At 27.2% G+C, this 121,896-nt stretch overlaps 5 protein-coding genes across 12 annotated transcripts; 2 read left to right on the top strand and 3 right to left on the bottom strand.

Annotated features, from left to right (window-relative positions):
• Positions 1-503: 503 nt before the first annotated feature.
• LOC114129593 (NADH dehydrogenase [ubiquinone] 1 beta subcomplex subunit 9) lies at positions 504-2,192 on the bottom strand. The gene is made up of 3 exons (XM_027994387.2): positions 1,960-2,192; positions 1,348-1,490; positions 504-825 (listed from the first exon to the last, which is right to left on the bottom strand). Exons 1-3 carry the CDS (start codon positions 2,055-2,057, stop codon positions 632-634), a joined length of 435 nt encoding a protein of 144 aa, XP_027850188.1. The 5' UTR covers positions 2,058-2,192; the 3' UTR covers positions 504-631.
• A 941-nt stretch (positions 2,193-3,133) lies between these two features.
• LOC114129563 (exportin-2) lies at positions 3,134-9,350 on the top strand. Its single transcript, XM_050201630.1, is given in 22 exon segments — positions 3,134-3,152; positions 3,700-3,784; positions 3,870-4,021; positions 4,547-4,673; positions 4,676-4,747; positions 4,823-4,980; positions 5,074-5,166; positions 5,235-5,327; positions 5,384-5,551; positions 5,635-5,764; positions 5,896-6,059; positions 6,156-6,342; positions 6,440-6,641; positions 6,748-6,851; positions 6,945-7,101; positions 7,204-7,295; positions 7,361-7,569; positions 7,625-7,722; positions 7,782-7,949; positions 8,013-8,159; positions 8,785-8,945; positions 9,004-9,350. Coding segments are annotated over 21 exon segments (2,922 nt in total). The 5' UTR covers positions 3,134-3,152; the 3' UTR covers positions 9,159-9,350.
• Positions 9,351-10,561: 1,211 nt separating this feature from the next.
• On the top strand, positions 10,562-21,924 carry LOC114129587 (erythroid differentiation-related factor 1). Its single transcript, XM_027994380.2, has 20 exons — positions 10,562-11,151; positions 11,771-11,994; positions 12,062-12,167; positions 13,922-14,068; positions 14,204-14,356; positions 15,884-16,059; positions 16,140-16,399; positions 16,482-16,717; positions 16,786-17,011; positions 17,081-17,223; positions 17,289-17,473; positions 18,112-18,279; positions 18,355-18,593; positions 18,656-18,832; positions 18,896-19,128; positions 19,219-19,362; positions 19,431-19,585; positions 19,768-19,925; positions 19,988-20,267; positions 21,366-21,924. Exons 1-20 carry the CDS (start codon positions 11,149-11,151, stop codon positions 21,487-21,489), a joined length of 3,537 nt encoding a protein of 1,178 aa, XP_027850181.2. The 5' UTR covers positions 10,562-11,148; the 3' UTR covers positions 21,490-21,924.
• A 1,319-nt stretch (positions 21,925-23,243) lies between these two features.
• On the bottom strand, positions 23,244-48,352 carry LOC114129588 (NGFI-A-binding protein homolog). Of its 2 annotated transcripts, XM_027994381.2 has the most exons (13): positions 47,771-48,349; positions 36,830-36,931; positions 35,517-35,654; positions 31,315-31,529; positions 30,267-30,485; positions 29,656-29,775; positions 29,320-29,453; positions 29,020-29,128; positions 28,451-28,614; positions 28,261-28,372; positions 27,898-27,984; positions 25,036-25,176; positions 23,244-23,836 (listed from the first exon to the last, which is right to left on the bottom strand). In XM_027994381.2, exons 1-13 carry the CDS (start codon positions 47,934-47,936, stop codon positions 23,702-23,704), a joined length of 1,842 nt encoding a protein of 613 aa, XP_027850182.2. In that variant the 5' UTR covers positions 47,937-48,349; the 3' UTR covers positions 23,244-23,701. The 2 variants fall into 2 exon arrangements, with proteins under 2 accessions (XP_027850182.2, XP_027850183.2); XM_027994382.2 differs by lacking the exon at positions 23,244-23,836 and having other exon boundaries at positions 27,906-27,984; positions 47,771-48,352.
• A 15,227-nt stretch (positions 48,353-63,579) lies between these two features.
• Positions 63,580-102,413, bottom strand: LOC114129566 (glutamate-gated chloride channel). Of its 7 annotated transcripts, none has more exons than XM_050202181.1 (10): positions 102,169-102,413; positions 83,909-83,993; positions 82,841-83,001; positions 82,160-82,227; positions 74,423-74,492; positions 73,749-73,902; positions 73,593-73,675; positions 73,377-73,511; positions 70,028-70,461; positions 63,580-66,423 (listed from the first exon to the last, which is right to left on the bottom strand). In XM_050202181.1, exons 2-10 carry the CDS (start codon positions 83,977-83,979, stop codon positions 66,187-66,189), a joined length of 1,413 nt encoding a protein of 470 aa, XP_050058138.1. In that variant the 5' UTR covers positions 83,980-83,993; positions 102,169-102,413; the 3' UTR covers positions 63,580-66,186. The 7 variants fall into 7 exon arrangements, with proteins under 7 accessions (XP_050058138.1, XP_050058137.1, XP_050058136.1 ...); XM_050202180.1 differs by lacking the exon at positions 82,160-82,227 and adding an exon at positions 81,040-81,107; XM_050202179.1 differs by lacking the exon at positions 82,160-82,227 and adding an exon at positions 77,972-78,042.
• Positions 102,414-121,896: the final 19,483 nt, after the last annotated feature.

Raw genomic sequence — 121,896 nt, 5'->3', positions numbered from 1 at the left:
CTATATTATCTAACACTTAATACCTAATTGTCCCTATTACATAAATACATTCAGTGATTTAGGAAAAATCTGAACATTTAATAATTAGTAATGTCCAGTTGAAAGGTATAACTAGCAACTGAACCTAACACTGAACAGGAACCAGGAAATATGAACTATCCGGGTACAATCGTAATGAAACATGTACAATGTATACAATTATACATGTACATATTGTATTATTACAGTGAAACTTCTATTATAACAAAGACTCATAAGGAACAAGTAAATTTGTATTATAGAGGAATTCGTTTAAATAGAATAAATGCATGATTAACAATGAAGGTCATGATTCTCAAAAATAGTTTATTAAATAGAACATTTTGTTAAACGGAAGTTTCACTATATATTGCATAAAAGTATTTAAAATATACAATGTGCTTCAAAGACTCAAACAATCCGAGCTACCATTGCCAATAGTAATAATTATGAATATAGCTATAATTTAAAAGTGAAAATGATGATTTAATTCAGAAATCTAAATTTATTCATCATTTATTTTACATACATGATACATCATATTATTTTATGATAACAATCGCTAATTAGCAACAATCAATAATCCACTACAATCCACAGAAAGAAAATCCATTTAATGTTCGTCATGTGGAATGAATGGCTTTCCCCAGCGTTTTTCCCATAATGCTATGTACTCTTTTTTGCGTTCTTCTCTTTTGGCAAAGTACTTTGGATACTGTGCTTTTTCTAATGGATGCCAAGAATCCAAAACCCAATCGGGAGGGAAACAATCTCGGTCAAATGCTGTTCCACCAGGTGAAGATGGAACTAAAAAAGAAATACATAAAATATTACGTATACTAATAATATTAGTATAGCATAGTACAAAGAAAAGAAAAAAATCTAAATAATTTAAATTTGATTTTTTTATAAAAATATTTATAATTATTTTTTAAAGACTCAATTGTTGGCTACGGCATTTAATGCTTAATACATTTTCATGAAATCATAACAAGCAACTAAATACCATGTCTATCTTACAGAATGATTAAATTAAAACTAATAAGAATTTCTATTGATATAAAGTAGTTACTAATATACTTCACTTGTACCTAAATAACAAATACCAATTAAATATTCATATTTCTTCATATACAAGGCCCCCCTTGAAATTTAGTAGTCATATTAGTTATCCTTAAAAACACTTCACCTTATTAATTTAACAACACAAATTATATCCCTATCAGCAATAAAGAAAACTTGTATATCTAAGATAATAGAAATAAAGTAAAAAAATGTAATTGTTACAGTTTTTTGTCAACTTTTATGTAGCAATGTATTTTTACTTACATTGATGAGGATAATAATGTTGATTAGACCATAGCTCATGTTGACCCTTTTTCAGCAATTCTTGTGCAGTTGGCACATCTATTATATTCTTGTTATCATCAAAACGTTTTCTTAGGCGGACAATATTAATTCGCATCAATGGTCTACATGAAACGAAGTAAAAAATTAAATAATTAATAATATATTATGGCTACTTATTAACATTTTTTTTGAGAATAATACATCCTAACTGTTATAAACTTATAACCACACTTCGTATTAATTTAATAATTTGAATGTCAACTTCAGCAATGACCTTTACAATTAAATAAAATTATTTATACAATTCAAATCCATAAAGTACAATATTTTATACTGACATTTTTTACACACTCAAATAAAGTTAAAATAATCCTAAGTCACATATTAAATAAATTTTATATATATTAAAACTAAACACAAGAATTATTTATATTTTTTTCAATAATTTTGTTTGTATTATAATGTAATATTTTTAAAAGTAATAATGATATTTATTTTATACTTATAAATTGTAGAATTAATAAAAATTATTAATATTGTTGTTGCCTAGTTAGTATTATACTACTTGATCCTGATAATTAAGTGTTTTACCTGTAATGATACCAATCCTCGATGGTCCTGCATGCTTTTTTATAAAGTGAACATACTTGTCTTTTATGAGTAATTATCTCATACGGTATATAAGACATGGTAAGGTAAAATGTAATTCCCTCAATATATTATATACGAATATAACTAACCAATTGTGAAAACACCAATAGATTCAATACCTATTGAATATTCTGAAATTCCTATTCAGAAATCTGAAAATTTTTCATTCTTATCAACGTTATCATAGAACGATAGGAGGTACCTACTTCTCGTATTATTTAAAATACAATAGCATATAATTATTATGTTTACAACGATAAGAAAACATATGATTTTCTTCTAGGTGAAAGGAATACAGGATATCATAATTCATAACAGAATAGATTTGGATAGATATATTTTAACATCTGAACATCTGAACATAAAATTTTCCTAATTCTTCAATACTCATCAATAGTCTTGATTTTTTGAACATTTTTCTATCAATTTTTTTTCCAGCTATTTAAGTACGAATTTCAGCCAAATTCGTCTACCGAGTGGTGTACGAATGCCCCAAAAAATTAGAATTTTGTTGGTGTTTCGCATGACTAAATAGATCTATTTATAATTATTATTTAATATTTATAGTCTATTTAGTCATGGTGTTTCGTGTAAGTGAGACATGCTTAGAAATTGGGACTAAAAATTGTCATGTCTACATTTCTAATGTTTTTATTATATGATAAATATTAATATCTTAGTTTCAAATAATTTGTATACTTAAAAGTTAAAAATATATAGCATTATGGTAACATATGTTATAATTTTTTTTATAGTGATAAAAATTAAATACCAATAAACTATAGTAATTATTTTAACCTTGTGATTTAAAAAAACAGATTGGCGCCACTGTCATGACAATTATCACGATCATCATCTATAAATGTAAATTAATTCAGTTGTCTATTTAAAAACATGTTACAACTTACAAATCAATGATAAAAGAATAAAGTAATTTAATTTATAAATAACTAACTAAAATAACATAAATTATGGGGTTTTCCCTGATTTATTTTACACTGGTATAAATATTTTAATATTAATTAATAATTATTCACATAACACATATTACATATTTTGCCACTGGTTTGTCTTGCTTGTTCTGAAGTGAGGTGAATGTTGATGCATTGGATGTTGTAATAGCTGCTTAAAAAGTAATTATTCAAAGAATAAACTTAATCTATTCTTTGTGTCTTTAGTATTATAATACTAAAATAGCACTGACTAAATTCTATTATTTGAATAATAATATTGTAGGATTTGGCAAGTACTCTGTATTTGAAAATAATTAGTGTGGTAAACCTGATTGATAAACTGATTTAGTTAATAAAATTGATAATGTTTTGTTTGGTTATTCCTTAGCCGCCTAGCCGGAATTTCGTTATTTTCGAAGGAACTCAAGGGACGGTTAGGTAACATTGTAACGTGATATTATTGTTTTTAGCATTATATTAATTATTATACCCATTAACATTTATTTTCAGTATTTCTCTTAATATATTATTGAAACACCTACATATTTTCTTTTGCTAAATTTTTCTTGTAAACTACTAACAAGTATAGGTATTATAGTTAATATATATCCAGGTACATTTTATTTCTTCACTTATTTAAACGTTTTCTACGGTTAGTTTGAGATTATTTATACATAATTACTGTTTAATGTGTATTGTTAAATAAATATTTATATTTTTTCCATAGATGGAAATTTCAACTAATAATATTAATAATTTGGTGAAATGCCTCCAAGCCACCTTAAGTCCTGATCCTAATGAACGCAAACAAGGTAAGAATAATAAACAGTATTTAATTATAATATATGTAACATATTATCTCATTAAAGTCAATAATCTATTATGTTTATTTTGTAGCTGAAAACTTCTTACTTTCAATTGAATGTAATAAAAATTATCCATTATTATTACTCCACATTATCAGCGCACCAAATGATGTAAATGTTGATTTGGTTAAAAAAATTGGAGCAGTTACATTTAAGAACTATATAAAACGAAATTGGCCTATTGTAAGTACATTAATTAAGAATTTTAGTTATTAAAATGTTAAAAATTACAAAAATTATCATTTTATTTTCAATTTTTTAATAAATTTCCAATAGTTAATTTCACATACTATATTGTATATCTGCTTTTAGTATTGCCTCATTATTTCTATTGAACATTATAGAATTATAAATATTTAAATTCATCGATTATAGTTCTTAAAACCCTTATAGACAAATTATTATTGTCTTTCCAAATCTAGATATAAATTAGTAATAAGCTGTAATAAATTTTACCCCACAGTTAACAGTTGATATAAGTTTAAATGCATTGTTGATGTTTTGATCATTTTCAAAATAAGTAAAATGTGGTTATTTGTTGGTCAATTTGATCTATTGATAATACCTTTACTTGTTCAATAAGTAAAATAATTAAATAATTAAAATTATATAAATAATAGTACAATTTAATTTATTTTGATAAAATAACTGATAAATGATATGTAGTACTTATTTACTTTTATTTATTTAAAATATAATGTGTTTTAGGATGAAGACACTCTTCAAAACAAAATACACCAAGAAGATCGTGTATTAATTAAAGAACAGATTGTGACTGTTATGTTGAGTGCTCCAGATGCTGTTCAAAAGCAATTAAGTGATGCTATTTCACTGATAGCAAATATGATTTTCCAGACCAATGGCCAAATTTATTGACAACAATTATTGAAAACTTTGCTGTATTTGCTAGTATGAGAATTCACTATTTTTATATGCTATGATTATTATCTTTATTATAAAATGTATTATTGTAATATGTTATAGATGCACCAACAGGTGATCTAACACCTATTAATGGAGCTTTAGAAACTGCTCATTCTTTGTTTAGAAAATATAGATATGAGCTTAAGTCTCAAAAACTTTGGACCGAAATAAAATTTGTCTTAGATACTTTAGCTAAACCTCTAACTGAATTATTTGTTGTAAGTTTGTAAAATTCTCTAAATTAAAGTTATTTTTTTAATGTATAAAACAAAACGTGCTCTTATAAGTTACTAAGAGAAATTTATTTTCAGCTTACTATGAATTTATGTGAAGTTTCAAAGGATCCTAAAGTTTATAATGTAATACTTGTACTGACTAAGATATTTTTTTCATTAAACTATCAAGTAAATAAACATTGAAATTCTCGTTTACTAATAAATAAAAAATTGTTAATTATTTTAATATTCAATAGGATCTTCCAGAATTTTTTGAAGATAATATGCAAATTTGGATTAGCAATTTCCAGAAATTGTTAGAATTAGAAATTAAAGAATTGGAAACTGAGGTAATTTTTACCATAAAAAATTTTAATAACTATTGTATACCTGTTTGTTTTTAAAGAGTGATGATGAGACTGGTGTATTGCATCAAATTCAATCACAAATTTGTGAAAATATTTCGTTATATGCCCAAAAATATGAAGAAGAATTTTCATCTTATATGCGATCATTAGTTACAATTATTTGGAAATTATTGATCAAGACTGGATCTCAACCAAAATATGATACAGTAAATATTTATCATATAATTTTTATTAATATTCAACTCTAAGTTATGGATATTTATTATTAAAAATGTTATAATTTATTTAGCTTGTTATAAATGCCCTACAATTTTTGTCAACAACTGTTATCAAACCACAGTATCGTGACCTCTTTGATGATCCATCAGTTTTTTCTGCTATTTGTGAAAAAGTTGCTATTCCTAATATGCAATTTAAAGGTATGCTAAAACTTTCATATTCATTTTTTATTATTAAATAAATAAAGATATTAGAAATAATGACTGCTTTCATTATTAAATGTATTCAGTTGTATCTATATTTTATTAATTAGTCTATGATTTTACTTTAGCATCAGACGAAGAATTATTTGAGGACAACCCAGAAGAATATATTCGTAGAGACATTGAAGGTTCTGATGTGGATACAAGAAGAAGAGCAGCATGTGACTTAGTTAAAGCACTTTCAAAAGAGTTTGAACAAGTTACTATGTCTTCATTTGGTTTATACGTGAAAGTAAGTTTACTTGGTACTATTTAATTTATAAAATACACACTTATATATTATATATTTATTATTAATATAAACTAACGTTTTTGTTTTTTATTTCAGTCTATGTTAGATCAATATGCAGCTAATGAACAAAATTGGCGTAGTAAAGATGCTGCATTATTTTTGGTAACAACACTAGCATCAAGAGGAAGTACTCAACGTCATGGTACTACTAAAATTAGCGAACTTGTTAATTTAGAAGAATTTACCACTATGCATGTACTACCAGAACTAGCAAAACCAAATAGTGAGTACATAGTTCCTTAATATGTTTAAATATTTACACAAATTATTCAATTATTTTCAAGTATATTAATAATTGTATTCATGTTTAATAAATTTAGTTAATGGAATGCCTGTTATGAAAGCTGATGCAATTAAATATATAGTGACGTTCCGTAGTGTATTACCTCCTCAAGTCATTGTTAGCACGTTACCAGCACTTACAAAGCTTTTAGAAGCTGAGAGTGTAGTTGTTAGGATTTATGCTGCAGCTGCTATTGATAAAATTTTACTTTTAAAACAACCTGACTCTAAAACTCCAGTGTTAGTATATTCTTCATTTATTATATAACTTATTTTAATTATTAAATAAAAATTAATTCATGGTTTAGTATATAAAAATCAATTGTTATGTTTATATGATGTTTAGGGTTGATGCAGCAACATTATCTCCATTTGCAGAACAATTAATTAAATCCCTCTTTGGAATTTTAACTAAACCCGGTTCAGAAGAAAATAGCCACACTATGAAAGGTAAAATTAATCCATTTTTTTTTTTTTTATTATTATTTGTTTTTATTTGTTAATTATGATGTGCAATTTATATATTTTTTTATATATTTATAGCTATAATGAGAACATTTTTAACACTGAAACAACAAATAATTCCCCTTTTGGCTGAACTCTTACCTGTCCTGACTGACAAACTTACTATTGTTGCTCGTAATCCTAGTCAGCCAGAATTTAATCATTTTCTTTTTGAAACTATTTCATTTTGTGTAAAGTAAGTTTAATTCCAAATTAAATTTCAGCATTTATAAATTAACACTTTTATTTATATGTATATAGAACTACATTGTGTACTATTTTGTTTGTTTTATTCTAGACTAGTTTGTACTGTAACACCTGAAGGAGTTGGTTCATTTGAAGGAGTATTGTTTCCTATATTTCAAATTATTTTGCAGCAAGATATTTTAGGTATGATTTGCAAGTTTCGTTGTTTTATTGTATACCCTAACATTGGTTTTATAAAAAAATTATAGAATTTATGCCATATACGTTCCAATTGTTGGCTCAACTACTTGAATTCCACAGTCCCGGTAATGTGGGTGACACCTATACAATATTATATCCATTTTTATTAACACCAGTGCTGTGGGAGAAAACCAGTAATATTCATCCATTAGTTAGACTCTTAAGATCATATGTGCGTAAGACTGCTCCAGAAAACTTTGAAAAATCTCTGAATATTGTAAGTGTTTAAAATTTTGTCTTTAGAAAGTTATTAATTTATAAAAAAAATTTAGAACGGACTTTTAGGCGTGTTTCAAAAACTTATTGCATCAAAATCACAGGATCAAGAAGGATTCAGATTACTGAAAACAATAATAGAGCATTGTCCTATGTTAGTTAATACATCACTATTTATAAATTCCATTTAATTATAAACTTAATTAATTTCAGGGAAGTATTACAATCTCAGATGAAAAATATATTTGTTCTCTTATTTCAACGACTAACTTCATCTAAAACAACTAAATTTATACGTGAACTTATTGTGTTTATATTCTTCTGTGTTATCAAATATGGTGCAACATTTATGGTGGATCTCATAGATTCAATTCAAAATGGGTTGGTATTTTTTGTAAACATCATTAATAATAATCATGAAAAATAAACCTTATTATATTTTAGTATGTTTGGTATGCTTTTGGAGAAAATTATGTTACCAGATGTTCAAAAAGTAACTGGAAATATTAATAAAAAGATTACTGCAGTTGGCATCATAAAGGTACTTACAGACACTCAAAAGTTAATTGATGGACCTTATGCACAATTTTGGTATGTTTTTTTTTTAAATTCATTTACAAAATAGATAAAATAAGTATGTTATTTTAGTAGTGTATCCAGTAGTATCTAAACTTCTTAAATTAGAAGATTTTGTTTTATGTTGTCTATTAAAATAATATATTTTTCAATTAGGATATAAGCTAAGGAAATATATATATATTTTTTTTATTGACTGTTGTTAATAACTACTGATTAACATTTAATGAACTGGTATTAACAACTTCTGATTTACACGTTGACTGTGTATGTCTTTTTGCAGTTGTCACCCAGTGTGTTTATTCTTTTTCTAACAAAAAAAATTGCTCTTTTATGTCCATACGGTCAAATAGTGTATAAATATTTATTTTAAAATATGAGTTTAATGACGTTAAATAATAATAAAATAACATTCAGCAACATGTAGGGAATTATAAACTATTTACTTTGAATAAATATTGGGTGCCAAATGGCATCTAACTCGTTGAATGATCCTCATGACGTCAATTGATGACTTCAGTATGTAGTCAATTTGAAACAAGGGAATGTTTAAGAAATATATCATTTCCCTTTCTTTAAGTGATTTGACTGTATATTATTATTTAAGTAATAATTAAAATAACTAAAAACAATGTTACAGGGCTCTCCTTCTTCAATCTGTTGTTTGCTTGTTTGAACTTCCAGAAGATGAAACTGTTTATTCAGAAGACAAATTATTACAAGATGACAATGATAACTCTTATGAAGCTGGTTACTCTCAACTTGCTTTTGCAAGTGAAACTGAATATGATCCTTTAGAAGGTATGTAACAATTAATATATTATGATAATTAACTTCATTAATATATTGCATATTTTAGGAATCGAAGCAAAAGTTTTCCTAGGTCAATCATTAACCAAACTCATGAACCAATTACCTGGACGAGTATCTATACTAATGAGTCAAGGAATTACTGAAGAGCGGCGTGCACAAATTCAAAACTATTTAATTAGTCTCAATGTACAAATTATGTGAATTGTATGTGTCATTGTCTCGTTGATCAAAGATCCCAACATTATTTAAATTAATTTTGTACCTTATATGTATCTGAAAAATAATTTATTTTTCTTGAGTTTTAAATAATTATTTTGTTTAACAGCCACAAACACAAAATATCTTTTTTTTCTGTTCTGTTACAATATTATAATAAATAACATTTTTTTTTAACTAAGCATTACATTTATTTTTAAAATGTGTATGCTTTTTATCTTGTTTACAAAATTTTTAAGATAATTATTCTGTTTCAAATCATAATTGACATAATTCGATTTAATTTTTATGATAAAAAACAAATTAAGAGTATTAATGACAATCATAAATATATATAATAAACATTTTTATATATCTGTGATGACAATCGACTAATAATAGCAGCATTACATTTGTTTCAGGTGTCAGGTGTAATAAATTGTAATTTTAGATAAACTGTTCTAAAAAATATTTTTATATAATCTGTGACAGTATTGTTATCATATTATTTTTGTATTGTAACTAACCTCAATTGTATAACAAGTTTTTATAAACTGGTTAGAGGGCTTATATATCTGTTGATTAGTGAGAGAGTAATATTCAATGAACACTAGAGGAAGGACCCCGAATTGTGGAAATCTTTCAGAATTATCTCCTCTGCTGAAATATGCGTCGAACTGTAATGAATAATGATGACACGACGCTACGTTAATCCCCATTGACCATTCTCTAAAAATGAAGGATAATGTGTATATACTTGTTGTGTCATTACCCACTTACGACTGACTAATGTAAATGAAAATAAACTTAAAACTTTTGAATTAGTATCTACTATCTACTTAGATCTTTGTAGATAACTAAAACATGTTACTATAAAAATCTTCATTTTTGAAAAATATAAACAAATTAAAAATAGGTAAACAATTTATACCTATTGATTGGGATACGTCCCAATTTGGCAGGACATTCCTGATTTTTATTATACTTGTCCCGCTTTAATTATTAGCGGGACCCATACGCCACAATTTTTATTCGTTTTCTAAATTTTTATCCAGTATCCCGTATTACAATCGAGCGAGAGATTTTTTTACAATATTCTATTTAAAAAAATTATGCCCTGCGGGTTAAAAAAAAAATCTCACTCTAAGTATTAATGTTTAATTATTAATTACCTATTATAAAAAAAGAAATACATACCAATTATGTTTTTGTTATGTTCAAATGTACCATAGTTTCGATATATTATATTAACTCCACTAGATGGTGCTAAATATATAAGAATTTTATTATGGTTTTTACAAGATTGTATTCTGTAGTTACCAAAATATACCATCATTTCGGAACCGGGAACACGTTAATCTTAAATCGTGGTTAGGACATGGATGTCGCCGCTATCAGTCGTTTTCCATTATCATGCCAAGATCCAAAATCCATTATTGTTTTAATATTATTAATTATTAATTTATTATTTATACAATATATTATACCTATTATTATAGATGCAAATATTATGACTTTTAATGATTTTGATGTATCTACTGATCTCCTATTCTGTTTCCTCAATTTCTTGGTCCAACACTGCCCAGTCCTCGGGTTATTCTGATATATTATACGTTCTAAATTATATTTATAAACTATTTCTATGCCGTGATATCACTGACAAAACTAAACGAGTACTATTAATTCGTAACTACAGTTGAAAGATTTATGAGATCTAATATTTATTTTCTATTCTTCTATCTTTAATCGTACTAGCGTATTGGTTATACTTTCGAGTCGTCAATCGAGGTGATATCGTTCTATCGTACTTCCAACGATTTAAACGGTGTTGTTCATGTTTTAGTGCTTTGTGTGCGGTTATTGTTTCGGTGTCTGGTGTGAAATACTAAAAATTTGTTAAAATTGGGCGTCTTATGGTCGATACAATTTGATGTTTTTATCTGTTAAGAGGCGTGTTATAATTTGAACAACAAATTGTCTGAGAAGTTCAACAGTCATGGTAAGACATCAATTCAAAATAATTGATATAATTATGTTTTTGGTCCATTTATAACGATTATAACTTATAATTTATCTTTAAGACAAAATCCAGGCAATCCAGCCTATAGTGTGACATAACTTGTTCTAGATGATTAACTCATTATCTTTACATGGTCACACTATTATAATAATCTGTTCTACGTTTGTATGTTTGTATAAAGGTATCTCTTGGGCTTTGAATATTTATTTATTTTTTTAATTTTCGACCCTAAAAACTAAGAAGACACCATATATCGGTTTTTTAAGGGATACTTACTAGTATAGTCGGATGTACCAACATTTTCAAATTTTATGGAAGCACTTTATCTAGACAATATAATGAATAATACACATTTATTTGAAATGAATAGTTTTATGAATGATTTAGATTATATTTATAGGAGTTTGTCTTAACTCTCAGTGAAGCCCAGTAATTTAATCAAACATTTAAATAAATAAATAAATAAATAAATGCTACAAAATAGATGCATTTATTTTCTATGAAATAATTACTCAAATAGTCAAATACTTTTATGAAATCCTTAGCCCCACTAATAATTTTTTTTAAATTATTATTGAATGTTGTTAATTTATTTTAGGATAATCAAAACAATAAAATTAATTCCCTTCAAATATCAAAAACTGAATTTGATACAATTAAATCAAAAGCTGTTGTCAAATATTCTTCCGTTCTACGACCACCTAATTTTGCTCATCTCCAATGTAATACTGATCTAAATTTACCACCATCAAATTGGTTGAGCAGTGCGGCAGAATCATATGGCTTAAAACACATGTTATCTCATTCAGATGGATTTTCTAGGTAAGAATAAGATTTTTAAAAAAAATATTATTTAGCTATTTATTGCATTAATTTTATGTTTTTTTAGTTTTCAAATGGCTCACATGTTTCCAGACTGCATTGGTGAAGTTGATGTTGTGTCAGATGCTGAAAATATCAAACGACTATTAAAAATACCCTACAGTAACAAATCTGTAATTTTTTTAAATTTAATAATTATTATGTTAGATAATTTAATAATAAACTATTGTTGTCTTATTAAGTTCTGATAATTAATACAATGTTACAATTAACCATGTCATAATTTATAACTACAGCGACTAGATATTTATAAGTGAGCATGCAAGTATATTTTATGCATATATTATTAATTCATAACAAAAATAATACAACTTAAAAGTATTGGCAAAGACTATAGTCATACATAATATTGTTACTTAATTCATAATAATATTGATCTGTGTTTATAGGTTCTTTCATTTGCATGTTTTTATTTTAAACATTTTTTAGGTATTCTATGTAAGTTGTATATTTCTTATGTTGTTGGAGGAAATTATGTACAAATGTTGACTATGTATTTTTGGGACAAATTCTACCATTTTTATTTAATATATATTAGGAAATATTTATGTATTGTACGATCAACAGGCAATACCTAGCCCTTTACAAAATATAAGAATACAATAAAAATACAACAACCTAAACATTACATTTTACATACATTTTACATTTTTATACATTACATAAAAATAATAATGGTAATAAATTTCAATAATATTTTAACAATTAAATGTATAATACTAAAATATTGAATCTCATATATATATGAGATTCTATTTATTATATATTGTTTTTTTCTGCCCATTTTTTTGCTAATTTGAATTGTATATATTGAAAGATTTTTGGTGCAATAATCCTGAACTCTTAATTGTCTAATGTAATGTTTGAATGGTATTATTTTTATTTATTATAGAGAAACCATATGAGAGGAGTGATTAGATTTTTTAGTTTGGATATGAAAAAAGTAAATTGTGAAGATAGGTCATTTGTGTTTGAATAAGTTAGAACATTTTCAGAAATATTAAATGTTAGGCTTGAGGTGTTGGGTAATATTTGTGTATGAGCGCTGGATGGTTTTTTGACTTCTTTCAGAAGTGCTATAAATTTACTTGTGAAAACATTTTGATCATTTTTTCAGTGTTTAAGGTGTGTTATGTTGTTGTTTTTTTAATTATTGTAACTTTTTGAAATGTGTGCATCCACCGTATTTAGTAATATAGCATTTTCCGCGTTGGAGATATGTCATAGGAAATTCAAAATTTTTTGTGTAAGATTCAGAGCCATGATATTTGCTACACTCGACACAACAGTGTTTTCTATGCTAATGGGAACGTGTAATCATAATCCTGACAATTAATATACTGAAGAATTTGTTTATGAATATTTGGTGTTTAAACTTTGATTTTTGTATAGCATAATGATTTGAGTGTGAAAATATGTCTATTCTTCATTCAGGTTTAGAAGCAAATAGTTTTTGTTGGTGGTATGCATGTTTACTCTTACTTAATCAACCATCAATAATATAAACATAGAATGATACCACACACATGTGCAGAAATCGGCCTCCTGGGTTTTTTCTAAGCATAAATAGAGTATACTTTTATTAGGTTCAATCAATAAAAAAAATTATGGTTATGCTGTTTTGGTGAATTAATACTTCATTGCATTATAATTTAGTCTGCTGTCTTCTGAAAACTGAAATTTGTTTGTTGTATAAGTAATAACATCTTAAATTTGAATAAATTATAATCCAATTTGTATTAATTAAGCGTGTTTTTAGTTAATGCTTAAAGAGATTGTTACACTACTATGAAATGTTATGTAATATTATAAGACTATTTGAATAAATAATCATTCATTTTAATTACGCTGTTTAAATGTATTATAGGTAAGCATGATGGTCCATAGGATTGAAAATACATTACTTTTAGATGAATTTGATGTTCACAAACATTTGATGGTGCAAACAGTAGATGACTGGGAATGGCTGAGAAAATTTTTCTATGGTCATATTTTAGAATCATTTGATAGAAAAGTAAGATACATTGTGTTTAATTATTGTATATCTGCTTTAATATTCAATTTCTATACTTTCTAGTAATTTTTTTTTAGTTTATATATAAATGTAAAATTAATATTAATCATTTCATATTTGTTTTATTGAATATAGGAGAAATGTATTACTCATAAAGTGAATACTTTTGATGTAATACAACAAAGAAGTTTGATTTCAAAGTTCTTACATTATAGCATTGCTGAATCATCAAATTCCAACAATGACTACCAATTACCAAATAAAATGTTACCTAGTCCACCTTCTTTAGTATGTATTTCTTACTCTTGTTATTATATTAGGTTATTCTATTATAAAAAAAACTCATTATTTCAAAATCTACTAATGTTTTTCAAAATATTTTTTTTATATGATAAATTGATAGTCAAAATAATACAACGTATTCTTAATTTTTTTATATTTTTTAATATTTTTACTTTTTTGTATGAAAATTTACATTTTTTATTTTATATTTTGAAGCTAAATATTTTTCAGAGTACCAATTTTGTTACATAAAAATCAAAATTTAAGCTATATGTAATGGAGAGTAGAGGAGTAGATCAACAGTTTGAGGCATATCCCCATATATCATCACTTTGATCACCTAAACTTTAAATTCTTATAACTCATAAATTATTTATACAAATTTTAAGTTTTATGTAACAAATTACTCTAAAAATAATTCTGCTTCAAAATACTAAATTTAAAAATTTGTTGTTGTTCAGAAAATTAAAAAAATGTGACTATTTCAACATGAAATTCTTCTTCTTCAGTATAACGATCGGTGAAAGACCTGTACTATATGTACCATATGTAAACTTCTCCACTTATTTTTGTTGAATTTTTGACAGACACATTCACTTCTACTGACTGAATGTCCTTTTTCACAGCATCCTTCTATCTCATTTGTGGTTGTTTCATTTGTATCTTTACAATTATGACCTTTAACTCTTCAAATATGATTGAATCAATCCATTATTTTGGTTTTTATATACATTATGTAGTAATTTTCCATACCATTGGTACAAAATTTCATTTTAACGTTTTTACAAATGTTCCTAGTATGAAATTGTACATTAAGCCAAATATTTTTTTCAGAACCTTTTTTTTTAAATATTGTTAGTTTTTTGTTTTATATCAAGTTTTACAGATCTAAGTTTAGATATAGTACAATTTAGATTTTAATAACTTATGAATGCTATGATAACTTCACTTCCTATTTTCTAATCGTTCAATTATTTTAGTTGATTTAGTTCTCTTATCACCTTTTTAAGCCCTAAATTAAATAAGATTAGGGTAAGGTATCTTTCTATCACAAACCTGAGTTTGCTTTAAAAGCTGATTGAAGCCTAATAATTCTCCTAAATATCTCACTTTATATTCTGGTTTGTAATTACATAGTTACCATATTAATATTTTTTTTTTCGGGATTCAAAGTTAATCATTGTGTTTTATAACTTTTCTCTATTTATATCATACGCCTGTTTATAGTCAATGAATTTCAAGTATAGGTTTTTGTTGACTTTGTAATGTTTCTCCTTTACTTGTCTCAGAACAGAAATTTGATCTGTAGTTGACGTTCCATTTTTAAAACCAGAAAAGTCATTGGTGGCATGATATTACATGAAGTCATAAAAAGAAATATTTTTAAAAACATTATTAGATTTTCAAAATAATGAGGATTCTTAAATAAAAGTATTGGTCTGTAAATATTAGGTATTATTGAAACTTTTGATTATTAGTTAAATAATAAATATATTATATTTATTTGTGTATTAAACTATAAATTATTTGCAGTCAGCTCCTCCTTTACCAGAACCTACACCAGAAGAAGAATTCCCTGATGATCCTAAAACTCATCGAGTATTCAACCAAAATGTTTTATGGAATTTTGAAGACCTGCGAATGTTACTTGGCACCGACTTGCCAATTTTTGGTGGTGGCACTTATCCTTGCATTAGTCTGAGATTGAGGTTTAATGTTTAATTTGAATTGTAGTCTATAGTTATGTATTCAATTAAACATAATATTAATATTCAACTTTTTTATTCAGAGATATGTCAAAACCCATTAGCGTGTTAACAGGAATTGATTATTGGTTAGATAATTTGATGTGCAATGTTCCTGAAGTTGTAATGTGTTATCATTTAAATGGTATTGTTCAAAAGTATGAGTTAGTAAAAACCGAAGACTTGCCATATTTAAATGACTCAAAATTTTCACCTAAAGTCATTAGAGATGTTGCACAAAATATATTATCATTTTTGAAGTCAAATGCCACTAAAGCTGGACATACATACTGGTTATTCAAAGGTATAAAATAATTAAAAGTTTTAAATACAAGACTGTTGACCGTATTTTATGTGCAAGTCTTAATTAAATCTATTTTGTATAGGAAAAAATGACGATGTAGTAAAACTTTATGATTTAACATCATTATGTTCAGAATCACTAGTCGAAGGTCGATGTGAAGGTCAAAATCCATTCACTGTTCCTGTCGCTATGTTGTTATATCGTGTTGCTCGAAATTTAAAACACAACCCAGATGTTGGAATACCATCTAGCCCAATTACTATCCAAATGTTACTTAACAATTGTTTGAAATTATTAAACAAAACAAAGTACCCTCAAGTAATTAATAATAATTTAAAGAGTTTATAACAATTTTAATAATACATAATCTCTTTTATGATCTACAGATTGTTACATCTGTAAACTATATGTTATCTGATCTTTATATCCCAGTTAATACCAATCCCACATCGCCTAAACTAGACGATTTAACTAATATTGGTGAAGATTCTCTCACATCTCATATTGATTCTGATGATGATTCATCATTTGGTTCTGATGACGACTCACCTACTTTTTCTGTTGGCGTACATGATTTATGTTTGTCACACAAGAAAAAAAATAAATCTAAAAGTAATTATGATTAATTTTACCAAATTCAATGAAAATTATAAATTTTTTATTTATTGTTTATTAATTTAGAACATAAGTTTCCTCGATCAGAACCTGTAGTAAAGACATTAGAAGAACGTTGTCAAAAAGCATTGTATCATGTTGGTTGTGGTCTAAGTTGTTTACAGTATTTTAAGAATCTTAATCCACATTGTACGGATGAAAATAATATGGTCTGAAAAAAATAATTGATTTTATATATTTTTATTTAATTAATATAAAAATGTTTTAAATTTAGAAACAATTTGAAGATGAACCTAAAATGGCAGCATCTTCTGATGCAATTCCTATGCCATATTCTGTTTCTGAAACAGATCAACAAATGAAAGATGAAAAAATTGTCAACAAAGGCATTAAAAATAAAAATCGCAAACGTAACAAAGCTAATACAATAATCGAGAGTGATAATGAAACTAAAAATGTGTAAGTACTTGTTAAAAAAAATGTACATCAATGTGGTGTACTACTTGATATTTTCTCTATATTATCTCTTATCTTATTTTTTCAAATGCATAAAATTTGATTGCGCGTGTTTCGACACTCGTCGCTACGCTCCTTGGCGCCGTCGCTCCGTTCCAAACAAATCGAAAATATTCCTCGACTCGCTATGTAACGTCACCTCAAGTAGGCATTAGGTTAAAATACATTTTAGGGTACTACTTTTATAATTCAAAACATTAAATACAGTAAAAATAATTGCAAAAAATCTCCAAATCAAGTAATTACTGAGGTATTTAACATATATACGATATACAGTAATAATTATAAGTCGTCATAACTTAAAAACTAATGATTCCGCCAATTTATTTTAGCACCACTGTTCTTAACTCGTTAAAACATCTCTTTTCAAAAAGAAAAAAAATTGAAAAAATAAGTTTGCCCGGTAAAGTAGTGACTATACTGAGCAACCTAGGTATTATATCAAGATATTTGGTTTTCATGACAACCGTAATGAAAAATTGGTCAGGAAAAAGTTGTATTTAGCCCAAAAACATGTATGTTAAAAAAAAAAAACTGATCCATTTTAAATCATTGCATTCTTTTGTTTTCTTTGGTTTTAGTCCTAGCACATTACTCTGTAAATCTATTGCTGAAACTATGCCTACTTGGCATAATCCACCCGATGCTAAGGACAGTGATTCATGGAAACAACATTTACGGGTGTTACTCTATGAAAAAGCATGTTTATCTTATGCTACATTAGCTGAACATGAGTTTACATGTAACAAGTAAGTTGTAAAAAATATTTGTAATATTTTAAAAACATTCAACATTTTATTTTTAAACATTCATTTTTAATACAGGTATGGAGTAGCATTGAAACACTTTCGATCTGTATTTGAATGCCGGCTATGTATTATTAATACAAATATCAACGACCTATTTGGATTTTTATTAGGACGTTGTGGTGATTGCTGTTTGTTGATTGCTCAAAACTGGGATAAAGCCCAACAATACACAGATGAGTTTAAAACTGATTCAAATTATGATATTGAAATAAGAGAAGCACTGCAAAGCGAATGTGACAATTGTACACAAGAAGGTAGTTTTTTCTTCTCAAAATATTTGCTAAAAATTAAAAATATTTAATTTATAATGTTATAGATTTTAATTTAATACCAACATTGTTTGAGTCAAAGGAAAGTATGTTGAATGCAGCAGCTAATTGTTATGGACGTTCTTTGGAGTTAGAAACAAATGAAAAAAACAAAAATAATCTAAACAGAAGAATTGGTAATGTTTACAATGAAATCACATCAGGATACATAGACGAAATTGCAAGTAAGTCTTTTCCCTAAGTCTAAGATATTTGGTGTTGATAACAATTTTATATAATTTTTATAGCTGCTTTAAGAGATAAAATTGAGCTAACTCCTACAAGATTACAATGGCTGCTAAAACAATCCAAACATTATTTGTCCAAGGGAATAGATAAATTCGAAAGCACCGAAGATCTAATTAATCTCGCATTATTGTATTCAAACATGGGCCGATTGTATAGACATGTATCATACTATTCATCACAATACATGGTTTCCTTAGGAGAATTTTTAAAAGATGAAGATTTTACCAACAAGGTTAGCTATTGTTTTTAAATTGAAATTTATTATTTCAGTTGATTCCAGAAATATTGTAAACAATTTAATTTTTATTTACTAATATTTTAGGCTGTAGAAAGTTACACGAAAGGTTTGGCAGTGTTGGGCAATCGTCGTTTCAACCCACAACTCTGGGACATGGTTTGTTGGGACTTATCAACAACCATTTACAATATGGCTATACAATCTCAAGATGATCCATCTATATTCAGTGTAAGTATATTGTAATCAGTTTAATTTAAAATTTGTTTTGACTCATAGAAAAATTATACAACCTTTAGGATAGAGCTGAAGCTGAGAAAGAAGTTATCAGTTTACTTTTGAAAGCTTTAAAATATTGTGATTTAGAAAATGATTCATCTAGAAAATTGTTATACGAATTTCGAGCAGCATATATTCATGACCGTCTGGCTTCTTTATATCACCATCGTTTAAGGTATTAATGGAATATTTAAGTATAACTGTAGTTGTAATAGTGTAATTTATTGTATGTCTTAAAAACACTAATCCTATATTATTTTTAACTTACTACTTGTTTATTTCTTATGATAAATTCTCAATTTGTATTAGATTTTTATTCACACCTTGTGACTCAAGTTAATAATTTTTTTTTATCAGATGTTTGGAAGTAGACATTCCAAAGTTTAAAAGTACCCTTCATCAGTGTACATCTCATTATAACCGTGCATATGAAATGTTTTTTAAAATGGATCGTCCATTGGAGTGTCTTGAAATACTCATCAAAAGCATTGCTTTAGACGAGCTTCAAATTGACAGTAAGTAAATGTGCTTGATTTTACAATAATTTGAAATAATTTGAATTGGTTTTATCATTTAGGTTCCACAAATTCTCAATCGAAAGTGAAATTTATCATGTCCATAACACAAACTTTGGGAAAATGTATTTCTATATTAAAAATGTTAGGAGAAAATAGTATTGACGAGTGCAAAGAAAAATATTCAGATGATCATAATGATAGTCTTGAAAAAACAGACCGGATTTGTGAAGATGACCAAGATAGTGAAAAGAAAAAAAAGAAGTTGTTAAAACTATTAGAAGAAAGATTACAACATATATTAAAGTCCATGATTAAGTTGGCTATGGCAAAAACATCAAAGTGAGTGTGCTCTATTATTAATTATAATGTATATTTTATGTATTCTGTGGCTTACTCAGGATTTTGGATTTTTAAGGGGAATAAAATTTTTTTTTTCTTTAATAACTTGAAAATCTATTACACGGTTTTCTCATCATAAGTGGTTCTTATAGAAAATTAAGATTATAAAAAATGCATTATTTATTTAATAAATGCTTTAAGTTAAATATTTGACAGCATTTAATAAAACCCCTATCATTTTCAAATTATTTGTTAAAATTCATAAAATTTTCTATTTTAATATTTAAGACTTGAAAATTGAATAAGGTTTTCCTAGCTGTTCTTCTTACAGTTATTAAAAATGATAGGATATATATTTTTAGTGCATTTTAAATTTAAATGTTGACAAAATTAATTTAAATGAATAGCCATATTTCCTTATCAAGTTTTTAGTAATTATGTTGGTAATTTAATAAATGTTAATCACTTAAACTTTTGCTAGCTACCTGTTAAGTATATTATTATTTTCTATGCATAATGAAATTTTAAAATAATATTATGTTATGTTTAGTTTATATGACATTATAATAATTAATATATAATCGTCTTTGCAATGATTTCATCAAAAATTAGTTCAAGTTAAGGTCGACCCAACTTTTTTATCATATTACTAATAAAAAATATATTACTTATAGCAATATAATTATATAATAAAGACTATCAAATAATCTCTGCTCTGAATTGTTTTTTAAATACCATGATTTATTGTTGAATTTGAATTTAACATGTCAGTTATAGTTATTGTTTATTTAAAATTGTAGGATAAAACTATAAAATAAAGACAGTGGTATTTAACATGGTCCCCTAATCCTTGATTAAGTCATTGTGTAAATGTAACGAAAGCTTATTACAATAAGAGTATTTAGGCATTAAGCTAGTTAATTTGAAATGTACATATACTAAATATTAGAAAAATGTATAAAGTGTGATATAGACTTAAGTGATTTTTCTATTCAGTTAATGTATAAAATGTGTACATTAGTTAAATAAAAAGTATTTATTTTACTATAGATAAATGTGTAATATTAATAATTATAAATGTATTTGAACTGATTATAGGTTGGCCAATAAAACTAATGAGTTAAAAGTTATCTACGGTGAATTGCTACGAAAAAGTTCTGACGCTGATGATTTTTCACATTTACTCAGAGTCGTTACACAGATATCAGAATTAAGCTTCTAAGTTTAATAATTAAATGAGATGGTAAAAAAAAATATCATAATATTTGTGATATTAGTGTTAATTATTATATTTTTTGTTGTACATTACTTGCTTTATTTTTATAGTCAGCAATACTTTTAATTGTTGGATACTAGTAACTATTTTTTATATGTCTATTACTTGTTGTTTTTTTTTCAATACGACAATATAGCCAAAATAGACTTTAAAACCCCGAAATAAATAATTGTACAGTGTAAACATTCTGTAAAGTGATTGAAAACCAATTTTTGTAAGTGTATCAGCACATTTTTATTGACGTCAATGAGTTTTAAATTAAAGTATACACCAACAATATATTTTATCTTATCTTCATTTTTAGATTGATGCAGATAATTCCAATTTTTTTTTTTACATCCATGTAATGTATGTGATTAAATTGTTCAAAAAAAAAAAAAATGTACAATAGTAAGTCATATTGAGTTGTATTATAATTTAGCCAATAATTCGTAATGATTTATATTATTAAGTAATAAGAGTCATTAAAATACATTTTGAGCAGTGGCGTAGCTAGACATTTTTTCTTGGGTAGGCCCAATATTTTGATGTAATAAGGATTATCGATGAATATTTTTATTAAATAAAAAACATGATATAAAACATTTATTTTTGAAGAAAAGTGGGTAGGGTCGGGCCTACCAGGCCTACCCGCTGGCTACGCCACTGATTTTGAGAAATCTATTAAGAATAATCTTAAATTCTATTTATTTAGGACATTAAATGTATTAATGACAGTAAATGAATAATTGAGCTGTCAAAATATGATACTATGGTATCTCAGAGGTGACCAACTTTAATAAACTTAAGATCGATCTCTGTTTTTAGGTGTATTATAAATTATTTAGGTGTGTTGTATTTTATTTTATTTTTCTTATTTAGAATGTTAATAAGTAATAAAGTTTTACACAACATGTATTTTTATAATATATTTAATTACAAATTATTATTTTAAACTTATTACTATATTTTGTTTTCTGACAAAAATTCAAGAAAAGACGAAATAGAGTGGCTATCGATTTGTTGGCCATCCCTGTTAATACTTTATAATATGATATAACCATAATATAGATGCGTAAATATTAGGAATAGTCTTGTTCACGGTCTTAGAAGATCTTAGAATATTTTCGAAGACCGCGGTCTTGCCAGTTGTTATCACATTTCATTCATTTTTGATAGACGAATTTGATGTAAAATTATATTTTCTTAATATTTTTTTCTTTTAAAAATGTCATAGATTGTAAATCAACATAAAAGAGATTAATTGCCCTAAGAAAAAACGAGATTGTAATTTTTTTTCTATCATATAATATACAGACAGTGACCGATGAGAATTTTACAAATTGCAATCATCAGAAATGTGACGATAGAACATACAATATTATTATACTAAAACTGCAGCAGGTATAATTTCGAGAAAAACGTTATGGGCGCTCAAGCGTCTTCGGCTAACATTCAAAAGAGACAAAACGGCATGTAGGCAGAAATTAATGGGAAATACTAATTGATGATCGTTTAGCGCGGGCGAAAGAAAAATCGAAACAAATCAATTCTAATCTTATTATGACCTACAGTAATATTTTCTTAAAAGTAGTCGATGGACGTTCGACAGAAACCGTTGGCACGATGGGTAAATAATTAATAATAATCTGATATCAACAGCAAAACAACCAAGAAAACAAATTAACCGTAAACAAAGATAAATAAACAAAACGCGTAAGTTATAGGTACAACGTAATATTATTGTATAATAATATTAAAATTAAAATAACATTTAGGTATCTCGGACTCGCGAGTCGTAAAGATCTCAAAAGTTTCGATCCAACGACCGACGGGCGACGATGTTTGGTTATATAACGCGTATATAATACTACAACATTCGTAGATATTATTATTATATATATATATATGTATAAGAAGATATTATACAGTGTATAGGAACATGATCGTATTTTAAGCTTATTTTCACGCTTTGGGCGGTACGAAATATGCGGTTTTATATATAATATTATATTATATTATTATGATTAAATAACCGGAAAAAAAAAACAAATAGTAAATACGACCAACAGAAAACGATTAATAAATAATAATAACTAATACAAAAAAAACAACGAGAAAGTCGGAGATCTCAGGCTCACGGTAGTAGTACGGGACGTCTGCCTTTGCACTTCTTCCATCAGTCGTCGTCTCGCGTCGGTGAAACTGGTTCGATTTTCAATGACAGCGGCGGCGGCGTCGTCGTAGTCGTCGCGGACATCAACAGCGCCGGATTGGTCACGGCGATTATGTTGCCGCCGCTCGACGAAATTATCTGCAAAACGTAAACGGCGGTATTCATCTCATTGTTTTATTCGGTGACGGGCGCTTTGCAATGTTTTTACTAACAAATCGGATTGCGAAATTTTTTTAACATTTATACCCATGACCTGGCACGTACACAAAACAAAATTCCGGGGGGGAGGGTTCATAAAAAAATTTACAATAATCAATATTTATCGATGAATGATGGTATAAATAAACCTCACAACTATTAATTTTCGGGGGGGAGGGGTTTGAACCCTCCCCCCTTCTTGAATACGTGCCTGCCTATGACGTATAGATTGGGTTACCCAGCGGTTAGGTTAAGCTATAGGTATATAGTATGCATAATATGTTATTGTTTTATTTTTCTAATATACTTTCCACGTCGTTATCTATATTGAATTATTGAGTTTTGGTTTTTCGTAGTGCTCAATAAAAATTATGAAATTGTCTCGTTCTATATATTTCATAAATAAAATAAATTTATTAATACAACTGCACGCTTATGGGAACCGGGAATACTACCCATTTATCTGTATAGCTATATTCTTTTTTATACACACAGAGCGGGGTCTCGTTAATCCGAACGGGTTTGATGGGGGGAAAGGGTTGTTTGGAATTTTGCATTACCGATTTGTTCGGATTTGTTATGACATGATTATGTAGGTATATATATAAAAAAAATGTCTTGCTTTTAAACTTGGAAATTAATTTCTATATCTAATTGAAAAAGACAGTGAATAAAATTACAAATATTTTCAATAAGATTCATTATATTTTATTTTAATATTATTATTAATGTACGGGTCTACAGAAATATGTGAAAATATAGTAAGTATTAGTATAATTTGAAAATATTTTTTTAAATAATTCTGAAGCCATTGCTGAAAACTACGCATTTCGGATTCACACGGCGTCTGTAATATTTATTATAAAAGGTAGCTATTATACAGTTTAATAAAATTAATATTATAAATGTAAAATTCTATTTTTATGAAATAACGTGTTAATAAAATAATATATATGCGTTTAAAAATAATAAATAGTTTTAAAATTGATTGAAATAAATTTTCAACTACCTAGGAAAAAATCGTGTAAGATTTTCAAAAAGTCGCCAATTTTCGATCAGTGATAACTCTGACTAATGCACTTCTTATAATTTGATATGTTATTACTTATTTTTGAGCCCGAGACTGGATTATTTTTTACCTGGACTTTGTCGTTGAAAAATCGATCCACCAGATGCCTGTTACCGTTTACGTGGGCGGAGGGGCTGTGACTATGACGGCGGTGGCGAAGTTCTCCGTCGTCTTCGTCCGTGTCGTCTGTATCGCCGCGAGACAAGTTACTCTGAAATCAGAGAAGCCTGTTGAACGTACGCGAAATAAGAACATACATACACAATATTAATGTATTATATTAATTTGGTTAAATATGTTGTTACAACATAATATTGCTATGATGTTAGTGTACATAGATATAGGTAGGTACGCATTTAGTTAGTATTAAAGTTAGTAGAATATTAAATTATTAGTTTATAGTTATTATATTACATAAAGCTGCTGCAGTCCAAGCCACATTGTACGTTGACGTGTCCGAGAAATTGGTTATTCAAAACAATATAATACACACTATATTATTTGCATACATACCTGGGGTTCGGAAAAACACAAACAAAACAAAAGCGAAACAAGCTAAAACAAACATAAACTGAAAAGGTTTCGGTTAATAACGATGCACAAGTATGAATCATAAATTAGTAGTAAATTAAATTAATGTATCTACATAATATATAATACATAATATATACAAACATACATGCCTGTTAAATAATAACACAAACTGCATACCTAATGAGATATTTACATAATATTCCTACAAAATAAATATATATATAAAAAAAAAAAAAATAAATAAATAACTCTATCTATGTTTAAAATACACAACAGCAGTAGTATGCATTTTTCATTTTTACTATACTGTTATTGTAACACTATGACGTTTAGAATCGAAACGAATCATCACTTCAAATTTTAAACTGTTATGGTTTCAAGTTATATTATGGTTCATAAGAATTAATTTACATGTTTAAGTATCTATTTTTTGCTACAATAATAATTTTTTATTTTGCATTTTCAATATTTTAAAACACCGAAGATAGGAACGACTTATAAGATAAAACCAAAATTTGTATTAAATAGTTATAAAATACAATTTATTAAGTCTGAATGCGTGAGTGATACTTTTATTTTCTAAATACCCCTATTACTTGTCAAACACGCCATTTTTACTGGAAATCGATCCTCGATGTTACTAAGTTTAATATTATTACAGTACCTACTTCGTTTTAATATTATATTATACGAAATTAAAGTCAAACTTTTTATAATGTTAAATTGAATTGTTAGATTTTTCTCGGATTCTTATTTTCATTTGTTAGAACTTTACTGAGAATCGTATTTCTTTTCGTTGAGTTTTTATGTTGCAATATTTCACTAGAAAATGAAATGTGATTCCAAGTAAACTATATTTTTTTAGTAACAAAGATATTTATTATTTTTTCAAAAAGAAATTATTTATTATTTTTTCGTAAATAAAAAAGGATGGTTATAAGTGAATACCATTCTTCTGTAATTAGGTGTCGAGTGGATCACTATTATGGCTTTGTTAAATTTGAATTCACTGATAAAGCATTGTAAACGAGAAATGATTCTGAGCGGAAACGATATGTTAGTCTTTAAAATATCACCAAGTAAATTTCACGATGTATTTTTTTAATTTTACTGTTTAAGTTATTAATTATACTTTTAGTATTATGGTAGGTTGATAAATTTTTTTTTCAAAAATATTGCATTTATTACATTATTATAATTTTAATATATGAATTTACTATATTATATAAACTTCTATAACTCGAATAATAGTTTTTATGTTATAAAAAAATAATTAACAATGTTATTTATTGTTTAGATAGGTAATTTCGACCAAATTTAAACTTAAAATATTAAATAATTTTAAGTATATATTTTTTAGATTTTACAGTTTCAGTGTGAACTACCTACTTATGTGAAATTTTGTACTAAATTAAAAAAAAATTAACGTTGCGAATAATTTTTTATTAACATTTATAAAAAAAAATTAAATAAATTTCAAATTTCAAATGTCTATAAATAGCTTAAAAAAGTCTACGTGTTTTGAAATATAGAAAATGATTGTGTAAATACTTGTGAAAATTTCAAGTTTCTGTAGTTATTTAAGTTATAACATAAAGATAAATTTAATTTAGTCAATATATATCTAAACCAGATGGTTTAGCGTAAAAATTCCCATTTTCTTTAGTTCTTTGTTTGTTTTTCCGAATTAAAAAATGTACCGATAATTTTTAATTTTGACCTTTTTAAAGAACAAAATAGATCCAATTTTCTATCCAAAACCACCATTAAAGATAAAAATTAAAGTATTATATTAACAACTAAAAAAAAAAAAAACATCATGGTAAAATATTCATCATTCCGCTCAGAATCTACAACATGTTCAATAATATTTATATTAAAACATATAATTGTTTGAAAATATTCAAAATAAATATGTTTCAGTTATAATTAGGTATATTATCAGTAAATATTTTTTTTTGTAAAAATATTTTAAAGTAATGATTGTTCATTTTTTTTTTAAAAATAAATTTAAATTTTGGTTTTTAATGTATTAATGTTTATGTTTTTGTCAGTTGCGTCAAATATATATTTTTGTTAGCAAATCGTTAGATAAATAAACTAAAAATGTTCACAAGCCACGAAATTCCCAATCATTTATAAATCATGCGTTATTTTACAGAATCCACATTGTATTACTAAAAATTATATTATTATGATGATTCTGAATTTGGACGTGGTTCGAAAGTTTTCAAGACAAATGCACCAGATTTGTCTTCCGACTGAATAACTTTAGATAGCATAATTTATTATAGGTGTATTATAAGTATTATGTTAGTTTTGGGGTCGAAAAACCTCAAAGCGGATCGGTACCGCAACTATTACCGCACTTGCCATCACCGCCATGAACACGTTTTACCTGATTACCGGTATTCTGTGATGATTTTCCATCGTGTTGGTAGTCGACGCTGCAGCGAATCATTGAATCCCTAGAATCACTAATGTCCTGAAATTTGGTTAAGAAATAGTTTAAGTATTTACGACAATAAATTGTATTAGGTATAGTTGAAAATAATAATAATAATTAGGCAAAAACTTAAAACATATTATAAAGCATATAGAGGTACAGTAACTGTTGAAACTCGAAATTTGTGACCCAAAATTCGGGGCAGAGTATACGAATATAGAAAGACTCAATATATTAGATTGTTAATATTATACCTAATATTCGTTATTATTTTTTATTTCAATGCGGTTATTTTCTTAATAAAGCGAATCGCACCTGTAAAGGAGAACTAGTATTGCTGTACGACATTTGAGAGTCTGTGTCGTCTGTGTCGAAACCGGCCGATGACGACGTCCTTCCGCCGCTCCTGTCCCTTCGCATCATCGACCTGTGTGTATCAGACGTTCCGCGTTAATGTTTCGTTTTGTTTAATATTTAACTTTAAATCATATGTGACGCGACTTACTTGTTTTGTCGCAAATCGTTCTGTTCCACCAACAGTTGCGCTTGACGATTTTTGAGGGTTTCTAACTGTTGTTGGACAGTCGGATCATCTTTGGTGCTTTGGTCCAACTCTTCTCGGCGATCATTGACTGACTTCAGTTCCTCAGCGATCTGATCTAAACGTTCCTACAAAAGCAATATGTCCGATTATATAACGTAGGTAAGTACCTGTTTGTAGATGACCGAGTTTTATCCAATCAAGCCAGTAATATTAGAATACTAATTAAAAAGACAAAATGATCAATTGGTATTGATATTACTTAATATTAAATAGTACCCAATAATGGGAATTATATCATGTATTTTCTAATTGATAAAATATATAATATAAACTATTGTATCAATTTGATGTGTATTTAATGTAGTATAATATTAACAGTGTAAAAAAGAAAAATACTCAGTTCACTACAATTGTACACAAATAATGTGTATTATTCTATAGTTTTTTAATCGCTCAAATTGTATCAATCTTTTAAAAAAAGTGTTGATTTTTTGGTCCGAGAGTTGTCAATAGCACACGTTTATTATTACCTGTCGCCGGATTTTGAATAGCTCGTCGTGATCGTCTAAGCGGGGCCTTTTCGACCCGTAACTACAGTCTCCGTTCGAAGTCAATCCTCTGAAACTCTGCATGCTTGACCTGTTATAATTTTAAGATTTTTATTTGGCATCACATACACTTAAAGATACTGATTAAAATATAATCATTTAATGGTATTTGTTTTACTATACGAACGATTAAAATGATTTTCCATGAGATATAATGGTATAAAATAAAAATGAAATAATTTATATTTTTATTAGCTTATTATTTAGATAAAATTGGCTTACTTGGAATGTCCTTTAGAGTAATGATATCCCGAGTCACGGACCACTTGTCGGGCCAAAGGGAACAGTTCGTCTCGTCTAGTCAGCAAAACAGGCACTAATTTGCATATTTGTGCAGCAGCCTCGTTTACGGACACCTGTGGGTTTGTAAACATAGTTTTTAAATTCGCGTGGAACAAGGTAAATTTTAATGTATTTTTATTATTACGATTTATTTTAAACATTAATATTTTGTTTCATTGTTTGATGTCGATATAACGTTTTAGACACTAACGCTAGATTATTGATAAGTTATTTTGTTCCAAATGTATAATATTAATATTTAGACGGTTTATTTACCTCGTGCAATGTTAAAGGTTTTTCTGGTTTCCTTTTGCAATCAAATCGCCCATAAATAGCTGAATATTTTCTAATGGATTCTATGCGCCTCGGATCTTCTTCCGGCATGTTCATGACGCACTGTAAAATCATTATACACTATAAAATACTGCAGTATTTGTATACAGATCAGTGACAATTAAAATAATCTATATTTCGTGTTGTATTGATTCGCAGGGTACATTCATACTTTATTAAAGTTAATTAGAATGATATGATCAATGTAATAGCAATTTTATAACAGCAAACAAATGTAACGTCGAACAGATAAGTTTTCTTAAAATAATTTCTTGTACAATTGTTTAACGCCTAAACAATTATTTAGGCGCTATGTCTCTAGCATCACCCATTATTAATTATCAGGTTAAAACTCGAAGCTCAATCGCTTTGGCTTATTCAGTAAATAATTTTATTTAGAATTCGTTTGTATAATACATTATGTGTCATATGAATAATATATTTATATGCCATCGGTTACTTTTCCGTAAAGCGTTACTTAATAATTTTACTATTTCTCTCTCGTGAAAAAATTATCTGTTCGTCCATATATTATGAACTCATATTATACTTACTTCGAGTTCTTTGTTCGCCTTCCGTTTCGCTGTTTGTGCTTTGGGTTGATATTGCGGTAATCTTTGCACTAGTTGCTTAGCTGATATAGCTAACCGGGAGATTTGTGATTCATCCAGTGATGGAGACAATTGCAACGGCGAACCTGGACTTTGACCAGGGCTATTACTATCTCCATAGTGTTGACCAGCTGAAGTTGTCGCTTCACTCGTTTGCGCAACCTGAAAAACACGTGTGTTACTCATTATAGTATAATGTATTTACATTATGTTATTATACACATACATGTTTGATAGATAAAAATCAGTGGTTAAAAAAATTGAATTATTAATTTTAAATTCTGAGCAAAGCGATGTATCTATTTTATAATCATATACTCGTATTACATTTTTAGGTATTAAAATAAAAAATAAATAAATATGAATTGTATACTAAATAATCTATAATTTTTAATAATGCTTATAGTAAAATAAATATCAATAGGTATCAAAAGATTTTATGTATAAATTATAGTTTATATGGATTAGGCTGAGTGCTAGCAATACGCGTTTCTGTTAAGGACCAATATTTTACACCGATATTTTGTGTAAAATAATGATATATTATTGATTTCAAATTTAATATTTCCATTAACAGTGACTCACTTCATACCTTCTATACAATACCCAATTGCCCACTTTTATTGTTTTTTTTTTTTTTTATTATTATTTTATTTTTATTCTTCACCAAAGTTAGAACTTAATTAAATTTGTTACCGGAAACCTCTCTTAAAGTTGATAATTGAAGCACTTTTCTGTTCTAAAAGGTCAGATGATGGACATAAAAAAAAACAACAACAAAACACATTCTATTGTAAAACGTGTAAATGTATAGCTCTGCTCAAAATCTAAAATAATGATTTAAAATCGTATATATTATATTGTATACCGCATGTGTAGATTTCAATCTCGCACCTCCGTCTTTAATTATATAATATTTAGGGGCGTGTTGGTAATTTGTATGTAATAAATAATAATTAATATTTCATCGGATATCTAATATAATATTTACCTGTGGTAGTTGGTTGGTCGAGCTGGGCACAGGCGATGGTGAGGTGGGCGGCTGGTAACCGTATCCCAGTGGTGTGTAGTATCCGTGATGTATGGATGTCTGGATCAGTGGGTTTGGGCAGACGTTAAGAAACGGCCGGACCGGGTTCGGTGGAAGGACGATCGCATTAGGACCACCACTTGCGACAGGAGACGTCAGTGGCGTTTGGAACATGGCTGTGAATAAAATTCAAGATCGAAATGAGGGAAGTTTTCAAGTAATAACCGTCCTTTAAATTGGACTATTTTAAATATTTAAAAATAGTATACACAGATGACCCTATACTAGATTATTCATTCACTAGATATTATATCTACCAGCTGTCGAATTAATAATTTCACAACGTGTATAATTATCGTGTCTACGTAAATTGTAGCGATTCAATAATTGGAACATTGCAACATAAAGGTACATAGAAAAAGTGGACTGTTATACTCGCATTAATCACATTATACTTAAATATTATAGAAGTTAACTTATGGTAATGTGCCCGACCCAAACAAACACAAATCATTTAATGTGCTTACAAAAGTACAATATTAAGTTATTATATAATTTAGATTACCTACTTATTGAGACTTAGAATAAACTAACTTAATATATATGTAATAACTAATAATATAATATAAACAAGATATTTAGATACATAAAAGATATTTAATTGTGTGAATGCGTGATTAGAAATGTACCTAAAATATACACGATAAAAGAAATACGAAGGCATAGGTATAACGTTATTTTTTTATTATGTTATACGATACGTCGTTGTAGGTTTTGTAAAGTATTTGAGTAAACGTATTAAATACTGTGTTGAACATATTTGTGTTTGAAAATTAAATACTTTTCAATATTCAAACGAATTATTCGTCAGTCGTCAACTATTTTTTTGAAAAATTTAATATTTTCATTCGTAAACGGTACGAAAATTTCTAATAATATCTAATTGAATGTAACATAACAATTTTAAATTAGTAAATATAAAATTAATTTTTGGTAACCGACCAGGGCCGCAGCTAGGAGGGGGGCTAGGGGGGTCTTTTTCCTCGGGCGGTAAAATATAGCTGAGTGATGGATAAGTTATGGAAAGAGGGGTGGCAAAATTGGAGCTTGCCCCTCCTAGAATAATGTGTGACTGTGGCCCCGCAACCGACTAGTAAAAATTAAAATGAAAAAAATATTTAATACATGCCAAATATTTGTATTTGTTCTTAAATACATGTTTAAAAGTAAGTACCTTTTACAAAACCGGCACTCATACAAATTAATTAAACGCTATAAAAACTTCCAACAGTTATGCGTTTTAAAGATTTATTCGTAAGTACCTACTTTAATAGTTATCCATTTTAAACTTCATATATATACGTTCAGTACAATTATTTGAATACGAACTCTTATGAATTTAAACGATTAAAAATTAATTTTTGATTTGTAATTGTAAAACATGTTGTTTAATTTTTAAATTCATGTACGCTTTATAATATCATTCACAAAATGTTAACATTTTTTTATTTTCTTGTATGATATTATATTATTCACTAATAACATTTTTACACAAAATATAATTATGTATTTATATTAGCGAGAACTCTTGTTTCCTATACGAGCTTTTAATGAATTTATGTTTATTATAGTATTTAATTATCATTATTATTATTATTATTATTATCGTGTAATATAAAAACGAAATAATAAATTAATAATAATAACAAAGAGTTGTACACTTGTACATACAACTGTAAAATTAAGAATTTTAATATTTAGTTTGGTTTGAAAGTTAAACATAATAATATATTTGATGTTATTAACCCTTTTGTTTAAGTTAAACAAAAAAATAGTTTATATAATATAATGTTTGATAATAATGTTTATATAATGTTTTTTTTTAAATTTATGAAGAGACCTAACCTAATTACTTAACCTTGTTCTATATTGCTTTAATTTTTTACGTGTTGTAAAATAAAAAACAAATTTTATATTATATTTTCTAGTTTTTAGACTTTGGGATGTTTTCTTAAAACGAATTATTGATGGTTCCTAAAATGAAAAACTCTCATTCCCAGAATTATGTACTTTATCCGCCGGGTTATCTGAAAACCCCTCAACACATTGCAGCTGCGACAGAAAAATTGATCGAGCAAACTTTTTTTTTGTATTTTTCCCTCTCTCTCACATTCACTCACCCCACCACTCCTCTTGCACACTGGTCTCTTTCTATCATTTCCACTCCCCCATTCTCTTACGTTTTCTCTCTTCCCTCAATTCGACGACGTTGTTCCACAAAATAACAAGAGGTAGGACTGGGTAGAGGTTTTATGATTCGGTTCTTTTTTTTGCTCCTTTTTTTTTGCTCCTTTTATTTTTATTTTTTCCCTCTTTCTCTCTCACTCTGAGCGATTTCTCTTGTAAAGAGAAAAAAAGGGGTAGAAAAAAACCTGCAGACTGCTATATATGTACACATACATTGCACATACAAACACATATACACACGTGAAAATATATATGTATATAGGTGATCCCGTTGAAAATTTACACCACAAAATGTTCAGGACGTCGGTTAGGGGGCGGGAGAAGCTTTTGGAAAAAGTCATATATAATTTTTTTCCATTGCAAAAGGTTTTCCCTCTTGGATTTTAACTTTCTATGTTCATTCTAGGTTTTGTGAGCAGGACACAATGGACGCGAAACAAAAATTTCCAAAGAATTCTGTACGTTTTTAACATTATTATTATTTATTTAACATATTTAGAATTTTTATTTATCCGCACATTTTATGAAAATGTTTAAGATTATATTCCAATAAAGACATACCGTCTAGAAATTATCAACTACAATTATTTTAAAATGAATAAATTCGAGACAAAGAAAATATAATAATAAAACAATTATTACAGTGATTACCCAACAACCACAAATTAGTTTATATCGTTATCTTCATAAATACCTTTATACCACTAATCAACTAGAGACTACTGTAATAAATAATAATGTTAATACTATTAATAAAAGGTCATGATAAAAATTCAATTCATATAAAAATTCTCTATATTAATTTTAATAATATAATAAAACATTTATTTAAACAACAAAATACTAATTTGGTTACCCATTACTTCTACAGAAAATAATTCAGGGCCATAATAAACAAAATATATCTTATTCATACAAGTTAAATTTGAACAAATAATTTTATTGATACTAAAATCATACTATATTTTTTTTCAAACGTGTTTAAAATAAGCATAATTTAAATGAAAATGAAAATAATTTTATTAATTATAAATTGTATTTACAAATAGCTGTTAAATGTTGTAACTAAAATGAGATTCTAGTTATATGAATTAATATCTATATGCAATTATTAATCAATTAAAAATCAGTAGGTAAGTAGAATGTAGTTTGAGTTGCAATCGTTTCAGACCATTTTTGTCGAAAAACGTGTATTGCATCATAAGAAAAATAATACAAATTTACCATTTGCATTTTCTTTACACCTACCTACCTATATCATAATGCATGCATGTTATGTTATTTATAATATATACATATTGCAGTATATAAATATTGTATACATAAAAGAATATACCTACTGTATGCGTATGCATATAAACTGAGAAACTACATACTGTACTAATCATAATAACAACAAAAGGAATGACGCGTGTATAGAAAGGGTTAAATAATAATAATAAACCCGGTGGCTCACCAACTGCTCCTACTGCTGTTTGGAACCTTATTCATTGTCATTCTCTTATGTGCATTCGAGAATATTATTATTATTAGTTTCATTAGAATTCGACCTACATGTATATGCCTATCGAAGGATTACCATTAACTACCTACTGTTATAATGACCCAACGACATTTGGTCAACGGGCTCAAAACACCGTTTGTTGGTAATAATGCATTTATAAATTCGACCCAGAATAATGATCAATCAAATTTACTACGAAAGAATCATGATACACGTGTTTTTTAAACATATTGTAAATTGTAATAATATAGTATACAATTTACAAATACATACATAACATCTACAACTGACCTACCTAAAACTTAGTTTGTTTTCATTTTATCTAATATTTTTTATTTATTTGTAACATGTTCGTTTAATGATATACGTTCTAAACATCAACTAAATTATTAATGTAAAAGGAAATACTTACTTGGGTTGCTGACCCATTCGTGCAAAGCTTTCTGCAATCGTCTGACGTGTAGTGGCTTCGACGCCATACCGACCAGAGCCATAATCTCGAGAAATTCTTCTTCGCCGGCGTCACAAAGCTGTTGCAAGTCATCGCCTCCTGTTCATTAATTTGAGAATACAAAATTATAATATAGATAGTAACAAAAATAATGTTTTGATAATTAATAATGTCAATATATTAATATTTTCTGTTTATTGTAATATTCTTTGATAGCAAAAACTATATGTACTTTTTAGCCCTTATTCATGTTTTTATCTAGTGTTAGTTTGTGAAATTATTATGTTAGTATAATTATAGTATTAAATTAATTAATTGTATTATTATTTATAAGTATAATGTATAGTAAACTATAGGTTATAAAACAAATTCTATATGACAAGTTTCATTGATTTTAAAATATTTTATTTTCCTTCGTGTATAGACATATCACAGAAACAAAATTAAAATAAAAGATTATTATCTTTTTAGACTTAAAGGTTTTATGTAAAATAAAGTGATTTTAGCTTAAAAGTTATTGAATCGATATTCGATAAATATTAAGTATACAATAAAAAATATAACAGTTACTAAATATATAATTATTTATAATGAATAAATAGTCATACAAATTTATAATGAACAGAAAATTAATTAATTAATTTTATTTCTGATTATTTAATTTTAAGTGTATTTTTTGTTGATTATATTTTTAAATTAGTTTTATCTTATATTATCAGATATTGCCGTATTCTTTTTTATTAGTCATAAAGGATATTTATTATGTTAGTTCGATGAAGATAAATTCACTATATAATAAATCAGAGGTGAATCTTATCAATATTAAAATATTCCATTATTTAATTTAAAATATTCAATTCTAAAAGGTAAATGATAATTATTTTACTGAAAGCATCTTATGCTTATAAAACATTGGATTAATATTAAAAATTATTATAAATATACTTTAGTAAATACTTTCATAGAAAATCAAATCAAGAAAAATATCGTTAAAAGTATAAACAATATTAATGGATTTTTTATGTAAAAATATAGTATAATAATTCTGATTAATTTTATTTTTTTTCAAACTTTTTTTATAGAATTGTCTAGTGTTTTATTCAAGTTTGTTAGTAATTTCTATAAGCACGTTAAATAAAAAAAGGTAAATAATTTTAATTATGTATAAGTTCACGTCTTCTCCAATCATTATACTTGGCATAAAATTGTTTTTTTTTTTTATATACCTATACAATTTTCTCATATTTAATCAGGTGATAATGTGTCTGTCTTACCCATTTCGAGTAGTGTATCGTAATACGCTAAAAGACTAGCTCTTTGCATTACCCTGTACAATTGTAATTCAGCTTCGTTACTCGGACTTGAAGTCATGATCACTGCAACACAATACAATTTCCACAATTAGTATAATTAATATTTTAAAACCAAATGAGGAATATCTAATTTAAGGATAAGTTTTTTTAAAGAATGTTTTATGTGTATATTATATTATTAATATCGTTAACATGCACGCTGATTCGTATTTTTAACCTTTCACAATAAGCCTTAACCTTTACATATATTTTTCATTTAACGGCGGCAGCGGCGGTGAAAATACTCTTATTACCTACTGTAACGGCGAATATAGGTATAGTATAGTATGGTAGCGTTTAGAATAATTTCAGGTCACTGATAATAAATGTGTCTGCTGCTCCATCTCCCCCTTCCTTGTTGCTGAAGGGTAGTATTTTTATTTTATAATATAATTTAACATATAATAGTCTTTTTCTTCATTTTTGCGACCAATATTTTATATTTTGCGACTTTGTAGGAGTTGTTTCCTTTATTATATATGGGTGGCATACTAGTATAGCATTTATATTTATATATTGGGATCGACTGAATTACATATGAATATATGATACGTGAAGAGAATAATGGTTTAGTGTTCTATCCGCCTTGTTATTGAAGAGATAAATAGATGTTTTTTCTCTATCGCGTTGTATTATTATATAGAATTGGCGTCGCGTTGTCGTTGCAGTTGCATCGAATACTGCAAGTTGACGGCGCCACATTGACTATATGTTGTGGTCTGTTGAGAAAAACTTTATGATTTTTGTGGTTTGATTAAAATAAATCTCTTAACTGTTTATAGTTTATTTATATACAATTATACGATGTGCTCATAAGAATAATTTAAACTTGTTAGTTGTGTTAAATTTTTACCAAAACTAACATTGCAAACACTGCTGCAGTTGTCCGAATTATAATAAATTAATAACTACTTCTTTATAATTATATTTATACTGTAGTTCATTATGAATAAAAAATGATAACTATTAAATAATTACTATAATATTGTGACACAAACATAAACCTATAAATTATTCAGAGCGAATATAATATGTATATTTATTCAGCAATCACTGGTTAAATAATTGAATTAGTGAACACAAAGTAATAAATACTTCAGACTAAAAAAAATACCCATACTAATTTTACTAATTTTAAGTAAATACATTTAAATAATAAATTACTTTTATTTTTCAACAAATTAAAATAATTGTTATTTAGTGTAATAACAACAATTTCTTAATTTCTTGTAGTTATAACCGTATGTATGAATAACCGACGGTGGTCGTCCAATATTATTTATTATTAATATTTTTTTTTTAAAGGGTTGGTGGTCAGAACAATATTTAAGGTGGGGATACCTTCTGTTTATTAACCAGAGCTCCTATAGTTATAGTATATACTGTGTTGTTCTAACGACTTCCTGAGCTATAAAGTGACCCGGGGCCGTTTAGTCTGTTGTAATTATTGCACAACGTACATCGGACAGCAGCTGAGGGTTGAACTCGTTTTCAAGGCTACTAGCACCACGGGGTGTCCATTATTATAGTAATAGGAAAAAAAAAATAAGATAAAAACAACATAGGTCAATAATATTGACCTTTAATAATATTTTAAGGACGGCATATCAAGTAAATAGATGATTACTTCTAGGTATTGACAAGTTAGTTTTATTGGTTCTCAATACACGACATTTAAAATGAATTATTATTTTTTTATTATTATTACAATATTTTATAAAATGTATTTATTTTCTGTTTTTAGAATAAATATATTATAAACAATAATGCAGTTAACAGTATTCAATATTTCATCAATTTCGATATTGTATTTCAGTCTTCAGAGTAAAAGTAATTTAGTTTAATTTTTTTTTCATGGTTATTCGTTAAATAAAACATTATTATAGTAAACCAATAATAATAGTCAAATAAATAATAATTAAAAACTAAAAAATTACCTAGTAATATAATACATTATTATATTTATATAATTATTTCGGGTGATCCAAATTATGTTTTATTTTAATTGTGTCAACTTTATAGAGGGTTTATTTTTTAATATTGTTGAGTATCGAATATGATTTACTTTTTAGACGTAAATAAAACATAATATATGCATATGTGGTTGTGGTGTATATACTATAAAATATTACGCGCGACGAGTTTTTTTTTCTACATAGGTAGGTATATGTAGTAGTAGATGCGTTGACTGGGATTTAAATAAAGAAAAAACCATCGAAGAAATCGGTTTGAATGCTTACAGCAGATGTGGTTCGTACAATGGACGTAACAGTAAGTAAAAAAAAAAAATTATGTGAAAAAAAATTGAACCAGAATCTTCTAGTAGATAAAAAAAAAGATGCTATACATAATATGTACACATCAATTATAATTATATAGGGTCCGTCCATCTGTCTTTGGGTAGTCCATCTATGTAAATGAACCTTTTGTACAGCCCCAGGGTCAAATATAGGTATGATTTGTTAACTGATCAAACACATACACAATACACATATACCTATATAATATTACACATAGTATAAATGTGCTGTATATACATGGACGTTATGGGAGATATGAGGTCAACGATCTGGTTAAAATAACAAAACACCTTTTCACGTCGTATAGCTGATCATATTTTGATAAGAGTCATATTATGATGGTGTCTAATGTTTCACCTTTATGATGTATGGAATTCATGAGACCTTGGAAAAATTGTCAATAAACAAGGTTGTAATAAGTGATTTAATGACTAACGATGTGAGTTTATAGATACATAGAATAGGGTTCATATGAAATATGAATAAGAGATATTGGAAATAAAACGCCTGTATACGTCGACTGATGAATTTCATATTGGATTTAAAACTTTAAAAAAATTATACAACCATTTATAAACTATTTTTCAACACATTTAAATGTTTTCTTATAAAAAAAGGTGATTGTTTTATATTGAACTTAAATGGAAACAAAAATATTAAGGATTATTAATTATATTAATTTTAGATCTTCACAGTATAAACTAATTATTATAATATGTATTTTAAAGTTTAACTTAATTAATTATTATTAAAATAAAATTTTAATTTGATTAAAAATCATATTTAATAAAATTACATTATTCAATGTATAAAACATTAATTCATTCTATTCATACTGCACTAGGTAATGCAAATGGTAGGTAAATTAAAAATAATGAATTTATTTTTCAATTTTCATAAAAACAATCTATATTATTTCTGTTCAAATTTAAGATAAGAACTGTGTAAATATACATAAAATAATTTAGATAATTTATTATTTATTTTATACGATTTTACATAAAATACTGAATTAATTAATTAAATGATTTGGTTGTTTTCATAGCTTATAATTAATTAATATAATTTTGTTGAAATAATTTTAATCTATATAAAATGAAAACAATTTTAGATTATTATTTAGAGTAGGTACTTATTAATTAAAAAATATATTGCAATTGTAAATAGTTTTTATAAAGAAAAATAATTAAAATCGATAGTATGATGAGGTACGAGAAGTTCGAAAAGTACTATTATCTACTACTACTCTGCTTTATATTATCACTAAGTAAAATTTATAAAAATTTGTATTAAATTAAAGCTATAAGCATTAAATTTTCTCACGGAATTAAAATCATGAGAGGTTAAATATGTATAGATATTTTTTTGAGACAAGAAATTTAATTGTATTCAGTGTTTCAACAGATATACTTGACAAAAATATGGAATTATAAGTTACCTACTTGGGAGTTGTAAATATATTAAATTATATTACACGTGGTTCAACTTCCAACTTCAATGTTTTTTTTTCATTCTAAAACCTTCTTTGAGTCTCATGCTGATGACGGTCATAAAAAAAAAATGGACAGTAAAAAAAATAAATTATAAAAAACACCAGAGAATGTGAACCCTTCAGGCAGAACCGGTGGTTCTTTTTGTTTTGTTTTGTTGTTTTTTTTAGAATCGAGGCCATTAACATTATTTTTTTTTTGTCTTTTTAAAGTCCAAGAATGTCTTTATGCATGGGAAACAGTAAAAAAAAAAAAACAGTGCCGTAGACGGAACATAAAAAAATAATCAATACACCTAGAGTTCTAAGAATAAAAAAAAATTGATAAAATGAAATGGGGTCTGGGTACCTTGCGCGGTATATTCTGGTGAATGATAATGAGTTTTAATAAATTGGTACCAGCTGTTTTGATGATTAGTATTTTTTTGTCCGAACAAAATTGGGATTAAAGTTGAAACTTCCACGGTAAAAATGTCGTAAATTATTCATCATAAAAAATACAATATCAAATAACTATATCGAACTAAAATTTATGAACAATAATAATAGCTAAAATTAATTACATTATTTTTTTTATTTATCTATATACAAATAGCAAACGCTTTTTAATACAAGTATAATCGTGGCACGGTGCATGTTAAAGAATTAATAGATAAATTTGAAAATATATTTTTCATAAATTATTTTATCTATTTTTAACAAAAGATGTATTATAACTGTTATTTACATAACTGAAATGATATACACTATACATTGTATTCTATATCAAAAATAAATAATAAATTATAATTGTATTTACTACAAATACAGTTATAATTTTTGAGTCTCAATACTATTTGACTTATCAAGTCTAAATTATCAAACTATATTCGAATTAAAAAAAAAATAATTGAAAATTTATTTTATAAAAAAATTAAATTGATAATACTCTATTAATAAAAAAATATTAAACTACTAACTACTTAGGCAATACACAAGATAGACAGGAAATGATTTATAATATAATACATACTTGTGTCAGAATACATTAATAGCTTAAATAAAAAGTTTATAAATTGTTAATTAATAATTAATAGATTTAAAAAAAATCTAATGTAAGGTTTATGATAGTATGATAGAGCATAATAGACAATAGACATATATAAATTGAATCAATAAAAATACTTAGTCAAGAAAATAAATTATTTACTTATAAAAACATGATAATTTCTGTAAAATTAAATAATATAATTAATATAATAAAATTAAAACCTAAGTATGTAAATATTAGGTATATTGAGTAGGTGTTTAAATTTAAATACCTTTAGTTTTTATAAATATTCAATAATAGTTTACAACATTAAAATATAATTTTTGATTTATATTTTATAATGTATATTATAAATTATATACATATACCTAACACTTACACTACACAGATATTATAAGTGACAAATTGAGCGTAAGTATAGTGTACATTATTATGAAATAATTATAATTAATATAGCCAATATAGGTATTGTTAATAAACTATTAAAAAGTTTATACAATTAAATTCCTATTACCGTGCATATAAATAGTTTAAAAATATCGTACTTATTAAACTGTTTCATTTTAAAGTGAGATTTATAATTAATGTTAATGTTAAGTAGGTATTTAACATTTTTATTTTACACTTTTATTTTTTACATATATATTTTTTGGTCAACAATATTTCAATTATTAAGAAACTAGTGATCGAATTACTAATTGAGTCCTGGCCAGGTGGCATCCATATGTGTTTAGCCTCTAGGTGATCTCTATAATTACTTTATTCAAAATTATATAACGTCTAAAAAGTAAATGATTGGCATAAAAAGAAACACCTGTCCTGCATTTTAAAAATATACCCATTATAACATTCAAGTTTATATTATAAGTATATATATATTCTTTTAAGACTTTCCGTTTATAATACTACATTTTGATAGTTTATAATATACTAAAACAAATAAAAATATAATGTAAATATATATTATGCCAGATAGGGGTAGGTACCAAATATTGTTGAGTCAATACTTACTTTGGGCTACTCAATATAGTACGTATAATAGAGAATTAAAAACATTTTTTTCTCTTAAACATTCACTACCTATTTATCTAAACCAATGCATAAACTTAAACCAATTCAATCCCTTTCTGTGGGAATACTATCTCTGTAAAGATCCCACTCATGAAACAATATCCATATGAAAAAAAAATGTTGTCCAAGAAAAAAACTACCTCGCATTTTGTTCACGTACATGCAAATATCGTGTGACTATGTTAAAGAAAAAAAATCGTCTAATTTTTATACTTCTATATTTTTTTTACCTAAAACAATACTCAGCTGCCAGTGTATAAGTACGGGGGTAGGTAGGTATGCGTGAGAATGAGAGGAAGGGGTCACAGGTGTTTTACATGGATATAATCCGTCTGATGCATGCAAATGCTCGTCCACGCTATTATATAATGTAGTGGAAGAGAAGAAAAAAATTTACCCTGCGTGAGATTCTATAACGACGGCATTGTCTTTGTAAATTTTTTTGTCATCTATAACCCTTTTCTAAGGTCATTTCCAAGTCGGTGCAAAAAACGAACCCCTTTTGCATAAAAAATTATTCAAACTTTTTTTTTTGGCCACCCACCAAAAAAATTGACTCTATACACGGTTAGATCTACGGTATGGTTCATCCCCAGTGGGGTTGTTTTTTCATCATCCATATACGGATAATTAAGGGTGTGAGGGTACGTCCGCCATTTCGCTACCCTCCGGTATTGTTTAGGGGTGGATGCTATTTTTTGTTATTATTTTTTTTAAGGTTTCGTTCTACCCTCCGGATGACTGTCCCGGCCCAATGGTGAAGCGGCAGGGGTGACTGAAATATGGTTGGACGGGATCAACGGTTTTTGTAACGTTTTCGCAACGGTTTACTAAAAACAAAAATGGACGAACTAAGACTACTGATTAGTACGAACGCGTGTATAATTATGGCAGACATTTTTTGGTTAGTATAAATTTTGATAGAAGAATTAAATTTGTGTTCATTGTATAAGTTTTTATAATTTTGGGTGAAATGGTTTCGTACATATTAAATAACTCTAGATAATGCTTAAGTAGCAATAAAAATATAATACTTGTAAATACGACAAAAACTAATAGTTGAGGATAGTTTTGAAGTATTCTGCAAATTATAAGTTAAAAGACAAATATGGTTATACTTATATAAAATTAATCTTTTTTTGGTCTTATATTTGAATAAATAATAAATTATACAAAGTCATTAAACCAATGCACTCTACTAAAATATTTATTTGAAGTTTAAATAGTTTAGAATTTACGGAACGGAATTTTAAATAATACTTTATAACAATTTATTATATGCGACGTACCTATGATATACAAGGACAACAAATCTCGGCGTGGCTTCCTTTTAATTTCTTCTTGTTTACTGTTAAACATGATTTCAAGTCTTACAGAATAAATCAACAGGACTCTTTTGTGATATATCCATATTATTATTTAAAAACTATTTGTGACTATATTATGTTATTATATTATGCTCTAGGCATATTCTCAGAGTTTTAATTTCTTTTTGTTGAAAAATGAATACTATTGATAAATAACTGCATTAATGCATAATGAATAAAAGTAGGTCAGTGGTGAGCAAGACTTAGGTGATGGATATTAGCCCTGAAGCAATTTTCTGTTTAATTTAATGGATATATATATAATTGTATTTTTATATTCTTAAGAATTACGTTAGAATTTAATTCTGTGTAGAATAAAGCTATAATATATTTTTATGCTATTAAATTAAATTCTTAAGAATAATAAAACAAATCAATGCACCAGTATGATAATATATTTAATTAGTCATCATTTAATTATTAATAACATTTGTTGGGATTATTGAGTATCATCGCGTAAAATCTATTAAAAGTACTTATTTAAATATTTTATTTTTAAAAATATTTCTTTTATACATTCAATAAAATACTTATTAATTATTTATATAAATTACAATATCTTAAAAATAGGTACAACATCATTCGAAAATTTTATTTTTATTAGATTCAACATCTACTAATATACTTATTTATTTAAACAAAATCTTAATATTTTGATTGAATTTAGAAGAATACAATTTGCAACAATGAAGTACCTACTATGATTTGTTTTTATTTTTTTTATTTAAAATTAAAATTTTATGTATAATACACATTGGCATATAAAATAAAAATTCATAAAAATTTGACTATATCTATATTAAAATATAATATATGATCATTATAGTTGTATATAATTTATAATACATCAAATATAAATTAATTATCTAAATTCCAAAATAAATTAAGTTTCTTTTTTTATAAAATTAGATAAATGGATTAAAAAAAATATTTTTTTGTATGTTTACTAATATTATTGAACATTTAAATAAGATAAATTATATGCAAATGTTTTTGAAGTACTTTTACAGCTTTATCATTACCTACATATAAACAAAAACCATATCATTTAGTGATATAATTTTTAACAAATAAATGATAAAATATAGTGAAATTCTTGAAAGATTAGTCTTCGAAATGTAGTAGGAGGGTTATGTATTTAAAATTTAAATTAGTGTAATAAAACTATACATGAAAATAACCACAAGTTTTCGTTGTATGGCGTATTACTTTTCTAAAATAAAGAAATGTATATAGGTATACTTGCAACGTTTGAAAATAAATTTTTTCGTTCTTGGAATTAACTTTAAATTACGCATTTGATTTCTTTTTGTAGCGGATACATAAAATACGCCGAAGAAAAGTGAATAGCAAGAAGGAATGATAAAAAAAAAAATGAACGAAGAAAAAAAACTGAATTCAACCTCTACGCTCCAAGGCATATCATCAGATAAAGCGGTTGACTGAAAAAAAGTAAAGAAAAAAATTTCTCAACGTCCTATTTATTGGTTGAAATACGTTTTTTGTCTTTCATATTATCATTGTGTTACATACGTGAAAATATTATATCAGTTGAAAAAAAAATACTAGGAAAAATCACTAAAGAAAAAAATGGAAATAAATAAGTCGATATTTTACCAATCTACGTGATGCATAACAGAATGAATGAAAGCAGTATAGGGATAAGAACCGAAAATATGTTACAGAAGGAAAAATCGATTCGTTTCGTTGCTATAATCATAATTATATTACACATATATTATGAGATGATAAAAACAAAATTAGACGCCTACGTGTTGATCAGATAATAATATGTTAAACTGTTAAAATTAAAACTGTTTCTTTTCCTAAACCACTTAGATAATATTTATTTTTTCTTTACGCACGTACGTACCATCAAATTGATGTGTAATTTTCTTTATTTTAAAATTCAACAAATATTTATGTATAGTATATACGGCTATTAAAAATACTAGGGTGCAAAAATTGTATCGATATCGTTATGAGGTTCGATAAAAATTGTTTAATCATAATAAAACTTATGTTCAGTGTTCAGACTTTCAAAGTGAAAAAAATTGTTTATATAACAATATATGAATAAAAAATATTCGTTTTAATTTATTAAATTTACAAATCAGATAACAAAAATAAATTTATTTTTGATGTACTTATATAAAATAGTGTAAAATATAAACCAAGAAATATCAAAAATACGTCAAAATACACTTTCATAAGCATTTAGCATGAAGTAAAACAAACTTGAAACTCGGAAATAATATAACATATAATATGATATTGTAGAGTTTATTTTAACAAATCTTTATAAGTATCTAAGTATAAGGAATAATAAGACGTTGTTTAATTATGACCAATTTTTTTAGTATACTTGATTATTATTTGAATAAGATATTATGATTTAGGTTAAACTTATACGTAAAGGTAGGTACTCCGGGATAAGATACTGCAGTGATTAAGAGATCTTGTTCCTTCGGCTTACGTTTGTAATTATAATACAATATTTTTATCATAAATTAATTGGAATGCTGTATAATAATTTATTTTAAGCATTCCTTACTAGAATAAGTTGGAGTAAAATTGGAATTGTTGAAAATTTATATTCATGATTGAGAGGATTATTGAGAAAATTGAAATATTATTTTTCTCCCATATAACAACGATACACGATTTTTAATAATCATTGGTCATGCAAAACTAGAGCATAGTATTATACTATACATACTCTATTACATTATATACTATTAGTATATAATATAATATCACGCGAATACGCGATCAATTATGTTGAGAAAACAGAACACTTTTAGAACCAATACACCGACGTACCGTTAGTTAAATGTAGATACAGATAACTGCAGATACGGTGAAGTCTCGATAGCTCAAATTTCAAAGGGGATAAAAATTTATCAGATTTTTGTATTTGTTAAGTTATAGCAGGTAGATACATAACATTGATACATATAGCATTGGGTATTTGTCTGTATATACATTAAAAACGTTTTAATTTATTTATTAGCGTTTTCATTAGTATAATATAAGTCTTATATGATGTTTTTAAAAAATAAAAATGTATGTTCATTATTTATATTACACATCATCTGCAGTGACGTACGCTGATAAACATGTTGAGGGTTTTTTTGAAAATAAGTTATTGAAAAGTAGAACTTTGTTTTGATATATATAACAAAATTTTAATTATTTTAATTTGTTAGTATTAAATTTTTATTTTGCTTTAGTCGGTTTTTCACAGACACAATGTAATACTATACCTGTCTATTAAAGTAAAATATGGAAATTAATATTAAAATAGAATAAGTAAATAACCATATAAAAACCAAATATTTTGGGAGGTGTTTGAACACCCAAAACACCCCCCCCCCTCCCTTGTGCACGTGTCTGTACCGTGTACACCACATATTTATTATATTATAATCTGTTTCATAAAACTGTTCAAAATTGAATGTAATACATGTTTACTACCATCCATGGTAAAATTAAAGGTGACCTAGTATGTATTATACTAGTATTGTACAGTAGCGCGTGTATAAATGTGAGAAAACCGTATAAAGGCCCAGAGAAAAAAATAATATTAATCAAAAGTTCGCTCACTTGTGCCGTTCGAATTCTTGCTCAGGATCTTCGTACCGGAAGAATGTTCCACCGGTGCGCCGACCGCAGGGGACGATCCGCAACAGTTGCCCCCGCCGTTACCACCGTTGCCGTTGGTCGGCGGCGTACCGGTAGACCGAACTTCGGCGCTTTCGTTGACTTCCATAAAAATTACAACGGCCGGTTAATAAATAGCGATCCCGTGCAGTCCGCGAGTACGCGATTCACGACGACATTGTACCGAGTATAGAAGAGAACTACACACAAAAATTATAATACGAAAAGAAAAAAATCATAAAAATTAAAATTAAAAAAAAAAATTCACAAAAAAAAAAGCCGATAAAAAAATTAATCACAAATTCGTACGATAATAATCCGACACACGAATGTAGAGCTTTGTGACGAGTTATAATATAATATTATAATGCAACAAATGATGTATAATGTTTTATCGTTTGATACAATATGATTATGAGATAAAGTGTCGAATGTCGATTGATGATCTGTCGATCGGCGGCGTAAGCGTCCGACGGTTAGCGGACCCGTGACGATTGCCGCATGGCGACTCCGGGATACTCGAGGGAAAACGCGCAGAGCATTGCGTCGCCGTCGACGCTACCGCCAGACGTCCGCGACGCTATCTGTTGGTTTGACTGATGGCGGAAAACGCTATCTCTTTACCCTCTAGACCGGCAGCTGCAGATTGCAGTTATACTGACAACCGCCGAGGGGTCTCCCTCGTTCATAATAATAAAAATAATATATATAATAAATATAATTATTATAATTATTATTATGTACGACCTCTATCATGTAACTATATAATAGCCATATAATATTTATTCTATATAATAGCCATTACCTATACTCCACTTATGATATAATATATCATAATATACAGCATGATTCTTTTATTTAACAGTAATTTATTTCAAAAATCGTTTAACTTTTATGAAAATAATTTTTTTTACAAAATTTCCTGGCGAAATAAAATCATATTTTTAATATTTTTGATGATAGCAATTTGTTAAGGTTTTTACTTTTTTGACCTATTTTACCTATTTTTAAATTCATATTCTAACGCAAAATATTTTTCGGAGTGTTTCAATAAATATAAATCCTCTAAATATTCCAACTGTGTAAATTATACAATACTTAGGTGTATTTAGGAACAATTTTATTGTTTCAGTTTTAGATTTCATATTTTTTGTAGGTACTAAAAAAGATCATCATCTGCAGAACCGTAAACATAGCTTATTTAGTATTGTAATCATGATTTGAAGAAGTATACGAAATTCAAAAATGTCTATATTATAATTTAACGGTGTGTGTGTACAATGTACTCATATACCTATACCAGTAACATTAACTTTTTTTTTTAATTTTTGAACCGACGACACCGCGAGAACTTCTTAGTAACATTAACTATGGTATATTAAGATAACTATAATAATAATCATTGATAATTTTACACTGCGCAAATAATTTTTTTTTAAATATGTCAAATCTCACGCTCCCCCCAGACATTTTGAACGTCCCCTCCCTATATTTTGGGAAACACTGTTATAGACAATGGTAGGTGGGTTTTTTTAAAAAATATTTTTCCCTCCTCTTACCATCATAAGTACACCGGGACGGGTGAATCGAAGTGCGTCGGCATCGTATAAGAACGGCGCCGTGCGAATGGCAGGGGGACGGCTATTATATAATATATTATTATGTATATATATTCGATCGTCGACGGGCGGGCGGATGATATGATGGGCGGCGAGTGGTTGTGGGGAGGTTGTTGTGGTTGTCGTCGTCGAGAAACCGGACTTGAACAAGCAGGAAAAAAAATTAAATGAAAAAAAGACCGTTTCGGGAAAAGAGACTGCAGCGGGGAATACGTATATTATCGTAGGTATACGCGAAAACAAAAAAAAAAAAAGCCGAAAGCAGTTTTTCGGCGCGGTGAGTAATAAAAATATAATATTAATTGAACGACAAGGGAATAGAAGACGGGGGAAAAATAATGATTAAAAAAAAATTGTGGGCATAGAATGTCGTGATCCCGCGGGAGAAAACGTCTAAGAACAAAGGGTTGTGAAAAAAATGGTTCGTTCGTGACTGCACACGCTGGCTGAGAATTATGACGTGTTCGTTATTATGTATTATTATACGGTGCAAACGGCGAAACGAAAAATTCTTCGCAATAACGTCTTTTGTATGTATGTAAATTGACGTGCAATAGAACGGTTTATTTAAAAAAAAAAATTTTATGCATATTTATTATTTGCAATAGGCAAACACTTCAAAGTATAAAGTACAATACTCTCTAGATAATCTGTAGAATGCAGGCCATCGGGGTTGTAACGTTCTTATTCTTACTTATCAAATAGGTACATTTAAATATTATATATCATAATAATGACATATTATTACGTGTGTCATAAAGAACAAGAATTTTTAAATATTTTTTTTTTTATTGGCCGGTCCACACTAACCGTTTACAACGTATTATAGTAACGGCGGAGCGTATCGAAAATGGATGCGTGTCTTGCCGGATTGTGGTTAGTCGGCTAAACCATACGTTTGTACTCCGTTTTTGTCTATGAGTACATCTGAATATCGATTAGGGATGTGCGTTTAAAGCGGCGAGGTACAAAGTACAAACTGATATCCGCTATCAACGCCGGCACGCCGCTAGTTGCGTTGAGATTCGGTTAACGGACTTGGCGGTAAACGGAAAGGTCAATTTTGGTGGAAAAGTAGATCACCCAGTGTGTACACTGATCACCTATATATAATATATATATATATATATGGTTTATACCCACTTTGTCGAATCCCAACAGTGCTGGCGCTAGGTTTTTCGCTGCCCTGTGTCAATTACCTATAATATGCCGCCCTTATATAATTTATATATTATTATTTATAAATAATGTTACCCCTAAAATTCCATAAAAATTTGCCGCCCTGTGCGGTCTCATAGGTCGCACATGCCTTCCGCCGGCACTGAATCCCAATTCACCGAAAACTCAGTTTGCCGATAAATATACCAGTTTTTAAATATTCGCTTTTCTCCGACAGTCTAGTTTGGCGACGTCTCGGTTCGCAGACAAATTATATACCTATAGTCTATAGGTTTTATTAATATAGTTACAGTTTTCCTGATTCACCGATAGGTGGAAATAATTTTATCGAAAACGAATAAGAAAGCGATAATATTATGGTATATATTGTCGATATAAGTTTAATGTTTAAACTTTAAATGTTTTTCCGCATACATAAAATCTATATGGAGTATATACTGGTGTCTGGTGAATTATGAAATAATAGATAAAAATTATTCATTTAAACCAGTGTATAAGTCGAACAAAGCCAAACATATTTTTGTTGATAAACGAAATAAAAATTCAATAACAAAATGTTGAACTCGAAATTGTAGCCCAGAAAAACGGTAATCAAAAACCATTAAGTAAAATTAAATTTCGAAAGCTTGAAAAAAGATTAACAAATGCAAAGAATATGTAAATATTATAAAATTATTAATTTTTACATGTACCTGCCTATAATAATATTGTTGTTAAAAAGTTAGCTTTTTATTTTTTTCTGATTGAAATAAGAAGACTTTATTTCTTTATTGGAGTACCTACATAGATATAATAATATAGGTATCATCATATTATATGTATACAATTATTTTTTTTTATTTGTATTAATCATTTATAATGAAAAATGTATACTTACTTTTATTTTTTGATAAGTCAGCGAATAATTGGGATTCGGCAATTTGAGTTTCGGCGACGTGAGAAGACACTTATACTTGTACTAGTACTTGTAGTTTCTTTTTTACGAACTGCTTGCGTTTGGTTACGTTTTTGTTTTCAAAAAAGTAGTATAAGTAATATAGTAATACAGTTATTCAATTAGGGGCCGAGTAACACTAGTACGGTATTGACGCGCTTTTATCACGCGAGTACCAAGCGTCAAAAACACTCAATGAAAACGCACTACATATAATAGAGCGTACCAAACTAGTGCGACAAAAACGCGCGTTACCGAGTGTGACCGCTGTATGCTACGGTTTTGCGTTTTTGGCGCGCGTCGATCAGTGATGTTAACATATTATTGTTGATTATAGTGCACAATAATGAGGTTAATGTATAGGTTAAAAATAAAAATATTTCAATACATGATTACAAATAATAAAATATTTATTACAAAAAGTAATAAAATATTATCATATTAAACACTTCTACTTATACAGCGCTTAAATAACACGCGCCTCTTTTTGAATATCTGTAAAGTATCAAGCTGCAGTGTAGCTATTATAATAAAGAATAATTTTTTGAGCACGTTTTTTATGCTAAAATTATAAAATAAGACATTACAATTTTGGGCCTTGAAATTTTTAAGTTAAATTATATGTATGAGTATATTATGACATAGAAATAATATTTTTAAATAGGGTTTTATTAAAATATAATATGTCAACGTGCTATTTGCTGTTTTTTCTCTCTGATCTATCATATTTTATTATGTTCAACAAGAATAAATCTCATATTATTAGATTTTATATTATAGTGAACTCGCCTATATTATTAAACTTATAGTTTAAATTAGAGAATATAATTAGTGTTTGTACTTTGACTTTTTTACTACAAGTGTTTAAACTGTCAGCGATATACAAAAAATATTAAATTGTAATATTGCAGGCAACTATTTTTTGCAGTCTAACCGACGAGAAATATTATAATTACCCGCTAGAGTAAGTAATGCAAGGAGGATAACGTCGATCGTTATTGTTTTTTGCAGCGTCCAATTTTCGCTCAAACCATTTTAGCGTCACTGTTCGCCCCAAATGAGAATAAAGTGTTCGCAAACCACTGTGTTTATAGGAAAAACGCCATTTTATATCTGCGTGCCGTTCTCGATTCTCGAACAAACCGTTCGTGAGTCGTCGTCCGTGAGATTTTATTACTAATATAGTGGTGTGCAGTGTGACGAAATTCTAGCGAAACAAATTTTGTATTATCATATAATAATATAATATTGATATGGTATTGTATAATTACAAACTTGCGAGTAGTATATTATATACGATTTCCAGGTTCGGCGAAACGCGCCAACCGTTTACCAGAGATAAGAGTCAAAGACGACGCAGCCAAAGTTCGGACAAAATTTCAATTTAATGTCATGCGTTTAAAATATATCTTGAGATATGCGATTTTTTATGCATTTTAAAATTTTCTAAAAAAATATATATATTTTTAAAATTTAATTAGTTAATGGGTTTAATGTACTAAATGTTTTTATAAAGTTATAAATATATACTATTGATTAAATGAATTTAACAATTATTATAAACACAAATGCGTTCTATATATAAATAAGTGCAATCTAGAGCGATTGTCTATCGGCCCCTCCTCTTGATACGTCTGAATGTGGATGCACGACAGAAAAAGGGGTAATTTAGTATCCGCCGCGAGCTAACATAAAAAATGCATTCGTGACATCAACAATATTTCAACTTAATCTATACGCCACTGTAAGCGTGTGCGAAGCTCTAAAAAACGGTATACGTATAATACCGAATACCGATTTATTATATAATATAGTGAAGTGTGTACGTATATTACGTATATTATTATCTAATGTAGTGTAAGTGCGGCATCGATCTACTCTGCAGATGATGTGGAAATCCTATCTCGGTACGAGTGTACATTGGGAATAATAATTACACTATTCGTCACCATTCGTAATATATATCCGGAGAATTAATAATAACAACAACACTCTAACACGTTTACCGAGCCGGTGCCTTATTTCTCCCAGACCACTGCACACCGCACAGATTTGTATTAGACAACAATTATCATAATGTATAATACGACACGTTGCAGCTCCAAATAAATGTATACGAATAAACGATATAATATTATACGCCAAGTTAATAAAAAATACATAATTGTTCAAAAAAATTTGAGTAATCCTTTAGCACGGCGGTCGCCGCTACACGGTTGAGCGTTAAACGTGCGAATGTCATATTATATACATTTATATTCCCCTAATATATTATCTCATCACCCATCCACCCATTCAATCTGCGCAATTATCCCCAAGTATAATTATACATAATATAGGTACTTGGCAGACAGCTCTGGATACCATACTACTCTCCGAAATGTTATATATAAAAACCGCTTAAATGTTGATTGTTGACTGATTGCAGATTTAAGACCGGGTGCACACGTCCGTTTTTTCTGTCGAAAACGTAGGTATATGTTATTTCCTATAAATCTGCAAAAGAAGTAAACGATTTACTTTCGAATCAGTAAACGAGTGTACCTAGTGTCCTAGTCACACCTATTATATTGTGTAAATACGAATTTGTCATACCTATACTAAGTACTATAATGCATAAACCTTCTAGCTGAGGCGACTGAATTCGTGAAATTCAATATACGGCGACTGCGCCCGTCAGTCGTGCAGCCACTACAACAAAAACGCGTGACGTGTGTCCGTTCAACAATCGCGGTGGTAAAAAACGGACGTGAGCACTGCAAGGTAAACGTTTTAGAATTGAACGGTACTTAGCAAACAAACTAAACAATACGATGTCTTCAATTATATTAATAAAATCCAATAATCGTATTTAAATTATCTCCGTTGTAATCGTTTTCAAACATTTAGACTAATGATTAGACGTACATAACTGCGTGTAATATAGCTTCATAATATTATTATAATATAGGTAATGAACTAATGAACAATGAATATACTATAGAGTATAGGCACCATTGTAAAATGGAATAACCGTAGTTATTACTTAAAGATCATGATATATTTTGATGATGGCTTTAATGTTTTAAAAAATATTTTATCATATATTATCAATAATAATTAACGTTATATTTTTACAAATCGTCAAGATTGAAAACATAAAAATATAAAATATTATTTTATAAAATTACCGATTAAGTATTATAATATAGTAGTAGACAAAAAAAAAAAAAATTGTTTATTAGGTATAGGTTATAATCGATGTGTAAATTTTCGTCAGCATTGGTATTTATTTATCTTTAATTTTAAGCCTCCTGTACGTTTTAATGCAATAAGTAGTATATTCATTACCTATTATAAATTAACATTTAGAAAAAAAAAATGGGGTTAGACCAACACGCGGCCGTGACTATACACCGCAGCTAAGAATTATAAAAGGTTCCTATTCATAAAAGGCCTGGGAAAGAAGAAAAAAACACGGCAATACATTGTTTCTTTCGAACAATGTGCAATGGTAAAAAATACTCATGAAATATATATATTTTTTTTAGTTTTCTCTAAATAAAATAATATTAATATGCATATGAATACCATATTCATAAATCACACTTTTTGTTAAGATAAAATGTTAATAGTATTTATTGACGACTGAAGTGGATTGAAAATATTATAGTTAGTAGTTACCAATTTTTATAATACACATAGGTACATTACAACAAAAATGGTCAAGAACTAACAATAATACAATAATTATTAACTAATTAATACTGTACAATGGACTAATATTTGAAATATTGTATATTATGCTGACATGCTGTAGTTTGGGAACTCAATGATTAATAATTGAGTATAAGTTATTTAATATGTCCTGTATAAATATGTTTCTTTATAATTTTTCATCAGTTATCTAAAATTTTAAATCAAAATTAAAAATAAAATTGTTTTTATTTTTAAAATTACCTACCTAGTAAAAATCATTATTCAGTTAGAAAATCAGAACTCCTAATTTAGGCCATTTAGTTTTTTCTATGGGTATTGGCTATATTTTGGAAAGTGAATGGATTATGATAACATATACTTAAAAATAATTTTAATATAGATAAATATATTTTTGGCAAAATATAAAATCTTCAATTTGGAATAAATTAAAACGTCAACCGAGTGGTTATGTTAGAAGCATCACTATTTAGTTATTTGGTAACTTGTACAACTTTTATAATTATAATAAAAATTATAAATTTATTTATTGCATCCATTGTAAAACTAATAAATAGGTAAAAACTTACTAATTTCACTTTGTATATTGAATTACAAAAAAAAAAAAAAAAAATGTTTTATTATTAGAAATGTAAAAATAAGTTGATAGTTAGGAATTCAATACTTATATTATTACAGAACCATTGAACCAGAATATAAAAATATAAAAATATAGATGATACTTTAAAAATAATTACAGTGACTGTAATTATTACTCAATATTTTGTATACTAGGTAAAATTAAAGAATTGTGTTATGGAATTTATTTCAAAAATAATAAGTTCGGTCCATTTTGCACTATTTATTATTTTTATTTGAACCAGTGCACGTTATCAATGCTTTATTACTGATTGTGATATTATCTCTAAATTATATTATCAGGGATCGATTAGTTACTATTATTAAGTCAAGTTACTATCGGCCAGAGTTGAATTTTAAAATGTATAATTTTTTTAGTTTTTATAAGGAATACAATTAAAAAAAAAAAGTAAACAAAAATTCAGTTTAGTGTGTAAGTTCTTATTGAAAAATAGCTCTTAGTGAAATTTTAGTCGTTTATTTATTTGATATTATATGATTTAACTTGATATACCTTATTATCTTATCGGTAATTAATTTTCTTATAATACTATGTAATAAAAAGCGTCCTAATTAAACGTAAAATTAAAAATATTATATTTTATTTTCGAAAAATAAAATAATTTAAATTCAAGACTAAGGAAATTCATTATTTTCATAATGTATGTTATGTTGCGTCAACAGTTTTTTAGGAGTAGATTTGTAACGGTCATGTATGATTAGTAATAATAAAATGATAGTAAGTTGCTAGTTATACACATACGTGATAACGTAATAGTCCCATTTAGGGATTAAGGATAAGTAGATAATAATTTGACACAAAATTGATTAATTATAATAATAAAATATTACTAATGCTTCATTTACAATTTTTTATTAGATGACTCATTGAATTTTTCTTTTTTTGAAATTTTAAGATCTAAGCACACTCATATTTGTATTCCTTTTTAACTATAACATTGTACATATAATATTATATTAAAAAAAAAGGACCACCTAAAAGAATAAAACGAGTTTCTATAGTACAGAAATTGAATTGTAATTAAAATATAATATACATAATATAATACTTAAAACTTTTAACTGCCAATTAATACGATGAATGTACTCGTCGCTGGTTAGTAATAAACGATATTATACCCATCGTCCACGAGATTTTATATTAAATAGTGCAATATGTGAACTTCGACGGACACTTGAAGTTACATGAACAAATCTGAGTAAAAAAGTCTGTGTTTAACATATTTTTTCGATTTGATACAAAAGTGACTAACCATGAATTTATTGGGTTACGAATCTTGTTTCTACTTTTTTTTTCTTTCTAAAAACCAAATTATTTTTGCATAATAATACATATTGTATTGATTTTTTTTTTAATGTATTTGATGACTGTTTATGTGTTTTTTTCTTCACTGAGTTAGACTTTTTGCATTTTTTTCATTGGCTCATAGTTTAGTTCTAAAGTTTTTTTTTGTTTTATCGAATATATAAATCAATTGTAAAAAAAATAAAATGAAAAATCGTTAGAATAAATTTATAAATTATAATCAATAGAAAGCTATCTTTATAAAGTTATGTGCATTGATACATTTGAAATACAAACGCTATATGTGTATAACATATTATTAAAAATTGATTTAGCAGATAGTATACAGTTTAGTGTTAATATGTATATTAGGTGGTAGATTGATTGTTTTTAAGCATTTTATATCGGTTTTATAGTGTTTAACAATTTCAGATGTAAGAAAGCTATTATTAAAAAAAAATATTATACAGCTTCCGGCTTAATGGCGGTTTCGTGTAACATGTTCAACGGTAATAGTTATATCATTGTAGTTATTGTTGTTGTTGCGTCGAGAGTGTTGTCTCCATCCATTATTTGGATGCCACCTCCACATGGATTCTGGATGATACCAGTAACCTGCTTCGCGTTGGTATACCCACCCATAGTTTTCGCCAAATCGCCTACCACCGGGCGATGATTGCGACGGTCTTGGATACGATCGGTATCTACTATGGTTATCTTCTATGTCGTAACGATCGCACCATACTTGATGCAAGACCAATAATACAGAAATTATCTGAAAATTGTATATATTATATATTAAAATTAGTATAGTTAGTATATATTATATGAAAATATAAATATATAATAATGAACACCTCGAAATCCAGTGTACTGGGAAACAGATATTTGTAAACCGGATCAAAACCACACAGAAACAGTATACTTACAAAACCCTAATTTCATTATGAATGGACCAAACATAGAAATTTACTAATACTTTTTAAAATATTAGAATTAAAAAAGAAAAATTACAAACAACAGAACACTTATGTAAAATTAGTTTTTGAAATAATCAATTTTGTTATAATTAAAAAACCAATATTTGTGTAGAGACTTGAAATTTTCATTAAATAATTATTTTTTTAAAAATGATAAATTTTCAAAAATATTTCATCTCTTTTTAGTTTATTTTTATATACATGAAATTGTTAACACCTTTCAATTCTATTTAAATTATGAATAATCTAATTTTTGTAAAAACCTTAAAAATTTAATACGAGATTTATCACAAGTTTGTCATCTTAGCAAGTTGAAAAATACTGAAAATATATAATTACACTTGTATATAATTGGCTGATTTTAAGATTAACAAAATTCATAAACATACAAAACAGTATGACCAAATAGAAATTTCATTACAATCTTTTAATAATTGTTTATGTTAACATATATTTTGTTAATTTATGATTAATCAATTAAAGAATAAAATTTATTAAAACAAATTTAAATATATTATAATATATTATGTAAATTATTGAGATGAGCTTATAAAAATTATTTAAGATTAAGACTAAAATCAAACTAATGAAATATATTTGTAAAATTCAATTAAAGAATATTTCACTTTTATAATATCAAGGCATTAATAATGTAGTATTAAAAATTTTAATTAAATTTCATTACATTTAAAAAATTTCTTTTTGAAAATTTCTCAAAAATTAAACTTTCAAATTTTAACATTTTCTAACCAATACAAATTATTATTATTACTGAATTTTTTTTTGTTAAAATTCCAGAAATTTATAAAATAAAAATAAATTATAACTAATATACTCGTATATATATTATTGGTATGCTGTACTTAGTTTCACTTACCTATAACTTTTCAACACCATTTTTCACTCTTTATTATGCTGTGGTGAATGAAACTATATGAGTTTCAAACAATTTACTCAGTATTTAAAATAATGTATTATATCATTATATTATATTATAATCATGTTTCTAATTTATTCAAATTAGTATTTTAAGTAAAATAAATTATTTGATAGCTACATATATCAAGAAAACACATTAAATATATTTAGTAATTAGTAATAAAAGCTAACAAACAGTTTCAGCTCAGTTTATTGTTTTTCGTATGCAATGATGTATAATTGAGTTCAAATTTAAGACACCTATAATATTGATCCTTTTAAACCTAAATACCTAATGTACCTATAGTAGAGTGGAATCCACTTAGCACTTGCTTAGATTTTTAAATATTACTTTTGTTAATATAACGTGTTGTTTTATATTTCAAGATTAAAATTAGCCATTGACTATCAGATATGAATGTATAATTTAATAATTATATTTGAATTTAAAACTACAAAAATAATAATATAATACATATTAAACTATTAACAGGTATTTTTTTTATAAATATTAAAAGCATTAATTTAAATGTGAAATGAAAAAAAGTTTTTTTTATTCCTGCACTATAATAGTATGGTCAGAATTTATTTTAATATATATATTAATTATATTACATGAACATTCTTATAAACATGTAGGTAGCCTATCTGTAATATTTTTGACAAATTATACTTACAGAAAATATTATGAATCTTTTCATATTGTTTTTCAGTAACTACCATGTGATAAAATGTGTCTTACTGTATAATCTATGAAAAATGGACTGAAAGTTTCATGAAAATTTTTTGGTTTTTATACATAGGTACTTAATAATTTACAATGAGCATTGAGCGACATAAAAAAGTTAACCTTGGGAATCAAACAATTCAATTAAAATATACTTACCACCTACCAACCAGCATGTGTTTTTTTTATCTGTAATTATACTATATAATTATTTGTAAATTAGTCTCTAGGTAGAATATTTTTGGGAAACGTAAGACTTCACAGGATTATATCTACTTAAATAAATTCATATAATTTTTAAATGTAGTAAATTATGAATATTTTCAACCGTATATTATTATACAATTATTCAAGTTGTTAGAAAACTCATCTTAATTAGGTAGTAGTTAGATAAGGACGTATTATATTCATAATAATTGTCATTATAATTAATATTACAAAAAATTACAGAAAGACATCGTTACTGTACTGTAAACTAATGATAATGAATAATGATATATTTACGTTTACCATATATTTGTGATAATTATTTTAATATTTTTTAAAAATAATTATACATGTATTTATTATAATATGTATATATATTTTTAAATTTATTTAAATTATGATAATTTGTGTGTGTAATAAACAATGAGTACAATAAGCACATTTGGCGGTGATAAGGAATCAGGAGGTGCGAGTGGGGAAGTCACTCAGTGGTGACACCCCAGATGATGCTCGCAATATAGCTTAAAAATTTCACAAGTATACACAATGCGGAGCATTAAAAATTTATGAAATATAAAAAAAATTAGAAAAATAATTTCATATACTTAATGTGAAGGACGAAGAATTAGGCAGCTTGTGTATACAGCACGTATTCTATAATAAATAACATGAAACATATGCATATAATTTCAATAGTACAATGTATATTATAGATAATATTAATATAATTGTCAAATTTTATATCATTTAATGTTTCCTATCTCTTTTTTTTTATTTAGAAAAAAAGCAACTGAGATATAAGTGGTTTGACCTCTACAATAGTTTAATAATATTTGATATACTTTGATGTTTAATATTTAATGCTGATGTATGTATAGTGTATACAATATTATAATTTGTTCTATTTTAAATTTTAAGCAAAGAACTAAAAAGTAAGTAAAAAATTGTTAGTAATTATCAGTGAAGATATTGTTATATAATCGTACAATTCGTATCTACTACGTTTATAACAGTAAGTTTAAATTTGATTAAAATGAGTGTTTCCTTTTTACACGGTTTTTAAATATTTTATAATTCATTTATTTCACTTTTTGATAAATGGATTAAATATTTTGAATCATTTTAGTTGACTAATTTAGTGGGATAAGATTTTATCTTATTTTCGTTGAAATGCAGATACACTTAGATTTAATAATAAAACAGTAGGTATGTATGATGTATGTTTAATTTGTGAATTGCTATTAAACAAAAAATTTAAACAATTGTAATAAGTATAAAAAACTACCTATCATTATAATTAGAGCACTGATTTTTATGCACTAAAATGTATCGAAATATGCCATATAATATGCAGAAAAAAATTATAAAAAAATGCTACAAATATGAAAGAATTTTTTTTTTTATTAATATAAAATTCACAAATTAAAAAATGTACAATAATTAAAAACTTAAATAAATAAAGTATATAACACATTTCATTTTAATATGCGATATATTTTGAATTTTGTAAAAATATACGAAAATGTATAAATAAAATTTCACCATTAGCTTCAAATTGTAATGATTCGTAAAGATAACTGACCAAAATCCAACAAAGTAAAAAGGAAAAAAATAAGAAATTCCATAGAAATCTAAACTTTATTCCTGAGTATTAGATTATATATGTGAAATTTTGAATATGAAAACTTACTCCTTCATCAAGTATTGTAGGTACTTAATGTGATTTTTTTCAAAAAAACAGTATTTCGTTTTAAAGTATATATGTTAAGTTTCTAAATAAAAAATCCTACCAAGAAATAAAGTTTTCTATTTTTATCGATTTTTATCTTTTTTGGAGATAAATTTAAAAAATACTTTCTTCTTATATTTCTACATCATAAAGCGAAACTATCTTATGAAATGTCATACTTATAGCTTCAGCGGTTCCGAATAGGTAATGATGAACAAGGGAGTCAGGAGTCAGGACATGCTATTTTATATGTATAGATAAATATGACAATAACTTTAGAATACTTCAAATGTATAATAGCTATTGTCAAAATAATAAAAACCATAATAAATTTTCAATTTGTTTTACACATATTTTATTTTTCAAGAGAATATTTTCAACATCTATAATATTAAAAATTTTAATTCAATAAAATCTTATACAACCTTATACACTAACACATATAAATATATAATATATATATATATATTATATTAAAACTCGTTATCACTCGTACGTCTAGTAATAACACATTATTGGTATTGATTTTGATTTATACATTTTTATATTTTGGACAACAATAATGTGATCGTTATAAGTTGTTATTTGTAACACAATACATTTAATATTATTACATATTTTATTACATTAAAATTTACTTTCCTATTTTTTTTTTTTTTTCATAAGTACTTAACAATGTTAAAAAACATTTTATGCTTTGACTTGATTATAGAAAGCACCATTACTAAACCGTAAAAAATGCTTTTTTATAATAAAATGATTTTGATTTTTATACTCTAGCCAGATTTCAGAAATCTTAACCACAATAACGTACCTAACTCAATGCTAACACTTGTAACAAATAATAAATCCAATCAATAAAAAAAAAAATACAAAAAAAAAACATAAGAATTTGAAACAAACATACTATATGTACGCTAATCGTTTATAATGTTGTCATTTAATTAGTAATCGATTATCCTGTACGATTACTCTACTATGAGGGTTTTACAACCATGACGTATCTCGGCAGTAAGATCAAATGACAGTTTTTTTTTTACTTTTAAAAATCACTGACAACTTACTTAAAACTTAACTTTACATTAATTTACATTGTGCAAAAATATTTTCCGTGTATGGTGCTCACGCATCACGTGGAATTTTCCATCACGAAGATTTAATTTTAATATTTATTTATTTTTAAATTTAAATTATGACTAATGGCGCCTATATCTAGGTACATAATGAATAGAGCGCGAGAACCTATATTAAAGGTTTCAATAATGAGGATTTTAAATTTAAATCAATAGAAAAATTTTTAACCTTCATCTGCATCTGATGTTACTGAAATTGGCAACGACGTTACCCAAAAGATAATTTTATAATATATTATAGGTACATGAACATAAAAGGTGGAAAATGGAAACATTAATTAAATAGGTACAAGAAATTGACGTTTTAAATATTTAAAAAGTATTTTTATACAGACAATACCAATTAAAACTATTCTAAAGAAATTTTCTGTTTTGGGTCGAATACTTTTTTTTAAATATATAATCATTACTCATTTTCGTAATGAATACTTTTATATATTATTGTATTATTGGAGCTATATTGACAATAATCATAAAACTGGTTGGTTTTAGATGTTTTGAAAATTTCATAAGCTCTTATATTTCAGCACACCTATTATATTTAAAAAGTTTCTCTTTTGTGAATTACTCAGATTACAAAATGGCCTATACATTTTCAAATGTTTTTCTAAGCATTCGCAACAGATTTTAATTTTTATGCATACTATATAGATCATAGAAATGAAAATAATTTAATGCACGGTCGGAACAAACAAAAACAGTCAAAGTAAGATGTCAGACTTTCGGTAATTTTTTTTTTTACAGTAATACAAATGATTATATGATACAATATTAAATATATATCATTTAATGATTACTGATTTAAATTTTTAAATGAGATTTTATTTTTAATTATAATTGTATTATAGCTACGCAGTTCGTTACACCCAACGTGTACAAGACATAGTTCTAAGAACTAGATATAATGATATTAAAAAAAAAAATCACATTTTAAGCATTCTTTACTGGCAACTTATATTCACATTATACATTATGATATAGCGTAATATGACTTTTAAACAACAAAAATTAATAATATTTTATCTTATCGATTAAATTATATAAATTGTATATAATATATAATATATATTATATATATGTATATATAAATCTTAATTTTAGATTAAATATTTCTATCGAGTATACACTTTCGGTCGGGGGCGGATGTGTTCATATTATATTAGACTATAAACGGTACAGCGTATTATGCCAAGGGACGTGAAAAGTTTTAATCCGACGTAAATGGACTACGCGTGACAAGACAACGTGAGATGAATTAGATATAGCCAGTGTATCGTATGACGTCTGTTTTGAACACGCGAGTGTCTTATATATAATATTATATTAAGTAAACGAAGTGTAGGTTTCTATTATTAAAAATAGCTTAACTGTGACCATTAGACCACAGAGATACGATTGTGTAACTGGACATAAGTTAATGGTGGACGGAAAAAGACGATGGTCAGTAAGTTGTTGTTCGTTTATCTTTGATTTCGTCAACTGAATTTGATTTATTATATTTATATAAATGAGTATGAAAGAAAACAAGGATTAATTGATTGTTAATTGTTTCAAACAACTTGAACATTTTAGTTGGATTACGAAAAAAAATTAAAGAACTTTTTCTTGTGATATTACGATAAAATTATTTAATTGGATTTATATGAGAATAGTAAAATATGTCATAATGTTGAAAAAAGTTTGAAAAGTCGGGAAAAATGAAACGTTTTTAAAATGTAATTTATTTTATAATGGGAATATACGATTGGAGGAAAATTATATTTGACATATTTTCGTTTGTTAAGTGTCATAAATTTTTTCTAATTTCTTATATATACGAATAATTTTAAGGCAACGGTCAAATACATTAATAATCTGTAGCTTAACGACTATAAGACAAAAACATTAATCGGGTTTTAAAGTCATCGAACCGGCAGCGATTTCGGTCATAACTTTCCATCTCACCCTGTTTATCATACGGTATGTCGTCGTAGTGGCCTTTGCGCATATGAATATAATACAGTTTTGATGACAAATAATATTATGTAGTATGCACATAAAATATGAGTAATTAACATCCGAGAGCGATGTTTAATGTCTGATATCATAATATATGGACTTGTTAGATCGTATCTACAACTGTTTAAGTCGTGTATTGATTTCTATAAAATTTCTAAATATGGTTGTAATAATATAATGAAATATACAATTTGAGATTGTGCTTAAATACAAATTGAACTTTAATGCAACGAATAACGAATATTGATTGACGCAGTGTACAATTTGTGTACGTCATATGAATTATCGGTATGATGATGGGCTCATATGCATAAATTATTCGGATAACGCACGCAAACGGATTATATATTTTGCCGTGATACTTCATCGTCTTGATAGTAGTGAACATGGCTAAAAACACGAAAAACAGAAGAAAAAAAACGACATTGAGCGTTTGTAATTAATTAATTAATTAATTAACTCGAAAGGGGAATGACGAAACGGACAGTACAGGTTGAAATATTATTCGACGGGTTATGAAAAACGCCGATGGAGTTTTATGTTGACTTCTATGAGGTATAAACATGGTATATTATATGTAAGAAAACTCTTGCTCTTCCAATAAATTAAAATTTGGATGGAATCGATTCGTGCGCGTCGAACACGCGAACAGATTTCCCCGACAGATTTCGTATAAGGACCCTGTCTCTTTGTATCTGTCAGGTGTGTAACAAATGAATCAATCAATGGTTTTGTTTAAAGGTAAAATATTTGAGCATGGAGAGTAGAAAAAAATTACAAAATATCGATCGAGATGGTAATCAATATAATATAATATAATGTGGAGTGGACACGTTTTATATTATTTTATTATTAATCATAATAATATATAGTTTTTGGGAGATCTGGTTGATTTTTCTATTAGTAATAATAATCATAATAATTGTATTGATGCGAGTAAATGCACTTCAAGTTGAGAGAAGATTTAGGCTACACAATGACTACGTATATAATAATAAAGAGATTCGTGTAAAAAAAAAAAAAAACATACTCGATAAATCAATAATAAAACAAAATAACAATATTACAAATAATAATAATAATAATAACAAAATAAACGAATAAAATCGATCGTATAATGGAAATCGTTTGATGCAAAAACGAAAATCCAAGTACACAAAATTCGCGTCATTTATATAATATCCGCGTGTCGTATGTGACAATAATAATAATAATAATAATAATAATAATATCAAAATAATATAATAATAATAATAATAATAATAATAATACGACGGAGGTGGCAATGAAGGTGGTGACTCGGCGCAGTAGCTGATTACTTGTCCTCGTCGACGCCCTCGCGGAACAGGTACGTGGACCAGTAGGACATGTTGAACATGGCGAACACCATCGGGAACAGTATGCGGGATATGACGTCGATGCGCTTGGACCTGGTAGGAAACTTGGACATCCAAGACTTCCAGCACGAGTTCTTTTCCAACGGCGGCGTCTGGTGGATGATCTGGCTCATCTTGTCCCGGGACATCATCAGCTCGGGACGCATCAGCGGTTTCTGCGGAAACACACGGCGCGCGCGCACCGGGACGCTCGTTAAAGGTCGTTTATATTACGACGTGACCACGACGACGGGCCTATTAAGCCTAACGCCGATCGTGCCACGTGGGATGGTTTGGAATTTTTTTTCTTTACTACGAATCTTTGCAAAAAACGAAGAACTTTTTGCGAAGAACGAGAAGATTAAAAAAAAAAAAAAAATTCCAAAACCCGAGTAACGTATACAGACAGTGTTCCGATTATTATCTGCTCACGCGTGTATAATATATTATAGATGCACGACTATCCTATACCAATGGTTTTTTTCTCGGGAATCGATTTTTGTATTTTTTAAGAAATATGTATATATTTTTTTTTTTTTTTGGAAGCTAGTAGCTACCAAATAGTTCAGAAACAAATTATTGTATCAGATATTAATGGATTACTCTGCATACGTTACTGTTTGCTACCATTTCCTGTTAAAATCGTACATTTTCATTTTCCGGTGGTAAATAAATGATGTTTTTAAACTTTTACATTTATGTCATATAACGAGTGCACTATAATTCATGCGTATACTATGATATCGTTTATGAATAGAAAAATATGGAACTCATAAATAATGAAAGTCATAAAATCACCTATTTATGTATGTTGGGTTTGAATTATTGTCTATAACTAAAAGTACGAATTTATAAATTAACCATATGACTTTAACTATGGTTTACCATTATGGTTATACATTTATGACTCCGTGTGAAACATACTTTGTGATTAAAAAGAGTCAATTTTTTTAAAAAAAACAATATTATATATTTAATCTATAGCTACAAATACCTAAATATATTCACTATATTTAGATGTTTCTTTTGAATTGTTCAACGGGTACGAAAGGGCTGTAATCTCGTTATGTGGAAACGAGTGATGGCGGAAAAGGAAAAGGTACGATTTTAACGGAAACATGGCTTATGTATGTGTGTATATATACCAGTCGCGCACCTAAGAATTTCATAGTGATTTCATATTTTATGTGTTGAACTCTACATCGGTAAACAACAAATATTGAAATGTTTGTTTGAAAGTCAATTTAAATAATACAGTAATATTACTGCAGTGTATAAAACAAATACTCGACTTTCTTATTGTTTAATTTTAAAATTATGTACTAAAAAAAAAAATAAAATTGTTGAAAGTCATCTTGAGATGAAATTTAGTGCTAGTGTCAAAACTACCGCTTTTCCTCAGGTGCGTAACTGTATATAATTATATTATATATATTATATATACCTACATACCTATTATGATTTCAAAATACCGTAGGTAAAATAATATATAATACGAATACACATACAAGTACGTATTCGTCATTGATACGGTTGATTTAAAAAAAAAAATTAAAAGAAAACCATTCGGGCTAGTGCCAAGCTTTCGCATTAACCGTGTACGGATATTTCTCGTGCGACATTCGAGCTGTCCGTCTAGATTCTCGTCGTAATGGAAAATATAGTAAAATAATATGATTAAAAAAATATTGTTGTCGGTTCACACATTATTTTTTGATTTTCTGTTTACAGAATTATGTGCACAGCAAACGCGTGTCGAGTATCGACAAGTATTTTTTTTTTTTTTTTAAATTAAAACTGTTTTTTTTTTCGGAATTTATAACATTACGAGAGATGGCGGCGCCATGTCGCCCGAGAAACTATTCACCTAAAGGATGCAGACCATGCGGATAATGCAAACATTGATTCCCAGCTTTTCATTTGAAAATAAATAATGAAAAATGCGTTTGTAAATAAATTAATAATATAATTGAAAAACTAAAATCAAATTATACTTGAATAAAATAAAACGATTACAGGTATAACGAAATACTGTAGCATCGGTAAATGCATAAATAAACAGTTTGAAAATGTTAATAGTTTAAAATTTCGTGAGGTAGATTCATATATTCGGGAGCAAATAAATAATAAAAATAACTCAATAAGTGCACTACAATATGTATATTCTAAGTTCGAACTATAATCACCGATAGTTAAATGTGTTAGGTATTATTGTGTTATTTTATTTTAAGGTTTTTTTCTTTTAATCTCACTGATTGTTTCTATGTTTATCAATAGGTTGGCCCAATCAGTATAAGAAGAAAAAAAACCATTTTCAAACATTTAACAAAATGTTATTAATGATTAAATTTGTTATAATACGTGTCCCGTTGTATAGTGTTTGACCTGTTTTACGTTTGTTCACAATAACAATATTCAAAAAATTAGTATTATAATTTTAGTATATACTATACTAATACGAATTTTATCCAGTATGGTGTATAAATATACAATTGATGTATTGGAAAATATATAATATTACTATACATAAGAATAATTGATGAATAGAATGAAACAAAATATTTCAATTTTACTTTGTCATTTCTATGTTTTTCGAAAATCGTGTGTTGATTTATTTTACTCAGTTTGTTAAAATTATTTTTCGTTTAGAATCAATGCATTGTGTAAAATGTATAATGTACAAAATTATTTTTTTAAGAGCAGTAACTTTCCCGCAACTCTATCATATTATATTGGTCTTATTTAAGCTTTAGATGTTTGTTAATAAAAAAAAAAAGTAAAGAATGTTCGTTTAATATTCGATACACGATGATGTGTAACTGTGTAAGTAAATAATATAACGTTATATTATACGTTTTTAAATTCAGCTTCATGTAACAATAGGTAATCGTAAATAGATTTTTTTCGTTTTTAATCTAAAATCGATATCGACTTCACCAATAATAAATGATAAAATAATAATAAATGCACGATATTATGTGTTTAAAATTTTTCAAAATGAAATTTCCAGAAAAGTTAATATTTTTTAGAAATATAGGATAATATTACAATAATGTAATAAATATATTATTTTATTAGATATAATATGAGCGTTTTCCATTCAAACAATCATTTTGTATATTATGCATATTACTATAGTATATAGGGAACGAGACGAATAATTAAATATTTACTCGCAGTACCACTGGAAAAGACACAGCTTGATGTATGTGTTGAACGAATACTGAACTTAAGTAGTCTCCTAACACAAAGGGGGTTGTAGTGACTTGTGTCGGTGGTGATGATGAGATGTAGGAGGACAGTGTTAGCAAATACGGGTAGATTGTTTAAGACTGAATTGTGAAATGCTTATTTGTTGATCCTCAAGAGTTTTCGTGCGTGTACGTGTGTGTATGTGTATGTGTGTGTGTGTGTATGTGTGTGTGCTGAGTGTGTTTGAATCTAAAACCAACGAAAGTAACTGGTCCGTGGTACGATAAAAAATGAGGAGTCAAAACAAAAATTAATAATAATAATAATTCGTTAATTAAGTATAATAATAATAATAATAATAATAATAATATTAATTATGTAATCGTGTCGCTATTACGTTGTAAAAAATGTACGTATATGTAAAAAAAAAAAAAAAATCGAAACGAAACTTAGAAATAAAATAAAAAAAATAATTATTATAGGTACAAAAAATTAAAAACGAATAACGATATTATAAGAATGAAAAAGCTGGAAAGTAAATGAAGCGCTTCGAACGAACCGGGTTCTCCGCGCTCGGTCAATGCTCACCGTACTATTCGACCTCACCATATTGAACGAATTCGGGCCGTCCTCGTAGTCGCCGACGTCCATGGACGCGGTGCGCTCCAGGTCGCACTTTTTGCTCATGTCGTCCCGGTGCGTGTCCGACCGGGACGCGTAGTTGACCAGCGCAAACTCGAGCAGGGCGCCGAACACGAACGTCAGGCACACGCCCGTCCACACGTCGATGGCCTTGGTGTACGACACGGGAGGCAGAGACGCGTTGATGCCGGACGTCTGCGTGGCCATGGTCAGCAGCGTGGTGACTCCCAGGGACACGCGGGCAGGCACCGCGCTCTGGTCCAGCCAGAACGACACCCACGACACGATGACCAACATGCAGCACGGTATGTAGATCTGGATCAGGTAGTAACTGAACTCGCGCTTGAACAGCAGGTCCACTTTCAGGCAGCTGTACTCCCCTGCGACGCGTTATCACAATAATAATATTATGCGTATAGGTCGTATTATACGTAGGTCAGGGGCGGCCAAACGTTCGATCGCCGACAATTTCAAAGTCGGTCGTGTTAGAATTTATTTTTAGGACCACAGTCGATAAAATGCTCAAAAGTGAAGTATATTTTTTAAGTAGATCGTGACCAAAACAAAATTTGGCCGCCCCTGGTATAGGTGGTACCGCATAATCGTATATAGATTGCGCACTACGTATTATTTTAATTTATCTGTAAACGGCATAGTTTTCGATATTGACGGACTACGAGTGCAAACGATAATTGCATAACAATCGTTGTTGGTATAATGTTGAGTTTTAGTTAACCTACCTAGCCCAAAACTCGTAAAAATGGATTAGAACAAACGAGTTTAATACCTATATATTTTAATCTACCAAAATAAAACTCTTTAACTATAGCCAATCCTACTCGGAACCTGATGCGTACCTGCTGATTTGTAAACGGATAACGCATAATATTGAATTCTTCGGTCCGAGCTACTTTTAGGCATTTGAATTGAATTCGATAACCGACATTGTGTCAAGTGAAAAACAAAGAATTATTTTCATAAAAATTAATGGGCTTGAATATGGATTTAAAAAAAGGCCTCTGAAACACATGGTCGTAACGATGGAATTGTTGTAAACGTGTATAATGCAAGTGTTCATTTAAATTTTCTTCAATAATTTAAAATTAGAATGAATTTCAACGAACACGATAATTAAAAGTAAGACGGAAAAGTGTTTAATCGACGAGAAAAGTCAATGACTGTAATATTAAAAGGAAACCTTTGATTTTTTTCCAGTGTAAACAAGCATACACGTTTTTGGGGAGACTATTCAGCCAACCTTCATAAAACGGTGCTTCTAAATAACGATTATAGACATGGCACTCAATTCGAATAACCAACAAATATTTGTTTGACTCGATTTAATATAACCGACGACCTGTAACGCTGTAAGCGACCTTTATTAAATGGCGTGTAATCGCGGGTGTTCATTACACGTCTACGTATCATTTTTAAACATCCCGGGCGTGAATTCAATTAAAAGATTGCTGGAGATGTTGAAGCCCATATTTTTCAAGTCTTATTTAGTTCTATAATAATAAATCATACATAATAAGTTACTTTGTCCACTCGCACTTATCCAAAACATTGTTATGTATTATAATTTATAACGTACTTTTTTTTATATAAAATAATAACTATCATATATCCATACTATGAAAATGTTTTAAATTATAATAGAATGCTAATTTCAAAACTGGAGGAGGTTAACCGCCTCTAAGTCCACCTCTTAAATTGCACCTATTTCTATTCATTCAGGATCTCGGAAATTTATCGGGTTTAAATCGCTTATTACGTGTATCAAGCAACCTCCACTTTTTGTTTAATAATTAATTTATTCAAATTCTGATTTTTGAAAGTTTTAAAGATACTTTAAGACCGTCTTTATAAATTCTTGAGATTTTTTGTAAATACTACTTAAAGAGTGTCATTATAGCTTCCGCATAACTTCAAAATCCATTAACACGGACCTATTATTCTTAGTTTATAAAGTTATTAACTCTTAGCTATTTGTTCGAATTTTGTTTTTAATACATTGATAAATTACTCGTTAAGTAAATAACAGTATAAAAGGGGGTTCTTAACTGAAAAATAGAAGTTTTATCTTAATAAGACACTCCTTAAATAATACAAACAATACCAAGAATTTAAAATTATGGTCTTTAAGTATAGGTATATTAAAAAATTCGATAAATCGAATTTTTATGTAACTGCAATATTTAAGAAAAATAGCGCTAAACATGCTTGGCGAGTCGCTCTGTATTTATAGGCGAGCGCTTAACTCAAAACCACGACAAACTTTTTTTGATTACAATGCATACTTAGACAAAAATTCATATACTGCATTCATGCATATTCTTAAAAACGTATGGTTTTTTTTTGCGTTATTATGCGGATGTAACTACAATTGGCACGACTAAAATTATAATTAACATCATCGTTGTATTATTATTTTTTACATCGAATCTCGAGTTCCTGTAGGTATGGGAGGGTTATAGAAACTTATCTAAAGTTAGGTTTAAAGGGTAGTGCTGCAGGGAATTAATTCGTGTTTCTGCGTTCAAGTTTGGAGGAAATCCGCAAATATACATTCCATTAAATTACCATAATTAATTATATTGTGCTGTTCGAGTTTTAATCAAACCCGAATCTCTGAATTATGAATAAAACGAGTCCGTAAATAAATTATCATACGAGTTATAATTTACCATTAATTCGTGTTGCCGCATGTAAGTATTATTTAGTATTTTATTTAATCAAACCGTAATAATATTATTTAAATCATTGGATTATAAGATTTAAGGGATACTTATAAAAAAAGTACATAATTTGTTTTTACTATTTGTTTCTTGAGTGATTAAATTAGTAATATAACTGTAAACATGAAATTTATTTTGTAATGTTTAAATTGTATATTACACATTACATAGTACATAACTATCCAATTTTGAAAACACTTAAAATAATATTTTTTTGCCACAAAAAGCAATCAACTTTTAAAACGCATGTTACGTGATGTAATTGAAATAAAATATTAGAATATGTAAATTTAGACTTCTCAAAATACACGTAGGTTCCATTTGTTTTAAAAAATATTTATATACAAAAACTCTTTTTTCATGTATTAAAGATAAATACTTCTTACATTTAGCTATTACGTAATATGTATAAAAGTATACATAATATACATATTTTGTTATTGTTTTTCAAGTACCTAAAATATAAATAAGTATTTGAAGCCTTATAAAATGATGCTAAAATATATGTAATAAATTTCCCCAACATTGTTTTAAATGTAAAATAAAGTTAAACTAACCTGTATTAGTTTTGCTGTTGCAGTAATCCGTGAGGAACTTTTCTAAAGTGAATCTGGGTAAGTGTAAATTTTTTACTACTTGCACTGGATCGCCTTCTTTCCATAAAAATACTAAATCATCAGTTGTCCAACCGTCTAGAAAAACCATTCAAAGCATGTTGATTCACCATTCAAATAATTTTAAAACTATCACATTAAATTATTATATTGACTTACAGCTGACCATTCGGAGTGAACACGTTTGCCGATCCAGTGGATATAATTTGAGATTCATTGGACACGATAGAGTAAGTGATATTCTAAATAATAACAATGAAAATATAAAGTTGTAATAATTTTCAACTTATTTAATAGATTAACATTCATGCTAACCTTATACTGTATAACACTAATCCATTGGGGAATATTCTGATGTACACATTTGGCATAATTATATTATGGAAATGACCTTCCTTCTCATTAGAAAAGAACAAGTCGGGCATCCATACTCTGCTGGCTTCAGTCAAAGTTAAGTATTTCATTTTACCTATCCAAATAAGTAAACATTAGTTTATTTTTGTGCTTAAAACTAATTATTATAGTGTAGTTAGTTTTTAACTTGTTAGCATTGGCTGTAACTCGATTGTAAGAATTTCTCGAATTTTAAAAGCATAATATAGAGGTACTAATTGTTATAGTTTTCTGATTTTCATGAACACGTTTTTGAAAATTTTGGTTTTTTTGAAAACTATTGATTCGACTATTGTATACACCGTTGTACTATTTATGCTTTACATTGCACACGAAAACTGTCCGTCAAGTCACAGAAGTGAAAATTTCAAAAACGATAAGAAAATAAATTGAGTCATTGGATTTGAAATATAGAAACGTATGAAAAATATACGTTAATATTATATGTACGTATATGAGTCCGGTTGTTCTCGGTGAGAGGTGGCGGGTTGGTACTTCACTGTTAAACTTGAATACGGACGCGTGCGGCTAAGTTATACGCAGGGTGGGTTGTTCGAGTACGCTTTTAGTGAGCAAAGTGATTTCCATGTATTTACCGTTGTAATCGTTAAATTTTAGCCTCTCGTCCATCCATTGTTCGCGGAACGTCAGTTGCACACTGTACTCCTAACACACAAAACATACGTTTAGAAATATATCACATAACAGTACACGAATATAACACTCACACACACACACACACACACACATTTATATATTTGTGTATATAAAGATATATATATATATATAATGTATTTACCATAACAATAAATTTACATATATATATATACACATTATATACACGTTATAATAATATTTAATAACAACGACGAAATACATTTGAGGCCGAGGGGACAGAGGCATTTCGGCTGCTGAGAGATGAGTGCGCTATTCCGAAAATAAATACGCCTTTATGCTCTGTATGTCGTCGTACGGTGTCCTCACCGTCATTTTAGAACAAGAATTGGACACACACTTGCCGCACAGGGTCGACGTCTAGTATGCTCGAATAGTGACTGTGTGTAGGTACAAGTAATGTATTGTAATAATACTCATAAACGTTTCTGAAAACTACGACATTTCACGAATCCTCCAAAAAATGTTATTCGAAATTTAATATTATGGTATATTATAAATTTATAATAAAAAATGATTATTATGCCATCGGATTCCTGTGTGTTGTCCTTATACAACAAGTGTTTTGGTAATTTGGTATCAGATTGCGTAGCACGCCAAGTCAATGAGGTATTTTTTTTTAAGTTTACTTTTTGTTCTGGTAAGCCACTGTAATATTATATTAGTTCTTGCCTTTCATAAAATATATAAATGTAAAAATATCACTAAGGATACAGTACATAATATAAAAAAAAAATGTATATGACTAGTTTTTGGAAAATTTTAAACTACAGTCGAGTCTTGTGTTAACTGAAATCTCAAGGGGAGATAAATATTAACTCGATTTATGAGTTTTTTGAATAATATATCTCAATAGAACTTATGTACACTTCAAGGTACAGTCGTTCGAGTTATCGCTACTTGACTCAAAAGTTATTCTTTTTAGATATTATCTTAAAAGTTAAAACGTATAAATGCGTAAACATAAAGATCACTTTAGTTCTTCAAAACCGTGATTTCATTTCCGTTTTATCCAACACTGCGTTGATATCGTTGGTCGGCCACTATGCACTCATATAAATATATAATATGTGTACAGTGTCTCTGGTCTCATCGTGTTAGTTGTGTCAGTTCTCATACATATCTGTCGGACTACGGTTATTTTATGCTAAAAACTACTCCTGAAACTCGAAGACTTGTAAATCTATTTAAACACTTGACGAAACTTATTTAAAATGTAACTTTTAAAATTTAAATAGATAACATTCTCAACAAATTAGCTTTTATTAAATTCTTAAGTAACGCAAATACCTATATTTTCCTGCATTTTGTAAAAAGGAAAAAAAACAGTAGCGTTTGTGGATACAATACGTATGACGAGATACTCTGTGTGTTATAATATTGTATGTATAGTTGGAATGATGAATATAATTTACGAGCCTATATGCGCAATCATCTCTTGCCTATCCCCCAGCCAAAAATGGAAATGCGTGTGCGAGTGATTGGCATCTTATATAGCATATATATTATAATATGTATATAGGATTCCTCGGTTACTCGTCTTTGCGATTATCGGGCGAATCCATTAGAAGCGTCTGTGTACGCTCGCTGCAACGATTCGCCCGGAATCTGCACGTTTCAAGGAATAAACAACTTATGTTATATTTAAATAAAATAAAAAACGCACAAATTCAACAACAAAGTGGCATGCTTGTGTGTGTGTGTGTGTGTGTGGGTGTGTATAAATTGAGACCAAAAATTCAATAAATTGGCCTCCGGTCGTGTGTACGACCGTCGTATCGTTGAAACGACAAAATGCAGGTGGAAACGAGCGGTTGTTTTGTTATGTGTGACGCGTGAGATACGGGGTACTACGATATACGAAAGCGCAATAACAACGATATTATTCATACGTATACGTGCAAGCATGTAGCGGGTTGTATAATATAATATTTTCAAAAATAATGCATGCAAAATAAAACAAGTTATCGAATAAAATCGTCATAAATACACATCTGAGGCACAGAAAGTTACAGATTAAAAACAGTGAGGCAGGTGACAGTCATAATGTATAATAATAATCAAAATAAACGCATTTCAAAAAAAAAAAAAAGAAAAAGAAAACCAACAAAAGCATTTTTAATCTTTTTTCTCGTGAATTATTAACATCCGGCACATACGTCAAAGGTTATTGTAAGGATATTATTTTTATTTTGTTTGTTATTATTCATTAAAAAACCCAGAAATCTCATAAAAGCAAAGAATGTTATGCTACACATGTGTTAAATTTCCCATATTTTGGTTATTTTCTCATTGCAGGAGTACGTTCGACTGTTTGTTATACCTACCTAAATTTGTATACATTTACAAAGTATATAGTGTTAATTGCTGTCTGGTGTCTCATAGTACGGTGAACAAAATATTACAATAATATACTGTACGAGGAAGAAACTGAATTGTTACTTAGGTGCTATTAATTCCAATCAAGTTTTAGAAAGAGTTATCTACGGACATTTAAATAATGCAAATTAATAACTTAATTCAGTGTTTTTATTTTATTATAATTTTTTCCTTCGTAATGTTATATCCCATAATAACTGTATAGTATTATCTTTTGTTTTCCCAGAAAAAGTTATATTACCTAATGTTTATTAAATATATTATTTTTTAAAATACAAAACTTTTTAAAACAAATACCGCTTTAAAAGTGCCCCAATAAATTAAATTAAAAAAGTGCACACAAACTGTTTAATTCTTTATTTCTACAACAATAGTTTTTAATTTTATAGATTTTCATAAAAGTATAAAAGTAAAAAAAACTTAGCATGATATTATATTATGTATAATATAATATATATAAGTATATATGCATATATATATATGTGTGTTAATACAATATATATTTGAGTTAATTCAATATATATATATATATATTTATACAAATATATATATTAATATATTATGTTGATGTATGATTGTATGTATTTATATACAAGACACAAAATGCCTAAATACACACACCATTTCAATGCATTATTTAACAAAAATAACAAAAACAAGTTATGAGTTCAGAATAATCAATGTTTAAATGAAAAAAAAAATAATTGTAGAATTTTATTCAAAAAACACATCTTGTCCAACAGAAAATAATAAATGTGTAAAGAAAACTCATATTATAAATTATGTGTAAGGTATTGTGTATATATATAAATATATATATATATATATATTATATTATATACACATAAATAGTGGAATGATAAATCGGATCTCAATTGATTATTGTGCGTCAGACGAGCAGACCTCAGGACTTAGTTGGATTATGATTACGTGATCCTGTTGGTCAAGACATATGCCTACGGCCACGAAAACAAAAACATAAAATCCGCAAATAAATTGGGCGCAATCTCACAACAGAAAACCAAATAATAATATTTCATAAAAACAAAATAAATCCAATAAAAATTATTTAAGGCCATCACCCGACTCACCATTTTGTAATCATCAATTCTGCTGATGGACCGTACCAACATGTTGACAAACACAATGCAGGGAGAGTCGCCTGCGGGATACAATAAAGACCGACAAAATATAGTCAGCGGTTAGAAAAAACAAATCAGCATACTACATATTACATTATTTCAAGAGAAAATAATCAAATAAAAAAAAAAAATCAAGAGTAACCTAAAAACATCGCGGGAAGTACTATGTATAATTTTTTTTAAGAAAAAAATTCTAGCGCTATTCGTTAGGCCATTCACTATAATATTATAAATATTATCCTTTATGGATTTGAATTATACAGGGATGTGCGATGGACGTCAGATGCATACATTACTCATGGGAAATTGTTTGCGTATAAATTAAAGTAAGTGACCCTGAAGTTAAAATTTGTTTTTGGAGGTGGTTATTATATAATGCATTACGGATAATTCTTATGTGTGTGTATAATTATAATAAGTAATTACTTAAAATGAAATATATAATATTAATGTGCATGGTCTGTAATTATTTCCTCATTGTTGGGTAGTTAAGTTATGTACCTACTATTAAAATTATAAAACTGTTTAAAAATATTTTTGGTTTTGTTGATGCAGAGAAATAAAAACTATTATATTATTATCATTCATTTGTAACGTTTTAAGTTTTTCCAGGATATTGTAGTAATTTAGTTTAAAAATTATTAAGGGTATTTTTAAATGGAAGTAGTGAAAACTTAGAAAGTTATTTTAAGTTTACGAGATCAGCATGACAAATTGCTTTTGATTGTTAACTAAACGAGTTTTAAAAATAAATAGGAAAATAGTACGATTTAATGAAATTATTAAATTTAAAAGGTCACACAACGATGTAATTTAAATTGGTAAATAGAAAATTGTAATTTTATATTATAATTATTGCATAACAGAAATGGTAGTAAAACTAGGTTATTAAATACCTACACATTTGTGTGTACGAGTATACTAAGAAATATAGTGAAATAAGTGAAACACGAATATAAAAAAATACAATTAATGTAAACAATAAATTAATAATACAAAAAATGTGAGTTATTTAATTTAATTTTTAAGAACCAATAAGTTAAAATGTTATGATGATAAGGTTAACTGAATATTATTTTATCCGAGTAAAAAAAAAAAAAATAAACAAAAAATATGTTTACAACCAATAATAAGGCTTTTTTTCAATAAAATAAGATTATAATTTAAATCGATACTTATGAATCAAAAATTCATATTTATAAAACTTATTTAGACGTAGTAATAAATGAAGCGGAAGATGTCCCCTAAAATTAATAACTGAACAAAAGTGTCACTGGATTGAAAGAGGGCATGGGTATCATTGAATACTGACACTGGTGGAGTATAAAAAAATGTTATAAAGTATTTTCGACATAATTCATCATTATAAAGAAGATGTTTTATCAAATTACTGGACAACTGAAGGCGCTTCTATAAAGCTTGAATGGAAATAAGTGAGTTGAAAGTTTAATGAACCATTTTAAATTTTAAGAATGTTTTAAAGAAGAATAAATTAGTACTGATTTATACTATAAAAGTTTAAAATCACGAATAAATCGATAATATTTGTTTTGATAGGATGATAATAATTATTAGTTGAGTTACTAAAAGGATAAACATATAAATACATTCCTTAAGTTTTAGTATATTTATTTGTAATACAATGTATTAGTATTTTATACATTTCTAATTGATTTTATAGTCACAAAAAATGGTTAAAAATGGATTGTTAGTGCTAATTAATTAAGATAACCACAAAAATATTAAAATAAGTTTTAATTAAAACTTACTGCACTCCACTATTTGGGAAATATTTTGTGTAAGTATTATTTAGGTATTATTAGATTAGTGCATGTTATACATACAATTGTCTACGTGTGATCAAAGCAATAATGTATTACATTTATTGAATCAACCGAAGGTTGTTTACTTTAAAATAAAATATATACTTAGGATATATTGACGACAAGTCTCACTGAAACACGATAACAGTTATTTTAAATAAGAATAAAATATATTTTTTTTTAAATCTGTCTTCGAGTCTTACGACCAATCAGGTAGGCATTTAAAACTTTAGAATCGGCCATAAAGTTGCATAATACACTACAGTAGCATATTATAACTGTGTATAAAATGAAATGACCACATAATATAATATTATCGTATTGTTATCGTATTATGTTTTTCGATCTAATATACACGTTACAGCGCTATAATATAACTATAGATATATATATATATGCATCGTATTAGAGTAAAATAATATAATAATATTATAAATATTATAATGTTAAGACGCGTACTGTCAAACCTAAATAAAAGTAATGTAGTGTACTTTAATAATATCATAATTTATATTGCTTACATTAGCGTTACTAATACGAATATTCTATAGCGCCTATCTAAAAAAAGATCCATTAGGTACCTTGCAGGATTACCATTATATTTATATATAATATACAATACTGCGGTAATTATATTATATAATAACATTAAGTGATTTCTGTCAATTAAGTCAACAAGCGTACAATTTAGTCCAGCGATAATTTCTATGTTGTTTTTATCATTAATTTTATTTTCTAGGTGTAGGTATAGGTAGTTATAGTAGTTATATGTTATGCACTCCGGAAAAAGCTTTTTATCAATCTATTAGTTAGAAAACCACGTGTTTTTATGCGCTTTACAAGGGTAGGTTTTCATTTTTTCGTTTTTTAAAATATTATAATATAACAGGTTTTATTATTTATTTTATACACAATCATTCCATGTAATGTACAAAAATAAAAAAAACTGCTATGAATGCAAAATAAAACGTTCATTAAGAGCGGGTGAAAGATTCAGGAAACATAATATTGTTAAGTATATAAAATATATAGCGGACGGGACCATCTACAAATATATTATTATCGATAACGTTTACGTTAACAATATAATGTAGAATATATTTTTCTCTAAGTATATAAAATATATAAAACAACAAAAAATTGCGTTTGTTTTCGCTCAAAATACCAGCATCCAACCTAGACAAGATGACTTACCATCTTGTTGTCACTTATTGTCATGATACTTCTCACAAATAGGTTTATGTGCACGATTGTTGGGCCATCTAGGAGTTATAAAATATTTTAAATATGTATAATATATATATATATATTATTTGTTAATTTTTATCGTTTAAAATACAATAAATTTGCTAATTTCTGTAAATATGATGGTTCATAAGATACTTATAATATAATATACTTGTCGCATTGCACCCTAAGACGTATTATTGTTACGTAATTTTATTTATTATTTATTTTGTGAAACATTGCACGCATTGAGCGCATCTCAATAGTTATTAAATTATTAAAGAAGAATACACCATTATTAATATTCATCGAGCATGGCGAAGAGAGCGTTGAAAAGTTTTGAGCAAAAATCTTCGTTTAAACATATTTATGTACAACTTATATAAGAAAGAATATAATACATACTAAAAAAATATTATCTTCTTTGACAAAGTTTAATCCCCTTTATTTTAAAATTGTCTTTACGAAATTGCGTTTGTTATTAAATAACTAGAATTAAAAAATATATATACATTTATGTCTGGAAAAATGATTCTATAAATATATATTGTACATTTGTACTATACATTTCCATAAAGTAATAAAATAGTATTAGCTGTACTTATATAATACGTAATTGGATGAACTAACTGTAATACTATATATATATATTAAAGATTCCCAGCATGACAGTAATACAAATGAAAAAAAAACCTTTATTTTTGTACTATAGTGGTATAAATATAAAATAAACAAAATTGATTAAACGGATTTTTGCTCAAGAATATATTTAAAATAAAAAAAAAAATGTGTAATGACTGTAAAATCGCAATTCTCAATCATAGCTTGAAAAAAACGAACTCATTAAAAGATTGCTGTTTATACGATAAAAGAAATAAAATATCAAGTGCACGCAGTCATGTAAGAATACATGTAACCCTGCAATAGGCAATAAAATATAATATAAAAGAATCGTACGTAGTGCGGATAATAGTGCATAAATATTAATAAACCGTAATAAATGGTTAGAAGATAATTGTGACATATTTCGTTTGTTAGAAACAATTGAAAATTGAGTGAACCAATGTGCTTAACCGATTTGACTTACCATTTCTTTGTCACTAATTTTCTCGACGTTTCGTAGCATTAAATTTATTTTAACAATAACCGGGCCATCTAGGAATTATTATTAAGAGTTCTGATTTTATATATTTGTTACCAATATTATTATTTCGATAAAATTAAATAAATAAAATATTATAAATATTAACATTTGTTGGTTGTTACAACTAGCAAAAGGCCCCCACGTAGACACAGCAAAAATGAGTGGCCACTCGAAAGTTAAAAGTTAAATCTTGCCCCTGTATTATACGGGCATCATAATATAACACAAAAGGGGATTTGGCACTATGCACAAGTACTCATAGAATTTTTCAGTTTGGCGAAAAGCCTAAAGTACTTCGAGTATTTAAACAAAAAATAAAACTTTAAAGGGAAAATTGAAAAAAAAAATATAATAATGAAGAAAAAATAAGGTATCACTTTTATGATGAACTCACAAGATTAAATCAATCCCTCTCCCCTTTTAATGTTTTACAAATATTGTTAAAACCGTGAGATTATTTAATATTAATCTTTTCCACGTAATTTTAATAATAATATTAATTGAATAGAATATATATTTATAATAAAAATAAAATATAAATAAACATAAAAAATTATTTTGATCGTGAGCATGTAATAGTTTTTTATTTTTTACAAAACAACATAACTTTCAATCGTATTTTACCTGTGCCATTAACTCCTGAAGGACGGATCCTAGCATCGTAGCTTCCTGGACCTAAAATTTGATCAAGAACCTCTTTTTCTTTGTGCCTATAGTTGACTTTTGGAATGCATCTGTGTTTAGAATTTCCACTATAATCGCAACCATCATCGTCAATTCGATTGCTGCAATAAATAAGTTTTTTACTAAATAATAAATCTTATACGTTAGTAATATATTAATTTAATTTCAACTTATTTTATCCATAACATTTTTATTTAAAATCGTTTTTACAATGACTATAATTTGAAATTAACATTCATTTTTATTTGATTAAGTGATATTAAGTATATGATTATATAAATAAACATATCCCTTAAATTATTATTAATATTACAGAAAAAAAAAACTATTTTGTTTTTAGATTCTGAGTAGTGAGTGGAGCATTGAATCTATTGATTTTATAATGATTTGTCTTTTTTTTGTGCCTGTCATCACTTTTTGAGGCAGTAAAAATGTTTTATTTTTTACTATGAAGGGTAGTTTTTGGTAGTAAATTAGATCTAGTTGGTACTTTGTGAAGTTAATATTTGAAAAAATTGTTTGAAATTTAATAGAAAATTACTCATAAGTAATTCATATATTAAAACCAAAAAATTTAAAAAATGTACCAACACAACTATTTTTTATAAACATTTGAAATTAAAACTTGGACGTAATTACATATTATAACGGCGAATAATAACGTATTTAATGATATTATAATATTTTGTTAAAATCCAAAAACATTATTAGTGGAGACTTAAACCAATATGTAATGAAATTACATAATATTTAGATTGATTTTGAGATATATAACCTATTATACCATGACAATGAATCTCTTCACACTATTTTACTGTAAAGTAATATTTTGCCCAAATGTTATTATTACCTTGATTGTTATGATGGACATTGATAATATTCAATAAATATTGAATTTTCATCTATGATGCAATATTAATTTTAAACTAAATCGAAGTAGAACTTGTGAAATCAATGATTACTATAATGATTGAATTTGCTTACAGATATGAGATAAGAGGTTCTTACCAGCAATATTGAGCAAAGTGCGCAAACAAAAATACCATCAAGAACGACGGCCACTCCTTGAAATTTGCCATTCTCTGCAGTGATCCTAAAACAAAAACAAATAATAAAATTATTTTAAATTGCTTAGTGTATAAGTTTTACATACATATAGGTACAAACAGAAATTGGCACTTGATTACATTTCTCATATGGTGTATGAGATATATGTCAATTTTCTGAATTCACGTTTTGATCACATATTATTAGCAAGTACTACCTAAATATGATTGTATGATAATAATATAATATGAATCGAGCACTTGTATTATTCCTATGCACTATATATTATTTTATTCAAGAAGTTCGTAAATCACGGTGATTTATTTACTGAACACGGTTCGGTCTGTTTATGTGTTTTTATACTATAGTATTATGTTTAAACGACGCATTGACTATTATAACATAATAATTGTTGTACTATAGTCGGAACAACTACATGTAATCTCCAAGGGTTTGATACTATGGCATATAATGTAAGTATAGTGTTATGCATTCGTACGAAGGATTAGGGTTATGTTATAGAGTTGATTATATTATCTAAAGACATGTAACGATATTGAATACAATATTATACTATTATTATTGTGTAAACGCATGTGGCGCAGTGGTACACGACCGTATATATCGTCCGTTTTTACACCGATTTACACGTTGGTTTTATATGATTATACTTCTGAAAAAGCAAATGTTACTTATAAGTTATATATTATGTTTTCGAACGGACGGCTATTTCAATATGATTTACGCCCATTTACGTTCACAATGTGTACAATATTACATAAAACTGTGGTGCTGAAATAATACTTTTATTTATTTATTTATTTTACTCGTATATATCAAGTATGCGAATGTACCTTTAAGTGTAACATCAATAATGATATAGCGTGTTTGCGATGCAAGTTTTACTTTGAGCGGTAAAAAAAAAGCGAATAAAAAAAAAACTTGAATTACGGTTTACACGGCCGTGTGAAAAGGCGAACAACGACAACAATGTATACCGAGTATATGGTAAAGTTACGAACGCGTTGGCATTTCGTAGGAGAACCGACCCCGCAGACGCGGTCTATCCTAGTTGACCCAGTTAGTCGGCGACGTGTGCGCTCGTCCGAGCACCACAAGCAACTTGGAAGTTGATACGGGAAAAAAAATAGTGATAAAATATTCTTTACGGTATAATATAGGCCGTTTCACAAAGTCGGATACTCGATGATTACACCGAAACGTTTTTACGATACCTACTTGTATTACTTGTAATATAATATTTATCCGTAATATTGTGCAGATGTTATAGGTACTCAATCGAAGACGATCAGTCCACGTAAAAAATTAATTTATCCGCTTTTTGTCTAGTGTAAATATTAAGATGGCTAATAGGGTTATATAATTGGTAGTGCGTTTAGTTTACGGCGTATATAAGGACAGATTATGGGACGTTTGTTCTCCGCGATGTTTTTAAGTCAAAGCGAAATAAAATGGAATTTATTTGAAACAATTGTTTGTACTATGAAAAGTTCAAATAGTAATAAGTGACCCGAGTGCTCACAAGAGCTTGTGTAATGGATCACTGGCTGATTGTGACTATAATATTATGTTAAATAAAAATAATTATACTATTTTAAATTTAAAATTACGTTTTGAAATGAAAAAAAAAATTAAAAGAACAATAATTAGGTACCTGTCTCGACCAAAAAATAATTATTAGGTAACTAATATTCAATTGATCCATAATGATGATTAAAATACTAGGTAACCAAAATTTATCCATTCTCAATAATTTCCTCGAATAAATCGTAGTAACTTAACCTATTATAAACATATTTTGAAGTGAGATACGGCTGTTGTCTGTAAGGTTTATTGTACTAGTGATCGGAATGCAGTGGCGCCGAGTTTTAAGACGTATACTCAATTCAAGTAGTGGATTTCAACAGACTCGAAAATTGGCCAGTTACTGTGCCCCCCTGATTATTTATTATTACCTGGTGAGTGTTTACTTGGATGCACGTGGTTGGTATAATAATATTGCAATATGTATAATATTTGTATACACCCCAGGAATTCCTGATGTTTCACAGGAAATCGCTCCGTCAACATATTCTATGCACACAACTGGGGAGTCGGTGTCGAATCTAATTTCAGACCTACTCGAAATGCACTGCGCACCATCGGGTCGACAATTTTCGGAAAAGCGAACGACGGCGACCGCGCAAAGTCTCCAGTTTTACCGAACGAGCAATAATCGATTTTATCAAGTGGGATGGGGAGCTTGCTGCAGGATTGAATGGTCTGCACGTCATAATATTATAATATCATTATACTCGTATCTTTACTAGGTAATCGGATTTTAAGGGATTTTCTAGTGACTCGCCCACCTGTATATTCATATTATATATTATTATGCGACGCTGATAATATGCATAATATTAATTAATAATACGAGTTTACCCGTATATTATTATACATTATACGCGATAACCGTACTTCAAATATATATATATATATATATATATATATATATATTATTATAATTATAATATATATACTCAGTCGAAGGGTCCAAGGGTATAATTATTTTCACTCTCTCTCTCTTTAAAAAAAAAAAAACAAAAAAAACTACCCATGTTTTCTAGGGTTTTTGTTTTTTTTATTAATTATTATCGTTTGACAAACGCACGTTGAGCACTGCCACCCTGCACCCTGGTGGTGGGCCGAGAGCCAAACTAATGGCTTTGTTGTTATTATATAAATATGTATGTGTGTGTGTGTGTGTGTGTGTGTGTGTTATGCTTATGATTATATTATTATTTTCCACACGACGCATATAATTATTCAATTTTTATACGCGTCTCCCGTTTTAATCTTTTCGGCCGTTCGCAGTAATTCCGCAACGGATAATCTAGATTTCATTCATTCGGTAAATAACAAAATATAAATAATTATAACAAGGAAACAACACGTTTACGCTGGTGCGTGCGGTCGCCTCTACTCGATGCGAACAGATTTGACACGTGAAATATTATAATAATATTTCAAATTGAGAACAGAGAAAAAAACCGAAAAACAAGTCCGACCGATGCAAATGTGCGATAAGTCATAATATTTTCAGACTATGGTGCGCAGAATGCTGCACAATTCAAGCAGGGATGAGTTAAACGGGTGCATCGTGGGGACGAATAATTTCGAAATTTGCATACAATTTTATTGTATATTATTTAAGCATCTATATACATATAGAAGTTTTCGTTGGATATGACTTTCAATATTATTCGATCATATTATTATTATAATTATAAATTATAATAGTATTTTAAAACACACTTGAAATATTCGAATGCGCCGGCCGTATGAAATAGCCAGAACACGTGCATAAACTTAATATTATATATTATTGTACATTATATATATATATAAAGCAATATGCATATAAAGGCGAGGGGTGATTATAATAATAAATAAACCGATCCGAAACGGATTTCCGTCCGGGGAATTTGGAATTAAACTTTTCTAAAATAAAAAAAAAAAGGTTAATAATTTATGCTGTAAGTTTTTATTTTTTGTGGCCGCCGCCGCTTGCCGTACAAAAGTCGTGCACCACTGGGGAAAAATAAGATGTAGTTATATTGCCACCGCGAAGGTGTCACCGGCGAATTATTATCATTACTATTATTATCGTCATCAGTGGCGACGGCTCGGTTCTGTTGTTTATTTTTAGCGAGCTGTCTGCGCGAATAACGGCGGCTGCAGTGGCGGCGGGGGCGCTGCAGGTAAAACGACCGACGAGGTGTGGCGGCAAGCACAGGGGAAATTGATCTCGTGTCCTCCGCCGTTGCCCCGGGCTACCAGGTCGCCGCGACGAAACCCGTGACGTAATGCACGAGTACGTCATCGTTACGAGAACGCCAAGCTCGTGTATATAATGACATAGGTATATATTATACACGACAGGCAACGAGTATTATCGTCTCGTTATAACATCGCGTCCCGTTATTGTTTTTCGGTCGTATTTTTTTTTTTTTTTTTTATTTATTTTTCGTTAGATTCGTCAGTTTGTTACTTTTTATTGACTCGTATACGTACATATATATATATATATAAATGTATTATGTATATATGGTTTTCTGCCAGATCGAGCAAAAAGGCGAAATCGAAATGCTTGTTTATCTCATTTGTAGTGTATACTTATATAACGGTATTATGCCGATGGTCGTCTGCAGTTCTCCGGGGAACATTGACGGTTTTCTAATCCCGACTACCCTTCCCCCACGGAGGCCTCGATCACCTTTGCACACATATCATGTAGCGAATACGCTAAAGACAAAACCGTATAATGTCGTTTCGGGGTACGTAAATTACAATTTTTTCTTCGAATCATTAACATATATAATGTCGCTCACGAATAATACTTCCCTCCTACACACAAAATTCTAAATATATATAATAAAATTCAAAATTTCAAAATAAAGTGTTTTTTAATGTGAATAACCGATAATTTTTAATTAAATTTCATAGACAGCTAATTAAATATAAATATATGTTTACATATTATCGTGCATCAACGGCAGACGAACTTTTGAACATCATAATACTTTTATAATTTTTAATTTTAAGTTTGTAAAAACGTACACCCAGACACACTGATACTTAAACGTAGCTTCCCAGACGACTAAATTGAAAACTTTATGTGACCTACTATGTAAATAATTAAATTTGACTTTAACAAATAATTGTTTTCAGATCTCAATCAACTTTTTTTGTAAACATTACATTCGAATTTAATTAATATTTTATAAATACGATGCGAATTTCCTATTTATTTTAACTATATTTACATTTAATTTGAGAAAGACAAAGTTTAGAAATTTATATTTAACCAATAATTTATATGAATATATGATTACTGATGTCTTGATATACAGTGTATCTAATATATTATATAGGTATTTAATATTACATAACATATTATTACAAATTCGTAAATCGTTAGAGGATTTTGATTTTTACAAAACCGTATATATTATTGTATTTTAATAAATTATTTAACATCAAAAGTTAATTATATAAATCAATCATTAAAATGATTAATATTAAAAAAAATGTTCGCACAAATAAGTATAATATAATAACTGTGTAGATTTAGAATAAAAAAAGATTTCACGGTGGACTCAATGCATGACTCGTATATGTTTTACTTATTTTAAAATAAAATAAAAAGTTTAATTAATACAACGAAAACAGAAATAATTTACTAGCTATACAATATTTGTTGAATGTGCCAAATTTAATATGAATGTAATAACTAATGATTGACGATTATTTAGTGGTATTATTCGATTTAGTTTTCATTAAATACAGATTATTAATGGTTATTAATTATATTCAATGTAATGAACTTCTATTGAAACCATTTTTTTTTTTAATTATGCAAAAGTGGGTTTAGTACACTATTATTACTATTAATTAACATATAATGATTATACGTATTTATATATAGTTATTAATTTATAAGTTTCAGTATGTTCTATTCAATAATCAGAAACTCGTCTATAATTTATACCAAGTGATGAAGAATTTCATCACGATTAAGTATAAAACTTATTGGTTGTTTTATATTTATTATTGTTCTTTCCACGGGAAGCTAATCGGAGCTAAATATGGTTAATTTAATATTATATATTAGTCCTAGAAATGGCTAGAATGAATAAAATAAATGTACCGTATAATAATATTTTTCTAATACAAAAGAGAAAATAAATATTAAACGTATAAAGAAAAATTAATCATAAATCATAATAAAATATGATCTGATAGCGATTTAAAGTTAACTAAATATTTTAAAAGCACTCCTTAATTTTCTTGATCATTATGTTTGGTTGGGTATCTTTTTTTTAAAAAAAAATGCCATTTTATTTCACACCCTGTTTGATATTTTTTTAAATATAATTCTTTCATAATGAACTTGATTGCCTACTCAACTAAATAACATCATTAATCTTTAAATTAATATTCACCTGTTAATTACATTAGATATATACATATATTTTTAATATTTAATGAAGTACGTTATTATTATTTTTTTTTTTTAAGGAGAAGGAAGAGGAAATTTACAGAAGCGTATAAATGATTTATATTTTATTTGAAATATTTAAACAAGTAAAGCCAGAAATAATTGTGCTAATGATGTTTAATTTTAAATCAGTTCTGATCAGGTGTGCAGTATTTTATAATAATCCGTTGTAGTTTTATGTATTTATATTATTATATTATTATTATGGATGTAATATTTAACATATTGAATAATTTTTTTATAAATGGTCTGGATATTTAAGACTTAAATACATACTTGACTGAGTGAAAATAAAGTGTGAGCCGTATGATTTTAATTTATCATGTTCGGTTTACTTTGGCCCACACATATACACATTTTCAGATATTATAAATTTAATATTGCGAACGTGTAAAACGGCTGAGTAAAGATATCTATTGGGAAAGCTGCCAGCTACCACGGTGTACAGAAGACATAAAAACGAAAGGGTGCCGGGTTCTTCATTTTTCCACTCAACCCGTAAGCCACGCCGGAAGCTTTTAATTTAGGCCACCTGCAATAAACTTAACGTGTTTGCACACGAGTACGAAAATCCCGGAAGTTCAGGAAGCAATAAGTCTGATAGTTTTCTCACGTCGAGTAAGACCATACGTATATTATATAGGTACTTGTATAGGATATACATCATACACGAAACGGTAAAACTACATACACTACACACAAATATTACACACGCAAACATTAAAAACATATTTTTTTTTTTTTTTTTAGAAAACGTATTAAAATAACAATTTGTTTTTAAAAAATATATTCCCTAAAGTGTTTTTCTTTTATTATAACTTTGATAGAGTGAGTTTTTATCATTATGTTTTTATAAAAAAAAAAAAGAATTTTTAAACATAATTTGCATTTCAACTAAAATATAATGGAAATAGTATTGTAATATCTGATATTTTTGAATGAAATTAAATTGCTTTTCTAACGTTGATATAATTGAATAGAGTTTTGTTTGTTAATTAAAATATAAACGTAAAGTCAGGATATTAATGTTTGTGCAAGCGAAGCAATCGAATCAAGTAAATTACCTACCGCGCGTCTGCGCCAACGCTATATACTGCAGCACAGTTTCCAAAATGTCTATCTTCATAAAGCTATTATTTTAATCCTCGGGTCAGACGGATATAATACTTTATAGTTTATAGGTCAATTTTTTTGCCGACTATATAATATTTCAATTTAATTTCGATGTAAATTGAAAAACAAAATATCTCATCAATACATAAAACAGCGTACCGGTGAATTGTAAAATAACTGTTTGTTTAATTAGAAAGTAAATGAAAAATTATAGAGATAATTGTATAAGACCCTCTAACAAATCGAGGAGATGTTTTCGCATTCTAAAAAACACGGTTAACCTAAAACGTCATAATTTTACTTGCCGGTCATAAATTTAGCATATACATTATATTATTAATTGTTATGAATTAATTTGCTATACGATCCGTTCTCGAAAAACGCCGCTAAACGAGGAAGAAGAATATTTTGATTTCGGTTTCTGTGAGGAAAGACGGGAAAATGTCCGTGGGCGTAATAACGATTCTACGGACCACCGGTTGATATAGTATAGATTTTCCTCTTTTTTTTTTAGATGTTGTCATATTAATATAATGAGACCAATGATAGTTTAATAAAAGTGTTGGGAAATGCGGACGAGCACGTTTATTTGTAAGAAACAATAATAGATTTCGAGACACGCCGTAGTTGATCCGAAAGAATCGCATTACTTTGATACCGTAAATGGTCGTTTAAATAATACTATATAAATTATAATATTATCATTATTATTATTGTCAGTAGATACGATGCAATAAATAAAAAATCACGGTCGTAATCTGTTAACGACGTTTTTCTTTTCACAGTTCCGTATCTACACTTATAATTTTAGTTTTCAGCGAATAAAACTGACTCGAACTTGAAACAACGGGCTATATTATATTTTCGCAGTTTGCACGCGCGTGATGTGTATACCTATATAAACAAGATATAAAACGCAAACGGCGCGCTGGTACAATTATTATTATTTTAATAATATAATAATATGATAATATACTTTATTTACCGTCGTACCAGCTACGGTTGTCGAGTACAGCCAGCGCCGATATAAACCAGAACAAGAAAATATTTTATGAAAATCGCCGCGTGTTATTCCTCTAGCGTTTGTATCATCACGTTTCAAAGCTTTTAACGGGGCGTGGTTCACAGCGAATAACACCTATAACTATACATATATATATATATACACACAAATATAAATACTTTGTGTGTATGAGTGTTTGTTAAGTACATGAATGAAAAAATAAAATAAAATGAAAAAACAAAACAAAACAAAACGAGAGAAAAATATAAAACACCTAAACAAAAACAACCTGACAAATTTGTACTGCATACACTGCTGTATGTACGCGATAGTGGTGTATATGTATGCACACGCCTCTCGAATCCACCGGAGTTCGCGTATAGTCTTACACTCGCACGCACACATATATACACGTATATAAATATCATAAATCAAACAATAAAATTAAATAATGAAAAAAAAAAAAAAACTATGAAAAACAAACAATTTATAGCTTGAAATGTAACGCAGCTTAAAAAAAAACCATCAGAGTTTGCGGAACGCGTAATGCGACAAACGTGAGCGTAGGCAACGACCGATAATTAAATTTTATGGGTAACGCCGAAATCGTGTTTTTATTATTATTGTTGTTTTTTTTCGCAGCTTTATCTTATCGCAAGTATAAAATCAAATTATTTTCGCTGGTACGAATTCAGCTGTTTTTTTTGGCCAAACTGACATCCGACGGTCGCACACTAACTGCCGAGATTTCGCAAAAACAATATTGTATATTATTATCACTCCCTGAAGTAACTGCGGTACGAGGTCAATCCAGTACACATATACAGTAGAACCTCGATTAACCGTCAGTCTCGGGAGTCGGGACCGGAGCTTTGACGGATAATCGAAAAGACGGTTAAGCGAGCAACAAACATTTTTTTAAACATACATACATATTTTTTTTTATTTTTTTTTAATAATTTTAACATGCATATTGATATAATTAGGTACTATTACTTATTGGTACATTATTGTTATTATTTTTTATTATTTACAATTTACATACATACTTGCATACACTAGGTAATACGATTTTACTACAACACGCAAGTAGTCCGTGCAAGTGTGGCCTGACGGTTAATCGGGAAACGGATAATCGAAGTTCTACTGTATTATTATCTATTATAGGCAGCCGGACAGGTACCTATCTAAACTGTAGCCGGTGTGAGGTCAAAATCTTATCGGTCCGTGACATTTCCATATTATAACAATATGTTTACGCGTTGAATGTACATAGTATATGGACTACAAAGATAATAATAATAGGTTTAGTCTTATTCGAGAGGACGTACCAAAATTGTTATTAATGATTCGCTGCACCGTGTCCGTTGTACCGAAACCAAACTGTTGTCTTACGCGCATTACCTAATACTGCAACCATCACGTGACTTCGTTGAAAATAGTGATTTGAATTGCATTTGTATGAATATTTTGTTGAAATCATTTCAATAGATATATAGAAAATATAAGAACATAAACTGCCGTGGTGCATTTACGCGATATTTATATTATATGTTATATTGTACTTAACTAAATATGATTGGACGGATACTTTATCGTATTTAAATTGCACCGAAAACGTCTAGGAGAAATAAACTCTCACTTAAATGTGTATAATATGTATTAAAAATTTATCATTACTATTTTAGCATCATCATTATGCAGTATGATATATAATAATATACAATATATACCATCATATTACGTGTATTTATAAGACAAAAAGGTATAATAACAATATAAAAGCTCTTATATATAATAATATACCAAGTGAGTTATTTAACTTTGTGAGTTTTGACTTCTTCATGAAAAAAATTTCACCCCAATCAGACGTACATTGTGATAATATCGTGCGTACAAATGAGTTGTTTTCTTTAATACAATAACACTATGCGGGTTTTATACGGTATTATTTCGAGAATATTAGAGCCAAGGCTTAAGTTGTTGAAGAGTTAACGAAAATACTATACTTGTGTTCATATTATATAAATAAATATACGCTATGTAGTTATCTTTTATTACTTTTATAGATTTAAATAAGTAGTCAGAGCTATATAATCATGATATAATATAAGTAATTTTAAACCGAAAGTTTTCAATTTTACCATAAACTACACCATTTAAATTGCATACCATTAAAACATTAAAATGACCAATTACATAATATATGTTTTAATCTTAAACTAATAAAGTGAATAAAAATAAAAAATATTATTAAAAAAAAAACTACAGATTACAGTAAATAGATGTTTAATTTTATTAACTTTTGTTAAATTTTAAATTTGATAATAAAAAATAAATTAGACAACCGATAAAAATATATGTTTGATGCAATCCATCGGTCAATATAATTAAAATAATATGCATCAATGTGTAAATGTGTTTTTACATTAACGGCACTGATTGAAAATTCAGTATCACATATCATATTATAGTCATAGGTACAGTCGTAAAGATCATCAAAATAGCCTAAGCAGTACAATTTATTTAACTAACAATAACCAAGAATTATGATATAGGTGCCGGTGTACGGAAATATTCTATTGGGCGAGCGTAGCGAAATTATTGTTGTAACTTATAACGCATATCATTAAAAATATGTCAAATATATCATTCTGGAGTAAAGTTCTCTCGTGTATTGTCCACCATGTCCGTGATGATTTTAGTATTGTGTAACAGACACTACTTTACATGCGATATTAAACACAACAAACAATTTTGGTCGTTAAAATTAACGTTCAAACACAGTACCTACACGGTGCAATCAAAATTATGTTATGTATGCTTATTGTTCTCTGGTTCATGAGTTTGTTTTAAATTTATTCACCTGGTCAATTGTTCGGTAGGGTTCATGAAAAAATTTGTCCATGTATTTAAAAATAAATGTCATAAAATGTCTGTGTTATGGCGTTTTCAGAATTGACGCACTTGAATAATTTTTCATTCAGGATATTTGATAAAAATAGGTCGAGTGGTGTAAAAAACTTGTACATAAAAACTATTCTAGCGTAATATATGTCGTTATGATTACATACCTAACCTTTTTGTTCACATGAAAAAACTTTATACACATAGAAAAATTGCCCTGCTTAATTGCATACACAATAATAATTAAAATAATAAAATAATATTATATTACAATGTGAATTGTAATATTTATTTTTCGTTATAATTACGCTATATTCAATTATAAATAATATACAGTGCTGGATCTAGGGGGGGGGGGCAGTTTGTACCTTTTCCAGGCACTATTGGTACAAGGGCGCTCTTAAGCGTTTCATAAATAACGAAAAAGCTATGAACTTAAAATATATAATAACGATAATACATTTTGTATTGTTACACTTAGGTGCTAATACATCTTTACCTTGTTATTCATATAATATAATATAATGTGTAATAATTATTTGTATTTTGCTAAAGGGTTTTACCGTTTATTATATAAATAAATAAATAAATAAAATTGTTCTTATCGAGTATTCGGTTGTATTTAAATTTTTAAACATTAATATTTTGTTGTATAATATTCATCTTACAAAAAAAAAGGTATATATTTATATATAATATATATGACGGGGTTGGCCAAATTACGGATCTTGTTATTGACAGATGTGGCTCGAGTCTTATTTATAAAATCTAAACTTACTTACTATTGTTATACATTTTAATTTTTTGATAAGCGTTTATTAAAATTTATCAATTTATACAAAATTTATTTATAAAAATTTTGGCTCTTTGTATAATTTTATTTGTCTATGTGGCTTGCAAACACGTTCATATTGGCCACCCGTGATATATGATATGTAAAAATTTTAACATTAAATAATAAAATGAGTACAGGATGTATTCAAGCGATGTTAATTTTATTTATGCACATTTTTAAAAAATTGATTTATATTATAAGATATCTCTTGTTTGTTGTAAATCACATATCATTACCACTTATTACTTAACGGTTTTACTTGTTTAAGAATTAGGGAGCCAGGTGACAGCTAGGTACTTGCCTCCTTAGAAATTGCATGAATTGACTTGGCTAAATGCCAGAATTTTCAACACCAGGAAATTATCGCCCAAAACACGAGTTTTTATGTCTATTTTATAAACCTTGCATAAAAACTATAACGTTAATGGAATTTTCATGTTTAAAAAAAAATATGATTTAACAATTAAATAATAATTAAAAAAACTGACGTACAGTAGCGCATCCATGGATAATTGAAATTTAAACGCGTTTCAATTTAATATATTATAATATTTCCTACGTAGACACTGCATTACATCAAAATCAGGCTTTTTGAATTAAATATGGCACATTTTTTTGTTCATTAGTAACGCACTGTCGACATTTGTACTAATTAGGTGAGTATGTATGACGAGTGAACATTTATTGGAGATTATAGTGATAGAGACGGGCTAAATGAACGTATCTACCTACAATTGTGAGCAAAAAATATAAAACAAATCCTCTTTTTACCCGTACTATATTGTTTTGTAAAATATTCCGTTGTTTTATTAATTTAATGATGAATGTTCAAATGTTGCACACATTGCAGGAGCGATATAGCTTAAGTGTCAAGCGCATTACGCACATATATGTATATATATTATTACAAGAGGATACACAATATACACAAAAAAAATGTACAGCACTTAGAATTCTGTATAGTTAACGAGTTATAATCTCGTAACGCAGCCAAAAGAAACATTTTTAATACGTCTGTCGACAACATTTTAATTGGAATCCGGAAGAAAGTAAATATAATAAAACACCAAATCACGGTATATGTATTTGTATACATTCTCCAATTATAAGTTGTTTCATACTATGGTCATTGCAGCAATGCATCACCGGAAAATCAAAGTTAACAATACGCAAGTTCAAAACGAGTTTTTAGTTTGCTGGAAACATATAATAATTGACTTGTTACTGTGAAGTTTATCATATCTTTTAAAGTTTTTACAATCTGTCGAGGACAATAAAGTGTAAAATGTTTATCATGAGTTTTTTTTGTATTATTATCTAAAAAATAAATTGGTAGCTGTGGCCATTATCGTACACATTATTTTATAATGGAATTTTTTATTGATTTTTATCAAATCTTTTTGTATAGAGAACGATTCACTATATACACTCAATCCCATTTTTTCATTTAATAATTAATTAATTCAAATTCTTATTTTTGGAATGTTTAAATATACTTATAAGGATAATATTTTCAAGTTATTAAAATTTGTTGTGCTATCAAGAAGTGTCCTTTCTAGAAACAAATTTCGGGTTTTCAAGAAAGAACCCTCTTTTCCACTATAAAATATTTAGTGGATAATTTTGAAGTATCAAAATCAATATTTAAACGAGTAGTTTTAAATTTTTTTAATTTTGTGCACTAACAATAATAGATCAACGATAAAAGACTTGGAATAAATGTAGGACCGTAGACCGTAGAGGTTTTAATAGTGATTTAAAAATAAATTTAGTAATATTAATCTATAAAATCTATAATCTATAATAATAGTACAAGTACAATTATTAACATTAGATCCAATATTAAATCAAAACATTAAATTTGGAATTTGGAATTTTAATTTTTAAATGAGGGGAGCTTATTCTATGCTTGGTGAATTTCTCTGTATATAACTACTTTATTAACGAGATTAAATTATTAACATTAATAACCTGTATACAAAATATACGTGTATATGCACTATGTACTATGTAGTCATAATACGCTGTCTGGGTAAAAAAAAAAGAATTATATAGTAGTGGAAATATCTAAGTATATGGTACCTATAAGTGCATAATATTCTATAGGTTTAATTATACATAATTATAATACACAACTATATACAAAGGTAATAGAGATGTACAATATAAATTAATAACCAATAAGTAATAAAGTTTAATATCATCTAAAGAAAGTTCTAGGTATCTTTATTTATTTTAATTTGAGAATTAACATGTATAGCGAATATAACTAGTTGAGAATGAAAGGTGTGCATAACGTGTGATTGAACGCATACATAACATATATGGGCTTAATTTTTGGTTTGTTTGTTAATGCTTCATTTACTCAAGGTTTAATATCGTTAACATTTTACCACATTTCAGTTTTAGTTCTCTTCTTAAGTATAAAATAATTATGTCATTATGTCAATTAAATTATTAAATTGCGGAAGTATTTGGAAAATAATACATAATATATTCACGGCAACATAAATTAAAATTTTCATTTAAAAAGTAATGAGAGAAGAAGATTATAAATAATAATAATATAAGAAGTAAAAAAAAAAAAATAATAACAAATAATGACAATTGAATAAGCTATAATATTGTGCTTGAGAAAATTCAGAAGATTTGACTTTGTTGTTCTCAATTTTTAGTATAAATTGTATACTTTATAGCTTATATTAGTGATGATCAAAACAAGACCAAAACTAAGACTTTCAAAATCTTGGTCTTAGTCTTACAGCTTCGGTATTGGTTTGGTCTTGTTCTTGTAAGCCTAATTTTGGTCTTGGTCTTGCTAGACTAATATTTGATCATCACTAGTTTATATTATTGTCAACATTCGCATATATTAATAAATAGCATATTAAGTTTAATTATTTTTTACAAAGATGATATTATAGCAAACACAAATTATTTGCCACATTGCATATTTTCGAATAAATGTTAAGTAATTTAGAAATTTAGTCACTATTCCAAAAAAGCATAAAGAATAGAGATAAAAATTAACTCGTTTTTGAGATGAATCAAAATTAATATTTAAGCAAATGTAGTTTAGTGGTTTTATTATTTAAGCTGCTTACAAAGCTAAAATTATGATGTATATGAATAACTTCAAGCACTATAAATAATGTAAATTGAGTGTGTTGTACGTGGTTATACTTACGAAATAAGTTAATTATACTTGAAGTAAAGGTTCAACAGGATAACAGGAGAACATTATTAATTGGTATAATAAACCATATGTTTTTGAGGATAATCGTGTTTTTAATTATTTAAAACATTTAATAAAATGAATTTCTAAATGAAATATAATTTGGAGTAGGTAGATATCATATTGTAAGTACTTACGTCCTATATGCATTTTTCATGTAAATTATATATTGTACCCTTACCTGGTATTTTAATTAATTATTATTCTATTATACCTATGACCTACCTAACATTCGTCTCGTTTTGGTCACTTTTAAGAGTTTGAACTGTATGCAATTTGTATTTTTAATTTTATTGCTAAAATGATAAAATATAATCAATAATATTCAATTATAATGATTCACGTTTTGTAAATGTTGTAAATTGAATGATAAAAATGTGATATCGTTAAAATTTCAAATGCAGTTAGAATATAATAATATAATAATTTATTAATGTTTAATATTGCATCCTTTATACCAATAATTACAATATATATATATACATTAAAAAAAACAAAATATTATAAAAATATGAATTAGACTTAAAAATGTTTATTTTATTTTTTATAACCAAGAATTATTGAAATGATTATTAAAAACCAAGTACCTACAGTCTACATTTATTATTGCTAAACAAAAATATTTTTTTTTATAAATTATTATGATCATATTCAATGAAGTTGGAATAGTTAAACTATGCATTAAACTCCCAATAATATCATACTGTTAATGGAACTTTCTCGCATATTTGACTTTTTTTTAGGAATATTATTTGATTTTATTGCAATATTGATTTTGCAATGCGTTATGGGAGCGACCGGAAATTTGGCAGACAACGTACAAAACGAAGGGTACCTTATAATATACAGCTATACGTTATAATATATAGTTTACACTCATTGTGCGTAGATTAGTGTATGTCGAATTGAGTTTTGAAAAATATTTTTACTTGAAGAGATTAAAAAAAAAGTTTGAGTTTGAAAATAGTTATTCTAACTTGTATACAAATTAATAAGGATTATAGGTACCACTGTATGATATTATACTATATAGCAGTAAATGACGAGTGCATAAAATGAATACCTCCGTTATGTTTAAAAGTTAGTCACAACATTTTATCTTCATTAGTGAACCGTTTAGCTAAATATCTAAAATCTTAAACATTATCTATCCATATCGTATTTTTATTTAAAATTGTCATAATTTAGTGGTTTCTTTTATCAATTATTCATGTAATTTATATTATTTTAGCTAATATTCGCTAGTCTGTATTACACTATCTGTTAGGATCAGGTCGTGTGTATAACAATAAAAAAATATCGTATTTTAAACTAATGTGTAAAATTTTATACATATAGCACAATGAATTTACTTTAATACGAGTAGAACGGATTTATAGACATGTTTTTGAATAATGCAATTGTATTTAAGTTTTTTTTAAATAAAAATAAAAGACATTTTATGTATGCCTATACTTGGTATTTTATTTTATTTAACAGATTGAAGTAGACCAAGAGAGGTCTTTTTTATTAAGTATTCAAACCATCCAAACCATAATTAACCGTATTTAGAAATTTTTTATCCGTTATTTGTGGTTTACGAAAAGTTAAAATGTTTTAGTCGTAATTTACAAGACTATTGTATAAATATAACGTAATAATAATATTTTATAGTTCTTAAACTAAGCAAAATGTGAGATAGTCGAAATATTTAAAAAAACAATCAAAAATTATTAAATTATGCTTGAAAATTTATTTATTTTTTTAGGAAAATGATTAAATTGTAGATAATATTATATCATTCATCATAATTAAGAGAATAATGTACAAATATATTTTATTATAACAATATTAAAAGATTAACGACATTTTTCTAAAAAGTGCATGATGTATATATATAAATTATATATATTACAGTGTATAACTCATTCTCGTTTTAAATGTGCACTACAGTAGTGTTGTAATAATATAATATTAAAAAAAAATCTATTGTTTTATAGAAATTTGATCTCGTAAAGAACAATATGGTATTATTATAAGTCCAATCGCACGATAAATAATTTTTAATAGCAGTTAAGAACACATATTATACTTTGACGATTGCAAGATAAAGTTTTTAATACACATTTTTCCTTCGGCTACACTATTAGGTGAAATATTTAAAACCACGTTATATACATAATATATCATATTAAAATATACTATATTATAGTATGTCATTAAAACTTATTTTAAACCTGAAAACATTAATAAAGCATATTATAAAACAAATACACGTATTTCTGACATTATTAATTCTTGACTACATAATTTTGTGTACACGACTGCAATAAGTGCATAATAATATTAAAATTTAAAACTACAACCATTAACCGCAAGTAGATAGATCGTATACATATATATATATAGGACTGTGGGAGCTTGTTATTTATAAATCGTGTATTTTATCATTTGCGGTATGTCTTAAATATCATATATATATATATATAACACATGCGTATGAAACTAAAACCCTACGAATAAACTGAAATTATGTAAATAAATATATGTATATTATACTATTACGTGCATCACATACCACCACAGGGTTATTATATCGCAATAAAACGATGTGTACAATATCGTACACGGTATACGCCGTTCTCTATACGTATATCGTCCTACAGTCCGCCTGAGCACGTTAAGTCGACGAAATAAAAACACGTAAAATATCACGGCACAGCAAATAGGTAGTTGCGGTTTTCAAACTAGCAGAATTTAATGGAAATTTTTTTCGGTAAAAATCGAGTAAGTCCTACGCACCGCGACGGTTATCTCACGATATTTCGGCGGGATTATTATATGGTATTTTAATAACAATATGTCATAACTCATAATATATACTTAGGTAATTTATTATAAATATTATTATTAACGTGAACGTCACGACGACGACGATTATGATAATTCAATCGTTATTTTACTATTAATTATTAATATTATAAATAATAGCGACAACGCGAAAAAAATAAAGTCGCGTGCTCGTATCATCGTCATAATATTATTTACTATGTATTATTATTATTATTATTATTATCGTACTACTCACCGCTGGTCGGCGGCGTCTACTCGGCGGCGGCGGCGGCGGTCTCGCTACAAGAGAACACGGCCCATTTCGCGCCGGCTGGGGCCCGCGTCCGTCGCTGTCCGTCGGCCGTGGAGATGTGATGTGTCGTCTGTGTCGGCGCGCGCGAACCGAACACGGAGCACCACCACCACCACCACACCGCGGAGCAACAGAGAGAACACCTCCTGCTGGTGCTGCTGCCGCTGGTGCTCTGCGTGTACACGGCGGCGCTCGCGTCGGCGTGCGGGTGGTGTCGGCGGCGGCGGCGGTGGTGTGTGTGTGCGCGCGTAACCCACCCACCACCGTGGCCGTCACCGACCGCGGGAGTGCGCGTATCGACCGGGCGCGGGCAGCCCCCCGGAGACTGGGCCCGGTGGACCACCAACGCAAGCGCCGTCCCGACTTTTGCGGGCGAGGTGGTGTATACGTCGACGACGACTACGACTACGACGACGGAGGCGCGGGACGGGGGTGTTCTGTGGCCGGCGGCGGTGGGTGTCAGGCGGCGGCGGCGGCGTTCTCCGATGAGGCGCGCGCGACGTCGACCCCGCCGAGGGCCTAATGAAGCGCGAGCGATTGACGTTCCGCAGGAGTTTTTTTTTTTTTTTTCAAATAAAAAACGTTCATTTTTTTCGATATCAGTCTCCGTCATTTCCCAACGAAAACCGTCCGGTAGACCGTTTTTTTTTTTTTTATCCTACAATCCGGCAATGCGGCAATGCGTTTGTAATAATCGCAGTAATATTTCATTATTAAAATATAATAATATAATAAAATATGCGGGTACAGACTACGGAGGACAGACGGTCGCTGCACGTGGGTGCAGCCGGGGTGAAATCCGAGAGAGGGGACGGGACGGAGATGTCACCAAAATTTTTACCTTATTATCTTCAAATCGTTATCCATCGGGGTCTATTCCCCGCTCACCCCTTTACTATCAGAAATTTTAGACTTTGAGCGAAGCTCGTTCGTGCAAAACTATCGTGTTTAGCCGAGTAAGCCTATATCGTATATGCGTATACTTATATTATAATATTTTTATCTGACCAATTTTTTTTATATATATATTTATTACTCATATAAATTTATTTACCTGTAAAACAGGAGAATAACAAAAAAAAAAAAACAACCGTTTAATAATTGACAATATTTTTTTCAAGCCTTCAAGAGGAAGGTCTGAACCTGAGTTGCGCTACAGAAAACGGATCGTACGTGTTAATATTAAAATAAACATGAACGATAGTTATACTATGCATGTAAATGTGTAATATTATTCGTATATAGTTGCAGCGTAATAATAGTTATATACTTATATACTATATCTTAATATATATGGCATAAACACGTGAACAATTATCGCGCGGAGAACAAAAAAGATAAATTTTGACCCTTTCGCATTAGGAGATTAACGAGACCGTGAATCCCTCTCCAGGCGATGGCATCGCGGCTTGACCGAGAATAGTTTATTACACATATTAATATGACACACACTTTATATATATATAATATGACAACATACTCGTAAGTCGTATTATGGAAATATTGGAAAGTGTCGAATGTCTTTAATAACGCGTCGTTGTTGCATTAACTACAACACTATCTTGTCTTTAAATCACTGAAAAGCACGGCTAACTGATCCCCGATTAAGAAATGTTAAAGTTTACATAAGAGTGCATACACAATTATTATTTTAAAATTAAAAAGTATTGATTAAACCGAGGAAAATAAAATATTTGAAATTTAAAATATTTTTAGTACACACGCATATATTTAGGACAAAATGAAAATCTATGTACAAAAGAGATACACAAAGAATTTCACAATAATTTTTGTATGAATACATGAAAGCATAAACAATAAAAAAAAACCTACAAGATTTTTTATACATCATAATTTATAATATAAAATGTTTAAAAAATAATACTAATTAATTAACGGTCTAAACTTAAAACATAAAGTAATGAAATTCCAATTATTTGTTATTACGAGATTGATTTTAGTAACATTTTAAATTATACAATATGGACACTATATTTATACAATAGTATTGTGAACGGAAACAGGGACGAGATGTTCAAACTTTAGTTATGAATTTGAGATTATATCTACATCATGTATCGATGGACTAGTGTTAAACTTTTTAAAGTACTAACCGGTCGTGTGATTCGTTGTTATTATTTTATTTATTGCTTGATAAAATAATGAATCTAATCGTCGTACTTATTGTTATGGTTAAAATAATAACGACATAAGCTAGTTCACAAGCCCCAAAAATGTCATTTTATCCTATTTATTACTTCCGATGTATTGAACGTAACTGCACAATCGTGAGGAATCTCTACAATGTCTAGTTTAATCGTAAATTATGCAATTTAGTTTTGTCTCTTACGACCAAACTCCGATTTTTACTTGTAGAATTGTGGATTTTTTTTTTATTTACATAATTATCATAACTGATATTGTAGAATATCGGAAACCACAATTATTCTACGTTTATTCACATGTACCCGACTGGTTGCATACGAATGTGCCTAACCACGTTTTCGATGACTTCTTATGCACACTTAGTGTATACAATATACATAATATTTTGACTCCTTATATTATTTTTCTTTATTCTCATTTATCCTTATAATTAATATAGCATTTACATTATAACAAGCATAATATTTGATAGTAAGTATAATAAGTATAATTAAAGCATAGTAAAAACAGATATGTTCATCTCAATTTTTAAATTTACTGATTTATTTATTCAAAATCTGATATTGGCCTTATTGGAGGTTTTAAATATGCTAAAAGGCTATATTTTTAAATTATTGAATATTTTTTTTACTCCATAATGAGTATCCTGGGGTGATACAAGAATTTCTATTCTTCAAATGAGAACCCTATTTTTAGCAATTTTTCAATATGACTTTTCCGTTGTTTTAAGTTATTTACTCCAAAAAATTTCGATAGAACAAAAATGTTTACTAGAATTTTGTCACACAATCATTGTGATATAAAAATAATTCAAAAAACATTAATTGATATTAAAATATTCTTACGCACAACAATTAAATATTAAGATTATATTGTAAAGTATACACTGTTTTAAAAATTAAAATAGTTTAAAATCTTAATATTTACAAATAAGCTACAGTTGGATAATAAGTAGTTTTTATACTTAGGTGTTGTTAATTTAATATATAGTGAGTCTGGCGAGTATTGATTGGGTCGAATGATAGACCATTGATCTGGAGAAATCTTTTATAGAAGGGATAATTCCGAGTAAAAATCCATTTATGAATTATGAGTAATTAAAACTGTCATCATGAACCATTACGTGATATTAGTATAGTTTACGACGTTTACGTCAAACTTTAAACAAATTAACCAAATTTTTCAGTATACAATCTAATTATAAACAAAGAATTAAAAAATAATTATACGAAAGTAAGTATATAAGTTGCCATTATATGTATTTTAATATCAGCTATAATACACACAGTTATTAATTTTTCTGTGCTTATATATATATATATATAAATTTAAAAAAAATACATACACGTTTGTATTTTTTTTTGATTTTTAAAATGATTTATAAACCTATAGGTAAGTATTGTATTGAGTTGTATCTTATGTATACAAATATATTATGTACATGTAAATTATTGTAAGTTATATGCCTATATTTTACTTGTTATTTACGTATAATACGCTGATTATATAAAGACGGTATACGTTTAATGTAAACACAACACGAATGACAAGTAGATAATCAAAATTTATAGGGTATGCAATATGCATATTTAGCATGTGCGTGCGTCTTATTTAATTAATGAAACAATAAATTATAGTAAATAATTGCATAAATAATGCGAAACGAAATTTGAGAATATAATATTAATAAATCATTTTTCATATTGATATTTCAACAATAGCATAGTTACCTAGCTAGTATTTAACTATTGAATTGTTATGTTAAAAATATATATTATTTATTAGATTATTACTAAGTATATAATTAATTAGTTTAGGTATTAAATATATATTATGTGTATAGAAATTACAAAGAACATGTTATATGCAGTGTAATATAAGCCTTTAGACTGTTAAACAAATCATAAATAATTATCATGACTAAAATTTAAAATATTATTTTGAATTATATATTTCATAGTTTCATAACGTAAATGTCTACATAAAATTGTTATGTATCTACCCATTTTATTTTATTTTAATTCATAAACCAACATCAATTATTTATTATAAAATTAATATCTTAAAATATAATATACACTATTATGAGGATGAAAATAACAAAAATATAAATAAATAAATTTAAAAAATGATAAAATAAAAATGTTATTAATGCTTGAATAATTTGAAATAGTACTCATGGAATACTTTGGGTGTAGTTATTGTTTAATAATATATGCATTATTAATAAAATAAATATTAAAAAAATAAAACAAATAAGTTGTAAGTAGGTTTTATTATTTTTTCAGCCCCAAAATATAAATTCAGACTCAAACTTTATTATTTTGCTATACTTAACCTAATCATAACTATACCACCAAACCTACTACCTACTACTCTTCAAACTTAATACTAAATAATATATTATAGTTTTAAAACCACGGACTAAAATGTATCATAATCTGTCGTTTTAATAGACTGTTAAAAAGTATCATTTAGCATTTAGCACAACTGTATTTACATACAAAATAATTGCATAAGATATTGTTTTTTAACTGTATTAATGAAATGCAAAATACTATAACTAATAAAAAAACTTTTTTTAAATGATTAATTAAACAGTGATCAAATAACAAAAAATTTTCCTTATCTCAAATCCTTAATCAGTATATCCTATATTGTATACTATAAAGGGCATAGCCGCATAGGCCTTCTTCAGTATCTCAAAATACACAAAAAGGGTAAGTTATCCGTTATTGTGGTTTATCAATTGCCTACAATGATCTAGTCAAATATTTTTATTCTGGGAAGGCGTGTTCGATTGTATCCAGTATAAGTACTCATTCAATTTTTAAAAATGGATTGATAAGTCTTCCAGTTTGGGTGTATTATTATTGTACGGATAGAGTAGATTTATATTGGAATTAATAAAAATATCTAATATGTTATAACGATATGTATTTTGTACATGAGGTTTAGATATACACTAATAAAAGTCTGTTAAACAATTTATAAAATGGTTATGAAATTTAAAATTAACAAAGTTTTTTCTTTTGTTGACATACGTCGTCGTTTGTCCACGTCCTACAACAGCTACTTCTGTACAAAACTTGGATGATTGAATGAGTTCTGTCAACACTTAATATCCTCTTTTTGTAATGTTCCTGCGTACTAATCTGTTGGACCATTTAAAAAGAAAACGTCTTAACTTACAAGTCGTCACACTTTAGACGTTATAATTCATTTTGATGGGTTTTTTGTTGTTGTTGTTGGTGATGATAATTATGACGAAACATCTTTTTATCGCTTCTTTTTAAAATTTAAAAAGCGTATTAAGATGCTTTTTTATTGTTGTTTTCATAGCCATTTTGAGCAACAGACGATCATCACTGACAAATTGCAGAAAAAGCACATACAGGTTAGTATCGGATAACGTCATTATAATGTATATAATACAGGTACCCTAGAAATAATTGTGTTTCAAATCTCAAGTGTTTATAGCCTTGAAAAATGCTATTATAAATTAAGTAGTCCACTAAACAGTTAACTGCTGAGCGATCGAAGAGATATGGCTGATCAAGCGCGTGTCTTTTTATGTTAGTTATTAAAGTTCGTGCTTTTTGTCAATCCTCGATATATTAAAAAATGTTTATAAAATATAAAGTCATTTTCATAAAGACCCTTGAAAATTATTGTATAGCATGGCTTCTATAAATTTTTTTCAGGCATACAGGGAGGCGAAAAATCGCTTTATACTAAAACATGAACATTATTATAAAATCTATGTGCACTTTAGTGCAGACAATGTAAATCTGCCAGACATAAAAGAGACAAGAGTAAGTACGTATTTATTAATAAAAAAAAGTGCTATAAGTCAACGATGACGTCACGAACGTGTAAAATTGCAGGATTATAAATAAAGATGGAATTTCGTAGCCATGGTGTCTGACGTTTAGCTATTTAATTTTTAATAAGTATACCTATTTAGTAAGTACCAGTGTACACGCAATTCTAACATTATGGAATTAAAAACACTTGGGACTCACAGATTATAATTTTTTAATTGAAATTCTAGGACGGAGAAACACCTTCTTTTGGTAAAACCATTTTTAAAACATGTCGTATTTAATTTAAACGCCATTCTCAAATAGTCCATTAATAAATAATGTGCTCAAAGTGCGTCATCTTGAAATATATTTACGAACACAGTACAGTAAGATATTTTCCATTCTACATGAAAAATGAAAAATAAATTCGTAATTTAGAGTTATTATCTAAACGCAAAATGTATTAGTTACGTATGTTTTTTTGAACATTGGGATTGAAGACGATCCTAACCTAACTATTATAATACTATAAAAATAGTTTACATAATACAGAAATAAAAATTAAAATAATAAATACTTATTATTTGTAGTTTAAAATTGTAATTAGTGTTTGCTACTTATTTATCTTTTAATAAAAAATACTTCTTTAAATGTAATAATATAATAAAAAATATATTTTTTTGATCGCTATACATATAATAAATAAAAAATCAACATACGGCAGGTATAAAAAAAATGTCATTCGTGCGTCAATGAATCAAAATCAAAGAAAAATCATCCAGCTGTGGTTATTTTATATTGAAACGAAACAAAATTTGATGTCAAAAATGCATTGGTTCAAAGAAAAAAGGAATTGGTAGCAAAGTTCTTTTTCTATGTTTTTACATTTTGATAACTGTGGTGTTCGATGTATATTTGGGCCTTATGAAATATTGTGAAAAAATCGTTATGGCCATCACCTTCCTGAACGATTGAGATACAAAAATACAAAATATACAACACGCATTATTATTTATTTTATGATACGATCGTGAATATCTCATTTAAAGAAATATCCATAAACATTTACAAACCACTGAAATCAGTAATATTCAATAACGTTCATTATTCGTTGGAACAATTAAAATGCTAAGCTAATTTATAATTATATTATTTGATTTAATTTTAAACATAGAAATTCGTCACATTGTGGTGTCCATATTATAAATTTTTGTATAACGTATTTATCATACATATTTATGAAGTTACAGTGAAATAACAATTTTACTAATAATTGTACTAGTACGCATATAAAATGAAATGTACTTTACTCAGTACTCACACACATAAATGTTAATGTATAAATGTACAAGCTATACAGTCATACAGACATGTATTATAGGTACATACCTAATATATACTTTATATACAAATTCAAATTACAATATACACGTTATTACATTATTACACACACGTCATCATAAACCTACTTTAGTAGTATAAGTAATACCTTTATAATATGTTATGTATGATATAAAGTATGTAAAAATTGCATAGGTAAGAGGAATTTTAGATTATTTTCATATGAATTATTATTTATTGCTATAATATTATTAGTTATTACTGTTCATATTATTATAGTCGTATTTTTAAAATGTCGTAATAAAGTAAAAAGTATATATGCATAAATAGTATAAAATATAATATGATTTCTCTGCACAACTTAATTGTTATTTAGTTGAACTATACTTACTATTGTTGTAAAACTAATGTAATTTTTATAAATGTTTCAAGTAATGTATGTTTCATATGAAATTAAATTTGAGAAAAAAAATAAAAACAAAATTTGAGATAAATTTATAGATAAATTATTTAAAATTATATTTATTTATTCTATATTTAGTGATTTTAAATACATAATACAAAATACAATTAGAAGTAATAAAATTATAGAACAAATAAAATGTTTACCTAGAAATTAATTCAAGAAAATAATAGTTGAATACATTTTTCAGTAAGTTATAAAATATATGATACACGTAAATTAGAAGTGTATAAATTGTATTATTTATATTATATTATATAGGTATAGATATACGATTAAAATATTAATAATACATAAAAAAAAATATCTAATAGAACAAAATTTAAACTACGTTATAGTGTAATAATTATTCTTTAACAATTAAATGACACTAGAATTATATAGTAAAAAAATAAAAAGTGAGCAAGTCGGTACCACTTTGCAATGTAGTATAGGTGTCGAATATATCACGTATTTAGGGGTATACTACAGGGTGCTGTTGCTCTGATGACTAATTTTTTTATACTTAAATTACATTGTTTGTATTCAGTAAAATGAGTATTTTTTTTGCCCCAGGGTAATAAATTTCTAAATATGGTCCCTGAATAAATTACTATAATGGACGTATTTAATTTTAATTCAATACAAATTATTGTACTTGGAAAAATATTTTTTAGGGAGATCGTAAGCCTATCTTGTAAAGTAGGTATATTATATTATATACTAATATTGCTACTGTAGTAATTTATTTTAATATTATTAATAAGGTAGATTGAGTTGATTTTTGATGAAAGCATTTATTATTATATTCCTTATATTTCATTTATTGAGTCAAGTCAACATTGACTTATACAGCAAAACGGAGTAAATAGGTTTGTGGTATAAATAAGCTATATAGTTTAAAATTAATTTAAATATTTTAAAAATTGCATTGTGTGTGCAAAATATTTAAATATAATAATATATGTAAAAATGTTAGGTCTACAAGACTAATATTTTTGAAATACAATAAAATAATAAAAATCGTAATTCTTTATTTAAATATCTAATTTTATATAAATTTGAACTTCAAATGTTTATAAAAAAAATTGTGTTCGTATATTTTTTAGATACTAAGATGTAACTAAGAACAAATTATGAAAAAGTTTAGCTTTAAAAATTGATCATTTTATCAACATTTTTAAAAAACGCGTGCAAACAGTTTAAAATTAGTCACATCATTGTACAATAAATATACATTCATAAATCTGTTACATTATGTTAAGCATTATGTCCGTAATAATTTATAATAAATACAAAATACCAATATTATATATAGTATATATATTAACTTTATATATTACAAATATAAATTTGAAATATTTTTCAATTATGTCAATAAATAAAATTTATAAACAACATTCAAATTATTATCTCCTATAAAAACAACGTGACACACTATTATTTATACTTAAAATATTATATTTTTATAATTTTCAATTGTTTTAAAATTCAATACATTTGTATTTTTGATATTTATAAAATTTAACATACTAGAATTATTCAATAATTAATCCAGTAAAATTCTATAAGTTAATGTAAATTTAAAAAAAATATTTCGAATAAGTTTATTTCAAAATAAAGAGAAAAATATTTTGTCGTGTAAATTGTAATATTAAATAATAAATATTGATAAAGTAAAAAAAAAATATTATTTTTACTTTAGTTATAGGTCAATGTAATAAATTAAAGAAATATTATATATTACAAAGTGATTTTTGTGCTCCCATTCCTATGTAATTAATGGTTTCCTGTATACAATTTGTCGATTTAAACAAATCCTAACTGTCAGAAAGTGAATCATACAAATATGTTTTACTTTTCTTTTACAGTTTTACTTACTAAATAATGATTTATCTCAATATAATATAATGTTGTTACTTTTCGATTTTTATTATTTTGAATAATGGTTTCACTAAATTGTTAATAAATTATTATAATTTAAATTTTTTTACTTACTGTAAATACAGAGAAAAAGTTTCGTAAATTCTTTAGTGTTCTTTTAATAGGCAGGTATCTAGTACATTGGAAATCGTTGATACAAGCCTACAAATGTATAGTGGTTTAAAAAAAGCTTATGCAGACAAATCAATAAATATGTAGCATATAATCTTGAGTAATATTAATAATTATGAATTACTCTTTAAACGAGATGTACTAACTACTAAGACAAATTTGATTAAATATTTTGTTTGAAAGGCGTAGACATGGTTTGTACAACAGTTTTAAAAACTAATTATTATGATGCACTGCGGAATATTAGTGAAATAACCACAATAAAATATTAAATGATTAAATTGAAATTTACAACGTAGAAAAAATACAACATAACGCTATTATTTTATAACGTATAATTCATTCAGAGCAAATTATTATTTTAAAAGTATATTTTATCATTCATGCATGTAAATATCATTATCAACATGATCAAATAATTTATTGTACACACAAAAAATTATTATAGATACAACGGTTTAGTGTTAAATTGATTATTCAAGTTGTAAAAGTAATTTGTTTAAAAGTCAATAATCGAAAATACGAAAATAGTATCAGCTCATTAAATATCTAAAAAAGTGTTACACATTTCTTAATTCTGAGATTTAAATATGAATTTTGATTAATTTTTATTTATTGCATAGGTAAATATGGGTTTACTTAAAATATTATATGTATAAGATTGATGTATAAGATGTATTTTTCTATTTAAAATATAATATAGACAACTTTGTATCACGAGTGAAGTCTTAAACTTCATTTTACTTTAACTTATTTTAAATGGTATTAATAAGAATTTAATACTCACATTGCGTTTAATTAAATACAATTTAATAGTACTATTTTAATCAAATTATATCTTTTGAATTTGGTTCTGGGCAATATATCTAAACTTGGTAACAATCGATTGATGCTATTGGAAATTAATCTAATGAACTTTCCGGTTCTAGCTTTCATCGTATAGTACCGTGAATAAGTTAAATGGATATAATTATATATTGTTGTTGTTATTATTATTACGTCAAAATGTCTTTGTATAGTATCGGGATGGTCATCATCATACTATAGTCAAATTATGCATGTGATTAAATATTAATTTCTTGTAGAATCACAGTGTTATTTAAATACAATTTTAACGTTATAATATATAGGGTGATCTACCAAGAATTTCATCCCTATTATATTTTTTCTTTAATAATGAAAATAATGAATTTATTCAAATTTTGATTTTTGGAACTTTTAAATAATATATTTAAAGGTAATATTACTTTTAAATTATCCAGTTTTTTAGTACTACTTCAGGTCTTAAGGAGTGTTTTTTTCCATTAAAATAAAAAGTTAAGAATATTAATAGTAAATTTAATTTATGGACAAGGACAACGATGGTATAACTATATTTTGTTAAAACCTTATATTATAATTTTTCCAAAATTACAGTCGCATAAATAGTTAACTTGATAATATAATAAATAATATAATTTAAGAATTTAAACAGTGATATATAATAATACGGTTGATTTCAAACATTCGTACTTAAAAACAGCTTTTAGTTAAGTTTTAGTTAACTGTTAAGATAAAGCCATTACGAAAATTCAGAAATTGAAATTAAAATATGTTAAACAAAACAAACCCAATTGTCACAAGACAGATTAATATTTCATAAATTTTTGGGGAAAAAAATAAATATCTATGTAACTATGGTGTGCCTATTATACGATATTCAACGCCGTAAATATAATATTGCTGCGACTTCGGTGCAGCAGAAGATTAATGCGAATAAAATGTATGTGACACATTATGAACCATTTAAATAGAATTAATAGATCTGATGAAATTTTGAAGAAAAGTTATCGTGCAAGTGGAATAAATAATTTATTAAATAATAATTATTATTATTATTACCCACAAACTGGAATTAGGTTTAGTGTGAAATACATATCAAATTAAATTTTAGATGCATATTACTGTATAAGAAGACGAATATCCGTTCATAACTTAGATTTTTTCTCTTTCAAACATGACAATTAATAGAGCAAATATCATTAATAATTTTCAGTGCAAAGAGACATGCGTCACATTCAGTTTGCATCAAACTGATTGAAATGGAATGTTAAATGGAACGTTAAGACTCAAGAGCAAACATTTTAGATATTGAAATGGGCTCAACAAAAAGTGTTTGAAACAAAACATGGACATTTAATAGTTTAAATACAATGCTGAAAAAAATTAAGCATCTCGCAAAAACGTGCATTGTTATGACTTTTGGTTAAATTATATGATTATAATAATAACTGTACACTATAATTTGAGAATTGAATTAATAGGTACTCATAATAATCAAAAATTAAACTATTTTCGTTTAACTAGCTTTAAAATAACATCATATTTTTAGATTTTGAGCGGATTGATGAATGTACCTATTGATTTTGCAAAAATGTATGTTTTTTTTAAGTGTGTTTGTGAAAATTTTTTGAGGCAATAAAAATAATTGGATTTTCAATAAAATTTTGATTTCTTTTAATATATTATTATCTATTAATACTATGATTCTATTTTTATTGTTTCGAGGGTATTAACAGATTAAATTTATCGAATTTTGAGTTGTATAAGTAGATTTATTATGGTATATAATATATAAATGATTATAATAATTAATAATATGATTAATTCGACATTACTACTTAGTACTTAGTGATATAGGCTGACACTCTGACAGACCGTACTCTCTCAGAATCGTTTTTCGTATACAGTGACGTCTTTACGGAGAGGAGATGAGGAAGATATATCTTCCCCTTGAACTTTTTTTAGCTTATATCACTGCATTAGTTTGTATGAAAAGATTAAAAACATATTTAAGAAATTCTATGAAGGAGGTAAATACTCGCTATTCACTAATGAAATATTAATTGTTATATTTATTAATTGTTTAAATTTTGAATATTATTTTAATTTTAGTCCAAATTGAATGAACTTGCAAAGCTTTACATTCATAACAACATTAGATTGGAAGTTGAAGAAATTATCGATGAAATAGCTAAAAAACTTATATATTTAATTTAAAGCATATTTTTTTTTTTTATATACATGAGGTAGACCGTATATACATCTAATTTTTATACATAAATTCATTTCACGCCATTTTGATTCCAAATAAACAAATTTTTATTTTTTGCTTTTTTTAATGTAAATGCTTTTATTGTTATTTTATTATATTTTTTTAAAAATTATTCTAGCTGTGGATTTTTTTTATGTTTATTATGCTATTAAAATAAAAATAAATTAATTAATAAGAAATGGAAAAACCCAGAATGCGCACTAAATGGTTATATTGGGTTATTATTATTTTCGTTATCGGCTTGTTTATTAAATGTATTAAACGTATAGACTATAGATTAGATTATCGATTTGCATATAGCCTGCAGTACCTATACGGTCAGTATGCCTATAACATCAACATCGATCATTTCAAAATTTAAGATTTAGTGTTGGAATTTCAAACCTCTGGTATGAATATGCACCGATCACTTCAATGGATGTAGATAGTTCGTTTTCTATGTATAACAATATTCTGTCGGACAATAAAGTCAGTTTTACTACTGCAAATCTAGAGAAATACATGGTAATTAATTCTTTTTTTTAATTTAAATTAATTTTTCAAATTTTTTAATTCATTTTTATAATTAGTTCATGTTTATTTTTGGTCATGCTTATTTTTTTTTTGCTTTCTTTAAAAATAAATATCCTTTTATTTTGCATTTTTAAAACAATCGTATGCTTTTTTGTTGCTTATTATACTTTAATATCCGATACTTATACATAATGTATATTAGTTATGAAGTTATAATAAATTGATATAATTTTCATGTATTTCAAGTGGAGGGAGAAAAACTATTTTAGTTATATACCCCCTCAAATAAATCCAAAATACCCCACTGTTCGTATACAATTATAATATATCATTGAATTAAAATTTAACATAATATCCATAATAGTGATTCACTTGATACATTATGCACAGCTGAGCGTTACCCATTTGCCTGCCTTTTTAATTTTAAGTATTACAATTCATAATTGATTCAAAACGAGGTTAGGTCCATATAACCGTGGTTTATGACATTTATGTTATTTGAATAATTTATACAATGTTTATAGCATTTAAAAAAATACAAAGAGACCATAAAAATTAATTTTATAACAATAGTGTATCATGGTACACATTAAACGAGTTATAGGTATGATTACAATTTAGTGAATTTTGTCCTATAAAAATTATTTAGTAATAAGCATTTATGTAGGTGTATAGGTAATGGAGAGATTTTTTATTTTTCTACTTATTTAAGCTAACAATGTTGTATACACTCTATAGTCTATACTAAAAGTAAACATACAATTTTAATTAAAAATACATGTTTAAGTATTAATCAAAATTCATAGTTAAAATGCATATAATAATATCCATAGGTAGGTACAGATTTTAAAATAAAATAAACATAAAATATCATAGGTATATAATACATTAAACCAAAAGAAAATATTATAAAATACTTTACTTATAAGTAATAGGTATATTATGAGCACAATTTAAGAGGTGTAGCTAAATGAATAAAATAGTTAATAAAAATTTTAAATATCATTTAAAGTGTATAATACATACGCATTTTTTTTATTAACATTGCTTAGATTTAACCAGCTGCAACCACAGCTGATTTAAATAAACTATTTATATTTGTAATAAAAATTGTATACCTAGGATTGATTAATAGGATGTCATCGCGCCATTTATTTTCTTTCTCAGAACCACGGGTAACGTAGTAAATTTACTTTCAACAGAATCAATCTTGTGTTGTCAACTTTAATACTAGAGTGAATTTACCAATTATTAAACTTGAAGTCGAGTACATTATTTATGATTGTACGTTAACCTTTTTTAATATTTAAATTTTTATTCAAAATATACAAAATATTACAGTTATAAATATCTCATTATATCAAAGAAAAAAAAATTGAATTATTATAAGAAAATAAAACTAACGTATAAATACAGCCACACTGTAAATTTTCTTTATTTTAAGTTTTTTAATAGGTCTAGTACTAAAGCTAACAACAAAAATTTGGTTCAGCTAAGCGCAAATGTGCTGTTTATACGTAGGTTCCGTGTAAAATAATAAATTATAGTACCTATATATGTGGATGACAATATCTTCTTGATATCATAATTATTATTATCTTGATTCGTTAAAAACTATTTTCTTATATATTTTGGCTAGCACTTTTGCTTATCATTTCTTTTTTAATATTGTAATTCATTTTTTTTTTTTTTTTTTGTAAATATGGGCATGTCGTGTGTGGGTGAACTGTCCCTACCCTTCCCTGAAAAAGCCAAAGTAATGATGTCAATATGTTAATATACCAATAAAATATGGCAAAAAATCTTTTGAGCTATGTAGTTGTTAATAATATTAAAAGTAAGGTAATACAGTTCTAGGTATATGCTATAAATTTGTTTAGCCCTCCCAAATAAAATTTTAATTGCACCTATATAATAGTATTTATGTAAATATTTATGGTAATCAAATAACTTATGATTAGCTGCATTAAAATATAAATAATATAATATTGTATAAATATAAAACTATCAAATCAAATATATAAAAGAAAATGTTAACGATAGTAATTTATTAATTTAAACATTTCGAATAACACAACAATATAATGTTAAGCTAGTAAAAATGTTTGATATAATATAATATAGTACTATCAGAAAAATTCAATAGAAATACGTTATTTATTATTAATCTATTTGTCCGATAAACAGTATCAATTTTTATATAATTTTATTTTTATTATGCTACTATATGACCTCGGATACTTCAATTAAAATTGTTATTAATAAATGTAGTTTAAGCTTTTTTTTTTTTTTAAATAAACTATAATTTGAAAAAAAATTAATTATTGATTTTTAATATATGTATATTATCTTCTGTTCTTTCTCATATTTTTAACAATATAGTACAATAATATAATACCATATTTACACTAAGTGCATAATACAAGAATATAACATAACGTTTCTTATTGAAGTTAAATTGATTTGCAGACCTTATTTGACTTTGATTTAGAACATTTAATATAAAGCAATTTAAAATAAAAGAATTGAAAAACTTGAATTTTTTTATTTAATTATAATTGACATTATTTTATACTTCAATATGCATAATAATCAATGAAAAATAATTAATATATATTATATCTGATTGAAAATGTAAAGTTATATAAGTTTATTAATGGGAAATTCATAGAAAATAATGCTGGAACTAATTTATTTTATTTTAAGCCACTGTTTGTAGTTTTCAATTATAAACCGATTTGATGTTTTATATGTATAGTAAATAAAAACGAAAATAAGATTCAATTATGTACAACATTTGAATTACACTTCTTTGAATTCTCAATAAACACCATTTTGACTTTTAAAATTACCAATCGATTTTGAATTTTCAATTATAACAATATACATATACATTAAAATGTTTAACATTATAAATTTATAAATGTACAAAACTAATTTCCTTGTGAAAAAAAGAAATGCATTTTCCATTTAAAACAGTTATTAAAATTGTTTTTATGCCACATGACAATGGAACATAAAATAGAATGTTAAATGTTGCGAATTATATTTGTATACAAATTATTGAGCTTTTAAGAGGTCGCGACAGTGGCTAAAATGAACTGTCATTACATTATATATGTTTCAGTATTTCATCGGTTCTCACTGAATGGTCATGGAACAATAGTTTTGTTTTGTTTTTTTTTTTTTTTTGGAAAGAATTTAACTTTATCTATGTTTTATTCAAAGCTTTTTTATATAACTTATTGAAAATGTGATTATTTTTGTTGTTGTTTTTTTTTTTTTTAACATAAATTATATTGAATATAAAACATACAAATAAATAAATCCTTAACACCATAAAATAAAGTTATTTCTTTATAACAAATATAAATAAACATTGTTGATATACGACCAACCTACAAATCGTGACCAATGAAATAACAAAAATAATATGTTGTTGCATACCGAAAGATTTGATATACTAAGTTCATGGTGAACTAAATAATGATTATTTACTTTTCGAGGTTCAATATTCTCAAACCAATTAATTTTTAAGCAGAACATACAATAAAGTGTTGGGTATCTTGTACTTATATAAATTACATTATTCATGGTTAGCATAATACGTAGTTTTATTTGACTAAATAATTTAGATAGTAAATATATTTTCGATTTAGTTGAATTTTAGAAAACCTTAAAAAATTCACATTTTCAATTTATATCATTTTTTCTTATTTATAATAAATAATAATCGTTAAAATTTGCATTTTTATTTTTATACTTTGATTGCGTATTTTAAATTATTTTATAAAATATACACAAGTGCATATTTGTATATGTTTATTAAGACCAGTATTAGTAGTTGAATAATATGCCAAATATACTCGAATGCAATTATTTATAAAATATAGATTCAAGTACTACACCTTGGCAATTCGACAAACAATGTCATACAAGCTCGGTTTACTGAATATTGCGTTTTCGGGAAGTTTTCAAGATTTAACTGCCTATATTACTTTCTGCAAGTGATTGCAAATAACCCATATCACCATATCGAGTTAAAGCCGTAGCTTATTGATTTGTAGCTTACATTTTTTCATCAAAACTTCGCTGTTTTCCTTTATATTTATGGAAAATATTTTCAAAATCAAATGATGACTCTTATATATTATATATAGTAGACACTATCGAAAATAGACACATATTACTTGAACTTTTTTACTACCAGAAAATAAAAAATAAACTATATTATTTTTAATTTAATATAAGTATAATATTTTTTAATCTTGTCTATTATATGCATAAATTATAAATATATATATACTCATATTGTATATTCAATATTACTTGAGCAGGGTGAATATTTAAATAAATTTAAATTGTTCAATTCAAATATAATTAGTAATCTGTACTTTAATACGAACACAATTATATTGAAAATTTGAGCATAATGAAATATTTCAATATAAAGCTTTATGATCGATATTCTATAATAGATATTACATTGATTAATTTCCTCACTAAAATCTAATATATCAGTAATAGCAATTTAATTGCACTCATTTCCATTTATTTCGTATTTGGCACGTTAAACGTTTAAACATTGAAAATGTTGTTATTTTAGCAATTTCTTTTTTAATTGAAAATTTCCCCTTGCTTTAATACACATTTTCTGTGAAGAGATACCTATAGTTTTATGTTTTTAATGAGGTACAGTAAGTTCTATTTAGCACGGGATTTATTTGGCGAGTTAACTAATCGCTGTATTAGGTGTATCACTTCACACTTGTCACTTTAGTTAATATTCAAATTATTTATTCTTAATCCGTACATTCCCAACAGATAGATTTTAGTTATGGCCGATGTGACAGTATTTGAGAAAAAATAGTGATAAAATAAATGTAATGCAACAAATGTCAAGCGACTGCTGTTCAATTAAACTTGCGGATGCATAAAATTATAAAGTATTATGTAACTTATGATCAGTTAAATTGAAATTTATTTTTCGGATTAGTATTAAACGTGTTATCCTTTTTTAATACTTATAATTGTTACATATTATTTAATTATGTAGCATTTGTGCTGTGAATAAATATATAATGTAGGTATATCATGTATATTGTAGTACGGTTATCCATAGTAAAAACTCACTAGTTATGTGTCTTTTACACTGACAATAAATAAAAAACATCTATTTTGTAGTTATAAGAACTTATATTAAAATAATGTTAAATATAAATTACATTCGATATGATACAATATTGATATAAAAATAATTATATATTTCCATACTACAAGATTTTTTTTGTAACATTTTTTTCAAAATAAATTATTAAGCCATTTATGTATGATACTTTTTCAATCAATAATACAGCTAGAAACAATTGAATAACGTGAGAGATAAGAATTTAGATTGCTCAAAGTATGCTCCAAATATATATATATATTATATGTATAATAGTATTATACATTTCATCCTGAATAATCGTATATTTATAATTTATCCCTTCAATGATTACAATAACATATTTTAAAGTCGAAAATGTGAAAATTAGATTTTTCTTCTGTCGTTGGTAATATGCAAATTAATGAAAAAATAAAACTGTGATTTCAATCAATCATCTGGAAAAAAAAATAAATGAAACAGAACTAAATTTGAATGACGAAGAAAGATATAGGTATATTTTTTGCTCGGATTTAGTGGTGAAATATTGAGAATAATAAGAATAATAATGTCTAAAAAAATAGTGGGCATTACAATAATATCATTGATCATGATCGAGTCCGTCAACCACCGCCCAAAAACATTTTGTATTATATCAAATTATTATTATTTTTATTAATATTATTATTATCATCATCGTCGTCATCATCATCATCATCATTATATAGAACGACTCGAGGATTGCGAAACAGTAAAAGGTTTATGTTCGCTGCAGCTGACGGCCCGTGTACGGAAAATCGATTTACTGAAATATTTACGTTTCTACCCTCCATATCCCGATTCATTTCTCTCTTCGTTCTGTCTGTTAGTCAGCCCACTCCTGATCCATAGAATACAATATACATATATACACGCGTCGTCGCTATCTTTGTCTCTCGGTCTCTTATACTCTCGTTCTCTTTATAGTTCTTTCTCTTTCAACTATTTTTCTCTTCGGCGCATTCCATTCCATCCACTAAAACTGTGTACACGACAACACAAACGTCCCGTGTCGAATTTTATAAAACAGTAAGTATAAATAGAACGATGTATAATACAGTCAAAAGTC

This window comes from Aphis gossypii, chromosome 2, assembly GCF_020184175.1.
Source record: "Aphis gossypii isolate Hap1 chromosome 2, ASM2018417v2, whole genome shotgun sequence".
NCBI lineage: Eukaryota > Metazoa > Arthropoda > Insecta > Hemiptera > Aphididae > Aphis > Aphis gossypii.
The sequence above is the reverse complement of the archived record's forward strand: the minus strand, read 5'-3'. Positions and strand labels throughout refer to the sequence as shown.

Coding starts and splice junctions, on each gene's coding strand:
- LOC114129593 (XM_027994387.2), bottom strand. CDS start 2,057: ATGTCTTATATACCGTATGAGATAATTACTCATAAAAGACAAGTATGT. Junction 1,491..1,959: donor GAGGATTGGTATCATTACAG/GTAAAACACTTA, acceptor CGTTTCATGTAG/ACCATTGATGCGAATTAATA. Junction 826..1,347: donor ACATTATTATCCTCATCAAT/GTAAGTAAAAAT, acceptor TTTCTTTTTTAG/TTCCATCTTCACCTGGTGGA.
- LOC114129587 (XM_027994380.2), top strand. Junction 17,474..18,111: donor GATAATGAAACTAAAAATGT/GTAAGTACTTGT, acceptor CTTTGGTTTTAG/TCCTAGCACATTACTCTGTA. Junction 19,586..19,767: donor TTATATCACCATCGTTTAAG/GTATTAATGGAA, acceptor TTTTTTTATCAG/ATGTTTGGAAGTAGACATTC.
- LOC114129588 (XM_027994381.2), bottom strand. CDS start 47,936: ATGGAAGTCAACGAAAGCGCCGAAGTTCGGTCTACCGGTACGCCGCCG. Junction 36,932..47,770: donor CAAGAATTCGAACGGCACAA/GTGAGCGAACTT, acceptor ATTGTGTTGCAG/TGATCATGACTTCAAGTCCG. Junction 27,985..28,260: donor ATACTAGTTCTCCTTTACAG/GTGCGATTCGCT, acceptor ACCAAATTTCAG/GACATTAGTGATTCTAGGGA.
- LOC114129566 (XM_050202179.1), bottom strand. CDS start 83,979: ATGGCAAATTTCAAGGAGTGGCCGTCGTTCTTGATGGTATTTTTGTTT. Junction 78,043..82,840: donor TTCAGGAGTTAATGGCACAG/GTAAAATACGAT, acceptor TGTATCCCGCAG/GCGACTCTCCCTGCATTGTG. Junction 66,424..70,027: donor TGGTGAGGTCGAATAGTACG/GTGAGCATTGAC, acceptor GTGTTTCCGCAG/AAACCGCTGATGCGTCCCGA.